This window comes from Pinus tabuliformis, chromosome 1_1 (assembly GCF_031772625.1).
Source record: "Pinus tabuliformis cultivar Carrire ecotype Pingquan chromosome 1_1, CPIR1, whole genome shotgun sequence".
In the NCBI taxonomy this organism is placed as follows: Eukaryota; Viridiplantae; Streptophyta; class Pinopsida; order Pinales; family Pinaceae; genus Pinus; species Pinus tabuliformis.
In genome coordinates this window covers 914,156,497-914,300,675 of record NC_142297.1, presented here as the reverse complement: position 1 = coordinate 914,300,675, position 144,179 = coordinate 914,156,497, and positions in this window count along the sequence as shown.

Below are 144,179 nucleotides of genomic sequence, written 5' to 3'. Positions count from 1 at the left end.
CCCAGTTGAGATTAGAGTTCAGGGACAATGTACTATCAGTTTAGTAATTTTCCGAGTTATACAAATGGTGCACGAAATTAGTAGAAGGCCTATGAGGTATTGCGTAATTGTGGTGAGGGATTTTTCCAATTAAATATGGTATAATTCCCTTAGGGATTACGCAAGGAAGTAGGGGCTTGGCAAGCAGCATATTTGGCTAAGTGTTGGCTTGAGCTGGTTTGTGAAGCAATGACATAGATGGTACTTGTGCAGAGATTGTTCGAGTTGAACAAGTATTGTATTTTCTTCTCAGATCTTCCGGTTAATGCAATATAGATAGCCAAGGTTTTGAGCAGTTGCTTTCCCTAGAAAATATTGTGTTATTTGTGATTGAAATTCTTCCTTTTTTACTTAGTGTTTTCATCGATCAATTTTTGTTTCCGCTGATGAGTAGAGTATATTTAAGTCTTTTGTTCTAGCATATTACATAAGTAGTTTGAATCTACAAGTAAAAACTAAACTTCACACACTATACCACATGCCACATCTAGATTTACTTAGCTATTTTTTCTCAATTTTTATCATCGAGCCTTGCCTACACCTTCCTCATGCTACATAATTGTACAACCGCAAAACACCACATGTCACATATGCATTTCCTTAGCTAGTTTCCTCACTTTTTTCATTAAGCCTTTCCTCTACCTTCACACTTAGACACATCAAGCCTTACCTCCACCTTCACATTTAGGTACATCAAGAATTACCTCACCTCCATACGCTATACCACATGCCACATCTACATTTCCTTAACTATTATTCTCACTTTTTTCACTAAGCCTTTCCTCCACGTTCACAATTAGAAACCTCAATCCTTATCTCCACCTTCACACTTTAAGTACATCAAACATTTCTTCACCTCTAGACATTATACCACAGGTCACATATACATTTACTTAGCCATTTTTCTCACTTTTTTAATTAATCCTTTCCTCCACCTTCACACTTAGATACATCAAGCCTTCCCTCCACCTTCAAACACAGGTACATCAAGCATTGCATCACCTTTTTTTTTATTAAGAATTACTTCCGCATTCACACTTAGGTACATCAAGCCTTGTCTACATTTTCAATTTGCCTCACTTTTTTTCACAAGCCTTGCCTCCACCTTCACACTTAGATACATCAAGCCTTGACTCAACCTTCATACTTAGATACATCAATCCTTGTCAAGGCTTGTATCAACCTTCACACTTAGATACATTAGTCCTTGTCTCCACTTTCAGACCTAGATACATCAAGCCTTGCCTCCACCTTCACACTTAGGTACATTAATCCTTGCTTCCACCTACACACTTAGGTCCAAAAACAACTTATGCACTTAGGAATATTTTTTCATAAAGTTCATTCTACCACACAATACAAGGAGAAATAATTAGGATATATAAATAATTGACCTATGGCTTGCCTAATGTATGTGATATAATTAGGAAAAGTGAAATTTGATGGCTAAGATGAATATGGATCTATTGACCACTAAGTTCCCATCATCCCTTTTTCCACATGTGGCATTTCATATGTATAATTGAGGAGTATAATGGCTTGTTTAATAGCCAATGGATACAAGAATGTGATGGTATAACTCTCTAAGAATTTTTAAGAGCATGAGATATGATATTCCTTGAAATAACTAGTACTCACTTTTTCATTTTGTATGGAAGATATTGTATTCTATTATTCTTAAGTCTCATGCCTTCCTTACTTGTACACTTATACTAAAACCTTTATTTCTTCTATTCTGGGAGCAATTTCCATTCACAACTATTTTAGAGAAGGAAACACTAATTACCAATTTTCTAGTCATAATAAACCAATGTTTTAAGGTTAGCTTTGATACCAATCTATAAAGTATCCAACCTAGCCCCCTTAGTTGTCAAGGAATTGACTTCATAGTTCCTTCTTTCTCTCACTATCAGTTCACCAACAATGCACAATTTTAATTTGGGAAATACATAAATGATATACTTATGTATAGTATGGTGGAAATAATGCACAACAAACATTATTCACACTTTGAATTACATTCACTTTTATAATTCATCATTAACACCAAGTAAGCACCACACTACAATCCCTTTTAACAGATCGTACTAAAAATTTCATACAACAATTTAATTCTTTTTATGTGCATGGACATCACCATTGAACTCCTTACTTATAAATACAAAGCATTCATTTTTTCCAGGATTCCTAACGATTAACTATAAACAATATGAATCTTACTTTTTTACTTATTGCAATAGATAATTCATAATAGAGATGAATATCATAAATGAATAACATACCACTTACAAACAACAAGAAGAATACTTATTTTTTCTAGAATTATCCACAAACTGATGCAATTGAATTTTTTCCACCCAATCATAGGACCTTTGATATAAAGAACACCCAAAATATGGGACCATGATATCACAAGAGAAAATTCCTATAGGATAGCTTTGCATCTCTCACACGACTCAACCCAAAATATCATATAGTGAAATAATATTGTAATTTCTACCAAGCACAATAGTCCAAGTTCAACCATCGACACCCTTCCTTCTCAACTTTCACAACTATAGGAAAGGAGTTCCCTTCTCTACAATTTAGTCCTTTAAGAAATCATAACTCCTTATAGTGCTCTAGTGTAGGAAATGGAATCTCTTTTGTTAGTAACTATATATTTCTAGTTGTTATCTATTATCACTTAAAAATTTCCCACATCAACATATGTGATCATCAAAGTCATCATTGCTAAGGAAATGTACCATGGTATTAATATATCCATCAAATGAATTTCTTAAAAACTAAGGGGCATTAGGTTTTGAAGATTTGCACATGTTTTCTTCAAAGGGATCAAACAATTTGCATGAAATATCTCTTGATACTAATGTAAGAAAGAAAAAGTACATAAAATAAGCCATTTCTATCTAGCGAAAAATCAATCCACAATAGCACAAATGGGAATTTGAAAAATATTTGGTTTAGTGCACCATGAGAGACCAAAAATGACAATAAAGCATGAGTTTACTCAAATAAACTTAAGCCTTTATGATCAAAATTAGAAAGTCTTATGTATATAAAGAATCCATGTGTATGCATTGAAAAAAGAAAAGAGTTGAAGTTAACATGTAGTGTTATATTGGTGAATTCATTCTTAGGAACCATTATCTTGAGATCCATTTTCACCTATTTGGTAGAGAGATCTAGAGGGAGGGGAGATAAACAATGATCCTCCCAAGGAGAAGGAGAATGAGCTCATGTTGACCACTTCTTCTTAGTGTCTCAAAAAGGTATTTTTGTCCTTTCCATTAGTCATAAAGGTATACTTTTGTTTTTAGTAGTTGTTTTTGTTTCATGTTGATTTTCTTTAATTTTGTTTTATGATGCAAGTTACTAGCTTACCAATTATATTATCTATCACATTCTAATTGTGAGTAATGTTTAGCCTTTCCATTACTTTGTGGATATTGTTTTTCCAAAATTAGTAGCATTATTTCTTTAAGAGGTTAGCAACTCCATTGGGTTTGAATTCACATAATTCACCCCTCAATTAGCTATTGCCTGACCTCTACTATCCATACTTGTTTTACAACTACCCAAACTGGTTCAAACTTTCCTCACAACTTTGTTTTTGTATTTTCCTCACAAATTTAAGGGGTTTAAGGTTATAGTTATTATGTAAGGTTACTAAATTTCAAAGATATAAATTAAAGTTTTCATTATAATTTTAGAATTTTCATTTTCTCTTTTCTTTGAAAATATCACAATATGTTGGTTGTTGATGAGAGTTTTTTATTATTGGATTAGGTTTGATTCCAGTTAAAAACTAAAGGTTATCATTATGAAAAAAAATTGGTTTATTTACAAAGTTATATATAGTGGACCTTACTATCATGATGCCTCTTCCTTTATCGTGTGGCATCCTCTGATCAATGCTTAGTACATTGACTAGGTAAGACCATGTGCATTCAAGAAAAATCTATCTTTGTTTCTTTACTGAGTGATACATTCAATCCCCCATTGAAAAATAGCCCAAAAATAAGAGTTGATTAATACCCTCATGTTTAAATAGTTGTAAAAGTCCACCCCCTAACTTGGCACCAAAATTAACTATGTTTCATAAAATTTAACCACTATTAGAGCTCCACATGGTAGCCACATCAATATCAAATAGATATGAATTAACACCAACTAGATAATACATGCTTAATCATCAAGTGTCATGTGGTAATGGAGCCCATCATACAAAACCTTACATAGATGTTATTAGAATTTCATTATGTAGTTTTTTAACATTTGCTTAATATAGAAGATAAAGGTTTTCATGTTTAATAATAACAAAAGTTTCTTACAAAACTTGATAGTGGACTAAGGAAGATTTCAATAATATTTGGTTATAGAATAAAGCAATTGGATTAATAAATGAGATTTATATTTATACCTATCTCATACCTTTAATCCAATGTATTTTACAAAATAAACTAAGAAACTAAAGACTAGTTTGATTATTTTAACAATATCTACATGCATTTAATACAAAAAGGTGGACCATGAATACAATGTTTGCAAGCATGATGAAAAAGCGAAAAAACGTAAGCTAGTTTAGGCCAAAACACTCACAAGCATTATACAAAAATTAAAATACATGAGTTGGCTTAAATTTTAACGCCAAGTATCAAAATTGTCACTTAATAAACTACTTAGGAACCAAAAATATTTTGGAAATTTGATGGACATGGGTGAAGTCAAAAAAATGACTTCACTCGTCCATTAGATTTTTAGGATATTTTGAAACTTGCAATTGAGTTAAGGATGGAACCAAAGAGCTAAAACATCAAACGACAAAGAGAAAAAGCCTCATCAAACTCACATTATGATTAAACCATGCCAACAACAAAAGGAGATTGCCCATGGTCATTCAAGGGAAGGCCTGTTACACAGTGTTTTGTCACGCATCCTGCACTTCCCTATGACATACCCTGAAGTGCCTGAAACATGATCATTATAAAGTATACTCATCAATGTATGCAGCTCATATCTCTCCTTTAACTTTCTCTGGAAAATATCTAGAGCTTTCCCTAAAGAAATAGCTCATGAAACCCTAAAATGAGAATCATTGCCCTTATGAAACTCAAAACTGCGATGATCACCTGTTGCACCTTGTTAAGCTAGCAATGGAATCACTATGTTCTCTCTCATACTCGCGATGGTCTCAAAAAGTATTTTTTCCCAAAGAGGATGAGAAGCTTCGTGATCTAGAAGCTTTCAGAGCGGCAAGATGGAGGTGGTTTCGCATAGATGAGGTCGAATCCTCCTAATTTGACCTCTTGGTCTCATCCCTATGGGCTACCTCCTTAAGATGTGGACCTAATCCTATCTTTCGAGGAGGTCTAACTCCCTCTCCCAGCCTATAAATTTCCCCTCTACCATCCCAAATGGTTGATCTATGTCCATTTGCACCCCTCTGCTGAGCTTGTGCTTAGAGGTTGCTCATTAGACTTGGAGAAGGAGTGTTGGAGAGTTTCTTGGCTTGGACTTGGATTACCACTCAAGGAGAGACTTTCAACATCAAGGCTATGGTTGAAAGCTTCCCCTTTATTCTTTAAATAATAATACAAAAGCTGGTTCATCTTCCCAATATATATGTTCATGTATGTATTTTTTTAGCATTTCTTGATCAGCTAAATAGATTATTATTGGATTTTCTATTAGTTTTGACATGCTTTGTTGTCTCTTGGTTGTTTGTGCAGGTACATAAGCACTGGAAGAAGCAGGAACAAGACCTTGACATAAGAAATTCGAGGATTTCAACAAAGGAAATCGAATTAGCATCAAAACAACGTAGGCCTTCTCTCTTGTTCTATTTTTCAATCACAATATAGGAAGATGTCTAGTTGATTGTCCTCTCAAGTTGCTAGACCCACTCATTGGGCTAGAGGGATCATCTTTGTCCACAGAGAGGATTAACTTTGTCAACAAAATGGCGACTCCGCTAGGGAGCCTATGATCTTTTCCTTCCTCTCCTTCACCTTGTCTTTTGACAAGTTTGGTCAACCATTGATGTTTAGACTTCATTGCTTGTAGCTTGTTGTCAGTTTCATTACCTAGTAGATGTCTAAAGATTGTTAACTTGAGTTGTTTTTGAAAATTTTATATTTCTTTATCATTTTCCTCAACCATTGTGGATTTGAGCCTGACAGTCACGATGATATCGCGGGTTTTTTAGTTACAATAGCGATGATCGCTACTTTACTGCTGACAGGTGCGATGATTGCAAAAAACTTAGAAATTTAGGGTTTTCTCTTTGATTTTTGGTTTCAGTTGTCTTCTCCTTGAGATTTACCAGTGTGTTTGTTCATTGACTCTCTCAGTGTCTGCTTGCAATTTATTTTTGACTTGGCTTGAGTGTTCTTGAAGTTTGATTAGCCTTTTAGGGTTCTAGGTCTTCTAGGTCAACCTTAGTACACTCATCAGCCTTCTGAATTAGAGATTGATTGCCTGCGTTAAAAACTATTTGTGTGCCCAGACCTACTTACAGATTACTTTTTGTTCTTATGCCTTAAGTTTTTTTCATTATTGGATATAGTGAAATTAGATTAGGCTTCATTTGAAAAGCGATAGATTACAAATCGATTCTCTTTGGAATAAAAAGAAAGTGTTTGCTTTGAAGTTGTTTATGTTTCGAACTGAAAGTGAAAGTGCAATTCTTTTCCTAGTTTTCGGAACATTTTGCATTGCATTTGAATCATTGATGTGAAAGTGATTTTCATACTTCTTGATGTGCTTGCATTCTCTTTCCCTTTTCACTATATTACATTTGTTGCATTTTGAAAAGAGGAAAAAAAAATCATCATTATATCTTAGAGATTTTGCTTTAGTTCTGACTTTGCATTTGCTTATCATATGAAAGATTAGATTTCATATTTTTTGCATTTGAAGATGGTCATATATGTGTATTGAATTCGGTTTGATGCATGATTTGAGTGATTTTCTTCCCTACATAGCTAGCCTTCATCGAATTGAAAGATTTCATTTCATCATCTAGTTTTCATTTTAGGAAGAAGAAACATTGTTAGGGCCTTGAAATTGAGACATAATTACAAGATCAACTTTAAAATCTACCAATTAACCTAAGGATAATTTGAAACATTAACAATCATATCTAGTGGTCTAGGTTAGAAACATGTTCTGACGTCTTTAAAACTTAGCAACTATTGTTAGCTTCGGCATTAGACGGCTCTAGCATGGAATTGTGCTCCCTGTACCGTCGTGTATATAAAGGGAGACCCCTCTAGGTTGCAATCCTTTAGCAATAGGAAGCTGAGTCTTCTGCTTTGTAAACATGATACACCAAACACAACATTCGGGGAGATTGTCTACACGTATCTCAAGTCCTTGCTCAATTTATTGGTTGAGGTGTATATTACAGTTCACGATTACTTGGTACTCCTTTTACCTAGATTCACCTGAGCAGTCATTTGATCTTTTCTGACTCTTTAAATTTGAAAAGATCATCAAGCAACTTGTCCTTTCATGCTCGCAAAACCATTGAAAGCGACTAGAGTCACCTTTTCACCCTTTTCTCGACTCTTAAAATATGAAAAGGAAATGTTTTTGTTTCTAAAATATAACTGCCCACAGTAAAAATGTCATCCTAAGCAATTTCTTCTTAGACCAAATTGAGTAATTCCCTATTAATTTCAAGATTGTTAAAGCCTTAATAAAATTGTTTCCTTTCCTTTTCTGTTGTTGAGGGGAAGCCATCATGGTTGAACCATTGAGTCCATCTCATAGTTCCCCTTTGTTGTCTGATACTGAAGGGTCCTCCCAAGGAGTTCATCTGGAACTTCCTCAGTCGCTTGAGGATCAAGGTGTTGAACTTGGAATTGTTCTGAGTATCCAACCTTTGTCTTCTCGCCCGCCTCCATCAGATTTGTGGTCACCATAAGAATCTAATCCAGATTGCTCTGATAATCCCATCCGGACACCTGAGAGTCCGCAAACTCCAAAAAGTCCGCAAAGACTGGTTGTTTATCCACCAAACCCATTGTTCGATCCTGTTGTGATATCTCCACAGCGTCTATACAATCTATACGATCGACCTGGTATTCCTTTGGAGTTATCTCCTCATACATCTTTGGTTCCTCGTCACCAGTTGTTTCCATCTATGGAGTCAGAAGGCGAGATCCTAGTCTCCTCTCCAGGTCATTCGGAAGTTTCCGCTACCCACACTCCTCACGTAGATGATGAGCAGGGATATGAGTTCCCTCCAAAAGGCTTCCCTTTTACGGGAAGAGTCCCGTCTCTCTCTTATCCTGAGTTAAGTGAGCCCATATTGTTGCATGGTTATACCTCTCTAGCTTAGTTGGTTTCGAGCACTCCTAGTGCCTCGTCATTGTATCAAAACCCCATTTGGTCTTCCAGCGTTATGCCTACATTAGGTCCATTCATTCAGAACATGACCTCTCGACCGATTGTGCAAACTATAGTCACTTTAGTTCCAGTTCAACCTACCATTCTGTCTCAACCTATCTCGTCGTTTCGACTGACTCTTCTAGTTCAACCGACAATCTCAGGTCAGGTCTCGGTAAGTTCTTCTATCCCTCCAGCAAGTGGACAAACTGTGCCACCGCCTGGGGGGCAAGATCCAAATATCCTTATGATGTCTGGTGGAACCAGTGTGAGTGGATTACAAACTCACATGGTTGGAATGAATCAACCCTTTTATGGCATTATTCCTAACCCTGTTGGTCCATCTGGGTCAGGTAACATCCAATACCAACAGCCATATATGGCTCAGGTCCCATTCCAACCGGATTATGTCCCATATGGTTCGCAAGCTATGGTAAATCCACCTTATATTCCTCAAGTTAGGCCTTATGTTCAGCCTGGTCAATCCACTGTGCCTGGTGGATATGGCCAAATCTAATTCAAGAACTATCAATACCCTCAGGGTATCACCCCAGGAACTTTCCAGATACCCTTGCACCAAAAAGGACAACCTTCACAGGAGCAAGGGCAATTTTTGCAGCAGCAAGGGAAAACTTTGCAGCAGCAAGGGAAATCTTTACAATAGCAAGGGAAAGCATTATAGCAGCAAGGGCAAGCATTGTAGCGGCAAGGACAACTGATACCACTATAAGGGAAACCTTTGCAACAATTGCAACAAACTTTGCAACCGCAAACATAGCTTGCTCAACAGTCCTCCCAACCTTTGTCCTTGCAAGGCCAACCTCTACAACCGCAGGGCCAACCTTTACAGCAGCAAAGCCAGCCTTTGCAGCAACAAGGTCAGCCTTGGCAGCAACAAGCCTTATATGCATATCAACAAGGTTAGCCTTTGCAAGGTCAAGGTCAACCCCTGTATAAGCAGGTTCAAAATCCTTATGTCTAGGGTCAGCAGGTTCAGCAACCTTATAACCCGTATGCTGCATACAATGCTCATCAATGGCCTATGGCAGGGCAGTATCAAACCTACCCAGGACCGAATCCTCCTTATGGGCAAGGTAACCCTCAGTGGGGAAAAAATCAGATTCCATATGGACAAAATCCTCCACTATGGGGGCAAAATACTTACCAAAAAGGATGGAGTCCATAGTTTAGGTCTCCTCAAAGGCCCTATATTCCATTTAATATGCAATTTCCTTTCTTGGCTATGTTGGAACTGCCCGATGTTTCCAGGCTCATGAATGATCCCATTCTTCATTCGCCATACTGGCCTCCAGTTCCATCGAATTCCAAGCGATTGCCCCAAATTTGAGGGAAAAGCGAAGGAGGATCCACAAGCCCATGTGATGACATATCACCTCTGGTGCTCCTCCAATTCGTACATCGATGATTCTATCTATCTTCAATGTTTCCGAAGTGCTCTCACAGGTGCTTCCTCCAAGTGGTACATCAAATTGCCTCGAGGTACCTACAATGACTTCAACTCTCTCGTTATGGATTTTCTCACTCATTTCCAGTTGCTAGTTTGCTATGAAACTGGCACCCATTTTCTTATGTCACTAAAGCAAGACACTGCGACCCACATCTCTGATCATATCCATGAGTGGAGACATCGGTGTTGCCTCATCAAGTTTGATATTATTGATGAGTTGTTGACAAAATGGTTCACAAAATCATTCGTCAGCAAAATTGCTAAGGACATAGCCATGGGTGGATGTGTTACTAAAGAGAAAGCTATCGCTCGTGCTTAGTATTTAGACCTAGTCTATTCGTAATCTAGCACATTGTATGAGATGTTACCTAATGCTTCGAGACCATCATCGTATTTGATAATGTCTAAGTCTTCAGATACACCGCCTGTTGATGGTGTGATTGGTTCCGTGTCTTAGACTCCTTCGAAAGCTTCTTCGAAGCATAAATCGGTCTCGAACACTGGTTCCAATAATCCCTCTAAGAATTCATCCAGTCCTAGTAAAACCTTTGAGGTTCATGTTGTCCAGTCTACCACAGCAAATAAATCCTCTAAAGGTAAAAATAAAGGCAAAGGTAAAGCCAAAGCTGATGCCCCAAAACAGGACCCTCCTAAATATTCTGTTGATGACGCTTCTCGACGAAAGCCAAAATATCCTTGCCTCATCTGTGAGGAGGATCATTACACTAAAGATTGTCCCTGATGATCTAAAGTTAGTCGCTTGCTAAAATGGACTTCGGTTGTCTTAAAAGAACCCTTTCCATCACAGCAGACCCAATTGGTAGACCAGCCTCAGTCTTTTGCTTCCTCAGGTTCCCAAGTGTTCATGATGCAAGGTTCGTCACCTATCTCGATCGCTACTCGAACCAAGGACTATCAAGCTACATCTAAACAGACCACGAAGAAAGAAGCCCATGATGTTCCTTCTACTTCTACTCCATCCTCTTCTGGTCCGCTCCATATCGAGTGCCCTAATAGTGAGTCCGTCATCTGACCACCCCCTAAAGGTATTCTTCAAAAGTCATCTTTCAATCCGAATGCCAGAGTTGTGCAACATTATAATATTGTTGAGGATTTAGCTCAGGCGCCTTCGGCAATGTCTGCCTTGGAGGTTCTTCAATCTTGTCCAATGCAGTGGAAGTCACTGCTATATGCTATAGGTTCTATCGATCCTTATGATTCGAGCCTGATTACTTTCGATCTAGAGAATCATGTACCTCGTCTTCCTCATCAAATCACATTTCTGAACCAAGTCCTTATCAAAGGAAATAATATTCATCACACATTATTGATGAAGGTGCCTCAACCTGCATCATGTCAGTTTCATGTTGGAAATCCATTGGCTCCTCTCTTCTTAACCAATCTCCAAACACCTTGGAAGCCTTTGATGGCATAGGTTCACGACCATACGGTATTCTCACAAACTTATCGATTATGTTAGAAGGCAAGACTGTTGAATTAGAAGTAGAAGTTGTAGATGCCAATCTCAACTACAACCTTCTTCTCGGGTGAAGCTAGACTCACGCCATGTTTTGTGTGGTGTCTTCTTTGTTTTGCGTACTTCGTTTTCCTCATGAAGGAAAAATAGTCATGGTTGATCAACTATATTTCTTTTCTTCTGGTTCATCCAACGATAATGTTCCTTATGTGGGAAATACTGAGATTCCTTACGAGAGCATGGGTGCAGGTCTCTTCAAAGACTCTGCTTTGATGGGTACTTTTACCCTTCCACCTCCACATGTTCATTCAGTCAATATGATCTCGGATTCCATGGATCCTTGGGTTATCCCTTCCGAAGATCAAATTGACTCATTTGGTGATGCTATGCCTTTAAGTCCATTGGAGATAAATTATCAAGAAATTGTTTTAGCTTCGATGACTACTTTAGAAAGTCATACTGTCTTCAGTATGAACCTGGACACTTATGTGCCATCCCCTTGGCTTGGTTCTTGGGATTCTCTGGATCCCTTGAACAAGACATTCCCCACTAATGAGAGTATCATGGAAGTCATGTCTCTGGAGGAAGTTCCATGGAACGGTCTACATCATCGTTCTTCCTTTCTCCCTCGCCTTGATGAGATGCCTTCCTGTCCTGAAGCATCTATTTCTCATCCTTTTATTCCTTCGTTTCAAACACCTATTCAGGTACATAAAATTTTGTCAGAGGGTAATATGGGAAACATCACTGCTACGATGCCTATTGACATTTCTGTTAAATCGGGAATTGTTGAGAACATCCATATAGGGGTTTCTTGTTCTCCAGATGAGATCAAGATCTATACTCAGATTTTTAAATAATTCCAAGACGTTTTCGCTTGGTCATACGAGGAGATGCCTGGTATTGATCCAGCCATAATGGTGCATGAGACTAGACATATCCTGGTGCTAAAACTGTTCAACAACGACTTCACCCTGTGCACCCTTGCAAGGCTTCCGCTATCAAATCAAAAGTAGAAAATCTTTTGAAAGCAGGTTTCATTTATCCTATTCCATTGACGGATTGGGTATCCAATATTGTCCCTATTTCCAAAAAGTAGGGTATGATATGTGTTTGTGTTGATTACCACGATATCAATCGCGCATGTCCTAAAGACAATTATCCTACTCCCTTTATCGACCAGATCATCGACAAATGCGTAGGGAGTGAGATTTTTTCTTTCATGGATGGATTTTCTGGCTATAACCAGATTAACATTTCACCCACCGATCAGCATAAAATAGCCTTTATTTGTCCTTGGGGTACCTTCACTTACAAAAAGCTTCCTTTTGGTCTGAAGAATGTTGGTGCCACTTTTCAGCGAGCAATGTCCTATGCATTCCATGACATTCGACATATTGTTCAGCCATACCTCGACGACTTGCCTACTCATTCGGTTAAACGTCATGACCATCCGGATCACTTGAGAGCTATCTTTTTACGATGTCAACATTATAATATCTATCTCAATCCACACAAGTGTGTGTTTTGCGTCAATTTCGGCCGACTCTTAGGTTTTTTCGTGTCTCGTGAAGGGATCAGAATTGATCCTTTGAAAGTTGAGGCCATAGTCAATCTACCCCCTCCAACATCGTTGTTGCAATTGCAGAGCTTGTAGGGAAAAGCTAATTTCCTCTGTCAATTTGTCCCAAATTATGTCGAACTTGCCAAAGGTTATACTCGCTTACTTAAGAAGGGGATCCCTTTTATTTGGGATGAAGTTGCTCAAGAATCCTTCGATGCTTTAAAGAAAGCCCTGGTTAGTGCTCCTTTACTTCATCCCCCCAATTACTGCGTCGCGATTATTTCCTGTATTTGGCTACAACTAATAACACCATTGCTATGGTGTTAGTTCAGGATGGCGATGATGGAAACAAGCACATGGTTTATTATCTGAGTTGGAATCTACTTGATACTGATTCTTTCTATGCTCATGTTGAGAAGCTTGCTTTGGTGGCGGTTCATGTCGTCCAAATATTTCGACGCTATATCCTTCTAAGGAAAACCACCGTGATTTCTGATTGTAACCCCATGACATATATACTGACTTGTTAGTTACTGAGGGGTAAATACTCCAAATGGATTGTCATCCTACAGGAGTTTGATTTGGAATTCACTGTTGCCAAATCAAAGAAATCGCTCGTCTTTGCTGAGTTAATTTGTGCTCTTCCATCTGCAAGAACCCCAACCGATTTTACTGAGAAAATACCCGATGAAACATTGTTTCTGATCAGCACTCTTGACCCCTGGTATGGAGACATTATTTTTTATCTCCAAACCCAAACCTTCTAATCTGATTTGTCCTGATCGGACCAACACCGAATCTAGCATCAATCCCAACCCTATCGAATCCTCAGTGATACTTTGTATCGGGTCGGTGTGGACTCTGTCCTTTGCAGATGTCTCACCCTTGAAGAAGCTGAGCAGGTCCTAAATGATTGCCACTCTGGTGCCTGTGGTGGTCATATGTTTGGATATGCCACTGCTCAGAAGATCCTTTACGCCGGTTATTTCTGGCCTTCTATCTTCAAAGATTGCATTCTAGCTGTTCAAAAATGCCATGAATGCCATATTTTCAACCGTAAACAGCGCACCCCACCCACACCCCTACACCCAGTAATTACCATTGACCCATTTTCCAAACAGGGAATTGATTTCTTGACATGTAACCCTCACTTGGATGGGGGGCATGGTTATATCATCGTCGTCGTCGACTATTTTACGAAATGGGCCAAGGCGATGCCTACATACAATGTTGATGGTATTATTGTTGCACAATTCCTTTTTAACCACGTTATAGCACGTTTTGGTGTCCCTCAAGCTATCATGACTGACCATGGATCACATTTTCGTCAGAGCATGATGGAAGAGTTAATTTCTTATTTGGGCCTTTTCCATGATAGCTCGACTCCATATTATCCACAGGCCAATGGCCAAGTTGAAGCAGTCAATAAGGTTTTGATTACTATGCTTCAGCATACCGTTGGGAAGCACAGAAAAGATTGGCATTTAATGCTTTTCTTAGCTCTTTGGGCTTACCGAACCTCTGCTAAGACGACCACTAGATTCACTCCGTTCCAGCTAGTGTACGGTTTAGAGGCAACTCTTCCAATCGAATGTGAAATCCCTTCGCTTAAGCTAGCTATCGAAATTCTTCCGAATACCTTGCCTGAAGAGGAGTAGCTACTATATCTTGAGAGACTCGATGAGACTCATCACTATTGAAGCTCAAAAGAAACGAGTCAAATCTCATTTTGACCAAACCATTTCTCCTTGCACTTTTGAAGAAGGTGGCTTGGTCCTTCTTTATGATCAAGCCAACAATAAGTTGGGGGCAGGAAAGTTCGAACCTATGTGGCATGGGCCCTACATTGTCAAGTGTGTCTTACAGAAAGGTGCTTATGAGCTATGAGGGGAATGCGTTGTCGTAGCCCCATAATGGGTTGTATCTCAAAAAGTATTATGCATGAAATTCATATGATAACTTTTGTACATTACTGTGTTAATTCATTAGTGTGCGTTTTGATTTTTGGTGTGTTTGTTTGCTTTGCAGACATATGTTTTTTTTCTTACTTGTGTTCCACTTGGTTTGCAAATGTCATCAGGTCATTACATTGGTTTTGCTAATGGTGCTTGTCGTAGCACATGGAACCTCTCTTCCATAGCATGGGTACTCTATGACCCTAATCGCGAGCTTATTAACTTAAAAGGTATCTGCCTTGGCCGAACAACCAATATTATCGTTGAGTATAGTGCAGTTATTGAACTCTTGTCAGAAGTAGTTTCTCTTGGCATTAGAGATTTAGTTGTTAAGTTGGATTCACAGTTTGTTGTGTTACAACAAATATTGTGTATGTATCTATGTGTTAGATTGCTAGAAAGAAATTTTGATTACATTATGTATCAACATATTCCACATAATTTAAATACATTAACTGATGCATTAGCAAATTTTGTTCTTGATATACATTTGCATCATTTGTAAAACTAAATCATGTTATGAACACATAAGTAGAAATAAAACATGCATATATATATATATATATATATATATATATATATATATATATATATATATATATATATATATATATATATATATATATATATATATATATATAGATATATATATATATATATATATATATATATATATATATATATATATATATATCACATCTGTTGGAGTGTTTACATCAAAATGTCAAAAAATAGAGTGTTCTAAGACACTTGGCTTTCAAAGCCTACAAAATGTGTAAAAGACTAGAAGATCTATCAAACTATGCAATGCTCATGGTAGCACGTGACTGCTCTGATCACTCGGCCTAACTGCCGACATAGTATCACAGAAACTCCCTCTATATGTCACTGCCAACGCAGTGAAACACCGTCAATGGTGGCATAATCTGTAACCCCTCAGGTGATTGCCTCCAGATTTCACTCCATATCGGCTAAGGGGTTAGCCCCTTCTACGTAGTCTGCAACCACTATCGAATGGGCAATTCGTCATGCTATTGGTGACATGCCTAGTGGTATCTCTGGTCCCACATCTGCACATTTATCATAAGTTGAGTCTTAGATTACATTCTCATAAAAATCATAAAAACTTGAAAAAATTCAAAAAATAAGTTTTTTACTTGCGTCGGTCCATTGTTTGTCCCGTGGAAGAGGTAGATCTGGATCCCCTCTGAAATCTATGCCAGCATACACATATTCCTTCTACCATCAGCAGTTGTAGTCGAAGCCAAGCAAAGAACTGTGGTGGATAGTGCATGTGTTGGCCCATGCCTCCTCGAGGCATGAGTTGGCTCCATCTCACGAGCCTCGGATCTTGGGGGGCAGGATGTGGTACTTTTGCCCACTGTTACTAGAAGAGCAGTATTTGCTCCAAGAAGAAGGTCACTAGTATGGAACCAAACTCAAACTGCTTCAGGTGTCTATTCTTACCTTTGGTCAGTTGGTGCTTCATGTTCACCAAAAGACCTCCACACCAATTGAAGATGGTTGGGGTCAAACAAGAAATGAAATACTGAAACTAAGACTTGGAAGCCTCGTGAAGAGCTTGCGTGTGAGATACACGTGCCATGGTGAACAATATTATTCTCAGAACGAGATTATTTATTTTTTTTGCAATCTTCACCTCGCCTCCATTGGTTATCTTGGCTCCAGGACAATATCTATTGACTAGACTCCTGGTACTCTCACCTCCTTGGTGAGATCTAAAGAGTTGAATAGCTGCTTCCGGGATAATATCATGATGAAATAGATGTCCATTTCCTCTAGTTCCAATTCTTTCCCTTTGATTATGAAGATCTCTCGATCTACATCCCAATGGTTGATCAAATAAGGTAGCAGCTCCATCTGTGCCCTCAACCTTGTGGTTCGAAAGAATTTTAGTAGGCCACAATCCCTCAAAGCATTTATGCATGCCGGATCTTGAGATGCTTTGTGATCCTTAGCCTCATGGCCTCTTTCTTTCCACTCTATGACCATCTTTCTCTTGCAAACAACATTTAAACCCTTTTTAGTGCTTTTTCCATGGATAAAAATCACCATTTTTTGATTTAATATGAGTTTTTAATCTTTAAAAGTCGCTCTCGACGCCATCGCGCTTATTTTTGAAAATAGTGCGATGACATCACGTGAGCCTTTTGGGCTCGGGTGCAACCATCACATGTCTGATGACCATACCCACGATGGTCGCCGACGACCTAAATTTTAAAAATCCTTTTTTCTAGCTTAAAATTCATCGTTAAAATTGCATAAAAAGGTAATGAAATGCAAGAGCAGGGATGAGGCTCTTACCTGTCATAGACAGATTGTGAAATGGTCCCCCAGTTCTCCCACAACAACCACTGGAAAATCAAGGAAATTAGGGCACAAAAACACTTTCAGAGCTCAGTTTTGTAAAATGGTAAAAAATGAAATTACTTTTGCCTATTTATAAGTTTTGAAAGTCATTTTGTCAAATATTTTGTAATATTTTAATATTTTCTCGATATCAGTGATGGGTGCATTTCTTGTGCAGTTACAGGTGCCTTCAATGTGAATAGTGATCATTATTGACCAATTCTAGGAGTTTTATTTTATCTCTTTTTCGAACTCCTTAAATAAACGAAAAAGGAACCCCCCTGGAGTCATCTTTCAGCTCTTTTCTGACTCTCGAAAATTGAAAAGATTGTCGAGTACTTGTCTTTTCGAACTCGTTAAAGTAAATGAATTGACGTCACCTCAGTATACATTTTCCCCTCTTCCGGGCTCAAACTGACTATTTACGAAAAAGGTACACCTTGGTCGACATGGTCAAGAGGTTCCCTCGGATATTGTTTTCTACCTTTTCAAGTTCGAGGGACAAATTACGAAAAGGGACATGGTGGAGTTTTCTTTTTCATTTCTTTTTCAAACTCTCTAAACATGAAAATGTGTCGAGTTATTCTTACGTCGGGCTCATTAAAATTTTACGACGAAAGGCTCATCACCATGATGGGACCGAGCTTCTCCTTCCTAGGGCTCGTAAAACTTACTAGGATGGATTCATTCAAAGAATGAACTTACATAACAAGCATATGCTATCCCCTTCAAGATTGTGATTAAAAATAATTGGGGTACTCGCTAGAAATAGTGGGGAAAAATGAAGATGAGACATCCTTTGTATAAGCAGCATGTCACTCTTGAACATGACACTCTTCTGCTATCGTGTCGAGTGTGGGATATCCTCACTTAGTCACTTGTCCTCCTGGGTTTGGGTGATCCATCTTGCCTCTCATTTGACTATTCCACACTGTCATCATGACCTTTAGTCCCATGTTGAGTCAAATGCTACCACACTCCGGAGTTGTGTCGCCAATATGTTCAAGAGAAGTCCAATCTACAGTTATTTACCTATACATTGTTTGAGTCATTGCTACAGTCTTGAATATCATTCCACTTTATTCCTTGTTTCATGTTGATGATGGGGGATTCATCATTTCCCTCCTTCGACGAGTCACTTCCTGTCAACTTCAGCTCACTATCCAGGAAGATGACTTAGGAACTCCCTTTTAGTACCTTAGAGTTGGCATGCCTTAATGGTCAGTTCTTCGCATTCAACGACAAGTCTTCGTTATTGGCTTTCGATCGAGTGATTCCATGAGTGTTTGACCTCAACTTCATTATCACATTCACGGATTTTATTGTTGTACCTTGAGAGCCATTGTCATTATTGGTGGTTTCTCTCGTACCTGTTAACGATCCACCTCATTGGCTGGTAATCAGGTGGTTTTCTAGCATGTTCGACTTCAACATGTTTATTCGCATGTTGGGATTCGTACATTGATTGGGTCAGGATGGAGCACAAGACCCTAAGTTCTGTCTATTATGGCTCAAGCTGCATGGAGTTTTATGTTATTCATGATTGTACACATGTTTCTACTATACGGATGGTTGTGACCATACCATGAGACTTAATATTTATACTAGTCCTTGTTATCTGGATGGCTGCGCCCATACCATGGATCTTTTTATATAGTCTTCATCATCCAGATGGCTGTGCCCATGTTGTGGATTCATGTCTTAATCTCAAATATGTATATGTATATGTGTCCTTGATTTGCAGGTCTCCTGACAATGTGCGTCCTCGTCCTTGCCAAAAGCTCGTAAAGCATTTCAACCATCACTCCTCGTTCTGCCTTCATGCTTTAGGGGGCATCTGTTACACAGTATTTTGTCATGCCTCCTGCACTTCCCTGTGACATACCTTGAAGTGCCCAAAACATGATCATTATATAGTATACTCATCAATGTATGCAGCTCAGATCCCTCCTTTAACTTTGCCTGGAAAATATCTAGAGCTTTCCCTAAAGAAATAGCTCATGAAACCCTAAAATGAGAATCATCGCCCTTATGAAACTCAAAACCGCGATGATCACATGTTGCACCTTGTTAAGCCAGCGATGGAATTGATTTGTTCTCTCTCATACTCGCGATGGTCTCAAAAAGGAAGTTTTCCCAAAGAGGATGAGAAGCTTTGTGATCTAGAAGCTTCCAGAGCGGCGAGCTGGAGGTGGTTTCACATAGATGAGGTCAAATCCTCCTAATTTGACCTCTTGGTCTCATCCCTATGAGCTACCTCCTTAAGATGTGGGCCTAATCCTATCTTTGGAGGAGGTCTAACTCCCTCTCCCAACCTATAAATTTCCCTCTACCATTCCCAAATGGTTGATCTATGTCCATTTGCACCCCTATGCTAAGCTTGTGCTTAGAGGTTATTCACTAGACTTGGAGAAGGAGTGTTGGAGAGTTTCTTGGATTGGACTTGGATTACCACTCAAGGAGAGCCTTTCAACATCAAGGCTATGGTTGTAAGCTTCCCCTTTATTCTTTAAATAATAATACAATTGCTGGTTCATCTTCCCAATATATATGTTCATGTATGTATTTGTTTGGCATTCCTTGATCAGCTAAATAGATTATTATTGGATTTGTTATTGGTTTTGGCATGCTTTGTTGTCTCTTGGTTGTTTGTGCAGGTACATAAGCACTGGAAGAAGCAGGAACAAGACCTTGACACAAGCAATTCGAGGATTTCAACAAAGGAAATCGGATTAGCATCAGAACAAGGTAGGCCTTCTCTCTTGTTCTATTTTTCAATCATAATCTAGGAAGATGTCTAGTTGATTGTCCTCTCAAGTTTCTAGACCCACTCATTGGGCTAGAGGGATCGTCTTTGTCCGCAGAGAGGATTAACCTTGTCAACAAGGCCCCATCCAAAAATTGTGAGGTAATTTAACATAAGCAAACTACATAAGTTCCCTTCCAACAAAGGAGGCTTAAGGGCTTAGACCCAATATAAATAACTAAGGCTAGAGTTAGAAATGCTTATTGTTGAGTGACAATGTGAGAAGCTAGCCCCTCTTAGGTTCACATTGCTCATAGATTAGGTTGCTAACATGATGGCAAAGTCTATTATACCCCATGTGTGAGCTTCCAAGGCAAGTAAAGAATTGGGTGAGCTTATAAGAAAAGCTATAAATAGTTATCTATGTATATACATAGAACCCCACCTTGATACCCCGAAAGCTATCATAAATATCACATATTTACTTAAACTTTCCTTATTTACACCATATTTCCTTATTTGCATAATAATCTACATAAATAAATCAACATCCATTCTATTTTTCAATTCCCATGTGTCCCTAGAAAAGTAGGGGAGGGATAGATTCACAAGCAAACGATCTCTATGAGTGAGTGGATGGGAAAAAATTATTGCACCAACCACAATATTTTCAAGTGTTTGAATCATACAAAATCTCAAATACAAAGCATCCATCTTTACCACAAATTTGAAATACAAATACAAAGTATCCATCTTTGCTACCACAACACCACAACGTAATAATGTTTAGATGAGATGTTTGATTTTGTTTTAATTTTGTCAAAAGTTTTTCTTTACATTTCGGTCAAATATTTTAATGACGTAAAGACATTAAAGTAATAAGCACCAAGAGTGACGAATATATGTGGCGTCAGAATTTACAACCAAAAAGCGACCTTACTCGAAGGGCTGCAAATTAAATTATTTGTAAATAAGTAATTGAGCAGGTGTTGTCGTATTCTCCTCCCAATCAATCGTGTCGTGTTGGCAACTTCGATTAACATTTTACTAGGGGTGCGTGCATCAAAGATGGCAATGTATTGGATCTTTGACTCTCTTTAGGTTTTTAGTACATCATTTTTATAACGAGAACTCATGGTGAGCAACGTTAAGGTTGGTGAATGAGTGGAACCCCTTATTGGAATGTTGTGAATTTAAGATAAGTATAATTTTTTTATTAGATTATTTTTTTAATCAAGTAAAGTTTTTTGCTTTGTGTGTGTGTTTTTTTTTATAAAATAAAACATTATTTTAAATATAAAAGTTTATTGTTAATTTTTTATTAATTAAATAAAGCTATTATATTTTAAATAAGAATTAAAAATTTAAATTATCTATAAAATCACATTCTATAAACTGCTAGTTAGGAGTTTTGCCTTTATGACTTGCTCTGCAATTTTTTAAACATTATGATGCAACCTTCTTACTAGTTGTAGGTTTTAAGCCATTGTTGTCGAAGCTGGGTGATCATATGAGTGTTTGTAGAGGGAGAGGTGCAAACCCCTCCTACAAGAATATAGTGACAGGGGGAACTTGCTAAGATTGACTGAAGGGGAGATTTCTTAGGGCCATAATAGAGATTAAGAGTCAATTGAAAACACTCTGCTAGGAGCTCAATGGAAAAAAAAATTCAAGAGTAGTTGCTTGTAGAAAGCATACTAGAATCCCAAATACAGGGTAAGATCCAATAAACTTGATGACTATATTCAGTATATTTAAGATCACACCCTTATTTTCAAAATTATAGGTCTTTGGCCCACTGAAAGAGACTTGGTAAGATGGATTGAACACAAATGATAGTTGAAAGGTCAAGTTGATCTTTAGCTAGGTGCCAAGGGTTTTTTACAGCTATTTTCAAAAATATGGAGGATAGAGCTAAGGTGTTTGAAAACAACCATTATTTTTTCAACAATGCTAGGCTTTTCATGATGTTTTCGGAGGAGAGACAGAGCGTGGAGAAAGAACAATTTCTAATGACTTCAGTATGGGTGAGAATGTTCTCACTTCTCAAAGAATGTTAGGATCCATAAATTCTTGAAGGAATTGGTAATGTGATAAGATCTTTTGTAAAAATATTGGAGGTCACTAGAAGAGGGCGATAAAATTTATACGCATGTACTTGTGTCTACATGAATATATCTCAACCTCTACCTAAGTCCATTGAAATCTCATATTAGGATGAAGTGTGGGAACAAACCTTGCACTACAAACATATCCCCTTCAAATGTTGATGATGTCATGAGTATGGCCACTTATATTGTGACTCCCCCCTACACTAGGATGATACCAAGCGTGAATCTCAAATGGATTCCTCATACAGCTTCAAGAGAGCAACAACCAGGTGAAAAAAACAGAGGACCTCACTTTCCAACCAAGCGATAGCCTGATCCATACATCAAAAAAATATTCAACTCTTAAGAACCAATATGAGGAATTGTAATTTCCATAGGATATTATGATCTTGGACAAGAACATGAAGGAGTAATAGCATAAAGCCCTAGTGAAGTGAAGACCCCAAAAGTGTCGTAGGAGACACCTGCTCAAGAATAGGAAAACAAGCTAAATGTTCCAAGAATAGAAGCAAAAGAGGAATAAAAATTATTAAACAAGGATGAGCAAACCTTGCTAAATCTAATTGAGGAATGGAAAGATAAAGATCCCTCTACTATCCCTGAACACCAAAAGTTGCAATAACACCAAATCTACCCTATGGTTATAGATCAATTACATGAATCAAAGATAGAGACTAGACCAATTAGTCATAGCTTGCACATCCATACCTATAATAAAAAAGGGAAGGTTCAAAAAAATAAAGAATTTATAAAGAGTGGAAGAAAGACAAATAAATATCCATTCTACATCGTAGGAGAGCACTTGGTCAATCTAACGCAAGTTGCACTATTTTCGAATGTGTTTGCCTCCTCAAAACACCTCTCACAATGAAGATTGTATCTTGGAATATTTGCATAATCAACGACAAGGGAAAGCAATGAATTATCAAAGAAATAATCTGAACGGAGAGTCCATCAATATTCATGATACAAGAAACCAATATTTCAAGTGAGCGATTCACTAAAATAGCCCACCAATGTTGGAGGGTTCGTGAATCTATAACCATTGACACCAAGGGAAGTGTGAGGGGCCTCTCAGTACTTTGGAAACCCCAAGAAATCACATTTAGCGATTGGATCACACGACCTCATATTCTTTCTGGATGGTTCCAATATGTGGGATCCAAGGAGAGTGGCTATCTGACAACACTTTATGGCCCTCATCCACCAACCGATAAATCATAATTCATCACAAGTATAAATACCATCTGGAAAATTCATCAACAAGAGTTATGGATCTGAGGAGGTGATTTTAACATTATCAAACCATCAGAGGACAAGAAAGGAGGGATCAAATGACTACATCTAGAAGGTCAACAATTATAATTCCCTCTTCAGTAGTTTCAAGTGACCAAAATATCAATGGTGAATGGAATTTTTACCTAGAATAATAGACATAGAGGAAAACACTAAATTATAAGTAGACTTGATATATTCATTATCTCGGAAATCCTCTTGGAGTGGGACATCTTTGTGGAAGCCTCCATCTTGTTGATTACAAGCTATAATCACTTGTTGATTCAATTAGAGCTAGATCTTAAAGAGGCTCCCAACAATCATCCTTTTAGATTTGAAAGCTTTCGGAACAAAATCCAAGGCTTGGTGGGAAGAAATTGAGATTCAAGGTAGAAATAATATGCATACCTTCCATCAAGTCCCACTAGCACAATCGATTGAGGATGGGCCTCATTAGCAAGGTGACCTAGGATCAAACCTCACGGAGGTTGTTGCACCCGTACTAGGAGGGAGGAAACACACTAAAATACAGTCATCTTAGGGTTGGTGTGGCCCATGTCGAGTGCACTCCCTAGGTGATTTTGACGACTTAGATGCCCTTGGGTCACGGTTTCTCAAGCCATAGGTCAAGCTTGGATAAGCACAAATCACTTGACAAGAAAAAAAAAAGAATATGCATACCTTCTAATTGAAACTAGAGGAGCTCGAAGCCAAACTCAAGACCTGGAATATAACAAAATTTGGGCATATCCTTTAAGAAAAGCAAGTGTTGGAATCTCATATGCAACATGTGCAACAAAAAATTATTCTATAAGGTTGCATAAAGGACTTGAATCTAAAATAAGGACTACTAATCAATCAATTAGAGGCACAAAGGAAACATGAGGAGGTTCTATGGAAATAGAAATCTAGAGTGAGGTGGTTAAAGGAAGGGAATAGGAACACAATTTTTTTCCATAAATCCATGGTGAAACACTGGCATAACAATAGAATCTCCTCCCTTACATCTCAGTAGGGTAACAAATTGGTGGCACATGAATATTTTGAACATGAATTAGTATCATACTATTGAGCTATCCTAATAGAAACAACATCAAATCAGATAGAAGCAATCACACAAATAATAACTAATATACCTAGCCTATTCCAACCAACCCAAAATGATGCCTTGATGAAGGAGGTCTCATTTGTGGAAATGGAGGAAGTGGTGATGGTAGTGCTTCATTATGGATTTCTACCAATACTGGTAGCCTTTTCTTGGAATGGAGATCCATTCACTAGTGGAGGAATCTTGCCTCTCGCAACTGGTTTGGTAAAGACTTAATGCAACACTCATCACTTTAATTCTGAAATTGAATAAGGTCACCTCCCCCAGTAGTTTTAGACCAATATCCTTCTATAATTTCATCTACTAGGTTATCTTAACAGTAATTATAAATCACCTTAATCCCTTGTTAAGCTCAATCATACCCACGAACAAACAAGCTTTGTGGAAGGTTGTTAGATCCTAGATGGAATAATAGTTTCCCTTGAATTCACACACATTAAAAAAATAAAATAAAGTAGGGATGATGATAAAGTTGGATCTATCAAAGGCATGTGATCAATTAAACTGGGATTATCTCCTCCAAACCCTTTGAGATTTTCAATTTTTTGACCAATGGATTGAATGGATCAAATCTTTGATTTCCACCCCCTTCTTCTCAATATTCCTTAATGGATCCCCTACCTCCACCTTTAAATGCTCCAAAGGTCTTAGGTAGGGTAACCCATTCTCCCCCTTTTTTTTCATCTTAGTAGCAAAAGGCTAGGTATACATATTAAGGCAAAAAGTGCTTAGGGTTCACTCAAAGGACTACGTATATATAGAGAATATATTTCTATCACACACCAATAGTTAGATGATAATATCATTCTATTTAGAGTGCCAACATCTTGAGAGATTAATACTCCGAAAACAATACTCAATGAATTTATGGAGGCTTCAAGTATGATAATCAATGTAGAAAAATCCTGTATATATTTTTTCAATACTAATGTGGCAGTGCAACATCATTTAGCCCACTTAATAGGGTTCCATTAATAATTTGCTAGTCAATTATCTTGGGGCCCCCTTGGTAGAAATCTCCCTGCGTATCACATGTTGGAAATATACTTTGCAACAGATCTCTCAAAAGCTCAAAAGTTAGGCTTTCCAACCACTTAATTTGGTGGAAAGGATGGTGCTTCTAAAATTAGTTTTGCAAGCTCTATCGGTGTACCAACTATCAATTATGGAAACTCCCAAATTTGTCCTCTTAATCATCAAGACTCAATATCAATATTTCCTCTAGAGGGGGACAATAAAGAAAAGAAGTGGTCATTGTTTGCATGGGAGAAAAATTTTCTTTCAAAAATGGCAGGGGGTTGGGTATCAGAGACCCCAAAACTCTTAACAAGGTGATGGGAGAGAAACCATGGTGGATATGGATTCAATTTAAATAGGAATTATGGAAACATAATTGGAACGGAAAATGCAACAACCATACCTCCCAATTCACTAATCTAAGAAATATGGAATTACCTTAGGGATCATCAATATGTAACTTGGTAAGAGAAAGTAAATGTTTAGTCCAAGATCCTACATTCTGGGAAATAAGGGAGGGATAAATGACTCTCTTTTGGACAAATTCATGGAAAAAAATCACTTAGATTTATGGATGATTAAGAGATATGAGAATTAGAGAACTATACTTCAACAAAACAATGCAACTCTATGTAATACTTTTGGAAACCAACCACTAACTGTGCAGATTGGAGAAGTTGGAAGACAACTGAAGACTGGCCAAATCATCTAACCACATAGGCCTTTACCAAACTCGATAAGAATTCCAAAATCATAAAATCCCAATTATACAAGGCCCAAATAAGTTATGTTATGGATATTAGACAAAAGGGATGTTTACAATAAAGGAAGCCTATGTCCTATTATCTAGCCACAAAGATCTACCTAGAGAATCTATATGGGGAGAAATATGGAGATAGGGATTCTGGCTAAAAGTAGCTCATTTCCTATGGTTTGTCGCTAGAATACGAGTTGTATCATGGGATAAAATTAGGAAAAATGGATTCACTAGTCCATCGATTTTCCCCTTACGCAAGAATCAGGAGGAAGACTTGGAACATATCCTATGTGCATATCCATACTTTGATAATTTATTGTAACAAATCCTACTCCTGCTTGGTTACTCAGACCAAAAATATAAAAACCTTTCATATACAATTGACAAATAGTGGAGGGAATCTTTCATAATCTTATAATTAACCAAGCCTAGGATTTGGTACTAGGTTTTATCCTATGGCTAACATGGAAAGAAAGGAATAAAAGGGTTTTTGAACAATTGGAATCCCAGGAGAGCAAGGTTTGGGATCTAATCAAACAAAGTGTTATAGAAACCATTTTATCCACTTATGGGACAAAGGAAGATTGGTAAGAAACCCGTCATGAGGTGGGGATACTAAAAAATCTAAACCTTTCTCCATTGATGGAACATTAGATATATCTCCATCCATCACACAAAGGGTGGAGATTCCCTTTAACATTTATGCCTCCCCCAACAAGCTTCATCAAACTAAATTTTTATGATGCCTCGAAAGGTAATCCAGGCCAGACAGGATATGGAGGGATCTTTTGAGACAATGCATGTCAGAATATATTCCTATACCCTGGTATTTGCAGGATCAATTTAACAATGTTGTTGAATTCTTTTGCGTTGGAGACAATACTTTGGCATGCCAAAGATAATGCCTTTACAAAACTTCAAGTGGATGGTGACTCCCAAATATTCATCAACATTCTTAAAATATTTCTAAATGGGTTTGTAGGTTTTAACCCTGTATAGGAATTACATGCACACAAATTCTTAAAAAAAAATAGAAAAATATACAATGGCGAGAAATATAAAACAAATACACAAATATTTTCCCTTGGATCCCAAAATTGTGAATACCAAAATAATTTTTCATTATGTTCCTTTCAATGTTACAATACATATATATACATGTTGAAGCATTCATAAATCCAAATCCATTAACCCTATATAAGAACATAACTGTAGTTCCCTTGACCAGATCTACAAAATACCATGGGAAAAAAACCATCATGTCCAAAACCATCTGCGAAACCCATGCACAAAAACCATAGGTAGGTCCACCCACCTAATATAGGGTCCAAAATGTTGATTTGTGTAGCTTGGGAGGTACTCCAAGCCTTATTGTTAGAGGGTTGGAGGTCAAAGCGCCACAAATGGGATTGTGGGCTTCAGGTCCAAGCTTGGGGGTTTTGCAGCCATCATGATTTGAGACAAAACCGTGATGGAGGTACAAAATGTGATGAATGAGGATGATAGTGCTCAATAATACAATTCCAACACATTGAGAATCGTCTGAATCTGAGTTGTTGTTAGAGAGAAATGAATTTTTGAAGTTGACAAGGTAATTATTGGTTTTCAAGTCATGCATGCTTGATGTAAAATTCATCCATAGATGGGTCTCCTCATCAATTCGTTGAGCCTTCATATGTGTATAAATATGAGGTGAAGGGATGTGTTTTAGAGCATCCAATTTTGGGCAATACACACCAAAGGGAGCTCTGAATTTTTTGTGAGGCTTAGCCGCAGCAAAGGAGCCAAAAGGACAGCATGAGGAGGCCTAATACAGTGTGGGTATATTCTGTGATAAAGCTGCATTACTGTAGGTGACAGTGTGGCCTATTCTAGGGTTGTTTGGGCATGATTAGGGTTGTTCTTGGGTACATTTGTAGGGAAGAAGAAGCCACAATAAATAGGAGCAAGGGACTATTGTTTAAAGGACACATTGTGGCACTGTTTGAGGGGACCGAAGTTACAGTTCACTGTTGGACTAGGCCGCAGGCCATATCCAACGGTTGGAGGCCTTTAGGAGCTATGTTTAGGGTGGATAGTATCCCTATAAGGCAAAATATGCATGTATGATCTCTTCTAGGGTGAACCACAACTTTTGGAGGTTGTTTTGTTGAGTTGCATGGAGGTTGAGGGCAGTGTGGTGTGCCCTAACCAGTGGTGCAGTATTACAGCAGTGCAACAAGGTGTGAACAATAGTATTGGAGATGTGTATTGGGTCAAGTCTTTGACCATAATTTGGATCAGTTAAATGTAGCCTATGGAATTCAAGGAGGAGGGGTAGTGATTAGATGCCATATACTCGTGACATATTCCACAGTGATTGAGGAGCAGAGGATTGTTGTGCATTGGGTCAAAGTGTTGATCATTTCTTAGGTCAGTTTGTGGGTCGCTTGTAGGATTCCTTAGGAGTTTTTTGGAGGAGCCCACATGGATAGTTGGGAGGCCTACCAAGTAGCCAAGGTGACAGTAGGCACATCAAATCGGAAGGTAAGAGGACAACAACAAGGTGTGTTACATATGGACCCGTGTATGATGGATTGATATGCCCAGATTTGTGCAATAGCTCCTTTACTGCAGAAGCAAAGGGTGGATTAGAGAAGTTTGTAGGAAACCAATTGTAAGGGTCTCCCAAGTGTGGGAATGCCCTAAATAGGTGCAAATGATATAGTGTGGACTTGGTCTCTCGTGGACTATTGGAGGGAAGTGTGAGAGAAGACCAAGTGTGGACGATATTGGACACTTATGGGCTGCTGGAGGACATCGTGATAGTGTCCAAGTTGGAGACCTATGAGCAACACCTTGATTAACAAAGGTAGTTGTGATATAGGCAGTTGTTGAGCTCAAGGGTTGACGAACTAGAGGAGCAATTGTGGAGCCCGAGACGTGCGTATGGAGAAGGACTTCTACAATAGATGACGGGCAGTCATCCTAGGCTGTGTTCATTGAGGGAGATGAACATCTTGCAGTGATAGGTGGAAGCCCTATGAGCCCTACATTGCTCTTCATTAGAGCAATTTAGGAAGATCATAGTGGGATGAAGTCCCTGAGTAGCTGAGAAGCAGCAGTGGGTAGTTGAGAGTTGTTCACAAATGGAGCTGTGAACAATTGCAGATAGGGCTAAGAACTCACTTATGTTACATGAAAATGGGTATGACACTCTAATCACTCACCATGTTATCCGTAGTATGGGAGCCCTAGAATTTTGTATTATATTTTGTTAATATAACGAAGTTGGGTTGAAAAATTAAAAAGTTATCTATGTTCTATGCATGTGTGGTTTACTTCTTTGTATTTCCACTGTGGAAGATATTTTATGGTTGATATTCTTGGTTTGGTAGCGTCAGTGATTTAAGGCTCTAACCTGGACCCAAGGTCGTGGAAATTCAACACACAAAAAAAATTCTCGGGGTTCTACCCCGAACCCCATACCCCTTGCTACCACCCCCCTGAAACCCCCCGTGCATGCAACTAATCGTGGAAAGAATATAACACACACCCAACATTATCCAAATTGTTGTTTTCTTTTCCGCACAAGGGTTGTAGGAGAGCTTAGTCATTAGTCCAACCCTGCAACTCCCATTGTTTCTCTACACAAAGAAAACTTCTCAATTCTCATAGACTTCATCAATGCATCTGCAACATTCTTTAAAGTGTGCACCTTTACCAACAAAACTTTTTTGTCCTCAACCATACCCCTCACAAAGTGATACTAAACATCAATGCACTTTGTCTTCGAATCATAAGTAGGGTTCTTTGCCAAGAAAATTTCACTTTGGATGTCATAGTCTATCCTTATACCTCGTTGTACTAACCCCATACTTGAACACAATCTCTGCAACCAAGTTTCTTCCTTGCTTGCATGAGTGGCTACCATGTATTCTACCTCTGTAGTTGAAAACGCCACTACAGACTGTCCTTTGCTCATCCAACTGGCTGCACCTCCAAATAGGATAAACACATACCCACATGTAGATATTCTCTAATTCAGATCTCCAACTCAGTCTACATCAACAAAGTCATGGATGTCCAAAACTCTATCCAATCCTGGTCTTCCTTGGTAGCACATACCATAATCACTAGTGCCACACAAATACCTGAAAACCCGCTTCACTGTTGTCCAATGCTCCTTCCCTGGTTTTGACATAAACCTACTCAATACTCCCACTACACATGCAATGTTTGGTCTAGTACAAACCATTGCATACATCAAGCTATCGACTGCACTTGCATATGGAACATGAGACATGTCCCCTTCCTCTTCTTGTGTCTTGGGACATTATTTAGTAAATAAATTCACCTACAAGAATAGGAACCTTCACCTGTTTACCATCCTACATATTAAACCTCTGCAGTATTGTCTCAACATACTTACTCTAGTTTAACCAAAGCTGCATCTTTGCCTGATCTCGTTTAATTTTCTTGCCCAAAATATAGTTTGCAGCACCAAGATCGTTCATGTCGAATTTGGAGGATAATTGGGTCTTCAAATCCTCGATAATTTCTTTGTCATTTCCAATCAACAACATATCATCCACATATAAGACTAGATAAATAACACGATCAACAATTAATTTAAAATACACACGGTGATTGACTTTGCTTCTAGTGAAGCCAAGTCCCCGTATAAATGTATCAAATTTCTGATACCACATCTTTGGTGATTATCTTAACCCATACAAAGAATTTTTTATCTGCATACGAGTTCTTTCTTTCCCTTCACCGCAAAGCCTTTAGGTTGCTTCATGTAGATATCTTTTTCTAGATCCCCGTGAAGAAATGTTGTCTTCACATCCATCTGTTCTACCTCAAAATCGAAAGCATCAACAACAGATAAAAGTAATCTAATAGAAGCTACCTTGACAATAGGAGAAAAAATATCACCGAAATCAATTCTTGACACCTGGGAATAACCTTTTTCTACCAACTGAGCATTATATTTCTCCACCTTGCCTTCTACATTCATCTTCTTCTTAAACACCCATTTACTTCCAACCAGAAACTCCACCAGATCCCAAGCCTCTTTTTTGTCTAAAGATTCCATTTCATCAACCATGGCCTCTTTCCATAGTTTTCCATCCTCTAAATCTACTTCCTCCCAGACAGTTCTGGGATCATCATCAGTAATAGATAAAGCAAAATTCTAACAGAAATCATATGGACTATACCTTTCTGGCTACCTTGTTTCTTGAACTGGTCTTCTCAAAGCTGGAGTTTCTAGTTCTTCCTCTTCTAATTCTTGTTATGCTATAGAGTTTGATTCTTCCTCCTTTAGCTCAAACTCTATATTTTCATGTTCCTTTGGTAGGAGTTCATGTTTAATAACATATTTCACCTCTCTAAACACCACATCTCAATTGTACACAAATATTTTCTCCTTTGGAACATGTACATATGCATCACAGCCAAATACCCTGAAATTTAAAAGAGAGGGTTCCTTACTAGTCCATACTTCATCTGGAGTCTTATCCTACAATGTTGATGAAGGTGATCTATTAACCAGGTAACATGCAATCTCCACCGCCTTTGCCCAAAATTCTTGTCCTAACTCGACACCACTGAGCATGCTTCTTTCCTTTTCTATCAGTGTCCTGTTCATTCTTTCTGCAACTACATTTTGCTCAGGTATGTAGGGAGTAGTCTTCTGTCGTGCTATACCACACTTCTTATAGAACTCTTCAAATTCCTTCTTGCAGAACTCTCCACCATTACCTTTCCTTAACACCTTGATTTTATTATTTGTCTGATTTTCCACCAGAGGCTTAAATTATTTAAACCTGTCAAAGACTTCATATTTCTTCCTAAGGAAATATATCCATGTACTCCTTGAGAAGTCATCTATAAATGAGACATAGTACACAAAATTACCTAGTGATGGAACTGAAACAGGTCCAAACACATCACTGTGCACTAGCTCTAATATCCCTTTCACCCTCTTAGCACCAGAGGGGAAACTCACCTGATTTTGCTTCCCATATACAAAATATTCACAGAAATCGAAGTCCAGAGATAAATTAGACATACCTTTTACCATACCATTACCTTGAAGAATTTTAATTCCCTTCTCTCCAATGTGTCCAAGCCTTTGATGTCATAGCATCATATTTTCTCCTGAGACCACTAGATTTTTTGCTCCACTTTTAGGAACCACAGAACTATTGCACCCATCAATAATAGTACTACCAAGAATCTTGTACAGAGTTCCAATCCAAACTCCCTGCAACAATACCAGTGTTCCCCAAACCATATTGTAGGTATCTTTCTCGAACATTGCTTTTACACCTGCATCATCCATCTTGCTTATAGAAATAAGATTTCTGGCCAATGCAGGAATATGAAAAGCACCCAGAAGTGTTCTAATCCTTCCACCTTGCAACTTTAGCTTGACTTTTCCGCATCTGAAAAGTCATCTTCCACTCCACCCCCTTTAAGTCCAGGCTGAGATTCGTCAATTGGAAGCATTAACCACTAATTATCGTCATGCCTACTCTAACTTGGAAATCCAAACTAAAGTTTCTAGCCAAGTGCCTGATCCTAGTCACATTAGGGGAAGGTGGAGTCAATATTTTAATTCTTTCTCTTCATTGGAAAATGAAGACACTCTTGGGTTGAGTGCTCAAATAGAAATATGAGGACCATAATGAGATCATTGCATGCCTCAATGAAATTTAGATATTCCAATGCCTCCAATGCTCATGGTTGGTTAGCTTTGATGCTCGCTTGACACATGTTGAGGGCCATCTCCATTGTGGTTTTAAATCTCAAGCAAGCTCCAATGCATGGAACCCTGCCCTAATAACATCCTTTGACAAATCATGATTGTTCAGAGCTCTTGGCTGGAGTTTTGGTTTCAAAATTTTATTTTCTTAGTTAGATGTATGGCCAGGATAACTGAAAATTGTTATGTTGTTATTTTTCCAAACTTCTCAGACAATATTTTATTAGGTAACTAGCTAGAACAATATTTAGTTTTAGAAAGTTTTGATGTTGGGTCTATAAGACAATAACACTCACCATTGTTGGTTTGGCTTCCCTTATGGTAGACTACAATGATGAGTTGGAAGGACTTTGATTTTTTTATGGTAATGGTTATGATTCAATAAAAGTTTTTAATCAACAAAGAAAATGTAGGTTTTAACCCCGTACAGAAATTACCTGCATGCAAATTCTAAAACAGAAAATAAACAATGGTGAGAGCATAACACATCAAACAAATATACACAGAGATTTTCCCCTAGATCCCAAAACCAAGACTACCAGATTAATTTTTCAGTATGTTCCTTTCAATGTTACAATACATATATATACATTCTGAAGCATCCAATACCATGGACCCAAAACCATGTGTGAAAACCATGCACAAAACCATAGGTAGGTCCGCCCACCTAATATAGGATATAAAAAAAAATTCCCAGAGTGCTACTCTAGACCTCGTAGAGGGGGGCTACGTCCCCCTCAAACCCCTGTGACCCCCCCTCTAATATAACACAACCCAACAATATCCCACTTGTTTTATTTCCACAGGAGAGCTTAGATATTTATCCAGCCCTACAAACTTCTCATAGCTCACAGATTTTGTCAATGCGTCTACAATATTCTTTAAAGTGTCCACCTTTACTAGCAACACCTTTTGTCTTCTATCATATCCCTCACAAAGTGATACTGAACATCGATGTGCTTTTTCTTTGAATGGTAAGAAGGATTCTTTGCCAAGAAAATTGTACTTTGGTTGTCACAGTCTATCCTTATAGCTCCCTGTACTAACCCCATACTTGAACACAATCTCTACAACCAAACTGCTTCCTTGCTTGCATGAGTGGCTGCCATGTATTTTGCCTCTGTAGTTGATAGTGCCACCACAAATTGTTTCTCACTCATCCAACTGACTGCACCTCCAAATAGGTTAAATACATACCCACTTATAGATCTTCTCTGATCTAGATCTCCAGTGCGGTCTGCATCAACAAAGCCATAAATATCCAAAACTCTGTCCAATCCTGGTCTTCCTTGGTAGCACGAACCATAATCACTAGTGCCACGCAAATACTTGAAAACCCGCTTCACTGTTGTCCAATTCTCCTTCCCTAGTTTTGACATAAACCTGCTCAATACTCCCATTGCATATGCAATGTCTGTTCTAGTACAAACAATCGCATACATCAGGCTACCAACTGCACTTGCATATGGAACACAAGATATGTCCACTTCCTTTTCTTATGTCTTGGGACACTGTTCAACAGATAACTTTACACTCACAGGAATAGGAACCTTCACCCATTACTATCTTGCATATTAAACCTCTACAATATTGTCTCGACATACTTCCTCTATTTTAACCAGAGCTTCCTCTTTTCCCAATCTCTTTTAATTTCCATGCCCAAAATATAGTTTGCAACACTAAGATCTTTCATGTCGAATTTGGAGGACAATTGGGTCTTCAAATCCTGGATAATTTCTTTGTCATTTCCAACCACCAACATATCATCCACATACAAGACGAGATAAATAACACAGTTGCCAATTAATTTAAAATACACACAGTGATCTGCTTTGCTTATGGTGAAGCCAAGTCCCCATATAAATGTATCAAATTTTTTATACCACATCCTTGGTGATTGTTTTAACCCATACAAAGACTTTTTTAACTTGCATACCAGTTCTTTCTTACCCTTCACCGCAAAGCCTTCAGGTTGCTTCATGTAGATCTCTTCTTCCAGATCCCCGTGAAGAAATGTTGTCTTCACATCCATCTGTTCTACCTCAAAATCAAAAGCAGGAACAACAGATAAAAGTAATCTAATAGAAGCTACCTTGGCAACAGGAGAAAAAATATTACCAAAATCAATTCACGACACTTGAGAATAACCTTTTTCTACCAACCAAGATTTGTATTTCTCCACCTTTTCTTTTGCATTCATCTTCTTCTTGAACACCCATTTGCTTCCAATGGGTTTCATTCCAGCCAGCAACTCCACCAGATCCCAAGCCTCATTTTTGTGCAAAGATTCCATTTCATCAACCATGGCCTCTTTCCAGAGTTTGCCATCCTCTGAATCTACTGCTTCCTTCACAGTTCTGGGATCATCATCAGTAATAGATCAAGCAAAATTTGAACAGAAATTAGATGTACTATACCTTTCTGGTTGCCTTCTTTCTCAAATTGATCTTCTCACAACCGAAGTTTGTAGCTCTTCATCTTTTGATTCCTCTTATGCTGTAGAGTTTGATTCTTCCTCCTTAAGCTCAAACTCTATCTTCTCAGGTTCCTTTGGTTGGACTTGATGTTTAATAACATCTTTCACCTCTCTGAATACCACATTTCAGCTGTACACAACCTTCCTCGTTACTAGGTTCCAAAGCTTATAACCCTTTAAACCATCCTTATACCCAATAAAGATGCACTTTTCAGATTTACTATCCAACTTTGTTCTTTTCTCCTTTGGAACATGTACATATGCATCACACCCAAATACCCTCAAATGTGAAAGAGAAGGTTTCTTACCAGTCCATACCTCTTATGGAGTCTTATCCTCTAATGTTGATGAAGGTGATCTGTTGACCAGGTAACATGCAGTCTCTATCGCCTCTGCCCGGGATTCCTATCGTAACCCGACACCACTGAGCATGCTTCTTGCCCTTTCCATCAACGTCTTGTTCATTCTTTCTACAACTCCATTTCACTGAGGTGTGTATGGAGTATTCTTTTGTCGTACTATACCACACTTCTTACAGAACTCTTCAAATTCCTTCTTACAAAACTATCCATCGTTATCTGTCCTCAGCACCTTTATCTTCTTCTCTATCTGGTTTTCCACCAGAGCCTTAAATTCTTTAAACTTGTCAAAGACTTCAGATTTCTTCTTGAGGAAATATATCCATGTATTCCTTGAGAAGTCATCTATAAATGATACATAGTACACAGACTTAGTCAGTGATGGAACCTTCACAGCTCTAAACACATCACTATGCACAAGATCTAATATCTGTTTCGCCTTCTTACCACTAGAGGGGAAACTCACCCGATTCTCGTTCCCATATACACAATTTTAATAGAAATCAAAATCCAGAGAGCTATTAGTCGTACCTTCTACCATACCTTTACCATGAAGTATTCGAAGGCCCTTCTCTCCAATATGTCCAAGCCTTTGATGCCATAGCATGGTCTTTGTTTAATCAATTTAGTGTCCTAAATTGCTCTACATAAATTATCACTCCGGGTATCATAAACTGATGAAGTGTAGTGCACTATATGTGCTAGATGGCCCTTCCTACTTTAGTGTTTTTGAGTTTTAAGTTGTTTTGGGGTTTTAATCTTTTAATTCCTAACAAAATCTTAAATCTATTGCTGCTAAGAATCTAGAGAAAATGAAATGAGAGCTAAAAGTGCTTTAAGCCAGATTTGGAAGTAAAGTTTTAACCAAGAAAATGAAAACAGAGTTTCTCTTCTTGCTATTATGATTGTTTCCAAAACATGAACTAAAAGGACTTAAGAGTGAAATTGCAACTACTATCTAATCAATTACAAAACCAAAGCTTAAATGAGATATTAAAACTAAAAATGAGATTGCAGCTATCTATGATGAACCAAAAATGAAATACTGAAAATAAGATTACAACTATTGTCTAATTGCCAAATTAAAACTTAATGAACAACTGAAAATGGAATTGCAACTAAATGAAAAACAATGATTGAAAATGAAATCGCAACTAATCTATCATAAAAACTAGATGAAGTGTTTTGTCACTCTGCTACACAATTTTGGGAGAACTACCTCCTTGTGATGGCATTTTGAGAGATTCAATACTTCATTGTTCTAAAACTAAAAATTAAATTACAACAAAATTAAATGAAAGACTAAGACTGAAAGTGAAATTTCAACTAATCTACTATAACAGCTAATTGAAGTGTTTTATCACTCTGCTACACAATTTTGGGAGAAATACGTCCTAGTGATAGCATTTTGAGGGACTCCATACTTCATTGTTCTAAGAAAAAGTAAACATAAAAATGCAGAGAAAGACTCATTCATAAATGAAATATTTCACCACTTAGTTTTAAGATGAACCATCAACTGAAATGGCTTTCGAAAACACTCACATACAACATGAGTTATCAAAATAATAACAAAATGGCATTGATCAGTTAAATTCAAAATCTAAAGACTAATGAACAGCAAATGAAAGAAACTAGACTAATGATCAGCAAATCTAAATTACTCTATGCTACTGACATCAACTTCAAGCTACTGATAAGAAACTAGAAAGTAGTGAAACAAAAGAGCTATTCTGTGAACACAAGCTGCATTATGAATAGAGTTAGAAAATGGTTATAAACATCATGAGAAAAACACAGTGAATTTACAGTTAACTATGAAAGACAAAACAGAAATAAAATGTAACCTTGACCAACGCAGGGGCCCTCTGCAAAGGTCTCGGATTATAAACACTTAATCAACACTCCAACAACACTTCAGGTATCCATGAAACATAGTCTTTATATTAAAAACAGAGAATGAGTTCTTCAAACTACAGAGTGGAAATCTAAACTTAACACATAAGCAAAAACTGAACTTGTTCTGTGTTCTTCACACAGGTATTTATAGAGAAATTATACAACTGTTTTAAAGAGAGAAATAAGCTATATCAAAACACGTAGACAGGCAAGTATGCGGAATTCTTGTCCTTGGTTGCTTGGAAACATAAATCTTATGGTAATGGTTATTGGATTCCGTTTGCACAGGTGGCAGATGAAGTCTGTGGCCTTAGGAAACTGCTTCAGATCCCGTCACTGAAAAACATGTGAGAAACAGAGTCCTATTTGCCATAGGTTTCTATGTTTGACTTCCCTTTAACCAGAGTCTTCCTCATCGATCTAGGCCAGATGAATAGGATACAATCCATGCCCTCATGTTTTCCAGGTTACCCATGTAGTCCTTTTCCCCTCTTGACACGTGGAACCTACAAAAGCATGGAAGTAGCTACATAAGAACTGATTAGCTGTAGAATGTGGCTACGTTCCATAGCTAAAAGAAAAAAACTTATTCAAATAGCAGACATAACAGTATAACATGTAAATCACTTAAATATACTCCTTGAGGCAATGTATAATGGTTTTTGATGATAAGGATGCATTTTTCATGGAAAAACAGAGAAGGAAGGATGAGAAAAGTAGCTAAGGGAAAGGCAATTTTGGAACTCAACATACCCCCACTGCTAGACTATTGCATGTCCCCATGCAATCAAAATTGTAAACTCCCTCCTCCTACTGCATTTGTTCTGAGACTTCAGCCAAAACATCCAACCTCTTCTTGCTTTTCTTTGCACCAACTGCCATCCTAGGCTTCCTCATGAGAAATCTGTACTTGAGGTTAATGAGTGCCCTGTTTAGCTTCTTATTCTTCCTTTTTAGTTTTCTATTCTTCTTGTGCCATAAACCCAAGTGAAGCATAGTGTTATCATGGATAATCTTATCCAACTTGTTCTATTCTTTTAAGGCTTCATTTTCTCTTTGGATATGCCTATTTAGAACTTCTAGCTCATAGATTTCCTGTTTAAGTGAGCTAGTCAAAGTTTCTTGTGATGTGGCAGGCTGCTCAGGATTAGATGAAGTCCCTGGGTCCACTGATGTACTATTTTTCTCCAATGACTCTATGTAGTCATAAATCTACTGTTGGACCAGATCAATACCTGGAGAGGCTTTTCTTGGGCTAATCTCTAATTTTGATTAGTCTCTCTGAAAGCAGTTGTTCATCCTCCTTAGATGATGAAGGTTCAGGAATATTCTTGTGGATTTCCTCAACTTTTTCTTTCATTTTTCTTCTCTGCTTTGTCTGCTTTCTAATATCTGTTAATGTTTCATAGATGGGCTCTTCTTCATTGTTTTTCTGTGTTAAAGTTTCAGGAGTGTTTTGAATAGTGACACTAGTCTTCCTTCTCCTACTTCTTTTTATAGGACTTCCCTTAGGCAATTCTGGAGCATCTTGGAAGAAGTTTCTGACCAAAAGTTCCTCCCATGTGTCCCCTACACTCTTTAAGTGATGTTAAACTAAAATTTTGACTAGTCCATGATGATAAAGAGTGGTTTCTATTGCTTCAATTTTCTTCTGAACATTAGTGGCCATTCTTCTCAAACTATTCAACAAGAAAAATGGGAGATTGAGGGTTCCATCTTCAAGAAAATTCATTAACAGTCTTATGTGATATACATACATGGAACCAAACCTTCCCTCGCATGTAATAAACTTTTGCAAAATTAATAACATGCTACTCCATTTTCCCTTAAGTGCAGAGACTGGAATCCATTTCCTAAAAACTGAAGTGTCCATACCTGAATTTTTGAGAATGACCTTCCAGGTTTCATCATGAAATTCTTTGTTCTTGAACAACCTCTCTCCTAGCCTTGGTAGCTCGGTTGCTTCAGCAATAAAATACTCAGTCACTGCAAATTTTATGTCACCTATTTCCATGTCTATCCCATCAAACGATCTGGCAAAATATTTGGTGATTTCTTTATGGTAACCATTGAATTTTTCAATGAAACTCAACCAACTAGCCTTCTGCAACATTCCTTTCAACTGAGGATAACCTTCCATGTACTTCACCCCTATGGGTTCAGTTCTAACGATGAGCCCCATCACCTCTATTCTCTGCTATTCTTGAAAATTCCCTTCACTGTTTGAGAAATGGAGTGACTGTGTAGAGAGGACTGTGTATACGGCAATGGAACAATTGGTATATAGAAACAAAAATAACTATGGATATGGGGATAGAATGACAAAATATATGGAAGTAAAATGACTATGAGTATGAGATAAAATGACTGTACATACAGGGTATACGGAAATAGAGTAGCTGTATGCATAAAATGTGTGGAAACAGAGTGTGCACAAGGTATATGGAAATGGAGTGGCTATATATGTAAACTGTGTGAAAAACAGAGTGACTGTTATACACAGAGAATACGAAAACAGAGTGACTATGTGCACAAGGTAACAGAGTGTTTGTATGCACAAAATATATGAAAACAGAGTGATTGTATGCACAAAAAGGCTGCGAAAGTATAAAAGAAAAACTTGGTGTAATAAATGAACAATCAGGGTTTTGAGGAGTCGTATTCAAATAGGTTACGTCATGAATCTAACTGTTTAACAGGTGTGCTGGAGAAGTCCGGTTAAGTATGAGTCATTGAGTTTAAAATGGAGATTGCATCATTAGACCGTTAGGTATTAAAGACGGAAGGTGTGGCGGAATCATCATGGCAGTCAAATCTCATAATGATAAATCAAGGAGTCATGTGATTATACGAGTTATACAAACTTATGTTTTGTATTGCTTTTTGAAATAAGTTTTTGTTTTTACCTTTTAGAACCATACCTTCCACTTGCTAATCTCTTGTTGTTTGCTTCCACAGGTGCTTAGATGTGATTGGTCTTCAAAATTTGTTCTCTCCTCAATTACCTGCATATGAAATTTTATTATGAACTGGCCTCTTTATGCTTGGACTGATGATCAAACTGTTGCTGCAGAATCAGATTGGCTGCAGAACAGGATTAGCTACGGAACAGGAACAGCTGCAGAACGTGGAAACAACTGCAGAATGTAAAACAAAGAGTAAAATATGACTTTATGAATGAATGAAATGGAGATGGTTGTGTGAGTGAAAATATGACAAGATGAGCCCCGAGGGATAGCTCAAATGGTCGAGTTCCCGTTGCAAGTACTCTCCCGGTTTGGGAGGTCACGGGGTCAAATCTCCTCGACGCCCTCGGGGTTAGGCCTGATATGGCCGACCGGCAGATCCCTTCGGGTGGAGCTGCCCCGCTTCTCTATGTGGACGTAGCGGCCACTCCGGTGCCCGTGAACCACAATTAAAAAAAAAAAAAAAATATGACAAGATGATAAATGAAAAATGGAGATGGAAGAAATGATGGAGAGGAAAAATTTATTGGTGGGATATGGTAGTGGAGTGAAGTGAAACTTTGCAAAAATAAAACAGAGTGAAAATGAGATAAAACAATAAATTTTGTTGAATGCAAAGTGAGTCACCATTTTTCAGAAAAAGGAAATGGAAAATATAGGGTGTCAAAAGCTTCTGATTTTCACCTTGTATTTTCTGTATAAGCATGCCAATTAGTGATTGGTTTTCAACCTTATACAATTATTTATTTATTTATTTTATTTTTTTAGATAGGGAAAACAAAGACTAAGTTGGTGGAGAAGAAGGATTCTTCTTCACCAACATCATTTTAGAATTGTTCTGAAAGATCTTGATGAACTCCTCTTTTGAGATTGGTTTTTGATAAATGTTCAATCTATGACCATTCACAAGGAGAGGAGTTTAACTTTCATCTATTATTCTGATCCTTACTGCTCCATTACTGAAAACTTTTTCAATCTCATATGGCCCAAGCCAATGAGTTTGAAACTTCCCTTGAAAATCTTTAAACTTTGAATCAAATAATAGTGCCCAATCTCCCTCTTGAAACCTCTTGTCTTTGATGTACTTGTCATGCCACTTAGCCCTATGTTGCTGAACTAGACCAGTGCTTTGAATAGCCTCTTTTCTGATTTCATCAAGTTCATTCAATTGCTCTAGTCTATGCTTTTGAGCTTCTAATAAATCCATCCCCAACTGGACTGCCATCTTGAAAGTTTTGACTTGGAACTCGATGGGGAACAAGACTTGCTTCCCATAAACAAGTTCATAGGGTGTATGTCCCATTGTATTCCTCAATGTAGTTCTATAGGCCCATAAGGCTTCAGGAAGTCTTTCTGCCCAATCTCTTCTATGTAGATGCACAGCCTTGGTGAGGATTCTTTCAATCACTTTATTTGTAGATTCCACTTGACCATTTGCTTGTGGATGATAGGGAGTGGATTTCCTATGCTTGATTTTGTACTCCTCCATAAGCTTCTCCATCATGTTGGATGTGAATAGAGGTCCCTGATCTGTCACAATTTCTCTTGGAACAACAAAGCGAGTAAAAATATCCTCAAAAAGAAAACTAACTATAGATTGTTCGTTAGAAAAAAGTAATGCTTTGTCTTCTACCCATTTTGTGACATAATCAGTGCATACCAATATATACTTTTTCTGCTTGGATGGAGGATTAATAGGTCTAATAAAGTCTAAAGCCCATTTTTCAAAGGGTTCGATAAGTACCTGAGATTGTAATGGCATTTCATTTGAGGGAGCAGGTTTCCCTACCCTTTGGCAGCTGTCGCACCTTCTGACATATTCTTTAGCATCTTTGAAGATGGATGGCCAATAATATCCTAAGGAAAGGATTTTATAGGCTGTCCTCTTGTTAGCAAAGTGTCCACCACACGGCTCATCATGACATGCTTTGAGAATATCAGGCATCTCATCTTCCCTAACACACCTTCTGATCATAAGATCTGGCCTTGTTTTATACAATTCGTTAGTGATCCATGAATATCTTGCACTATCTTGAATAATCTTTCTTTTCTCTCTAGGAAATAAATGTGAAGGTAACTTCCCTGTAACCAAGTAATTAGCAACATTTGCAAACCAAGGAGTTTGAGTAGTTACTGCAAAGAGATATTCATCAGGAAACTTATCTTCAACCAGAGAGTCTTCTTTGATATTCTAAATCCTAGACAAGAAATCAACAACTGTGTTTTGTTTTCCAGGTCTATCTAGCATAGTAATGTTGAATTCTTGCAAACGCAAGAGCCATTTTGTAACTCTTCCATTAGTAATAGGTTTATTCATCAAATATCTAATTACAGAGTGATCTGTATGAACAAAGGTTTCATAGTATGTTATATAGTGTCTGAACTTGTTAATTGCATGAACAACAACTAAGAATTCTTTTTTAGTTACAGTATAATTCAACTCAGTGGGAGTCAAATTCTTACTTGTATAGTAAATGGCATAAGGAATCAAATCTTTTTGTCCCAATACAGCTCCCAGAGCTGTATCTGAAGCATCTGTAGAAATATGGAAAGGAAGTTTCCAATTTGGTCCTCTTAAGATAGGTGCTTCAGATATTTTTGCTTTCAAGGTTTCAAATGCTAGTTGGCAATCAAGATTCCACTTGAATTCACAATCTTTTGTAAGAAATTTGAAGAGTGGAGATGCTATTTTAGTGAAGTTTTCTATAAATCTTCTATAATATCCTGTAAATCCTAGAAAACTTCTAACATCCTTTTGGCAATTTGGAATTGACAACTTAGAGATAACTTCAACTTTAGACTTGTCAACTTTAATCCCTTCTCCCGAAATGTGATGTCCTAAAACAATACCTTCTGTAAACATCATAAAGCATTTTTCATGGCTTAGTGAAAGGTTTGTTTCTTTACATCTTTTAAGGACTTTTTCCAAATTCTCCAAAGCTTCTTCAAATGTGTTACCATAAACTGTAAAATCATCCATATATACCTCTACACAATCATGTATTAGATCAGAAAAAATTCCTAGTACTGCTCTTTGGAATGTTGCAGGTGCATTACATAACCCAAAAGGAAGCACTCAGTAGGCAAAAGTTCCCCATGGACAAGTAAATGTGGTTTTATCCTGATCCTCAGGTGCTACCTGAATTTGATTATAACCACTAAAACCATCCAAGAATGAGAAATACTTTTTACCTGCTAATGTATCTAACACTTGATCTATAAAGGGCAAAGGAAAGTGATCTTTCAAGGTTGCTTTATTCAATTCTCAGTAATCAATGCACACCCTCCATTTACCATTCTTTTTAGGCACAATTACCAAAGGAGAAACCCATTGGCTATCTGAAATTGGGTAAATGAAGTTTACATTGAGTAATTTTTGGAGCTCTTCTTTCACAATTTCCCTAAGATTTTGATTCATTCTTCTTTGAGGTTGTCAAATTGGCCTACTGTTTTCCTCAATATAGATATGATGGATACAAGTCTTAGGATCAATACCTTTCATGTTAGTATACTCCCATGCAAATGCAGCAGAATGTTTTTGTAATATTTTGGTTAGCTCTTCTTGTTGTAGTTTCTCCAAGTTTTTGTTTATGTTCAATGTCCTACCTGGAAAATTTTCAATTGTAGAGCTACCAAACTCTTCCATAGAATAGAGATACATCTGCCTAGATGACAAGTATTCAATATTAGATATTTCTTGAAATTGTGCATGATCATATTCTGAAGATGTTTCAAAATTTTCCAATGTGTTCAAAATTTGACTATCTTCACTAATTTCAGATATAGTAAAGAGAGGCTGAATATCATCTTCATCACTAATCCATTCCTTGTCATCTATTTCTGTTATTGCTTTTACTGGAGGATACAAAATAAATTTCTTTGTTGAATTACCATCAGAAATATACATGTCACCAGATCTACAACTAATAAAAGCATCAGCTATGGCCAGCCAAGGTCTTCCTAATATGAGTGGGTGTCCTCCTAAATTATTCTTGGGAGTTAAAATCATGAAATCAACAAGATATTCCCAAGAATCTAAGGAGACTAAAATATCTTCTAGCACACCATCTGGTTTAATTATTGATCTATCTACAAGTTGCAGTAGGGTAGGTGTGTAAAGAAGGTTAGGAAGTTTAAGCTGCTCCATAGTTTGTCTACTCATAATGTTTATTGCTGCCCCTAAGTCAATCAATGTATTTGGAATTTCAATCCCATTTATATGTGTCTTGACAATTGGACTTCCTGGATCCACATATTTCTGCATGGAAATCTTTCCCATCATGATGTTTGCTATCTTTCCTACTAGGTGAATTCTTTTTGTTTCTCTCGGTTTTCTTCCTGGTCTTTTGATGCTCAACTCCTTTATTGTCTTGGCTAGAATAGGAATTTCTCTAATGGCTTGTAGCAAAGGAATTTTGATGCAAACATTCTTCAATTCATCTAGAAAATCATAATTGGGCAACAAGATCTGTTTTTCTACCCCTCTATCAATTTGTAATCTCTCAGGAAAAGGAGGTGTAGAAGTAGATGTTGGTTTCTCAATTATAGGAGTTGTGTTTATTGATTCTTTTTGTTTTTCTTTTTCTATGTTTTGGTTTTGGAGGGATGTTCCCTCAAAAAATTTATTGAATTTCAGAGAATCCTCCTCAGAAGTGTCTTGTTCTTGAATAACTATAGAAGGTTTTTCCTTTTCTAATATCCTACAAGATCTAAGTTGAACATCATTAAGATCTAGAGGAGTAATCATGTAAGTTGGAAATTGTTGTTCTTCTACCATGTAAGAATTATAAGGGTTTTTATTATTGGGGTTTGGTAATGGTTGGGTAGGCAGCTGATTTTTCTTTTGTTGAAATGGAAGTAAGAGTTGAGGATTTTGACCTTGTTGTGGAGGTTGTTGTGGAAATAGCAATGAAAGTTGAGGGTTTTTATTTAGAATTTGCTACTGATTTTGTGGCTTATTTTGTGAGGGAGGATAATTTTGATAAGATGGAGGATATTGGTAATATTGGGCAAATCTCCCATAAGGATTTTGTACCCCTTGTGCCCATGGTTGAGATTTATACTGGGATTGAGGTTGAGGCCAAGGTTGTTGCCAAGAATTCTAGTTTGGTGGGGGTTGAAGATACACTGAATTGTTGAATCCTTGATTTTGTGGCCCTTGCCAAGGTCTTCTTGCAACAAAACAAAGAGATTCTATAGGATTTGGGACTGTTTCCTCTTGGAAGACAGCCTTAAGACCTAGGATTGAAGGACAATCTGATCCGGATTTAAACAGGAACGCAACAGATTACAGAGATAACCATAAATATAGAGATGCGATAACCATAAAAATAGAGATGCAGCGGAAATAATACTTCATTTCATTAATGGAGAATATTGAAATATGCTTACAAATAGAAATAAACCAACTAGGGCGATGGTAGCTTATCTCTGAGAAGAGATGTGTCGGCTACATGCCTCTGAACTGTTTCGAACTGTGTTACAATGAGGCTCGAGGGCCTATTTATTGTTGAGAAACAATGGAAAACCCTTCACATTCCAAAACCTAACCCTAGAAGATGAAACGCCAAATTGTGGGCCCCGTTTTTGGGTAAGTTGGTACATCAACTTCCCGGGGTCGCGAATTGGTCATACTATCTCCGTTTGACGCGCATGATAGCCCGTTGGAAAGATCTCTCCGAGGACTACGACGGAAAAGGCGATTTTTATCAAAAAATTTGCTGGCGGTGGATTTCCCAAAAAATGTCGTTTAGGGCCTCAAAACGGCTCCGGAAGTTCAGGACCCGAAAAACTGCTAAAAATAGTAAACTGTGCTATAATTAAGGAAACTGAAAAACTAAAAGAGACATTTGTGGGGGTCCAAATGGGATAGGTGGGTGGCCACCAACATCCACCTGGATCATTCCTCCCCCCTTAGGAAGCAATGGTCCCCATTGCGTTGAGTTCCTCCCTGAGATGAGGAAGCTTCTGTTGAGCTGGGTCTCTGGTGAGTTGTTCTGCAATCTCTGATGTGTCCAGAAATGGTGGGGAGCATGGTCGGCGACGGTCCACATTGAACACTCGGTGCAAGCGAAGGAATGGAGGAACGTTGTGCTTCAAAGCATTGTTTCCCGTAGCCTTGTTACTGGTGTAAGGACCATGTCGAAGTGGTCTAAGTTTCTGATGGGTTCTGGTAAGGGGCTCCCTCTGCAAATGTAACCAAACTTTGTCGTCCACCTGAAACTTGTGTGGTACCCCTCCAGGTAAGGAGAAGTTGTTCCTGTGTTCTGTCACGACTGTATCCCTCTGTTGCTGCTGCTCTGATACCACTGATCTGGATTTAAACAGGAACGCAACAGATTACAGAGATAACCATAAATATAGAGATGCGATAACCATAAAAATAGAGATGCAGCGGAAATAATAATTCATTTCATTAATGGAGAATATTGAAATATGCTTACAAATAGAAATAAACCAGCTAGGGCGATGGTAGCTTATCTCTGAGAAGAGATGTGTCGGCTACATGCCTCTGAACTGTTTCGAACTGTGTTACAATGAGGCTCGAGGGCCTATTTATTGTTGAGAAACAATGGAAAACCCTTCACATTCCAAAACCTAACCCTAGAAGATGAAACGCCAAATTGTGGGCCCCGTTTTTGGGTAAGTTGGTACATCAACTTCCCGGGGTCGCGAATTGCTCATACCATCTCCGTTTGACGTGCATGATAGCCCGTTGGAAAGATCTCTCTGAGGACTACGACGGAAAAGACGATTTTTACAGAAAAATCGCTGGCAGTGGATTTCCCAAAAAACGTCGTTTAGGGCCTCAAAACGGCTCCAGAAGTTCAGGACCCGAAAAACTGCTAAAAATAGTAAACTGTGCTATAATTAAGGAAACTGAAAAACTAAAAGAGACATTTTTGGGGGTCCAAATGGGATAGGTGGGTGGCCACCAACATCCACCTGGATCACAATCCTTGGTCTCATGACTTTCTGAACAAATCATACAAGTTTCTACAATTTTTACATCTAAAGGGCATTCCCTTAGAGCATGTTTCTTTCTGCATTTTGGACAAAAGATGGCTAAAGCATCAACCTCTTTTTTCTACTTGTTATGAATTTTAAGAGTGTCTAGTTGCTCACTAAGGCTCCCTAAAATATCAGTTTTAAACTCATCAAGAATGTTGCCAATTTTTTCCCTACTTACAGATCCTGTTGTAGATTTGTTTGCTCTAACAAGAGAAGGATCTCTCGGCCCTTTCCTAGCTTTAGATTTCCCTCTTGAGATATGAACACATAGTTCTGTTATGTCACTCAATGGAAGTTGATAGATATCTCCCTTCCCCATCATGTTAAGGATATCTATCCATTCATCTCTAATGGCCTTTAACAAAAGAGCTTTCAAAGTTTCTTCATCTAAATTGTTCGTCTTTTCTCTTTTTAAATTCTAGTTGAATCTCTCAAGCAAATCCTCTAATTTTTCATATTCCTTTTGTATCATTTTGAACACCTCATCTTTATGATTGGTAGGCATACAATAATCAAATATCTATCCAAAAATGCCTGTTTCATGTCATTCCAAGTTCTAATGGATTGAATGACTAACCCCATAAACCATTTCAAAGCAGCCCCTTTTAGTGTTGAAGGGAACAATTTGAGTTTTTGAGAGTCTTCTAGATAGTCATAGGTTCTGCACAAGACTTCAAACTCAAACAAAAATGTTTCAGGATCCTCACTTCTCAACCCATAAAAGTTTGGGAGGACAGATGGTGAAATTTTTTTCATTGTGGTATGTGTTTCCTCATCTACTATAGGGAATCCAAATGAGTTATCTACTTCCCTATTTCCTCTACCTCCTCCATTATTACCTCTACCTCCTCCATTGTTTCCTCTACCTCTCCCTCTACCCCCTCCTCCAAACAGTGTGAATTCTCCATCTTGTTCTTCTTCTGCCATTATAGTTTCTTCAAAGTCAGTATAGGGCTCAACCTGCAAGGTTATTCCTTCCTCCTCCGGTTCTTCTATTAATGGACTATGGGAGAGAGTTTCTACTTTTTCTTCCTCACCATGTATTCCTAATTCTTCAACTACAATAGGCTCCCCTATGGAGGTGAAAAAGGTCTTCTCTCCTAGGACTGTTTTGGTGGATGATGTAGGAGAATCTTCTGATTGAATTTCTGCCCCTTGAATTCCAGGAATCCTATGGTTGGGAGTATGAGTTTGGGATGGAGGTGTGCCTTTTCTAACTCTTGGTGGAGTATGTGGAGTTGTAGGAATCGAACTTCTGCCCCCAGCTATAAATCTACCCCTAGAGTCTCATTCTCTATGTATGTCATTGTTTTGTTTTATTGTTGTTGTTGTTGTTTTTTTTCTTATGAATGTAAGAGATAAGGCTACCTAGTTACACTTCTCCAACAATGGCGCCAAAATGTTTGGTCAATTTAGTGTCCTAAATTGCTCTACATAAATTATCACTCTAGGTATCGTAAACTGATGAAGTGTAGTGCACTATATGTGCTAGATGGCCCTTCCTACTTCAGTGTTTTTGAGTTTTAAGTTGTTTTGGGGTTTTGATCTTTTAATTCCTAGCAAAATCAAAAATCAGCTGCTGCTAAGAATCTAGATAAAATGAAATGACAGCTAAAAGTGCTTTAAGCCAGATTTGGACGTAAAGTTTTAACCAAGAAAATGAAAACAGAGTTTCTCTTCTTGCTATTATGATTGTTTCCAAAACATAAACTAAAAGGAATTAAGAGTGAAATTGCAACTACTATCTAATCAATTACAAAACCAAAGCTTAAATGAGATATTAAAACTGAAAAATGAGATTGCAGCTATCTATGATGAACCAAAAATGAAATACTGAAAATAAGATTATAACTATTGTCTAATTGCCAAATCAAAACTTAATGAACAAATGAAAATGGAATTGCAACTAAATGAAAAACGATGATTGAAAATGAAATTGCAGCAAATCTATCATAAAAACTAGATGAAGTGTTTTGTCACTCTGCTACACAATTTTGGGAGAACTACCTCCTTGTGATAGCATTTTGAGAGATTCAATACTTCATTGTTCTAAAACTGAAAATGAAATTGCAACGAAATTAAATGAAAGACTAAGTCTGAAAGTGAAATTTCAACTAATATACTACATCAGCTAATTGAAGTGTTTTATCACTCTGCTACACAATTTTGGGAGAACTACCTCCTTGTGATAGCATTTTGAGGGACTCCATACTTCATTGTTCTAAGAAAAAGTAAACATAAAAATGTAGAGAAAGACTCATTCATAAATGAAATATTTCACCACTTAGTTTTAAGATGAACCATCAACTGAAAGGGCTTTCGGAAACATTCACTTACAACATGAGTTATTAAACTAACAACAAAATGGCATTGATCAATTAAATTCAAAATCTAAAGACTAATGAACAGCAAATGAAAGAAACTAGACTAATGATCAACAAACATAAATTACTCTATGCTACTGATATGAAACTAGAAAGTAGTGAAACAAAAGAGCTATTATGTGCTAATAAGAAAATAACACAAGCTTCATTATGAATAGAGTTAGAAAATGGTTATAAGCATCATAAAGAAAACACAATGAATTTACAGTTAACTATGAAAGACAAAACAGAAATAAAATGTAACCTTGACCAACGCAGGGGCCCTCTGCAAAGGTCTCATATTATAAGCACTTAATCAACACTCCAACAACGCTTCAAGTATCCATGAAACACAATCTTTATATTAAAAACAGAGAATGAGTTCTTCAAACTACAGAGCAGAAATCTGAACTTAACACATAAGCAAAAATTGAACTTGTTCTGCATTCTTCACACAGGTATTTATAGAGAAATTATACAACTGTTTTAAAGAGAGAAATAAGCTACAACAAAACACGTAGACAGGCAAGTATGCGGAATTCTTGTCCTTGGTTGCTTGGAAACATAAATCTTATGGTAATGGCTATTGGATTCCATTTGCGCAGGTGGCAGATGAAGGCCATGCCCTCAGGAAACTGCTTCGGATCCCATTACTGAGAAACGTGTGCGAAATAGAGTCCTATTTGCCATAGGTTTCTATGTTTGACTTCCCTTTGACCGAAGTCTTCCTCATCGATCTAGGCTAGATGAATAGGATACGATCCATGCCCTGATGTTTTCCAAGCTACCCATGTAGTCCTTTTCCCCTCTTGACACGTGGAACCTGCAAAAGCGTGGAAGTAGCTGTGGAACAGCCGATTAGCTACAGAATGTGGCTGCGTTCCGTAGCTAAAAGAAAAAAACTTATTCAAATAGAAAACATAACAGTATAACATGTAAATCACTGAAATATACTCCTTGAGGCAATTTATAATGGTTTTTGATGATAAGGATGCATTTTTCATGGAAAAACAGAGAAGGAAGGATGAGAAAAGTAGCTAAGGGAAAGGCAGTTTTGGAACTCAACAGTCTTTTCTCCAAAGACCAATAGATTTTCTGCTCCACTTTCAAGAACCATAGAATTGTTGCACCCCTCAATAACAGTGCTACCTTGTAACTTGTACAGAGTTCCAATCCGAACTCCTTGCATCAACACCAGTGCTCCGCCAACCATCTTGCAGGTATCTTTCTCGAACACTGTTTTTACACCTACATCATCCATCTTGCTTACAAAAATCAGATTTTTGGCCAATGCAGGAATACACAGAACACTCGGAAGTGTTTTAATCCTTCCACCTTGCAAATTAACCTTTACTTTTCCATGACCAACGATTCTAACCTTCCTATCATCCCCTAAGAAGACATCACCACCATCATAATTCTCATACTCACAGAACCACTCTCTATAGGGAGTGAAGTGAAAGGATGCACCTGAGTCAATCGAACATGCCTCATGATCTACATGTGTACTTAAAGAAGAATCCAAGTACACATCTCCACCTTCATCTGAGGTGGTTTTCGCCTCTGCAGAAGGAGCATCATCATATCCCCTTCCTTTTTCAAGAGCTTTAGATTTACAATCTCTTTTGTAGTGCCTTTCCTTTCCGCATTTCCAACACACCTTTACAAATTTTCTTGGAGAATTAGATCTCCCTCTAGATTTAGATCTCCCACTCGATGACTTATTTTTGTTTCTATTATGGTACATTCCTCATACAGACAAGGCATCACCATTATGGCTCTCCATATTTTTCTGTCTCGTCTCCTCTGTCAGCAAGGATGAGACTATTTCATCAAATTGCAAGGCAGTTTCATTGCTACCTATTGCAATAACCAGACTATCCCACGAATCTGGTAAAGAACACAACAAACTAATGCACTTATCTTCATCTGAAATTTAAATATCAACAGATAATAACTAGCTTACCACAGTATTAAATGCGTTCAGATGCTCTGTCACCGAGTCTCCATCTTTCATCCTCAGGTTATATAGTTTTTTCGTAGGAACAGTTTATTCACCAGAGACTTAGATTGGTACAAAGTCCATAACTTTTCCCACAAAGCCTTCACTGTAGCTTCCCCTAATACATTCAGAAATACGGAATTTGAGACACAAAATAGTATTGTGCTCTTAGCCTTCCAATCCAACTTCTTCCATTCTTCATCGGACACTCCCGTTGGTTTAGTACCCGGATCTACCACGATCCACTGATGTTTATCGACCAACAGAGCCTCCATCTTGAGTTTCCACAACTCAAAACTCTGACCATTAAATTTATTGATCTCTATCTTGTCACTGCTCGCCATCTTCTTTCACCACCAGAATCGATCCTACAGATCTTCCACTGAACAGGTTCTACCATAGGCATGAGCAAAACCCCTTCAGCAACAAAGGCATCCCCTTGAAGCCAAAACAAGTCTAATACCAAATGTAGGTTTTAACCCCGTACAGAAATTACCTACATATGAATTCTAAAACAGAAAATAAACAATGGCAAGAGAATAACACATAAAACAAATATACATGGAGATTTTCCCTTGGATCCCAAAACCGGTACTACTAGATTAATTTTTCATTATGTTCCTTTCAATGTTGCAATACATATATATACATGTCGAAGCATCCAATACCATGGACCGAAAACCATCGCGCCCAAAACCATGTGCAAAACCATGCACAAAACCATAGGTAGGTCCGCCCACCTAATATAGGGCTAGTCATGGAAAGAATATAACACAACCGAACAAAAAAGGGAATTTATTTACTTATTTCTTAACAATTTTGTAGAGAAAAATTCAAAAATTTTAAAAGCATAAAAATTTGTTTCATTTCACAAATAAAATATAAATAAGGTAATAGATAAATTTGTAGTATTAATTCATATTATGAATTTTCTTATATTTAATGTTTATTTTGAAGTAAATAATATCATTAATTTATTTTTTTTAACTTAAATTTGGAAATATTTTATTAAAAAAATTATATCTAAATAGTGAATGTATAAACATTATAGTCTTATTAGTTTGCACAATAGACCAAGTTATAAAGTAATCATTCTCCCATCATAAGGATGAAAGGGAGTGATCCAACAAATTTCCTACAATTAATAGTTCTTTTTTCTTCACAAATAGAAGAATAAATTCCAATGAATTGTTTACATAACATAATGCAAAAGTAAAACACAATAATCACTTTTGGAGACTCTTCCTTACTAAACATGGTAGAATCGAAAGTTTGTTGATAAACATTGAAAATATTTTATACCACCTCTTTCTTTCTTTGTTCTTGGCTTGATATCCTTCCCCTTATTAGTGCGAGAGAGGGATGTAAATATTCCTTTGGAACTTTTACAAAGAAAGGGGAACCACAAGCTTGGGTTTCATGCTTATTGTTGTCTTCCTCTTCACCCGCTAATTTCTCCTCTTCTACTTCTAGTTATTTTTCTTGGGGGGTTATCTTCCTTTCCCTAAATGAGATCCCTTATATATATTTTGGAACTATGTTCTTTATTTCCACATGAATTCCAACAAATTATCTGATTTAAAATTTGAATAGTTCTTTGGAGGATCTGACCCCACCTTTTCCTCTTCTACCTCCTTTGAATCTTTAAGAACTTCATATTGTTGGAGGGGTTGAAAAAGTTTGACTTATTCTCATATTTTTTAGAGATGGCTCATCCTATAAGATGATGGGGAGGTGAGACAACCTAATCCATTTTGGGGTAACCGATATTTCCATCTATGGATCAAAATCAAGGGTCCAATAGGAAAGGGGCATTCCCTGAGAGCCCATAATTTAGGGACTCGATATAAATTTTAGGTCCCTCTCCTCACTGTTAAATAAAAATAGAAAATGATATCTACCACAATAAAATCCAATGATATGAATTGGAACATATCAATGCTTTGTGATCCATACATGGATTGCTCAAGGGTTGGGCCAATGGTATCTAATTTTTCCAATTCATACATGGTAGAAGGGATACTACCTATTCGCAACTTTTTGACTCAAATATTATGACTTGAATGTTACAAGGTAGCTAAATTAATTGGAACACTTGAAAAATAAAGGATAAACTTGTTGCAAGATAAAATATGTTAACTAAAAAAAAAGATTTAACATTCATGGATTTCCACCTAATTAAAGGTTTGATATACAATACTTTGGTGGATATGATTCAAGAGTTAGGTCTAGGGTTCAATTTTTAATTTTTAATATTTTTTTCCCCTAAATCTCTCCACTAATTGCATTAGAAGATACTAGTTTTATAGTCTAATATGATATAGATGTTGTCACATGAATGATTCTTTTATCAACATTTTTCAACTTTAAATTCTTATAAATATAACTAAAACTAATAATAATACTAGATCCTAGCCTAATATAGATACAAAATCTTTGTATATATGAAAGAGAGAAACATGATATGTACACCTCATACATATGCACCTCTAGGAGCATATGTATGCCCCTTCCACAAGAATAGGTAAATTGGGTGGATTTGAACCTCGAACCTCCTTGCACATAACACTTCATTTTCATGACCATTACCAACTGAGTTTCCCTTGAGGACTTATATATATATATATATATATACACACATACATAGTATAAATATATTGACAATAATCAAAATTATATTTTTACATGTCTATATCTACACAAATTTTGAGATCTGATTTCTACTAAGTGGAGTAAGATTATAACTAGCTCAGATCTATCTTAAATGATAATAAAAAATTGCACCTCATAAGATTTGATCATTTTCAATATTTAATAGATTTAGGGTTAACACGAATATTCTTATTGATTTAATTAGAGGCTATAGAGATTATATATTTGATTTAATTAGAGGCTATAGAGACTATATATTGGTTAAGTCAGTCTCCATACTAAAGAGAAATTCTTCTTTCAATTTTCTAATCTAAAGTTTATACAATTTAATGAGATGTCTTTTTCACATTTTTTTAAATCTATTTCAATCCAAACAACAAACTTTTTTGAGTTGACCGAGTAGAGTCATTTACAAATTTGATTGCATACTATCATCTAGCTTGGATAAAATGGTTTATTCTCTTTCCTTTTTTGAATGACATGTTTCATTTCAGCTCTTCACCTTGAGAGAGAAATAAAGAAGTTGACTCTTTAGTCATCAACGTATCCATCTACAATGCCACACATCTTTACAAGTGGGTGGGTTTTTAGTAGCTACGTGTTCAGTTACTACTTAATCCTTATGGTAATACACCATTAAGTGATCCCACCTAATGGTAATACATCATTAAGTGATTCCACCAAACACGTTTGTTATTATTTTGCTATATAACTTAGAAACATTTTCACTTGGGCACGAAACCACTAAAATCCCTTACTTGAAACATAACCTACAATAGAAAGCAATATATTCATAATCCAACTATAATTTTGACATGTCAATACAATATTATTAACTAAAACATGCCAATACAATATTATTAACTAAAATCAATGTAAACGGATTAAAAATGATAACATGATCCAAAGTAATATACATACATAATCTATTACTTGTGGGTAAAAGAGAATTATATTTTGGAAATACTTAGGAAGGAGATCGTTCATTCTTACCTAAGTTAATCTCTCTAATAATTACTTAGTTTGAAATTAGATATCTACAATTTATTGGTCACTATGGTCTATAAATTTAAGACGATTATTAGTAATAAATATTTTGTTCCACTTAGACAAACAATTTGTTTATTAAAAAACATTTATCACACGAGTAGATCACCATCGTATCATTAAACCCTATGAATTAAATAAATTACCATTTGCACCAAAAAGTACGAAGGCACACCGATAGTGTTTGGGGTGTTTTGACTTTTTGAATATATATATAATAACATTTGAAAAAGAGGCGGAAATATATGCAAGGCTCGACAATGAAAACTATAGTATTTGGATTAGAAGGACAAGCAAGTCTAGCAACAAAACCATTAGTGGTTTGAGAGACTCCCTCTAGTTTTGAAAACTGGGAAGGGGTCCCTCAATTAATCTTTGTTGGTGATTTTGTGCGGGTTGTATTGGCATAGACCCAAATGAGATACCCCATTAAACTTTTGTGAGGTAGAGGGTCCTTCATGCCGTCATATAGCGTGATTTGGAGCAATTTGAGTGTCCCCATATCCTATGCTTATTACAAAAGGTCTCATTTAATGAGTGTGAAATAAATAATATTTAAAGCGTGATAAAATTGATTTTAAATTTGGTTAAAATTATATTTAAAGTACACTTTATACCATGCAAAAATTTCATGTATAAATTCTACTTTCTAAGATTTTGATCAATTTCAAACTAACCCAAATAAGATTTTTTTTAATAATAAAAACATTTTTTTTTTATCATTAAGACCAAAATGGAACATTTTTTTGGATATGAGGTAATAGAAACATGCTTACCAACCTAAGTTAGATATCAGTAATGAGCAAATGCAATTTTAATAACAAAAACATATTTTTTTGGATCATTAAGAACACTATACAGACCAAAATGGAACAATTTTTTAAAAACATGCTTGCCAACCTACGTTAAATATCATTAATGAGCAAATGCAATAATGGTGGGCACCGCAATCTTTTGGCATGAACAAAAGTAGCTACCACCACAACTCATCATTATGAATGCAATCGAACAAAAGTCATGAGGGGGGAGGAAGGCATGAACAAAAGTCCCTGCCACCACAACTCATCATCATGAGCACAATCAAACTTAGATATGGTTAATGATCTAATGGTAGGAAGGCATGAGAAAAATTCACCACTACCACAACTCATCATGATGTGACGTATTATGTTATTATTCTATAAATACCATCCACTATAATCCTTCCATTTTCCGTAAAGAATTTGTGCATTCCTCATATGAAGAGCAAATTTCAATAAATAAAGTTCACAAAATTTATGGTATAACGATCCTTCTATACATGAGCCATAAATATAACATGAGACCAATTTTATAGTGATAGACCAGATAGCTAGTTGAGTTATTATTAGTATCTCTGAGAGAATGAAGCGATATAAAAACCATAAATTGGCTGAAACATTAAGGTTTCTATTAGGTAAGGAAACAGGGAATAAGCTATAAAGTTCTCTAAGCAAGTACATCAATTGAATTATGTTTATAAGTCTAGTAGTCTAGTAATCATCGAGTAAATACTTTCTATTTAAACCTTCATTAATTTAATTAATTACAAATATATCATGGTTGAAAGAGCTAATTCCAATCATACATTTATTTGCATTAGCTCAATCAAAGATGATAAAACTTGACCCTAGTGAAAGGACAAAAAAATCAGTAATGTTACTTCACTACACTCAACTTTCATGAGAATTAAAAATTAAAGGAGGCAAATTCACAACAACTAAAGATAATTGTAATATTGAAATATATTGTAATATTGAAATATTTGATTGTATCGATTATGAATGAAAGAATAGGCATTTGAAAGCCTCTACATAAAGCATATTTTGACTCTACAAGTGAATAACCTTTTTAATGAGAAATAAATTATATATTTAAATAATAATAATAAAAGAGCCTATTAATTGTTCACGAGCTTAGTCAAGACATATGTGGGCCAAAAAGTAGTATATGTTACAAACCTAACTATGAGAAATTTTGAACCCAAACATATGTGCTCTATGATCAAATGGTCCAACTTCCTCCAATATGAATTTTTGAAATGGGTGAGTACTATAGAGTTAAGAAAGCATCTAATGTTCATATCACATAAGAGAGGCATAAAAAAAGAGTAAAAAATACAACTAAAACAAAGTTCATGTCATCTCATATTTGGCTAGATATCTCTTAATTAGATAGTCTTAAAGCCTGTCAAGCTCTTTTGAGTTGATGGCAATGTCTTCTACATAAAAATTAAATATGAAAATTTGTTCAATCACTATAATTTCATTAAAATTGGGAAGTAGGCTACCAAGATTTTTCATCTTTTACTATGTCATGCATAAGACACATTGACTATTCACTATAAAAAACAATTAATTACATTCAAGAAACCATAAATTTAAAACTACTACAAAACATTAATTGAATTCCACGCCTGGACAACTTGTAGAAAACCATGCTACACTATCTACAAATGTATTAAGTGACTTATGAAGAAGTATCAATCCTCATTGTACCCACAAAACAACACAAAAAACATACAATAATGAACAAATGATAAATTAATAACAATACACTTTCAAAATATTATATTCAATCGTTATAAAATAGGATTTGAAGTTAGTTACTTGAACATCTAACCTAATCCAGTAATCTTAAATCCACCAAATGAGGGTTCATCACAAAAGAAGAATCTAACATAGTGGCCCACTTAAAATATACTATGAACATAAATCAGAATTGCATAATCGACATCAAAATTAGTACAACCTAATAAATACGTAGAGAGACAATTATCTATTAAAAAATGGTAATCTTGAATGGCTCTTATATTTCCTAGAATAGAAGCTTAGGCCTTAAGCTTTCACTGTGAATCCTTTTGGCTAGTTGTATATCCTTGCGCATAATAGTAACCCTCTTAGCATGAATAACACACAAGTTTGTATCCTTGAATAGACCCAAAAGGTAAGCCTCAACAACCTCCTACAAAGCTAAAACAATATGGCTCGAGAAATGAAGATCTGTTTGAAACAAACAAATATTTACAAAACTTTAGAGAACGATTATAAAACAACCTAGAAAAAGAAAAATATAATTTAAAATTGAAAACAAGGAAAACAATGTCAACATAAAGCATAGGCATTTCTCATACAATGAAAACTCAATGAGTTTACACTCGAATATTTTCATCCAATTACAAGGGAGGAAAATATAGGGATGAGAAACCAAACCCATGAACTAAATATTACAATACCTACACTAACATCAAGTTTCATGTCATTTCCCAACATGGTCACCCAACATTTAATAGTGAAGTGAAAATTGAAGGGAGTGTTGGAAGACATAATTTACACTAAAATAATAAACTAGGCAAAGAATAATTTGTAAAAATAAAAAAATGTAAAAAAATAAATAAAAGAGACTAAATAGAAAGAATAAACAACCAAAAGGAAAAAACTTGCTTTGCATCCAATCACTTTCCAATTAGAAGATGGAAACCGTACAGACAAATTTATGTATATAAACCATAAACACACTTATATTGAACAAATTTAATGTGCCTCATTGCAAATATAATCAACTTAAATTGTTTCATGCTCTGAAATCAAACAAAAAGAATACATAAATAATCACACAACAAGTGTAGCCTTACTAAAGGTTTTCTAAGTTTCCATGAACATACCTTAAAAGCCTGTGTAGTTTCTCAAACCAATCTCTAAAAGGACAATTTTCCAATAAGAAGCTCTGTAATTTTCTGATATTTTTGAATTTCATTACTTGACACTTTTCTGATATTTTCGAATTTCACTGCAACACACCCAGCAGATTATAATAGTTCCAGAAATAAACTTACATAGGAAATGAAAAATACACAATTATAAAAAAATTGATTATGAAAATTCCATAGGATCACTATAATAGGATTTCATGCAGTTTTAGAACCCACAAAATAATCAACTCTTAAAATCATTTAAAAATAAATTAAACCAGTGACAAATATCATACAGTCGCATAACTTGTAAGACACCCACTTATCAAAGAGAAACATTTCTAGGATGATATATGTGTGGTTTCTTCACACCACCATGTTGATTTTTGGTAGCTTGGGAGGTACTCCAAGGCCTAGGGTTCTGGGTTTGGAGGTTAGAGTGCCACAAAAGAACTTGTGGGTGTGAAACCCATGCCTTTGGGCTTTACGACCAAGCATGTGGGTGTGGATCCATGATGAGATTTCAACATGTGATGGATGAGGATGATAGTGCACATTGATACGAATCCGACGCATCAAAAATCATCTAATTCTGAGTTGTAGTTGAAGAGAAATGAATTTTTGAATGTAGAATGTGGGCTTGCACATGAAGAGTTCAAGTCGGCCTAGTGATTAAGAGGCCTAATGATAGTTGTTCAAGCCCTAAAGTGTAGATGTTGGAGCCACGTGAGTTGGTATAAATATAACTCATGTGTGGAGGCATTTTGAATATCAAGTGAGTAACACAAAGGAAAAGAACTCAAGAAGATCATATTTTTTTGGGTTGTAGGCTAGGTCAAATTCCATCAAAGGAGAAGAGGGCTAGTTCAGGCCTCTTTGTGACTATTTGGATGCCTATGTGACCTCGCAATAGGGCTGAGTAGGAGACCATGTTTTGTGGATTATTTTTCGGTATGATTAGGAGAAATACATCTTTGTTTTGGGCCACAGATAGAAGCTACTTCAATGAAGGAGAGAGGGGACGTTAGGGTCTCCCTTGAGACTATTTTAGAGTGCGAGTTATCTTGTAGCAAGGCCACATAGGAGAGGATATGCTTTGGGCTTGGTTGGTGTGGAAAATCTTCCTTGAGAAGGGAAAAACGGTGATAGACCTGCAATTGCTAGGTTGAAAACCTGTAGTGGTAGTTTGGTAGGCCAAATGAGCCTAAGAAAGGGTGTTGTAGAAGCCTAATAAAGAAACGAGTTGCTTAGACTTGAATAATGGAGAATGCCACAATAATTTAGGTGAATTTTGGCCATAAATGGTGGGCTATTGTGGGCTACAGGAGTGCCCTAACCAATGACCAGAATTCAGTCCATGAACAACAATTGAAAGATATGTTATTTCTCCATTCTTGCTAGGTATTGGATCTAGTTTTGGACCAAATTTGGATTGGTTCTTAGTGAAATCTGTTGGCAGCCAAGAAGAAGGGTTTCCTAAGTGATTGGATTCCTTAACTAGAGTACAGATTCTACAACATGATTGGTCACTCGTGGTCTGTTGGAGGGCAGCGTGAGAATGGACCAAATGTGAACAATGGATCGGGCGTTTATGGTCTATTTAAGGACAATGTGATAGTGCCCAAGTTGAAGCCTAGTGTGCACCATCTTCATGGACATAGCTGGTTGTTAGAGTGGTAGAATAAGAGCTCAAGGATATAATCAACCACGAGTAGATTGAGTAGTCCTAAACTTGCTGTGTGGAGAAGAAAATTTATAAGAGAAGTTGGGCAATGCTCCTAGCCTCTGTTCACTATGGGATATGGGCATCTTGCAGCGATAGGTGTCATCCCTCCTTGCTCTATGTTAGTCTTCATTGGAGTAGTGCCGCAAGAATATAGTGGGTTGAAGTCCCTGAGTAGCTGAGGAGAAGCAGTGGGTTGTGAGTTGTTCATAAACAAAACAAATCAACAAGAGTCTCAATGTGTTGATTCGTCGTTGGACGAATGATCAATAGGAGAGAAGATTGTTGAGTTGTGATTCAATGGCCAGATGAACTTAGATAGTTGATAGAGGTAGTGTTGCGGATTGAGAGTTGAAGGACTGAGCAGATGTGTACAGGGAATGACCAAGGTGGTTGTGAGGAGATCTACATCGGCTAGACGACTAGAGTATCTTCTATGGGCAGATTGGTGGTCATCATGACATACACCAATCCCTAGTTTGTGTTTGTATTGTATCCCTAGATGTATGAGGGTCATTATCCCCAGTATAGGAGACCTAGACTGTTGTATTATTCAGGTTGATTAATATAACGAAGTTGGGTTGGAAATTTGTAAAAGGTTGTCTATATTTTGTGCACTAGTAGATTTATTGTTTTTTATATTTTTCTATGAAAATTAGACTTGTTGTGATACTTAGTTTGGTAGCTTCAGTGATTCAAGATTCTATCCTAGACACGAGTATCATGGAAAAATAACATGGTATCTTAGGATGTTTGATCTACTTTGAGGGATAGTGAATCAGAGTGTGCATATCGAAGCAACTCAGAGAGAGTTGTGGGTGTCTATATCATGGAGTAGAGGGTTTAGCTGAAGACATGAAGATGTGGTCTCGATAGGCTACATGGTGAGATGGGCTGGAAGTTCTAGTGGATGAGTGTTGGGCCTAGTGCACAACAGTATGTCGTGTGGAGGGTTGCAAATCATGGAATTCCTATGACTTTCCATGGATAGTTGGTACAACTCAAGGGTTTCTTTGACATGGATGAGATCAGGATGATCGATATTGATTCAGGTGATGGACTAAAAATTTGCATGCTAGAGTCTTCATCGGATCGTGATGTTGCATATCCAAGATTGGAGGGATTTGCACCTGTGGTATTTGATTCAAGAGGATGAGTGCTTGCGGGACTGATCCAATGGAGATCGTGTAGGCTTAGAGGGAGCATCCCTATGGAGTTTTGGGATCTTCAGGTTCATATCTGATGAGGCAGAGGCACTACCAAGGTTGTCGGGTTCATTCTAAAAAGTGTGCTACATGGACGACAAATGGGCTAGTGTCGTTGATGTTGATGATGGTTACTTCCTAGTCTTGGATGTACCTCCCTCACTAAGATGGAGTGTTGATTTTTGGTAGCTTGGGAGGTACTACAAGCCTTAGGGTTTGGGGATTGGATGTTAGAGCGCCAAAAAATCTCTTGTGGGCGTGAAACCCAAGCATATGGGAGTTTCACCCAAGCATGTGGGTGTGGATGCATGATGAGATTTCAACATGTGATGGATGAGTATGATAATGAACATCGAGATGAATCTGACACATAAAAAATCATATGATTCTAAGTTGTAATTGAAGAGAAATCAATTTTTGAATATAGAGTATGGGCTTGCACATGAAGAGTTCAAGTCAGCCTAGTGATTAAGAGGCCTAATGACAGTTATTCAAGCCCTAAAGGGTAGACATTGGAGCCACATGAGTTAGTATAAATATAGCTCATGTGTGGAGGTATTTTGAACATCTAAGTGAGCAACACAAAGACAATGAACTCAAGAAGATAATCTCTATTTGGTCTGCAGGCTAGGGAATATTCTAACAAAGGAGAAGAGGGCTATTTTAGGCCTCTTTATGACTATTTGGATACCTATGTGACCTTGCAGTAGGGCCGTAGGAGAGCATTTTTTATGGATTTTTTTTTGGTATGATTAGGAGAAATACATCTCCGTTTTGGGCCGCAAATAGAAGCTACTTCAGTGAAGGAGAGAGGGGACGTTAGGGTCTCCCCTGAGGCTATTTTGGAGTGTGAGTTAACTTGCAGCAAAGCTGCATAGGAGAGGAGTTGTTTTGGGATTGGTTGGCATGGAAAATATTCCCGGATCAGGCCAAAAAGGTGACAAACCTACAATTTCTATGTCATAGACCTGTAGTGACAGTTTGGTAGGTTAAACAAGCCTAAGACATGGTATTGTAGGAGCCTAACAAGGCAGCAAGTTGCTTAAACTTGAAGAAGGGAGGAGGCTGCAGTATTTTAGGTGATTTTTGGCCATAAATGGTGGGCTACTATGTGAGATAGGAGTGCCATAACCACAAGAATCCAGTCCATGAACGACAATTGAAAGGTATGTTATTTCTCCATTCTTACTAGGTGTTAGGTCTAGTTTTGGATCATATTTGGATGGGTTGTTGTTGAAGTTTGTTGGTATCCAAGAGGAGAGGTTTAATAGGGTATTGGATGCCCTAACCAAAGTTCAGATGCTACATTAGGATTGGTCACTCGTGGTCTATTGGAGGGTAGCGTGAGAGTGGACCAAGTGTGAAAAGTGGATTGGGAATTTATGGTTTGTTGGAGGACAACATGATAATTCCCAATTTGGAGCCCAGTGTGCAACACTTTGATGAAAAAAATTAGCTTCTAGAGTAGTAGTTGTTGAGCTCAAGGGTCTGATCAGCCACAGGTAGTTTGAACAACCCTAAACTTGTGTGTGGAGTAGGACATATACAAGAGAAGATGGGTAGTCCTCCTAGCCCATGTTTATTGTAGGAGATGGAAATCTTGGAGTGATAGGTGGTAGCCCTCCATGCCTTATGTTAGTCTTCATAAGAGTAGTGCAAGAAGACTATAGTGGGCTAAAGTCCTTGAGTCACTGAGGAGCAGCAGTGGGCAATTGTGAATTGTTCATAAACAAAGTTGTGAACAACTTGACAAGAGTCTTGATGTGTTGTTCCCTTAATGGACTAAGGTGCAACTAGTGAGCATATTGGATATCCAAGGTTCAGTAACTAGATGGAATTTGATCATTGATAGGGGCAGTTCTGCAGATTGAGAGATGAAGGACCGGGCATATGTGTACAGGGTACGACCAATGCAATTATGAGGAGCTTTACATTAGCTAGATGATCAAAGTATCATGTATGGGAAAATTGGTGGTCATCACAATAGACACCAAGCCCTAGTTTGTGGAGGTCTTGTATTAGTGGGTGTATGAGGACCATTATCCTATGTACAGGAGCCCTAGACTGTTGTATTATTCAATTTAATTAATATATCAAAGTTGGTTTGAATATTTGCAAAAAGTTGTCTATATTTTGTGCACTAGTAGATTTACTATTGTTTATATTCCACTGTGAAAAGTAGATTTGTTCTAATACTTGGTTTGGTAGCGTCTGTGATTTAAGATTCTATCCTAGAAACCAATATCGTGGAAAAACACCACATCATTGATAGGAACAAATTTATGAGTAGCCTGAAAGATCAACAACCCTAGATTTAAAAATGTAACATCTATTAATTGAAACCATAAAATTCAAGAATGAAAACCATATCATCCTTTGTAGAAATAAGTAAAATTGAACCTAATTGTAGGCAACCATTGACCGCGGTGGTGAGTTGCTTCCTAAGAGCCTTTCCTCTAGTGGAATTACAAGTTTCTTTATTAATATGAGCCATGGAGCTAAACTAACTTTTGAATAATTATTCAAACCAACAACCTGTGCCATAAAAAAGGATGTTAAAAAGAACGCATACCCCAAACAATGAATACTCCAACCAAAGAAAACCCATCGTAAATCAATGTTAGCCAAAACATATCTAAGAACAACATATCACAAACTTTACCTTGGGGTTTTAGGTGAAGTTGTGAGGCCATGCATTAATGAAGGATCTTAGACACTAACCCATCATAGAAAAATTTTAGCCACCACAAATCTAAGCAGAACATAGCATAAACTTTAACTTGGGGTTTCTGGTGAAGAAACAAGTTTCATTAACACAATAAACTACTTTGAGAACATTCTCCCATAACCTAGAAGACACCCACTTATTGAAGAGCAATAGTTTTAGGATGATATTTGTGTGGATTCTTCATACCACCAATGGTAAGAGTAGACTTATCAGTAGCCTGAAATATTAAAATACCTGGCTTTAAAACCCTAACATCTATTTATTGAAACAAAACCCTATTAGACTTTGTAGAAACAAGTAGAATTGAACCTAATTGGAGGTAACCAGTGGCCTTGGTGGTTAGATTCTTCCTTGGAGCCTTTCCTCCAATGGACTTACAAGCACTTGGTATGAGCCATGGAGCCAAATGAAACCTTCGAATAAGGATTCGAACCAAAAACTTGTGCCATAAAAAAGGGAATTACAGAGAACTCATACCTTGAACACTGAATACTCAAACTAGAGAAAACCCATCGCAGATCGATGTTAGCCACCATAGATCTGAGAAAAAAATAGCACAAACTTTACCTTGGGGTTTCTATTGAAGCCGTGAGGCCCTACACTCGTGGAGGCACTCAAGTGCTAACCCATCACAGATCAATGTTAACCACCACATATATAAGAACAACATAGCACAAAATTTACCTTGGGGTTTCTGATGAAGCCACGAGTTTCACTAGCACAATAAAAAAAATTGAGAACACTCGAGTCTTGTAAGAGGATGTAAAATTCATTGATGTGACATCACTACACTCAACCTTCATGAAAAATCACTGCACTCAACCTTCATGATGAATTGCTACACTCAACCTTCATGAGAATCCACATGGATAAAAGTAAAGGTGACACCTATTGAGGACGATGAATCCTCAACAATGTTTTGATAAAAAACCTCATTAATCAATGCCTATCAACATAAAAATCCATGTTTAAATACTTTTAAATGATAAAAATGTGCAATTAATCTTACACAACATCATGTGTTTCACAAAAGAATCTTCAATTTTGACTTATAACAGTTCAAACTTCAAAACTAAAACTAAAACAACCTTATCCATAATGAATTTTAGGATAGGGGACTTTCCAAACTACAAAAGAAAATTCTTTAGAATTGAAATAACAATTGTCACTCTAATGTCACCAAAAGGCTTTCCTAATCATAAAATACTATATTTAAATTATCATACCTTACACAAACCTTGTAAAGGGATACACTCTTAACATCTCCATAGAGGTCATCCCTCCATTCTGAGATCCTCTACCTTTTGGTAATATCACTTAAGAGTAAAGATTGTCCCATTTCTTTGATTATCATAGATAAAGAAAAATGTCACATCACTTGGAGTAAAGGGAACTTTCTCCAAATTATATTGCCAATTATGTCATAGCCATATTCTATGGTGGAAATTTTGTCATTCGATCAAACAAGAATGTCAACAAAAGAAATTGTGTAGACCAAATATTCGAATGTCATGCAATAAATTAGGGATATGTATAATATTATGCAAAAATTTTCAACTATGATATAGAAAATAATAATATTTAAGTAAATTTAATATAAGAAATTTAAGGGATGTTTTCCCACAATTTTGATATATTTTTAGTTAATGTGTTAGTATAGATTAGGGTCTCTAATTTATGGAGATTACAATCAAATACTCGTTAACATTAAACAAGTCAAACACCCAAAAATATTAGTGATGATTGAATGAGCTAATTTTTATAATTCCAAGAAAAACCTTGTGGGGAACCCTAAATTACTTCTGCACATTTTAGAAATGGTACCTAGTGTAAACTTATTAGTGTCAATTATAAAACGTGACCTAGCATATAAAGGATACCAATCGATAGGATTAATTCCAATACCTTCAACATGAAGCTTACAACAATTATGTAATTAAACCAATTTATTAGGAATATGTGTGCAAACTATATATTTCATTGGAACCTAAGAAATATAGTTCCAAATATAATTTCACAACTTTCAAGCCAACAAGTTCCAAGTTCATGTGGTCATTAATATAATTCAATTACAAATTAGAAATAATCAATTCATATGAATTTAATAATCCAAAATGCATGAGACATAAAACTCATTCCAAACAAATTCCACATTCCCTCCCCTAAATTATATTTTATACACTTAGTAGTCCTTGCCTCGTCAGGGATGATAGCATTCGCCTCACAATCAAATTGCATCGACTATGCATTCTTTCGCTTTTTTTTGAAAGTTTAACCAAAGTTTCAGGAAAATGCCGATTTTTTATTTTTATTTTTGCATGAATTCAAAAATAATTTTCTAATTTTCTAGAAATATTATTTCTAATTTATGATTGGCATAACAACTTTTGATGAGATGTAATTCCCCTGGTGGAGAGAATTTATTTTGAGATTTGTCACTGCCAGACAATTGATTTAAAAAAAAAAAAAAGGTAATTTCTTGATTGACCATTCCCTTGGTGAGTGCTCTAACATCAACACTGACATTGTTATGGTATTTCTCTTCCCCATGTGAAATAATTGACACGGTTGTAAGTCCTTTGTGTGGGGGTGTACACAAGTCGTTGTGCACAGATACTTTTACAAATTTTCAAATCATATATCGTATGAATGTTTATGGAGGACGGGGTATGTATAGGAGAACAATGAATATTATTATGTTTCGTTGTGTGAAGATTTTACTGTGTGGAGTACGAAGTATGTGTGGAAGAGCAATTGCATAGAGATTTTGATTTTATAGCTTTGAATCTTTGCGGAATGATTACTATTATTAATTTTCATTGTGCGGGGTGGTCCATATGGCATTGTTAAACTATTAATGTTAAATTGTGAGATTTTTGTGCACAATGGATTTGCTGTGCAATTGTGGTATATTGGAAGCATATATGTTTTCTATTAACGATAAAAAATATAGAAAATGGGGTATGTGTGGGGGAATGAGGGGTTTCACGAGATTTATGAAAATGTGTTATTCCGCTAAGCATTAGTGTTAGAATTGAATCTTTACACAGGACGGGGTATGAACGAGAGATTTCATTGTGCAAAGCTTTTATTAGGACAGAGTATTTTCGGGAGAATGGGGGGTGTATGTGGAAATTGATGTTTAACTATTAATGTTAATTAATTATTATTATTATGTTTCATTGTGCATAGTTTTGACTGTGTGCAAGATGGGGTATGTTTGTCGATTTTTCGAACAAATCTAATACTTTTACACATTTCTTGATCATATACCATGTATCGTATGAATTTTGGTGGAGGATGGGGTATGTGTAGGAGAGCAGGGAATATTATTATGTTTCTTTCTATGAAGATTTTACTGTGTGGGGAAGAAATTGTGTAGATCTATGATTTTAGAACTATGAATATTTTGTGCAGGAGAACATAATGATTAAAATTGTTAATTTTCATTGTGTAGGGTTTTTATTGTGGGTTTGTGTAGGAGAATGGGCAGTGCATATGGAAAATATTATTAACTATTAATGTTAATATGTGAGATTTTTGCGTAGAATGGATTTACTGCGAAATGTGGCACATATGTGTTTGTGTTATATTGGAAGCATATGTGTATCCTATTGGAGATAAAAAATCTAGAAAATGAGTTATGTGTGGGAGAACAAGGGGTTTCGTGAGTGCTCTAACTATGTTATTGCTCTGAATGAGGTATGTGCAGGACATTTCATTGTGTGAAGCTTTTACTGTGATGAGATTTTATATTGGAAACTTTGTTGAGCAGGAAAGAGAAATTAATGTTAAACTGTTTTTATTATTATTTTCATTGCGTGGAGCTTTGATTGAGCGGAAGATGGGATATGTGTGCCAATTTATAGCAATACAAATAAATGTCATACTTGGAAATTAATTGTTATTTTCAAATCCAGTCACAATTCCTTGATCTAATGTTCAAAAATTCAAACAAGGATTGACATGAACCTATTCTAAACTGATTTGCTTTATTAATGAAAAAAAACTAACAACTATGCAAATTACTACATATCCTCGATATTAGAAGCGATGTAGGCTTCATTAACCTTTGGCTCAAGCTAAGAAGGGAGAGAACCTTGGTCAATGGCCATGATATCATCATCTCTTTCATTAGTGGCTTCTTCAATGCCCTGGGCCAAATTATCTAATGAAAACTCAACATTTTATTTGCCAATTGCATTCGCTCCATTTTCAATTGAAGTATTTCCATTTTTTTCATTTAGAAGGTTGAAATGGATGCACACTTCAGATTTAATCATGGTAGTATGCTTTAAGATCAAATCGATGAGAAATTCTAGAGCACTGACTATCCTAGCTAAAGAAGCATTGAGCTATTACTCTACAAATCCATAATCACATTTCATAGAATTCAATATGTGTTTCAAACAAGAATGTCAACAAAAGAAATTGTGTAGACCAAATATTCGAATGTCATGCAATAAATTAGGGATATGTATAATATTATGCAAAAATTTTCAACTATGATATAGAAAATAATAATATTTAAGTAAATTTAATATAAGAAATTTAAGGGATGTTTTCCCACAATTTTGATATATTTTTAGTTAATGTGTTAGTATAGATTAGGGTCTCTAATTTATGGAGATTACAATCAAATACTCGTTAACATTAAACAAGTCAAACACCCAAAAATATTAGTGATGATTGAATGAGCTAATTTTCATAATTCCAAGAAAAACCTTGTGGGGAACCCTAAATTACTTCTGCACATTTTAGAAATGGTACCTAGTGTAAACTTATTAGTGTCAATTATAAAACGTGACCTAGCATATAAAGGATACCAATCGATAGGATTAATTCCAATACCTTCAACATGAAGCTTACAACAATTATGTAATTAAACCAATTTATTAGGAATATGTGTGCAAACTATATATTTCATTGGAACCTAAGAAATATAGTTCCAAATATAATTTCACAACTTTCAAGCCAACAAGTTCCAAGTTCATGTGGTCATTAATATAATTCAATTACAAATTAGAAATAATCAATTCATATGAATTTAATAATCCAAAATGCATGAGAGAATCATTACATGAACAATTTTATATTGTAAATTAACTTAGAGACATAAAACTCATTCCAAACAAATTCCACATTCCCTCCCCTAAATTATATTTTATACACTTAGTAGTCCTTGCCTCGTCAGGGATGATAGCATTCGCCTCACAATCAAATTGCATCGACTATGCATTCTTTCGCTTTTTTCTGAAAGTTTAACCAAAGTTTCAGGAAAATGTCGATTTTTTATTTTTATTTTTGCATGATTTCAAAAATAATTTTCTAATTTTCTAGAAATATTATTTCTAATTTATGATTGGCATAACAACTTTTGATGAGATGTAATTCCCCTGGTGGAGAGAATTTATTTTGAGATTTGTCACTGCCTGACAATTGATTTAAAAAAAAAAAAAAAAGGTAATTTCTTGATTGACCATTCCCTTGGTGAGTGCTCTAACATCAACACTGACACTGTTATGGTATTTCTCTTCCCCATGTGAAATAATTGACAGGGTTGTAAGTCCTTTGTGTGGGGGCGTACACAAGTCATTGTGCATAGATACTTTTACAAATTTTCAAATCATATATCGGATGAATGTTTATGGAGGACGGGGGTATGTATAGGAGAACAATGAATATTATTATGTTTCGTTGTGTGAATATTTTACTGTGTGGAGTATGAAGTATGTGTGGAAGAGCAATTGCATAGAGATTTTGATTTTAGAGCTATGAATATTTGCGGAATGATTAATATTATTAATTTTCATTTTGCGGGGTGGTCCATATGGCATTGTTAAACTATTAATGTTAAATTGTGAGATTTTTGTGCACAGTGGATTTGCTGTGCAATTGTGGTATTGTTGGGCCTCAGTTTTGATCTTATTTTGCTTTGAGAAACTTACCTAACCATCTATTTATCCTTCATTTTCACTCCATCCATTCCATTTTAATGAATATTTGATGTCTAATCAGGTATTTAGCTTTAATTTGTCAATTTCTAAAGTTTTTATAAAAGTTTGATTTTAAGTGCAATTTTGGCAATTTCAGAAATTCTCGTAATCACTTCATGGTTGATATGGATGCAGGCCACTTCAGCACGAATGGGATACATGAATGGAAAGCTTGGGAACTAGGACCAAGCCACCTGTGCTTGGTTCCAACAGAACGAGCTTTATTATGCCCATTTGGAGCTAGTCAATCATGACTAGTCATCCAGAAATCCCATCTAAATAGGGCAGTTTTGAGATTCCATGATATTAGTCATATTTCTTGGGATGAGGGGAGTGGATTCGACTTGGATAGGTGGCTTAGAGTAGATAGGTTTGTTAGAGTGAATGTAGATCAGTTTGTTCATGAAACTCCTTATTTAAGAACCACAACTTTGATGGCTCAACACATTGACTTATGATACTTTTATGCTGTAATATTTTTGGTTTGAAGACTTAATTTGAAGACTTGTGCTACTCTCATTTTTGCTGCTCAATACATGGATGTGTGACTGATATAAAACTTCTGATATCATCTTCAAAAGTGTGCAAGGCAAGGGTGGAGGGCCCCCACTCCAAGCTAAGTACACTTCCAAGTTAAACTAGTTTTATTTCATTGCAAATCTGGTTGATTGTAGCTTTAGTTTTTCAAAGTCTTATTTCAGATTGTCTTATGGTTATGCATAGTGATTGATTTCATTTGTTAATGGTTTATTCATCATCTAATTGAGTTGGAAAACAAGTGTTCAAGTTGGGCATTCCCTCTATGAAATGGTGAATCAGAACTAGTCTCTTTTGTTTACATGCAAATAGTTTGTTTCCATTTAGATTTATATCTTGAGATGAATGAGTTATGATGGAAAACTTTAAGTGTCTCTTAAGTTAAGAGCTTCTTTCATGTATAATTTATGCATCTTGAGTTTTTGGTTACAATCTCTAATTCATTAAGTAATAACTGAGGTGGAAGTGGACTTCTTGAGTTCAAGAACCCTTTCAATGTTTTCTCTTTTGAGCTGATTGAATTAGAGTTATAAGATATATTATTTTTAGCTTTTAATCATTTATCTTTCAAGTTTTGGTTATATTAGATCTTCACAAATAGTGAATTTTCCTCAAAGAATAAACAACCCGGATTGATAATAAATAATTGTGTTAGTTTAGGAACATAAATTAGCTCAACATTTTGGCGCCGTTGCCGGGGAGGCAAATATTGGCATAGTCAATAGAGAGATAAAATCCAAAATACACAAAAACATTAGTTACATTTCATTTCTTTAATTATGTTTCTTTATGCCTAGAGTTAGAGATCCTCAAGGTAGATTTATCAAAAACCCCCCACAAGTAGAGATAGGATCATCACATACACCTGTTACTGGTAATCCAATCATTGAAGAGCTGATAGAAAAACAAAGAAGTGGCCAAAGATTAACCTTGATTGAAAGGCAAACTTTGTCAGCTTGGGAAGCAAAGCAAAAATTCTCCACTTCCGGAAAACCAAAAGAGAAAGGAAAACAAATTGTTTTTCCATCCATCGATCCTCCTATCTTCCCACAATTTGAACCTCCACCTGAAATTGAAACAACTCAACCAATGGCAAAAGAAGAGGGACATGGATCCATTCATCTTACTCCTGAAGAACAAAGAGCTGAAAATGAAAGACAAGAAAGAGAATGGAGAAGGAAGAGAGAGGAAGAAAGGAAACACGAAAATGATAGGACGAAAGGGATACCCAGGGAGTGGTTTAATGAACCATGGGGGGAATTGGTCTTGGTCATTCAAAAGTTCTTGACTTGTGATCGTGGATACAGCATTGCTCATTTATATCATGTTAGATTACTACAGCATATCAAAGGGGATGATAGGATTAATCTACCATATTTCCTATACAAAAGTCTTGTGAAAATGATTGAAACAGTGAAACAGGAGCATAGGCCAAAGGCAGCACAAATATATCATCAGGGGTTAATCAAAATCTTAGTGGAACACCAGGTGAGATCAAAGGGCCTAGAATGGAAAGAATTCATGAATAAAAATCATTTTACTGAACAGATTATTGGGGTACAGGACAAAGTAGAACAGGAAAACAGGAGCTTGATGACTTCTCCCTTATATCCAAGAACAAGAGCTAGAAATATGGCCATGCATGAGACTGAAACATCTGTCATGTCTATTCCTAGGAATAAGAATTCTGTTGACTTGGAAAAAGAAGTAGAGGAATATTCTCCTAGAAAACCAGAAGAACATGATATTGCACAAGAAATTCTTGACAGGGATTCCACATATGATGATGATGCAATAAAAACAACACAAGACTTTGAAAAGGAAATTAATTTGGCCAAAATCCAAGACTTAACTGATCAGATAGAAATAAGCAAAATTGTGGAAAAGCAATTAAAAACAGAGAATAAGACACATAAAAAGGACAATGCAAAGCTGATCAAAACAAATGAAAAGTTACAAGAAGAAATAAGCAGGTTGAAAAGGAGAAATGAATTACTTTCCAAGCAAGCATTCAAATGGTTAAAGGACAAAAATATGTGGCAAGCCAAATATGAGAAACAAAAGGTTAAAGCAGCAATGTTGAAGGTAAAGCAGGAATCAGAATTTGATTGTTTGAACAGGGAAACAGCTACAGGTACAACATCCACTTCAGAGGGCAGAAGGTCCAAGAGGAGCAAGCAAGCATGGGGACATGCTTGATCATAAGCATGGGAGAGATGTTGGGCCTCAGTTTTGATCTTATTTTGCTTTGAGAAACTTACCTAACCATCTATTTATCCTTCATTTTCACTCCATCCATTCCATTTTAATGAATATTTGATGTCTAATCAGGTATTTAGCTTTAATTTGTCAATTTCTAAAGTTTTTATAAAAGTTTGATTTTAAGTGCAATTTTGGCAATTTCAGAAATTCCCGTAATCACTTCATGGTTGATATGGATGCAGGCCACTTCAGCACGAATGGGATACATGAATGGAAAACTTGGGAACTAGGACCAAGCCACCTGTGCTTGGTTCCAACAGAACGAGCTTTATTATGCCCATTTGGAGCTAGTCAATCATGACTAGCCATCCAGAAATCCCATCTAAATAGGACAGTTTTGAGATTCCATGATATTAGTCATATTTCTTGGGATGAGGGGAGTGGATTCGACTTGGATAGGTGGCTTAGAGTAGATAGGTTTGTTAGAGTGAATGTAGATCAGTTTGTTCATGAAACTCCTTATTTAAGAGCCACAACTTTGATGGCTCAACACATTGACTTATGATACTTTTATGCTGTAATATTTTTGGTTTGAAGACTTAATTTGAAGACTTGTGCTACTCTCATTTTTGCTGCTCAATACATGGATGTGTGACTGATATAAAGCTTCTGATATCATCTTCAAAAGTGTGCAAGGCAAGGGTGGAGGGCCCCCACTCCAAGCTAAGTACACTTCCAAGTTAAACTAGTTTTATTTCATTGCAAATCTGGTTGATTGTAGCTTTAGTTTTTCAAAGTCTTATTTCAGATTGCCTTATGGTTATGCATAGTGATTGATTTCATTTGTTAATGGTTTATTCATCATCTAATTGAGTTGGAAAACAAGTGTTCAAGTTGGGCATTCCCTCTATGAAATGGTGAATCAGAACTAGTCTCTTTTGTTTACATGCAAATAGTTTGTTTCCATTTAGATTTATATCTTGAGATGAATGAGTTATGATGGAAAACTTTAAGTGTCTCTTAAGTTAAGAGCTTCTTTCATGTATAATTTATGCATCTTGAGTTTTTGGTTACAATCTCTAATTCATTAAGTAATAACTGAGGTGGAAGTGGACTTCTTGAGTTCAAGAACCCTTTCAATGTTTTCTCTTTTGAGCTGATTGAATTAGAGCTATAAGATATATTATTTTTAGCTTTTAATCATTTATCTTTCAAGGTTTGGTTATATTAGATCTTCACAAATAGTGAATTTGCTTCAAAGAATAAACAACCCGGATTGATAATAAATAATTGTGTTAGTTTAGGAACATAAATTAGCTCAACAGGTATATTGGAAGCATATATGTTTTCTATTAACGATAAAAAATATAGAAAATGGGGTATGTGTGGGGGAATCAGGGGTTTCACGAGTGTTATGAAAATGTGTTATTCCGCTAAGCATTAGTGTTAGAATTGAATCTTTACACAGGACGGGGTATGAACGGGAGATTTCATTGTGCAAAGCTTTTATTAGGACAGAGTATTTTCGGGAGAATGGGGGGTGTATGTGGAAATTGATGTTTAACTATTAATGTTAATCTATTATTATTATTATGTTTCATTGTGCACAGTTTTGACTGTGTGCAAGATGGGGTATGTTTGTCGATTTTTCGAACAAATCTAATACTTTTACACATTTCTTGATCATATACCATGTATCGTATGAATTTTGGTGGAGGATGGGGTATGTGTAGGAGAGCGGGGAATATTATTATGTTTCTTTTTGTGAAGATTTTACTGTGTGGGGAAGAAATTGTGTAGATTTATGATTTTAGAACTATGAATATTTTGTGCAGGAGAACATAATGATTAAAATTGTTAATTTTCATTGTGCAGGGTTTTTACTGTGGGTTTGTGTAGGAGAATGGGCGGTGCATATGGAAAATATTATTAACTATTAATGTTAATATGTGAGAATTTTGCATAGAATGGATTTACTGCGAAATGTGGCACATATGTGTTTGTGTTATATTGGAAGCATATGTGTATCCTATTAGCGATAAAAAATCTAGAAAATGATTTATGTGTGGGAGAACAAGGGGTTTCGTGAGTGCTCTAACTATGTTATTGCTCTGAATGAGGTATGTGCAGGACATTTCATTGTGTGAAGCTTTTACTGTGATGAGATTTTATATTGGAAACTTTGTTGAGCAGGAAAGAGAAATTAATGTTAAACTGTTTTTATTATTATTTTCATTGCGTGGAGCTTTGATTGAGCGGAAGATGGGATATGTGTGCCAATTTATAGCAATACAAATAAATGTCATACTTGGAAATTAATTGTTATTTTCAAATCCAGTCACAATTCCTTGATCTAATGTTCAAAAATTCAAACAAGGATTGACATGAACCTATTCTAAACTGATTTTCTTTATTAATGAAAAAAAACTAACAACTATGCAAATTACTACATATCCTCGATATTAGAAGTGATGTAGGCTTCATTAACTTTTGGCTCAAGCTAAGAAGGGAGAGAACCTTGGTCAATGGCCATGATATCATCATCTCTTTCATTAGTGGCTTCTTCAATGCCCTGGGCCAAATTATCTAATGAAAACTCAACATTTTATTTGCCAATTGCATTCGCTCCATTTTCAATTGAAGTATTTCCATTTTTTTCATTTAGAAGGTTGAAATGGATGCACACTTCAGATTTAATCATGGTAGTATGCTTTAAGATCAAATCGATGAGAAATTCTAGAGCACTGACTATCCTAGCTAAAGAAGCATTGAGCTATTACTCTACAAATCCATAATCACATTTCATAGAATTCAATATGTGTTTCAAACAAGAATGTCAACAAAAGAAATTGTGTAGACCAAATATTCGAATGTCATGCAATAAATTAGGGATATGTATAATATTATGCAAAAATTTTCAACTATGATATAGAAAATAATAATATTTAAGTAAATTTAATATAAGAAATTTAAGGGATGTTTTCCCACAATTTTGATATTTTTTTAGTTAATGTGTTAGTATAGATTAGGGTCTCTAATTTATGGAGATTACAATCAAATACTCGTTAACATTAAACAAGTCAAACACCCAAAAATATTAGTGATGATTGAATGAGCTAATTTTTATAATTCCAAGAAAAACCTTGTGGGGAACCCTAAATTACTTCTGCACATTTTAGAAATGGTACCTAGTGTAAACTTATTAGTGTCAATTATAAAACGTGACCTAGCATATAAAGGATACCAATCGATAGGATTAATTCCAATACCTTCAACATGAAGCTTACAACAATTATGTAATTAAACCAATTTATTAGGAATATGTGTGCAAACTATATATTTCATTGGAACCTAAGAAATATAGTTCCAAATATAATTTCACAACTTTCAAGCCAACAAGTTCCAAGTTCATGTGGTCATTAATATAATTCAATTACAAATTAGAAATAATCAATTCATATGAATTTAATAATCCAAAATGCATGAGAGAATCATTACATGAACAATTTTATATTGTAAATTAACTTAGAGACATAAAACTCATTCCAAACAAATTCCACATTCCCTCCCCTAAATTATATTTTATACACTTAGTAGTCCTTGCCTCGTCAGGGATGATAGCATTCGCCTCACAATCAAATTGCATCGACTATGCATTCTTTCGCTTTTTTTTGAAAGTTTAACCAAAGTTTCAGGAAAATGCCGATTTTTTATTTTTATTTTTGCATGAATTCAAAAATAATTTTCTAATTTTCTAGAAATATTATTTCTAATTTATGATTGGCATAACAACTTTTGATGAGATGTAATTCCCCTGGTGGAGAGAATTTATTTTGAGATTTGTCACTGCCTGACAATTGATTTAAAAAAAAAAAAAAAAAAGGTAATTTCTTGATTGACCATTCCCTTGGTGAGTGCTCTAACATCAACACTGACACTGTTATGGTATTTCTCTTCCCCATGTGAAATAATTGACAAGGTTGTAAGTCCTTTGTGTGGGGGCGTACACAAGTCGTTGTGCACAGATACTTTTACAAATTTTCAAATCATATATCGTATGAATGTTTATGGAGGACGGGGGTATGTATAGGAGAACAATGAATATTATTATGTTTCGTTGTGTGAAGATTTTACTGTGTGGAGTACGAAGTATGTGTGGAAGAGCAATTGCATAGAGATTTTGATTTTAGAGCTATGAATCTTTGCGGAATGATTAATATTATTAATTTTAATTGTGCGGGGTGGTCCATATGGCATTGTTAAACTATTAATGTTAAATTGTGAGATCTTTGTGCACAGTGGATTTGTTGTGCAATTGTGGTATATTGGAAGCATATATGTTTTCTATTAATTATAAAAAATATAGAAAATGGGGTATGTGTGGGGGAATCAGGGGTTTCACGAGTGTTATGAAAATGTGTTATTCCGCTAAGCATTAGTGTTAGAATTGAATCTTTACACAGGACGGGGTATGAACGGGAGATTTCATTGTGCAAAGCTTTTATTAGGACAGAGTATTTTCGGGAGAATGGGGGGTGTATGTGGAAATTGATGTTTAACTATTAATGTTAATCTATTAGTATTATTATGTTTCATTGTGCACAGTTTTGACTGTGTGCAAGATGGGGTATGTTTGTCGATTTTTCGAACAAATCTAATACTTTTACACATTTCTTGATCATATACCATGTATCGTATGAATTTTGGTGGAGGATGGGGTATGTGTAGGAGAGCGGGGAATATTATTATGTTTCTTTCTGTGAAGATTTTACTGTGTGGGGAAGAAATTGTGTAGATTTATGATTTTAGAACTATGAATATTTTGTGCAGGAGAACATAATGATTAAAATTGTTAATTTTCATTGTGCAGGGTTTTTACTGTGGGTTTGTGTAGGAGAATGGGCGGTGCATATGGAAAATATTATTAACTATTAATGTTAATATGTGAGATTTTTGCATAGAATGGATTTACTGCGAAACGTGGCACATGTGTTTGTGTTATATTGGAAGCATATGTGTATCCTATTGGCGATAAAAAATCTAGAAAATGAGTTATGTGTGGGAGAACAAGGGGTTTCGTGAGTGCTCTAACTATGTTATTGCTCTGAATGAGGTATGTGCAGGACATTTCATTGTGTGAAGCTTTTACTGTGATGAGATTTTATATTGGAAACTTTGTTGAGCAGGAAAGAGAAATTAATGTTAAACTGTTTTTATTATTATTTTCATTGCGTGGAGCTTTGATTGAGCGGAAGATGGGATATGTGTGCCAATTTATAGCAATACAAATAAATGTCATACTTGGAAATTAATTGTTATTTTCAAATCTAGTCACAATTCCTTGATCTAATGTTCAAAAATTCAAACAAGGATTGACATGAACCTATTCTAAACTGATTTTCTTTATTAATGAAAAAAAACTAACAACTATGCAAATTACTACATATCCTCGATATCAGAAGCGATGTAGACTTCATTAACTTTTGGCTCAAGCTAAGAAGGGGGAGAACCTTGGTCAATGGCCATGATATCATCATCTCTTTCATTAGTGGCTTCTTCAATGCCCTGGGCCAAATTATCTAATGAAAACTCAACATTTTATTTGCCAATTGCATTCGCTCCATTTTCAATTGAAGTATTTCCATTTTTTCATTTAGAAGGTTGAAATGGATGCACACTTCATATTTAATCATGGTAGTATGCTTTAAGATCAAATCGATGAGAAATTCTAGAGCACTGACTATCCTAGCTAAAGAAGCATTGAGCTATTACTCTACAAGTCCATAATCACATTTCATAGAATTCAATATGTGTTACAAATGGAAATAAACTTGTCGAATTATGGTTCTAATCCCCGAAACTATGTTTGCAGAGTCGCTCTAGCAATTTAAATATACCATTGACGTAAAATTCCTTGATTTATAACTTCTATCTTTGACTTTAATTTCAGCTTTAAGTCCATATAGTTTAAATGTTCATTTTCCGAAGGAGGTGTGGAAAACAATATATGGGTGAGAAAACAGGGGTGAAAAAGGAAAGTTATGCAGTCGACATGTAATTAATTTAATTATGAAAAAATTTAGAATTAGTATTATTTTGTTTCTTCTTTTGAAGCTTTCCTTGTTCAAATCTTTTACTATTCACAGGATGGATAATGTACACGAGAAGGAGGGCGCAGATGGAAAATTAATTTTAAACTATTTGTCATTTAAAACTTTTAAATCCTCCACATAGTAAATGTTATTCACAATGAAAGCTTTGTTTATGGTATCTTTGTGTAACTAGGCATACCTGCAGAACTGCATTGAAATTCCATTATGCGGAAGCAACCTTCAAGCTTTGACTCCACATACTCATAGACTTTTCACATAATTCATGCACACTTGCACTCATAAACAATTTTTTTAATCACAAAATTTATAAAGAATACTTTTGTTTTTTTCATGCTGACACCTATAAATAATATCTTTGTGTAAATAGGCATATCTGCAAAACTGCAGAGGAAGCCTTCAAGCTTTCACTCCGCACAATCACAGACCTACCACATAATTCATGCACACTTGTACCCATAAACAAGTTTTTTAAGCACAAAATTTACAAAAAAATACTTTTGTTTTGTTCATGCTAATACCCATAAATAATATCTTTGTGTAAAAAGGCATATTTGCATAACTGTAGAGGAAATCCATTGTACGGAGAAGTTTAATTGGGGATACAAAAAGTCTAATAAACATTAAATAAGAAACATTACTATTTTATTTTAAATAAGAAACATTGACTTATTGCAATAAGGACTTTAATAATAAACATTAAATAAGAAACATTACTATTTCATTCTAAATAACATAGAAACTATTCATCATTAATAACGTTTGATTTCGTAAAGCTTACTTGCATTCAATCAATGCGATGGATCATTGGCCAAATTTTTCATTTTGTTGGTGGATCATTGACCAAATTGTTTATTTTGTTGATTATAATGTTATGTGCTAAGGATATGGGAATATGATATCACCATTAATAACAAGTTGATCAAGTGTTCATTTTTCCGTCCAACAAGATTTTTGATGTGTTGGCGGTGCATCATTTTCCCATATTACCATCACAGAACACTATTATTGAGTAGGGAGTTCTGGTAATCGTAGTGTTTCTCTTCGGAACGTGCTGGTGCAATGGGACAATATAATCTCTTCTTCATTCTAACCATTCCTTTAATTTTTTAGTGAATAATAGCATGGCTTTATCTATTCTTGGTGCGAATGTTGCGCTACTTTCCTTGTTGCAATTGCAGACTATTCTATTATGTCAATCTATTGGTTCTTTTGCAAAGTTATAGGATTTTCCATTTTCGATAGACAATTATTACATTGGGCTTTTCATTAGTATTTGTAGATCCATATTGATACACTTATGTGTGGGAAGTGTGTGAGATATTTTTTAATCCAACTCGAAAAGGATAGCATACACGTGGAACCTCTGGAATTTATACCAATTCCTTCTAGTGGAAGGCTTTTTGGTTATATTGTTTTGATATGTAAGTAGTCGTAATGGCTATTTGCGTGCTTCTGTCCTTTTTTTTTTATCAATTGTGATTATTATGGAAATTATGGTTATTCTTTCATACTCAAATATAAGTTGCATTATATTGCTTAGTCTCACTTCCACTGGTTGTACACCATTAATATTGCATTGAAGGCATTGATATGATTAAAAATATATAATAGATAACAATGCATCTAGATAACGATGATGATGATTAAACTATGATTAAACTGTGATTGTGTAAAAATTCTTTTTATCACTTCCTCTGATTGTACATCGTCAACATTGCATCAAAGACATTGAGACGATTAAAAATCTAGATAACTATCTATCTAGGTAATGATTCGGTCGATTAAAAATGTAGTCGTAAATATTCCATTCTGTTTCTTTAACCTACTAACGTACCAGTTTGTCATTTTGCATTTTCAACGCTCTGGTTGTCATTTTTTTTTCTATGCTAGACTGTGCAAATGAAAAAATGTGCACTTCCGTTTTTTCTAGACATACTCTGTGTTTGGCACATTCTTCATTACGGATAGTAAAAACTTTTTCTGTTAGCTTCGACAACTATCCTTGCATATAGCATTATCTGAAAAATTTCTAAATGAGAAAGAGTTTAAAAGTTATCCAAAGAAAAACTTTTTTCTAGTGCTTAAAGGAGCTTTGTTTCCATACAACTATTGGAAAACACTTGTGTGGACAAGTTTCTCATTGCGAGGAGAGAAAACCGTGGTCGATCAAACGTTCGTTGTTTTCCAGATTTATGGTATATTGTAAAATACATTTTCGATTTTCAATTGAGTCTGAACAACATCTCCAATCTATGTTTGTGTGCGAGGGGAAATGTGAATGCAAAAGTACATAACTTTGCCATAGAAAAATTGTGTTTGTTATTTCACATAGTCATGTTTTGGCATAAATCATAAATCAAAGGATTTATGTTTTATTAATCTTTTCTGACATAATAATAATAATAATGTGTCACTACATTTTTCTCATTAGCCTAAGAATCATAAATCAAATGTTTTAAGTTTTATGAAGATCTTGTGGCGTAATTTTAACACGTAAAATGTTGGTAGTTGCATTGGCCAAGTGTTGAAAATGCATTTTTTTTTGGGATGCATGTTGCCAATGCATATTGGTATATTTCATAGTTTAGGGGAGGGGAGGGGGCTCGTTACAAATGGTTTTAATCTAGTTATCAAAATCGATACTCTGTTCTGAGAACTATGTGTTTTTCTTTTTAGCGTAAGAATTGTACACAATATCTGTTTTCAAAAACATATACATATTTTACAATATCTATATTAGGTACATTGTGGTTCATTTGCTTTATGACCATATATCTCGTTCATAGACAAGAGTTTTACACGAATCGGTTATATCTACATCGTTATACTTGTTTTCCTCTACATTGTTTATGCTGTGCTTGTTGTTGAGCAAAAGTTTATAGTGAAATTAAAATACCTTTTTTTTTGAAATGTAATTGCTAAAGCATCAATGAACAAGCATGTTTGAAGCATGATGGCTAAAGCATCAATGGATAAGCATTTGTTTGCTATAAAAAGAAATGGTATGGATGTAATACTAAGGCATCATAATCTATTTTGCTTGAATAATTTTGTATATGACATAGGAGATTGCCTACTCGATAATATGCAAACTCAATTGCATTTTAGATACATGTGATTAACAAAATTATGTGAAGGAACAATAGAACATTTCAGGGATTTTTTACATGAAGGGAAGATCAAATCCATACTATCTTACGAAGGAAAATTGGATATAGATGCATTAATACATATGCATGGTGTAGACAACCCGAATATTTACTTGCAAAGGATGACAAAATTAGCTTCACATATTATCCCTGGGGAGGAACGAGGACTTTGGGGGGGAATATTTTCTATACATTGGTTATTGAAATGGCTAAAAATTCCCATAAGACTTTGGTCAAAGACAACAATGAAAAACTATTTTCATTTTAATTCATATTTGTGCAAAGAAAGTTATGACATATTGTTCCATGACGAGAATTCAATTGCCAGACATTTTGAACCACTCCTTTGCAAGAAAAAATGTTCAATAGGAATTGATCATGAACCTATAATAAATATAACAACATATGAAGAAACAGAACATGGATGGATGTAGATAGAAAAAAGCATGGAAAGTCATACAGTTAAGAGATTTTGTAAATACAAGAGTATTTACGATGAAAGTGGTTTTGAAACAATATGTCAATTGATGGAGAATCAATATGATGTTCCTTGTTTACAACACATAATTGCATAGGGTTTTTGCAATGCAATGATGCATAATGATTCATTTGCATTAAACTGTATAGAAAAATACATGAACAAAGATGCAATTAAGTGATTTCTTGGAATCACAAATTGGTAAGGATACATTATACAATTAGCAATGCCATATGAAAAAGGGAAGATAAATAGTAATCTTTTTGTTTATGACTAGATATGGTATATCTTGAACATAACTATATGCATATGGCCTTCTAACACCCTGATTATTATGTTAGAATTTTGTGGTTTCAAGAAAGATGAAATAATAGTCCATATTATGCAATTTGATACTAATGCAGGTCATTTGCATTTGCATTATGAACCTCTCAAAGAAATGTTTCAACAAAAAAACATTTCACATGTTATTGAAACAATTAACGAAAAACAATTCATAGAAAAAATCAATAAAAAACATAGTAACATTAATATGTTTGACTTCGAGTTAGAAAACATATAGGAAACAAAGACATTTACGATAAAAATGTTTTTAGAAAACTATGCAAACCAATAAATTCTAGCTCTAAAAACATGGACATTGATGAAAATATTATGGAATTTAATACAAAGTGTCTCAATGTAAGCAAAAGACCACATTCTTCGTTGTATGAACTCAAAAAATACATAATAAATAAAAACGTCATTAAAACAAGTTAGAGTATTTAGATTACTAGACAATCGAAACGAGAAAAACTAATACTAGATAACATATTTGTTAATAATATTAAAAAAAACATTATAGATATTCGATTATACATTGGAGACATTGGTTGGACAACAATATTTTAAGAAATACAAGATGTTTTTGACCGTGCAATTTAAAACTAGTTAATTAAGGTACATATTAAAAATACAAGATGTTTTTGACTGTGCAATTTCAAACTAGTTAATTAAGTAAATACAAGATGTTTTTGACTGTGCAATTTCAAACTAGTTAATTAAGGTACATATTAAAAATACGTATGAGAAATGTGTATTTAAATACAAAACTTCCTTTTAAATACATTTGATTTGGAATCATAATTTAATTTATTAAAATTGGGAACAAAATCACCCATTGAATTCTGGTATTTATTTGTCAATATGATATATCCATTTTGAATGCAAATATTTTATAATTTTTTATTGAGAATACTAACCTAATAAGATAACAGGTATTAAATAAAATTAGATTCAAGATAATAGGTTTTTAATAAACTTATATTTAAGATAGGCAGATTACTGCTTTTTAACAAAGTTAGATTTAAGATGATAAAACAAATTGTTTAATAAATTTAGATTTATGATAAATATAATTTGTTATATATTAATATAAATTTATTTTAATTTGGAGAAGTTTAAAATTCTCAAAATACAAACGTTATTTAAATGTAAAATTTATTTTTTAATTTATTTTTTAATATGATATAATTTATGTATGAGATTATTATAAGTATTGAGTCTTTATATAGTTATTGGCTAAATTTATATATATATATATAATTTTGAAATATTATGGTTATTAATATGAATTATTATTATTCACATTTCTTTTAATGTAATATGTATATTATAAAAATTTTAAGGACATTTTCTGTAAAAAAAAATTATAAGTTTGGGTGGGACTACTACATCATCATATCTAATATATCACATTGATCAATGCGGGGAAGTAAATTGGTGACTTCACATCAAGGAGTGTCTTAACAAAACACCCAATCACCATATATCTAAGACCCCATAGGCAACATTTTCTATAATTTTATTAATAAAAACAAAAGTGCAATATAACAAACAAAATGAATTAATGTGATTTATTATTTTTCATATTACTTGTTAATTTTTATTACTTTTTTAATTAAGTTAACATTATGCTTTATTATTTTTATTATTTGTTCTAATGTTTCACTACAACATCTTATCTAACACTTCATTACAATATATCCCTCAGGCAAACAATAACATTAATTTTGTTTTTATTTTCGAATCTAATATCTCATTTATATGATACTCCATTACACCATTTCTTTCTTATTAAATTATAAAACACATTTTTTTTGTAAGCTTGGTAAGACTCTCTGATTTTCAAGTTTTATATATCCATTATTCACCCCACTACGGGGGAGGGTAGCAGAAGATTCGAACCCTAGATCTTCGATTTAGTGAGACTTCATTCCACGACGATAACCACTTAAACTACCCCAGACAAACAAATTACAAAACACATTTTAACATAATAAATAAAATTTAATTGAAAATACATTAATAACAATATGCGAGTTGTTTTTGGAAAAAAATTATTTCTCATATAAACAAAAGATATCATACAAACCTAAATTTAGTTTAAAAAAATGGAAAAACATTTAAGTAAAAGTATTATATTTTTTTAATAAACAACCTCTTACATCTCTACAATAATCTACATAAAAAAAAAAAAAAATATTTAAATAAATTTATTATATTTATTTTTTAAAAATAAATAACCGTGTATATATATATATATATATATATATAATTAATATTTAAATTTTAAATTATCTATCTAATTCAACTCTACATTAATCTATTTAAAATATTAAAAAAAACCATACATATATATATATATAATTGTTTTTTACCAAAAATGTTTTGGAAAAAAACAACTGTTTTTTACCAAAAATGTTTTGGAAAAAAACAACGCAAAGTAAAATTAGCTTCACAACAATGCTTCCACAAAACATGTAAATAACAACTCAAAGGCAATGTCCATACCTCGAAAAAAAAAAATATCACTGGGTTCAACGTTTCCATCAAAGCAACTTTGTAATAAATCTCATCGTAAAGGACTGATTGCCCAATGTTTCACATAAAATCCCAACACCTTTAAACACATGACTTGCAATTTTAATTGGGCTCTAAACAATGTGAACAATAATTATCTCTAAAAACTAGTTCGAAGAAGAAGATATTCTATGAAAGGAATTCTTTTTATAAAAGATTTATTTTAATTATGGATTTAGCTAGAGTTGAAAATATCAAAATTTTTAAAGCCAATTTTTTTAGAGTGCAAAATTTGACAGTGAGATTGTTGTTTTATTATATTTTTAATTAAATAAACCAAACATGTATATTCATTGTTTTATTATATCTGACATAAAATATTTTATTTATAGTGGAGAACAAGTGAAATATTTTTATCACTTGTCTTTAATATGGTGGATCGTTACTGAGAATAAGATTATTTATGCTTTATAATACTTTTAATTAAACAAACCAAACATGTATATTCATTTTTCTTTTTTATTTTATATATATATATATATATATAGGGACACGTGTCAACAAGTTGAACGTGAACATACTTACACATTGCTCTCGAACTAGGCTGTAGAATAAGTCTCTCAGTTGCCCACTGTCTCCTATCCTTTTTGGTTTATATATCGACAAGTTTGAGGAGTTGTTAAATTCACAAGGGGGTGATGGTATCTATTTGGGAAAGTTTGTTATAAGACTTCTTTTGTATGAAGATGACCTTATTATGATTGTTAAATTTGCTCTTGGTTTGCAAGAGCACTTACTATCCCTTGAGCATTTTTGTAAAAGGGTGGGGATGCAAGTCAATATTAGCAAAATGAAAGTAGTGGTTTTTCCTAAAAAAGTAAAACATAACCAGCATAAGTTCTACTTTGAAGGCAACATTCTGGAAGAAGTTGTAGATTACAAATACCTCAGAATTGACTTCAACACAAATCTAAGCTAGGATGGTTGTAGAAAGAAAAGAACTTTAGGGGGTTGGAAAGCATTTTATGCTTTTCAAAATAGGTGTAGAGAGGCAGAGTTACGGGATTGGAAAATCACTCAAACTCTTTTTGGGCTTCTAGTGATTCCGGTGATTCTCTATGGTTGTGCACTGTGGGCTAGCAGTACATCTGACATGCAGTGGAAACAAATTGAGAAAATTCAGAAGTGTTTGATTACAAACAAATTCAAAATTAAAATTGCAGTTCTTTATGCTATCTTGTTAAGTGAAATAGGGGTTTGCTCTTATTGAAGCAATTGCTATGGTGCGAGCCATAAGGTATTTAAAAAAAAATTGAGCAAATGGAAGAGGGAAGATGGCCTAAGGTTGTCTTTAATGACATATTGTGCAAAAGAAAAAAGACTTGGATGCAACAAAATAACAAATGGTTTACTAAATGGGGTATTGCTTGAACATGTGTCCCATAAACAGTAAAGAGATAAAAGCTTTAGTTATGGATAAGTTCCATAAGCGTACTTGGGATAAGGAGCTAGGGAGAAAGAAAAAGTACTATATTGAAGTGTTTAATCTCACTCATAATCATCAACAAAAAGCATACATAGAGACCAATATTTCTTGGAGAGCCAAAATTCTTATTGCTCAGTTAAGGACTAATTCTCATCAACTTCGTTGTGAAATAGGGCGTTGGAAAAGGCCAAAAGAAGTGTGGGAGGAAAGAGTATGTATTTTTTGTTCTTCAGGAAAAGTGGAAACGGAAAAGCATTTCATTTTAGAATGTGAGGCCTTCAAATACAACAAGGAAAGTTATGTAGATATTATGGCAGCTAGCTCTTGGGATAATCTATTTAACGAGAGGCTTCTCAAGAAGTCAAGAGCGTTTATTGTGAAGCTTGAGGAAAAAAACTAAATACATCAACCAGATGAAAAAGTACTCTGTCCCATAAAATATTTTTAACCTCATAAACATTAAAATGATTTTCGTTTTTTTTTTCTTTCTCAATAATTAACTACATTAACCTTAACCAAAATTATTTTAATTAAAATCATTTGTTTTTTCAATAAAAATTGATAAAGTTAAAATTTTGATTACTATCGAAATTAAAATTACCAATTATACCTTAAGATTAATCCAAAGTCTCATGTAAACTTTAGTTTCGTGTAACTCACCACATTCTGATTGCCTATACATTATTGCACACGTTGCGATCTTATACCCCTCCCTCATTTCGTTTAATAAACCTTGAAAGGGGGTATTTAGAAACTAAAATAAAAAACGAATAGCACATCCTACACATCATATGCTAGGGTGGTTGACTTTCTAGTCCATGGTGTCAGATAAACAAAATGCACAATGTTGTCCACGTGTTGGATCTACGTGTCAATGGAAAATGGATAAGCAACTAGTGTCGAGACGTCGACCAGTGGGTCCACTAGGGAAATATAATTGAAGATAAGAGAGTTTGGGTGGTACAAAATTTGATACGTAATACAAAGTGTATTACTTTATTTGCCCACCTCTAGGGTTTAGGTGACCTCAACAAATTTAGTGGTACCAATCACTCGGCCCGGTATATATATAATTATAATTATAATTTTTCTATTTGGTAGATTGTTTATTGTTTTCATATGGTGCAAATTTAGCATTCACAAAATTTAGGATACAAATTTAGAATGTATAAAGTATATGAATAGTTAGTTTATTGTTTTCCTGGTTGGTAAATTGTTTATTGTTTTCCAATGGTGCAGATTTAGCATTCAAAAAGGTTATGAATAGTTGGTTAGTGTTAAATTTAATATAAGATCCGTAAAGGTTCGAGAAAATTGACCTAAATGTTATTATCTGATCTCCTACTCTCATTTCACTAATGGTGATTGAAGGGGAAATTTTAAAAATAAATAATGTCACATACACATCTAATGTCATCATGGTGGTTGGCTTGCTGCAGTGTTAGATATTATTTATAGTTAAACAAATGTTTGGTATGGGTCATGTGATAATGGAAAAGGTGATTGTCGATGGGAAAAATAATTGAATGTAACAAAGTGGAGGTACAAAATTTGATTGGTAATACAAAGCGTACACCTTAATCTAAATTAACCATAATATTTAAGATTATATAGACAAAGTTTGCTGTAATGATCACCACGGGCCCAAACTTAGAGTCATCAGGTGAATACATAGAGACTTCTGTAAGGACCTTTATTTATAGTTTATTTGTTATGTGGAGGGTGACACATCAATATCGATTGAAATTTGGTGCAATACATAATCATCTTTTATATATTTTGATTACAGGATTGATTTATTGTTTTTTTATTTTATTTATTAAATATTATATTATTTTCATTAAATAAAATTATTATTAATTTATTATATGATTTATGATATGTAATTATTTTATTATATGATTTATGATATGTAGTATAGTTATATTTTATGGTATGATTTATATTAGAAATAGTTTGAAGAATTTTAAATCTTTAAATTATGAATGGCGTGGATATGATAATCTCAAAATATTTATTGTCTAATACATGATCCAACGATCCAATGGACAATATGGAAGATATATAAATAGTTTTTCAGTTTTTTAGGTTTTTTCTAACTTTCATTTATTAAAAAAATATTTATGAAACATGGCTCTAAAATAGCTAAGGGTTACACTCATTGGTTACAAGAAACATTTTCCCTCAATATTGCATGAGTTGTATAACTAATGTCAAGGCGAGAAAATACCACATGTTGACCTGGTTATGACAAAAGGCGGAAACCACATATTTCATCTCTTGAATTCAAATTCTGAGAATGTGCCCTTCATCCTGAAACACATTTTGAATTTCATGTGTTCATTCTCCTATCACAAAATATATTAATTTTCCATGTTTCTCTGTGTTAAAACTTTCAGTCTGTTACTATGATGGTCTTTTGATTTATTTAAATACTTTGTTACTGTGGTAAGCCTTCTATAGTTTGCAAGTTTTAATGTAGGTTGTGATGGAGAAAGGAAGAAGGATTCCTAGAAGAAAGAAAATATTGTCGAGAGGAACAAGATCTTCATTGCCATAACACATTTCCAAATGCGATAATTGCACATCTTCATGTGTAAGCATACTTGTTCCCATTAAATAGAAACCATTCACTTTTTTTTAAAACCATTGTCGGATCTAAACTCCTAAGATGTATCATTTTGGGATTATCAGATAAAGTCTACACAAGAATGTATTGAGAATTTAATCTAGGTTGTCTTCCGTATATAGTGGGAGAAATATACTCCCACTAGCTCACTGTTACACCACAACCCAACAAACCCAACATTTTCCAGTCTATTAGACATTTAAAATCATCATGGGGTGTCGATATCGGACATTTGTCATAAACAACAAGTAGACTTGAACAAATAAAACCAGTGAGGAAAAAGAATTATTATCAACTGTCAAAGACAGGTTAGAATAATATGAACTAATGAATTAAAACTTCACATTTTTCTGCCTTGTAAATGACACCCAAATCCATACCTATGAGAACAACACTTAGGATAACTAATATTGTTATTGATTTATTATTTCTGCAACTGTTGTTGCACATGATTTCTTGATTTATTTATTTATAATTTGACTACGTTACCTCCATGATAATTTGATGTGTTAAATTATTCATAAATAAAACAAAATCACGTGTGTGATGCAAGTTGTTTAGTGTGTGATCGGGAGTAATTTAACTTTATTTTAACAATTTTTTTATTTCTTAAATTTATATAAATTTTTGTAATTTAAATATTAGATTTGATAAATATTAACTACATTGCCACATAAATACTATTCGTGGAACTCTATAAAAAATATAATTATAAAAAAATTGTTTAATGCTTATTGATGTATATCAACCATATTTATTAATATAATTATACTAATTAAATAATTAAAATTTACAATCACAATTTTATTTAATTTATATAACGTATAGGATTTTAATTTATATCAAGTATACCATTTGTATTTTGTCTTAATCATAGGATGATGTGTTGGAATCAACTTCCATTAACATTTTAATACCAACAAACTACAATTTGTCTTAATCACATTTAATTACTTGGAATATTGTGTTGGTGTCAACGGAAATTAACATTTTAATACTAAAAACTTGGGTATTTTGTGCTTTTTCGATGCAAAAAGTTAAAAAGTGTATTTAGGTGAGTAATATCTCAAGACAAAAGGAACCCACGGCATAACTTAGGCTAACAGAACACAAACTTTTATGATAAAATAAAAAAGATGATGAAAAGGGGAGTATGTGTTTAATATTAGGAGATTCTTCTTAATTTCCAGATGTCATCTTTTGGTTTTTCAAGGGTTTTTATGGAAATCCTTTCTTAAGTAGTGCCTACCTCTTTCAAAATCATTAAACCCAGGATTATGTTGAATTTTGTTTGTACATGAGTAAAGTTTTAGAAAATTTTGAAATTAATTAATTATTTATTTATTTAAAAAATTTGGAATTTTTTTTACAATTTACATTGAAAAAGAATTTTATATTTATTTTGTTTTTATTTATCTTTTTTATATCAATAATTCTTTTACAATTTTTTTGTTTTTTGGTTTTACAATGATAGGATTATTTTTCATATATTTTTACAAATCCTTAAATCTATCTCTTGTTTCAATATCTTTAAAAATTAGTTTTACCAAATAATTTATGAAATGAAAATTCATGATAAAAGATTTATTTTAATCACAGATTTAGTTGAGAAATATTTAATTTCTTGAGGTGATTTTTTTTAAGTGCAAAATTTCACACTTAAATTAAGATTGACGTTTTATTATATTTTTAATTAAATAAACTAAACACGTATACTCAATTGTTTATTATTATATCCAACATGAAATATTTTATTTATGATCGAGAATGAGATATTTTTATCACTTCTCTTTAATATGGTGGATCGTGTCACTGAGAATAAGATTATTTATGCTTTATAATATTTTTACTTAAACAAACCAAACACGTCTATTCATTTTTGTTTTTTATTATATTTGACATTTTTTATTTAAATATTTTATAATACTTTTAATTAAACAAACCAAATAAGTATATTCATTTTTGTTTTTTTATTATATTTGACATTTTTTATTTAAATATTTTTTTATTTAAATTTAAAAAAAAAACACGTGTCAACTCTAAATTGAACACAAACATACTTACACATCTCTCTCAAACTAAATTGTAAAATTAATTAACCTCTATACTTAATAAACTCCTCATCTCAATCAATAACTACATTCCCCTTAACTAAAAGAATAGGAATAATTTGTTTTTCCAATAAAAGTTGACAAAGTTAAAATTTTGATTACTTTCAAAATTAAAATTACCAATTATACCTTAAGATTAATCCAAAGTCTCATGTAAACTTTAGTTTCATGTAACTCACCACGTTCTGATTGCCTATGTCTTTTTTCAGAGAAAAAAGCATCATAGATTATATTGAGACAATATAAAAAACATCATAAGATACAAAAGGGTGGCATATGACAGCCACGATCCGAGACATCTCGAGGAAAAGCAAATGTCAGAGGTCCGAAAAGGCACCATGTACAGAAAGACAAATACATCAGCATGAAACAAAAGGACTGTGTATACAGGACATCCATATTGCAATACATATACATCAAGTTCAGGAAAATAGCTAAAAGGCACCAAAATTAATAACCAGGAGTAACAAATTCCAGAATCGAACAGGACTTCTCTTCCTCCATTACTTCCATAGACCAAAAGCCAGATTCATATAGCAAGCCCCTTCTTTTTGGGCTGCTTTTTTGGAACTGAATCGTAGATTGCAATAATGTGATGCAAAATGGAACTATAGGGTTCCTTTGAGTCTCTGAAAATTTTATAATTCCTCCACTTCCATGCGCACCATAACACAATAATAATGAGAATACGCCGTGGCTCCCTTTGCCCGCACCACCATTCGAAAGCTGCATGGATAGAAACAAAAACAACATGAGGAAAACCAAAAAGAATGGCCAGATCGTACCAGATTTGCTGAGAGGATTTGCATTGGAAGAACATGTGGAGATTTGACTCCTCGTCTGATTCACACATCGAACACCTACTTGGGCCGTGCCAGCTTCTTTTCCTCAAATTGTCCCATGTCAGATTCTTATTATTAAACACCAACCACGCGAAATAGATCATCTTAAGGGGGCATCCCGATTTCCAGAGTACCATAGGAAACTTAGAGCTTGTATGCAGAACCTTTGAAGAAATAATATCAGAGTATATATCTTTTACTCGGGCTGGCAATTGTGCATTTGGCACAATCCAAATTAGGTGATCTGTCGTCCCACAACGTTGAATCCCACAGCCTCCGAGAGCATCTTTGACAGCTTTCCATGATAAGTTTAGTTCCTCTGGCAAACCAAGGTTGCGATCTGTTGCGATCTTATACCTCTCCCTCATTTCGTTTAATAAACCTTGAAAGGAGGGATTTAGAAAATAAAATAAAAAGGAATGTCACATCCTACACAGCGTATGCGAGGGTGGTTGACTTTCTAGTCCATGGTGTCACATAAAACAAAATGTACAATGTTGTCCACGTGTTGGGGTCCATGTGTTAATGGAAAATGGATAAGCAACTAGTGTCGAGACGTCGACCAGTGGGTCCACTAGGGAAATATAATTGAAGATAAACATGATGCTCTGGGAGAGTTTGGGTGGTAAAATATTTGATACGTGGTGGTACAATATTTGATACGTAATACAAAGTGTATTACTTTATTTGCCCACCTCTAGACTTTAGGTGACCTCAACAAATTTGGGTGGTGGTACCTATCAGTGGGCCCGGCCTCTTATCCTCGTCACGTGAATATATAGAAAGTTCTATATGCCCTGATTTTATATATATATATGATTTTCATATTTGGTAGATTGTTTATTGTTTTCATATAATGCAAATTTAGCATTCAAAAAGTTTAGGGTACAAATTTAGAATGTATAAAGTTTATGAATAGTTAGTTAGTGTTAAATTTAACATAAATTAATTTTTAGTTATCAAAGTTGGATCCGTGAGGGTTCAAGAAAATTGACTTAAATATTATTATGTGATCTCCTACACTCATTTCAAGGGGAGATTTAAAAATTAAATAAGGTCACATACACATCTCATTTCATCATGGTGGTTGGCTTGCTGCAGTGTTAGATATTATTTATGGTTAAAAAAATGTTTGGTATGGGTCACGTGATGATGGAAAAGGATGATTGCGAAGCAACCGACAATTGAGTCGATGGAAAAAATAATTGAATGTAACAAAGTGGAAGTACAAAATTTGATTGGTAATACAAAGCGTACACTTTATTTTAAAATAACAATAATGTCTAAGATTACATAGACAAAGTTTGCTGTAATGATCACCATGGGCCCAACATAGAGTCATCAGGTGAATACATAGAAACTTTTGTATGGACCTTCTTTATTTATAGTTTATTTGCTATGTGGAGGGTGACACATTATAAATATCGATTGATATTTGGTGCGATACATAATCATCTTTTATATTTTGATTCCCTGATTGATTTATTGTTTTTTATTTTATTTTTTTATTAAATATTATATTATTTTAATTAAAAAAATAATTATTATATTATTATATTATTTATAATATGTATTATAGTTATACTTTATGGTGTGGTTTATATTGGATTTGGGTTTACAAAATTTCAAATCTTTAAATTATGGAGAGTGTGGATTTGATAATTTCAAAATATTCCTTGTTTAATACATGATTTAATGGAAAATATAGAAGGTATACAAATGGATTTTCAGTTTTTTAGGTCTTTTTCTAACTTTAGTTTATTAAAAAAATATTTATGAAATGTGGCTCTAAAATGGCTAAGGGTTATGCTCATCGATTACAAGAAACGTTTTCCCTCAATATTGCGTGAGTTGTATAGCTAATGTCAAGGCAAGAAAATACCACATGTTGACCTGGTTATGACAAAGGGCGGAAACCACATCTTTCATTTCGTGAATTCAAATTCTAAGAACGTGCCCTTCATCCTTAAACGCATTTCAAATTTCATGTGTTCCTTCTCCTATCACAAAAGATATTAATTTTCCATGTTTGTGTATGTTAAAACTTTGAGTCTGTTACTGTGATGGTCTTCCGATTTATTTAAGTAATTTGTTACTGTGATAAGTCTTTTATGATTTGCAAGTTTTAATGGAGGCTGTGACGAAGAAAGGCAAATGGATTCTTGGAAGAAAGACAATATTGTCCAAAGGAGCAAGATCTTCACTACCATAACACCTTTCCAAATGCGGTAATTGCACATCTTCTGATGTGTAAGCATACTTGTTCCCATTAAACAGAAACCATTCACTTTTTTTTTAACCATTGTCGGATCTAAACTCCTAAGATGTATCATTTTTGAATTCTCAAATAAAGTCTACACAAGAATGCATTGAGAATTGAATCTAGGTTGTTTGCCATATAGAGTGGGAGAAATATACTCCCACTAGCTTACGGCTACACCACAACCCAACAAACCCAACATTATGCCAATCTATTAGACATTTTAAGACATCATGGAGCGTCGATATCGTACATTCGCCATCAACACCAAGCAGACATGAACATAGAAAACTAGTGAGGAAAAAGAATTAGTCTCAATTGCCACAGACAAATTAGAATAGTATGAACTAATGAATTAAAACTTCACATTTTTCCGCCTTGTAAATGACACCCAAATCCATACCTACGAGAACAATAGTTTAGGGTAACTAATATTGTTATTGATTTATTATTTCTACAACTATTGTTGCACATGGTTTCTTGATCTATTTATTTATAATTTGACTACATTACCTCCATGATAATTTTGATGTGTTAAATTATTCAGAAATAAAACAAAATCATATGTGATGCAAATTGTTTAGTGTGTGATCAGGAGTAATTTAACTTTATTTTAACATTTTTTTATTTCTTAAATTTGATATAAATAAAAATATTTTTTAAATATTAAATTTGATAAATATTAACAACATTGTCACATAGATGCTACCTATGGAACTCTTAACAAAAATATGATTATAAAGAAATTGTTTGATGCTAATTAACGTCAACGACATTTACTAATATAATTATGTTAATTAAATAATTAAAATTTACCATCACAATTTATTATTATTATTATTTATTTATTATTTATTATTATGTTTACTATTTTAATTATTAATATTAATTATTAAGTCTTGATATGAATTATCAATTATCCATTATTATTATTATTAATTAGTTATTAATTATCGACTATTAATTATTAATATACAATTTGTCTTAATCGTGAGATGATGGGTTGGAGTCAACTTTTTAACATTTTAATACCGACATTCTACAATTTGTCTTAATCACATTTAATTACTTGGAATATTGTGTTGGTGTCGACTTCCATTAACATTTTAATACTAACAACTTGGGTATTTTGTGCATTTTCGATGCAAAAAGTTAAAAAGTGTATTCATGTGAGTAATATCTCAAGACAAAAGGGACCCACGACATAACTTAAGCTTACAAAACACAAACTTTTATGATTAAATAAAACACATTGCATAACTTTATGAAAATGTTTGATATGTAATATAAAAAATATGATGAAAAAGGGGAAAATGTGTTTAATATTTGGAGATTCTTCTTAATTTTCAAATGTCATCTTTTGGTTATTCCAGGGTTTTATGAAATCCTTTCTTCAAGATCATTAAAATCAGGGTTATGTTGCGATTTTGTTTGTACATGAGTAAAGTTTTGGAAAATTTTGAAATTAATTAATTAATTAATTTATTTATTTTTGGAAAATTTTAATTGTTTTTTATAATTTCCATAAAAACTTAAATTTTTATATTTATTTTATTTCTATTTTTCATTTTTTATATTTTTTATAATATTTTTTTTGTATATTTATAATGAAATTGTTCATAATTTTTTATGAATCTTTAAATCTATAACTTTTATCTCAATTATTTATGATACAATTTTAAACTTACGAAAGTGCTCATATAAAAAGCTATAACATATTTTTTTTATCATTCATATATATAAAAGAAGTAATTAATGTAATGGGTAGATTATTGATATTAACAAATTTGTAGAGCTAAGTTTGTAAGTTATTTTCTTCTTATTTATTTAGAAAATCTTAAAGTATTTTTCCAATAAATGATTTTTTAAGTTTGTTTCAAAAGAAAAAAACATGTATTTCTATCCATAATGACATGAAGAAAAATACATTTTGTATGTACACTATTAAATGCATTCAACTATATATAATTCAACGTAATCTTGAAGACCAATGAAAGAATCTACTGAGGACAATGTAAGGAACAACAAAAACATTGTCTAGTTTTACTGAACAAATTTGACCAAGAGAGAGTACAAGACTAAACATATATACATTCCTATAAATTATCGAAAAAGGAGTCAATTTACCCATCTTAGAGTGTCCCCCCTGGGACAGGAAAAACAAAAATGAAAAAGCAAAACTAGGGAAAACAATAGATGAACCAGCTAAAGTATACATATAGAGACACCATTCTCTATGATCTAAAAAAGGCCCCCATTAATTTGAATATGAGACTCCTATAGTATATTATTGATTTGCTCTGCAATAATCCAGTGGTTCTTCTCCAAAAGCAGGCCATCCTTTGATAAACTATTAGCCTCCTAATTCCTATCCCTATAGATGTGAAAAAATGTGAAAGAAACGAAAGATAGTGTAATTTTGGAAATCTCCTCTAATATAGGCACAAGAAATATGTTCTTGCATGAGTAAAAGACATTAATCTAGTTGATAGTGAGCTTGGAGTCTCCAAAAATAGTAATCCTTCTACAATCCCTCTTTTTAGCAAACAATAACAGATATTTGCAGGAAAGGATATTAGCATTATTGTTAGATCTAGGGCCCGACCCCATCTTAACTTTATAAGAATTATTTGGAGAAAGGAATAGAATAAATCTACATCCACGCTATTGATCGTTACCAAACAAAGCACCATTAAAGTATCCCAAAGGATTAGATGTATCAATGATCTCAGTAATAACCACTCTAGGGGCCCCAGATTCTTTTTCCTGGGGAAAATGACTAAGCATATCGATAGCCTCCTTCATTGTGTGAAAAGGGTCTGAAATATTATCCTAGAAAATAATCTTGTTACGAGCATGCCATAACCCCAAACATATGATGAGGGGAAGAGCCTTATGTGGATGACTCAAAGGATTAAAATGGCAAGAGTTCCAAGCCTGCTCAAGATTAGCATCCGCACAGAGAATAGAGTGACCCAAAACAGAACTACAACACTTCCAAACATTATGAAAAAAAGAACACTCCATAAAAACATGTTAAGCAATTTCAGCATCACTTTTGTAAAGGGAACACCATCTAGGACCACATTTGAATCTCTTTTGAAGGACATCCCATGTAGGTACTTTATTCATCATAAGGCACCACATGAATATTTTTATTTTGAAGGACAATTGGACTTCCACACAACCTTCCACCACCATTTGATCTCATTATCCATCAAGTTAGCAATAAGATAAACATAACCCAGCTTTGGAGAATAAATACCATATGGAGAAAAACACCAAATTAATTCATTTAGTTTATCTGCAGAACCAATATAACCATCCATGAGGGATTTGATATAATCCTTCCATACATCCCTGAATTCCTTTGTAATGCCCAGATCCACAAAAGATAACTATCCTTGATGCTAGAAAGTTTATTGAACAAGATTTACAATATGAACCAGTTTACTAATACCACGGTCCCTTAAACATTTGATCAGAGGCGAAGGAAGCAAATGATGAAGACCACATCTAAGCCCAGGGTGCATGCCCACTTTAATTTTTCCCCTTTTCCAACTCTCCAGGCTAAGACATTCCCAATCAAATCAAAATTATTTAATACAAGCTGTTAGATAATTGAAACATTTGATCTACCCTTGTTTGATTTGCAAATCCAATCCTCAATAGAGAACGGGGCAATATATTTCTACAAAACCACCAAAGAACAAATGTTATCTAAGGAAATTAAGCTACAACTGGACTTAGCTTCTAGAGCTTTGGAGAAAAGATAATGATCCTTATGACCGCAACCACCTAAATCTTTGGGCTGTGAAATAATTTCCCATTTAACCCAGGACAGGGCACCCTTTTTTTTTCCACGGAAAAAAATCGTAATTTTTATTATGGAGAATAAAAGTTACACTTTGTAAACAATAATTGTGTGTATGCATATAGTCTGATCATTAGCAAGTATAAATATCATCCTATATTGTTGGGCTCATAGACATTATGTCCCGATTAAAACATAGTAAAAATAGGCTCGTTAAAGACCACAATATACCCCGTATTACAATATAGATATCCGAACATAAGATAGTATGAAATTATAATTATGCTTGTAGGACATTCAATGAACAAAAGGACTACCAAAACTACAAAAATTAGATCCAAAACAACGCTCATGGAGGCTTCTAGTATGACTATATGCCGACCCATCTAGTTGTAAGGTGAATGGGAGCACCACTATGATATTCTGTTATATGCCAAAAATTTGTTTCCATTGTTAATGCTACTTTAGAAAGACTATCATTTGTCTGGTTTAATTCCATGAAAATATGTTGACATGAAAAATGTGTGAGCATGTTCTTCAATCTCAAAGTTTATTCCAAAATGGGATATAAAAGATAATTCTTGCATGATTGAATTCCATTTAATCAATTGATCACAATCTTTTAATCACCATGGAGTTGTAATCGAGATACACCATGTTCAATGATAAAATCTTGAATGATACATGTTATAAGCTCAACAAAATTATTTGAACCAAGCCCTAGTCCAATAAAAACATGAAAGTATATGCCAGATGGAAGGTGTAAAACAAAACCACCCCCACAGGACACTCCTTAGTAAATTGAAGCCCCATCAAATTATGCCTAAGGATAAGGTCGATCAGATTGTTCCTACAATGAAACACGAGCCCTACAAGGATCTTTCTCTTGGGGAAAATGACTAAGAATAGCCATGTCTTGGGCAACAATCATCCTTAGGGAGGCAAGAATATCTTGAAAGAAATCTTTGTTACAAGAAATCCATATGCCCCAATAGATTATAGGAGGGAGGGCCTTGAATGTGAGTGAGGATGGGAAAGAAAGCTAATGTTGCCAAACAATTTCTATAGAATGATCTTCCCAAAGACCAATTTGAGGTTCTGAAGATCTACAGTGATCCCATACACATCAACCAAAAGAGAAATGTAAGAAAATATGTTCAATAGTTTCATCCTCGCTTTGGCATAATACACACCAGCCAGGGCCTATGGGAAACCATTTTTTTAATACCTCTCGAGTGGGAACCTTCCCCTTCATAACGCACCACATGAATAAATTATCCTTTGGGGGACACTTTTCCTTCCAAACAAATGACAACCACCACTATGGAGCAGCAAGATGATGATAAACAACAATATAGATGTAACCATATTTTGGAGTGTAGAACCCACATTTTACGCTGGACTAGATCAGTTCATCATCACGATCTAATCGTTGAACATGGCCTTTGTTATGGCCTAAATCTAACTCAGGCTGAGAAAGGCAGGTCTAGGGTAACATCAAACCACGCTTAACCTGGTAGCTAGCCCTACCAGGTCGGGAGAGGGCTCTCTCCTTGTCAATCTTAGAAAAATATAGCAAATGAGGCTTGAGATGACTGATGTAAAGAATAATTTTAGGCTAGGTATATGCTTAGAGGAGTTTGATTTAATTTTATGTTGGTTTGCTGGATCAAATGTGAAAAGCAGTTTTTGGTCCGGGAATGAACTCAGTCTTGCAGAGGTTTCTATGGGGCGAGGTAGGAAAATGCTTTAGTACCTTGAATTAAGTGAAATGGAGAGCTTTAAGACTGGTGAGGAGTTGGAGAGGGCATGGAAGTGTCATGAGTCCTCTTCAAACAGTAGAAAACATGTAAAGCTAAACAAACCCTAAGGTAGAGCACTGCAATATCAATGATTTCCACCTTTATACTTGATTCATTTAGTTAAGCTGAAAAGAGAGAGATAATGGCACACATAAACACATGATAACTTGATTCACAAAAGGAAAAACAATACTAAATCACCTTGCCACAAGAATCCCACAAAATGTTGCAAACCCTGGTCTATTTCCTTGCCAAACTGCAAAATGAATGTACAATAATGCTCAAAGCATTCACAAGAGTCCAACCTTTACAAATGACTGAAAAACACATCATATAGACCTCCAAACCACCTTAGCTATCCATCAGGGGTCGAATCCATGAGAAGAGGGGTGGTTTCAACCATATCTAAACTAAGAACATAAAAATAGGTAGTGGAACAACTTGCCTCTTAAACCTAGGAAACTGATTCATTCAACTCCAAACCACCTACAACTGATGTATCTACCTTATCAAGTAAATTTTTATCATTTTTACATCATAGTACATCAATTTACATCATGTCACACCATGAATTTGGCCATAAGAGAGAAAAAGTCAAACTAGAAGAAAACTAGGTGAAAAATATAGTTTTTGAGCAAAATTGGCACTTTTTCATCCTATGCGTAGCGTCACTTTTTTTGTGCATAATGCTTTTTCCAAGCTACTTTTGGAAGGATTCCCGAGGTCCAAATCAGGTGCAGGATAACTCGTTGGAAATCCTTGTGAGTCTACTTTCTGGAACAACTTGAATTTTTGAATTTGGAGTCCATTTGCCCCTCCAAAATTGCAATCTCCCAAGACTGCATCCTGTGTGGCCAAAAAGTGGCAGAGAGGACATTTTTGAGGTGTTTTTTGCCCTTTAGGTGACCCAAAACTTGTCAAAATTTCCTAGTAATTTTTGAGTATGCACAACTTTTCATAACGAATTCAAAAATGCCAAGTTTTCTTCAAATGGAGGTCCCCATACCTGCCGGAAAAACCTGTTTTTTCCATGAAAAATTCAAAATTGCTAAAAAGTTTACCAAATTTCTTGAAATTTGGCATGAGTGATCTACATCAAGTGCTATGCTGGGCCAATGAAGCTTCAGCCAAGATCTTGAGCTTATCTTGCTCTTTCTTGCTCCTCAAAGTCTTCCTTAACTTGGCTTTTAGGCTCCTTATCCTTGTTTTGCAAATCTTGTTCCGTGCCAAATAGTGATAAGCCATGTGGCGCAACATCTTCCTTTCCTTGTTGGATTTATCAAGCAGCTTCTATAAGTGCATATTTATCCTCTCTAGCCATGATTCCTGGTCAGCTTCAATTTCCTTCTCAAGCGGTGTCAATTTGACTTTCTTTCTTTTTGCTGCTTGCCTGTTTTCCCTTATGGTTTGCAGCTCCATGATTGTTTGTTTATCCTCCAACTGCTTGTTCCATTGCTCAAGGTAATTAATGATCCACTTAGCCCTTTCAAGGTTAAGAGATAAGGCATGGATGTCAGCTTCTTGTTCTTTGATGATCTCCTTGAGTCTTGAGCTTTGGGAGCCCAAATCAGTATCCTCCTCTTGAATCAAAATAAAATCTCTCTCCTAACCTTCAGAAGGCCCTTCCTCATGCAATGGTTGCTTCCCTTTATCCTGTACCTGCTCGATGAAGAAGAAGGAAAAGCCCCTTTCACCCTGGGTGAAGATAACATTTTCTTGTGTTCTGATGGAGGAAACGAGACCCCTTCCACCCCAAGTGGAGATAATACGCGTTTGGTAGCTGCAAATAGTCTCCTTGTGGCCTCTTCATAAGTGACAAATACTGGCACACCTATAGTTTGAGTCTCATGAACCTCTTGCTGATTTGAAGGCCCTCCTTCCTCTTGAAACATTGATGGGGTCACTTGAGGGCTTTTGAAAACCTCATGTGAAATGAAGGTATCCCATGAAATATTCAACAAGCTCAGCTGATGCAAAACAACAATCTTGATCAATGAAAAATGATAAATGCTATTGAACTGTTGAGGAAGAGGTTTCCTTTGCACCAATGTAGCCATTTTCTCAATATTTTTGCATATGAAATAGGGGAGGTTCATCATCCTCACTCTAGTGAAATGCATCAATAATCTAACATGGTAAGTGTACAAGCGAGAAAACCTCCCTTCACAGGTGAAATATTTGATAATAAGCTTCATGAGTGGAGCATAAGTATCCTGTAGGTATCTGAATGGAAAGACCCTACTGATTTGCTTTTGATAACTAGCCTTGACATAAGGCTCATAATGCTCTTTGCCCACAAGCTATCCTTTGTTCCACTGTTCACCCACATTTGGAATACCTATTGCTGCAGCTATGGTTTCAGGTGTCAAAGTGAAGGAAACACCTGCTAAGTTCACTTGGCCATTGTGAAGATGAAGGACAAATAGCCTAGCAAGTTCATGGTGGTATTTCACCCTCTCCACCATCTCACAAAACTGGTAGCAAGACTGATGTTTAAAGCATGTTACTGCAAGAGGGCAAGCTAGTAACTCTGTGAGTGTGGTGGGCTCCTCTCGGATGTGTTTTCCTCCCTTATGTGGTTTTCTTGGTGCATGAACCTCTTGGGAGGAATCACTCACAGTTTCCTCATCCCTTTCATAAGTTGAATCTGTTTCCATATTTGCCAATGTATGGTGTAAAATGATGAGTATGAAGAGATTTTCTCAAGAATAGGTGGCTGCTGTTTTCTTTTTTGGGATATTGATGGGTTGATTGATAATATAAGTGGAAAGGAAAGTTTTGATACTGGTTGTAGGGTTACTAGGGAATGATAGGGTTTTAGGAAAGGAGAATTAGGGTTTGGGGAATAATGGGAGTTAGGTATAGGGCTTAGGGTTTGGTGATAGGGGATAAGATGAGTGTAAATGGGAGAGGGGAAAGGGGAAGGGAATTAGGGAAATTTAGTGCAGGGGGATGGGATGAGGGAAAATTATGCAAGGGAGTAAAAACAGCAAGAATGACAAAAACTACAAAACCCTAGACAGTTTTGCAAGACAAACTGTGAAGCAACTTAGGGTTTGATTTTTCACCATTAAAAACACCATCAATGATGACAAAATCTCTTGCTATGGCAAATGGGAGGGTTTAATTACTTGAAAGTATGGTATTTGAAAATTTGGAGCCTTAGAAAATCGATGGGATTAGTTTTGAGCTTGGTTGATAGGTGCGTCGTGCCCGTTGAAAATCCTTTGTAAATCCTGCGCCCGGTGCGTAGCGCTTGACAGGTGCACCATGCCAGTGCCCAGGTGCCCCGCACCAAGAAAAACCCTGAACTTTGCTGCAATTTTGTCTTTTCTCTCCTCAAACGTGATTTTTTGCTTGTTCTCTTTCACCTCAGCACAAATGAAGTCTTCTAATACAAAGGAGAACTTTATATACATTTTGGCTTTAATTTTTCATTTAGAAAACTCACTTTCTAAAGTTTCCTTTTCACTTTGCTTTTTAAAAAAACTCTGTTTTGTAGTTTGGCTCTTTTTTGTCATTTTTGATGGACTGATGTTTGGATGTTTTTGTTTCTTTTGCAGGAGCTGGAGTGCTGGAGTTTGGCAAGGTGACCCAGGGCTGTAGATGATGCTTTATTACATATGAAAACAATAAAATTACATAAATTTTTTACATAAAATAGAAAAACTTTGTTTTCACCTCAAAACAGAGTTTTGAGGTAAAAACCCTTTATGGAGAAAATCATCAGTAGAATTTGTGATTTTATGAACTTATTTGACATCCTCATGTGCCTGTTGACCTCTTATTGAGCTTTTGAAGACCATGGTGGCAAACCCTAGACCTAATGAGACTTGAAAACCCTAAAATGACTTCTGCAAATGGAATGAAATAAAAATGACAGCAGATGACTTGTACATGTGAAAATAGGCCAGCAGATGAAAAGCATGAGGGAAATTGACAAAGAACCACTACCATCAGATGATCCATGACCTAATGGAGTGCAGCTAATTGGATGAGACACCTAATATGCATGCAAAAAGAGAAATTTTGATCACTGATGGAGGGATGAAGATACTGACACTAACAGCCTCAACACAAATCATTAATGTAATTTTCTCATTGATTGGTAAAAGGCCCTAGGATTCCCAGATCATTAGCTAATTCCACCATTGATTCCAAATTGTTGAAGAATTTGGATCAGATATATGAGCAAGTTTTGAAATCCCACGATCTCAAAGGAAATCAATTAAAGTCATTGGAATAATATGATCTTGATTAGAGCATGGCCAATGAACCATACACAAATAAACCCAAACATCTGAACCAAATATCCATACCAAACCCCTGCAGATGGTTTCGAATGTATAAATAAATGCACACCATATGACTGAAATATTACGATGAGGATTGTTTGTGTGGCGAACACAATATTCCACTGACGTAGGGGATATGTATTTGTTTATAACAACATTGGTCCACAATATTTGAGTATTTAAGAGATGCCACCCACATTTGGAAACAAGAGCATGAGAAAATAGAAAAATATTCTTTAATCCTCATCCCCCCATAGCTTTGGGCATTGAAATTTTGTCCCATCCCACCCATGGGAGAGTGCTATCTTAATTTGACCCAAACCATAAGAATTTGAAGTAAATTCTTATGATGTGTTCCACAATTCCTTTAGGAATCTAGGCAATGGAGGACCAGTAAGCATGGATAGCTTCAAGAACATATTTCATGAGGACCAGACGACCTTCACGGGAGAGCCATCTATTGCACTAATTATTAATCCATTTTTCAATTTTGGATATCAACCATCTCCATTCCATGATTTTGCATGTATTTGTATTTAAATTGAAGCCGAGATATTTTAGACCATCATCAACATTTGAGAAGTCCATCGGGAGGAGCTCTTAAATGCGTTGGATATTCTTCTTCCAAATTTGAAACCAGTAGAAAATATTTTTGAAAAGTGATCATCATACCTGAAGCTTTCTGAAATGTGGAAATAATAATTTTTAGGCAAGCCACCTCACGAAGGTCCCCATTGCAGAAGGTTAATATATCATCAACAAAGAGAAGATGGGAGATTGTAAGTGCATGACTCACAGAACAACCCTGAAATTTCACCATTGGATTTCACATCCATCAGAAGCTGACTGAGCCCCTCAAAAACCAATAGAAATAAAAGAGGAGACAAGGGGTATCCCTACTAGAGTCCCCTTTGAGCATGGAAAAAAGGCAAAGAATCTCCGTTAATAAGCACACAAAAAATACACCATTCAGATGCAACTCATAACGCATGTGATAAAGTCAAGGTTGAATCTCACATGAGTTAGAAGTAACCTGAGGTAGATCCAAATGACCTGATAATATGCCTTTGATAGATCTAACTTGAAGATGACCCCTTTTAATTTCATGGTCTTCAAACTATGAAGACCTTCCTGAGCCACCCCAATAGCCTCGTGGATCTGTCTCCCTTTTAGGAAACCAAATTGTTCCATATAAATAACTTTAGATAGAATAGGTTTGATGTGGAGGGAAATGGCCTTCGCGATAACCTTAGATAAATCATTGCATAGAGAAATAGGTCAAAATTCATGAAAAGAAGATGGGGAATCCACTTTAGGAATTAGACAAATGAAGCTGGAATTTAAGGTAGGGAGAATATAACGACCCCCCCCCCCCCCCCCCCCCCCCCCCAAGATTTCTCTATCATAGATAATAAATCATTCCCCAAAATTTCACATAAACCCAGGAAAAATTCAATGCCCTAGCCATCCGAACTTGGGATTTTTTCTTTTTGAAAACTTTGTAGGGCTGCCTTGAGTTCGTCTTCAGAGAATTCATCCATTAATTATTGATTCTCCTCCTCATTCAGAAAAATAGGAAAGGGAAGGGAAATACAAATGATCTATGCCACTCTGGCCCCTTCCTGATCTTTGAATAAATATTTAAAGTGACGAACACCCAAAGAAGCAAATTCAGAAAACGAAGAGGCCTCCGTCCCAGAAGGATCCATTAAAGACCAAATTTTATTTTCCATCTTACCCCCCTTGTTGTAGGCATGAATTTTGTGTTGTTATCCCCACTTTCAAGCCGAACAAGTGTGTTCTTCAACCTTCATTCCTCATCCCTAAGGTTAAGAAGGTAATTCCTTTTCTCCAATTGAATGAGGGGGGCTTTAGATTCCTTTGAATCATATCCCTCATTCTTAGTAGAGGCCATGACATTGAGCATTTCCTCCAATAGTTTGAGTTCAATTAATTCCACTTCCTTCTTCACCACAACCCAATCCTTATATTTTTGTTTGATTCTCTTGATATTTCCTACAAAGTGTTTGCTAGCAAGAATACCAGAAATGATATCATATGTAACGCACGTTTCTTTGACCATCTCTAGGAAAGAGTCATCTTTTAGCTGTGAAGACTAAGGCACCCTTTTATTATTCTATAAAAGAGTTTTTTAATAATTATATATTATTTTTCTAATTATGAAATTAGAGTTATAAATGATCTTATCCAAAGATCACCATCTCTATATTTCAATATATTTGTTTGTCCAATCATAGTTGGAGACCATTTTCTATTACCAATAAAAGAAAAATATACAAAAACTAAAAACTTTTGTTTATCAAGTGTTTATAGCCATCTTGATTATGAACACTCAAAAAATTTTATCTCTATAATCCACTTCTCTAATCATATTTTGCATCTCTCTGAAAATGATGACTCATTTTTGCATTTAATCCATCTTCGAGAGTGAAATGAGGATAACAAACTATTTCTTATGTACTACAAAAATAATAAGTTTCCGCTAAGATAAAGTTGTTGATATTATTGAATGCATGAAATATTGAGAAGGGAAAAAATGTCTCAATGCTTGTTTAAGGTAGTCTTTCCTTTCAATACAATGCAAAATTCTTGTCAAAAGTGTTTTAGAATTGTGGATTTGGCTCGGTTTTTACAATTTTACTCAAATTTATTTCAAATTCATCCAAATGCCTTTATCAGTTCTCTTATGCATGTCCATAATTCTTATTTGTCCAATTTTTATAAAAAAAAAATAGTGTTATTTTTAGCAACTATGATCCCATTTTCAAAACATTTATTTTTTCCAATTATTCTAATTCTTTGTGTTGAATACATAGACTAGAGCTCAAGGACATTTGTGTAGATACTATCTCTATGGAATTCCACCAAAAAATTTAACTCAAATATAGTATGTATGGCCAAAATATGATTTTTCTCTAGTCTTGTTTTTCATTTTCATTTTTTTAATCATAAAACATCATATTTTTTCTTTTTTCACGCCTCTTCTTCCTTTGTGTGTTACCTAATAGCATACATCCATTTTATACCTTGATTTGTGAAGCAAAAGAAAAATCAAATCTCTTGAAGTGAAAAACCGATTGGAGTGTGAAAACATAAGGAAATATTTGCACCTCAAGAGATTTGATCCCTCTAGATGCTTGATATATCTAGTGTTTATATATATATATATATATATATATATATATATATATATATATATATATATATATATAGACACACACACACACACACACACACATATATATAATTTGGGTTGTCTTGAGAATGGTTATAGATGTCAAATAATTTATTATTAATAATGGTATAATACAATTATGAAGATGAACTTGAAGCAATATCTATATGTTTTATTGATTTGAACATTTGTTCATAGTCAAATCAAGATATATTGATGCTGCCATTTTTTAATGCAATGTATTTATGCTTTTGGGTCTAGCAACTTTGAAATAATTTCTACACTTCCAATGCACCAAATTTAGTGAAATTGTTGACCATTTTAGGTTTTAACACTAATATGGTATCTATTCTCATGTTATGTGTGATCTATAAACTATCAAGGATATTCCACTAGAGAGTTTGCCACAACATATTTGATAAAATTATACTTGAAGATCTAGTGGTCAATGTAGTAGGTCAACTTGATGGAAGCATAAATTTCACATAAAAACTTTGATTGACACAATTATTTCACCATTATAAATGTCTCTAACTATATATCGTTGTCATGGTGTCCTAGACAAGAAAGATTCAACCCCCAAAAATACCATTTGATGCTTCAAAATGGCTCTAGAAGGTTTCAAACCCCAATTCTCCAAACTAGGACTTGTCATTAAAATGACACTACAAGCTAATTCTTCCAATTTTGTTTCACTCTAAAAGCACTGTGATAGATGAAAAATAATATAATAATCTAATGAAGATCATTATGTCAACCCACTTGAGTCATATGTGGTTTTGACTATATTTTGAAGCAATCTTCGAAAGCCTCTTTTATCCCTTGTTGTTTATGTTGTTATTTTACATTAGGTACCTAGTCATAGTCATTGTTTCAATGAAAGAAAGACTCTTTTCTATGAGGAAGATATGATAGGGAGTGTTGCCTTTAATTTTGATATTGTAAGTTGTAAAATATTTTGAATTTTCTCTTTCTCCACGATTCTCTAGATATTATGTAAACCACAACTTTACAACCATATAAGAAAATAGGAGTGACAAGAGTTTTAAAGATGAGTTTCTTGTTATACCATAACAAAAATTCCACTGATTTATCATTATTTTCAAGTCCATAATAAGATTTCCACCCTCGAGTTTTCCTTTTTTCAGTGCTATAAGTCTAACTAATATTTTGATGAAGATCAATTCCAAGATATTTGTATGAAGTGAATTTATTGAAGCTATTATTTACGTACATGAATTTAGCATAAGTGATATTTTTGGATGTAATTATTATAACCTTCATTTGTGAGTGTAACATTCATACCCATACTAGGGAAAAAATCCTTAAGAATTTGTATTCAATTATCGAGATTATAGGGACTCCTAACCATAAGAATCAACACAGGGGAGAAGGATGATGGCTATACTAGTTAGAGTTGGGCCACACAACCTAATTCTTCAAAACATCTCTCTAACTTATTGATGTAAATGCAGAAAAGGGTATGGGATAGGAACAAGCTTGCTTAATTCCTATATTACAATTGATTTCTTTCAAGATAAAATTGAAGGACGGAAATTTATCTTAAAGTTTAGAAACCTTAGCAAATATTACTACTCCCTAATGTGAAAACGGTAAAATGTTTAGTGATACTATTGTAAAAATATTCTAATTTCTAATTATTTTATGTAGTCACTTTAAAATTTTGGTAGTTTTTAAGGTAAAATCATTTTATCCTACCAGATTTGGTGAATCCTTTTTAGAAAAATAAAAAGAAATTTCGAAATCATTTTTCAGAAAAGCATGGAAACTTAGCCCATCTATTAAATTTATCCCCTTTCCCTTATTCCATTAAATCATCCCTCCATCTTCCTAAACATTTTAGTACATTCTTGCACAAATTTATTGCAACATATCCCAACTCAAAATGAATTTTTAGCTCTTCTAATATATTCCAAAAGTTAGTTCTAGGAACCATGTCAAAATTTTTTCTAAAGCCAATGAAATAACCTAGGACGTTATCTTTTCTATACTCTTCTACAATGATCCTAAATGCAATAAGGTGGTCTACACTTGAATGATAACTCCTATAATTGGCTTGACCTTTACCTCTTTTTTTGTGGCTTTCTAGCCATAAAATGCTCTTCTTTGCTAAAATGATTCAATATAACTTGGATAAATGATGGCTAATCATAATGGTTCTATATATAAAGGTATTAGTTTTATCCTTGCTATTAAAAATAGGTACACTAAGCCTTTGAGTCCAATGTTTAGGGGAGCCCTACTTGACTACTAAATTTAAGAGCTTATGGATGTGAGGGATGAGGATAGGTCCTCTAATTTATAATATTTCTACTTGACAACTTTTGATGTCCTTAGCATTCCTTTTTGTGAATTTTTTAACCCCAAACTCTATGTCTTCTATAGAAAAAGATCCTTCCTCTGTAGAAATGGTTTGAATTTGGTCCACAACATCATGGAATTTTCAAACATTTTTTAGGTAGGAATTCTAGTCCTTTGAAGAAATATTATTGTTCCCTTTAGTTTTACGAGTGAAGTTTTTCCTCTAGAATTTCTTAGGGTCTAGCTTAGAGAGGTGCAAAGCCTCTATTGTTTTCTATTTATTTAGTGCCAATTTTCATTTTAACTAGGGATTTGTAGCTATTTATCCTATATTAAGGCTCATTAAAAGAATCTATAATGGCTGTTATAATAATATTTCACTCTTTATCATACATGGGGTTGGTCATTCTATTTTCCCTTTTTTACACAACACTTCAATTGATAATTTTTTAATGGAAGTAGAGAGTATTATTGTAAAATTATACTAGAGGTCTTCGATATTATCCTTATTTGATAGGAGATTATATTTTTTTCCTCATATAACCAAGGACTCCACCTTCCAGCCCATAGGAGAGGATTAGATATCCTCCAGGGCTCAAAGCCATTCAACAAAAAGGCTTGAAGCCATTGCAACAATATGATCAATATGAGATCAACATTCCAATTATGGGAATTGAACCTCAGTGGCGAGGATAACTATTTCCCCAACCACTCGAGATAATCCTAGTTAATTATTTGATAGGAGATTCAAATCATCATTTAAATCACTTAAAAAAAGTTTGGCCTTATTTTCGTCAGATATTAAGTCATTTTGATTATCGAAATTCTATTTAATGGGCCCTTATTCATGACAAAGTTTAGATTCAAAGTTAAAGGTTTATGATCATAGTGAAGCTCGTGGTCATTAAAAATGTCAAAATTTACTATTTGGTTATATGTGTGAATAGAAAATATCACATATAATATGACATTAACTCCAAGCCCATGAATGTAAGCCATTTGGTTGGATTTTGGCCACTACATTAGACCACACATTATTTGATATTGAGAACAACAAAGCTTAATTAGCTCGGTAACAAATAAATTATGAACCAAGTCTTTAGAGTTTATTTTGTATATGTTAGCTAAAGCAAGGTCCTCATATGACCATATAGGATTAGAGTATGAATGATTGCATACAAAAATATCTTGATTAGTTATCTCTCTAGTAGTAAATTCTCCTAATAAGAGGATATCACTTTCATTTCATAGACCGTAAATATCATATTCTAAGCCATTGTAAGGAAAAATTTAGCATAGATTTTTTCTTTTAATAAAAGGTAAACTTACTAGGTTTAAAATAATGCACTACCCATAGGATGTAAAATAAAAAATCTCATCTAGGGTTAGGATTTTGATTCTTTTTCTGGAAACGATGATTTTGCAGCCACGATTTGACTTCAATTAAGTTATTTCCATAGATTTGGTAACTATATCTTTATGTTATTCTGGTTTACTTAATGAATTCCCATGTGGGGAGGGGTGCAAACCCCTCCTACAACCAAGTAGTGATTGGGGAAAACTAGTCAAATGCTAGTGGTTCAGGAGCTAATCATGCTCAAGGAAATACCTGGGAGCCTTGCATTCTTGGGATCTCAATGGAAATCCCATTTCAAAAGTAGACGTTTTCCTTGAGTTGTGACTAACCCTAAATATGATGTTCGGTCTAATAAACTAGAAGGCTACATTCAACATATGAAAGATCATGCCCTAATATACAAATTTATTAGGGTTTGGCTAATAGAAAAAGATTTGGTGAAGTGGATCCAAATCAAATAGAAACCGAAGGGTCAGATTGACTTGAAATAGGGGTCTAAGTGATTTTTTATAGTTATCTTTTCCAGTTTGGAGGATTGAACTAAGTTGTTTTAAAACAACCCCTATTTTTATAATAATGTAGTCCTTTTCATTAGATTATGGGAGAAGTGGTACAACCCTAGAAAGAACAATTTTTAACAACTATGGTATGGGTGATATTGTTTTCTCTCCTTAAATTTGGGACATAGAGATCCTTGGAGGCATCAAAAACTCTACAGGAATTTTTGTTAAGATTTATGAGGCTACTAGGCATGGAATTTGTACATGATATTCTAGAATTTATGCGTATATGAATATTTTCTAGTTGCTCTAGGAATCTATTGAGATTCCCTATCACCATGAAACTTGGTGCCAACCCTTAGACTATGAGCAAGTTCCCTTTTTGTGTTGTCGATGCTATGAGTACAAACACTTATTTAGATATTTCATGATTCACCAAGTAAAAATACATATGGAGAAATAGAAATTCAATCTGAATGGTTTTCAAGTTGTGGCTGCTAGAATAATAAACTCTAGAAATTCATAGGGCCCCATGAAGGCTAGTTCTTCTCTAGACCAAATGATTTATAGCACTATCAAATCCTAATTAGGATAATGATATGACAAAATATATTATGAATCTTGATTCGACTATGGGAGAGGCTTATACTCAAGCTAAAATGAAGTGCAAAGCCCCAAAAATGCTTGTCAAAACCCTGAAAATGGAGGGAACTCCTATTTAAGAAGTAGTGGATATGGAAACCGAGGAGGAAAACAAGAATTTAATTCATGGCAAACAAGTGTTGGAAAATCTACTGAAAGAATGGAGTAACAAAGATATCACTATCATCCCTAAAATCCAGTTAGCTCAATTCCAGAATACCTATCACAAACTAAGGAACTAGAAAGAGCCTAATGAAGGAGAATCAACATTGTCAACTAGGGGATTTTGAGTTCATACTCATGGTGGAAAGGAGAAAGGATAAATGCATATCAGATTTAATGAAAAAGGAACACATTTGATCGAAGCCTCAATCTAGGCGGTCAAAGGCTTGGTGAATTTTGGTTAGTAACAATACTGATGGAGGAGTTTTCCTCCCTCAAAAATATTAGCTAATGAAGATAATATCTTGGATCATCTGTGGACTCAATAAATAGGGTAAACAAAGGTATCTTAGAGAAATAATTAGAAAGGAAAAACCATCCATATTTATGCTTCAAGAAACTAAAATCTCCAGTCATCTAGATAATAGTTGAACAATGTTGGAAAGGGTGTGATACAATCACTTTGGATGCCAAAGGAAGCGCCAACAAAATAACTATTCTCTGGATCCTTTGGAATATTGTTTTTAGGATTAGGTTACTTTTCCTCACATCCTCTTTGGAAGATTTCGTTATATAGGCTTGAAAGAAACGAGTTGTCTCACAGTTGTTTATGGGCCACATATACCTTTACAGGAATTGGATTTTTTGATAGACATCCAAAAAATTTGATCCATCCATAAGGATTAACTTTGGGTATTGTTATACTCCTATACCAATAGGTGTCATATTTCATGATTGACTTGTTGAGCTCTGTAATATGTTCATCCCTTTCTTTGTCGCAAAGGTTTTCCATATTATCAAAAAAATCAAAAAAATGTAAAAAATGTAAAGAGTGTATACCCTAAAAGAAAAATCAAAGGGTAAAAAGAATAAAATGGTCAAAAAAGTGAAAGAAATGAACCCAAAATAAAGAAATACCAAGAAAGTGTGCAAGTCCAAAATGCCACTCCTTTTTCAGTTTCTGTAATAAGCATTGTGTGCAACTGGTTAATTTATGCCACAATTGATGAATGGCCAAACAACTTAATCTTGGCTAGTTCATATTTGAATTTCCTGTTTTAGAGATAGAGAATAACATCTGACCAAATTGTTTAATCTTGGCAGATAAGTAGATAGGTAGAGTAAATAAAAAGGAGCTCAACAGTTGAATCTGAGCCCTTGGATGTAATAAGTGCAGACTTAGGTAGGCTTACTATGCAAAGAAAAGAAAAGTTGATGAGGGTTTGCTAGTCTAAGTGCACCCAAGTAAAGAAGGAAAAAATGCTAGGCCAAGTAGGCAGGGTAGGTAGATTAGTGTTGCAGAATGAGACTTGTGATGGATTATGTTTCTAAAAGAGTGTTAGTTTTCACTTCTATCACTAGTGCAAAGGTGGACATTACACTTGAAGTAGCTCAAGCGAGGCAAGGTTTCATAACTAACTCCCCTTCATGTTTTTTCCCTAATCATTTACTAATTTCCCCCCTAAAATATTAAGACTCTGTTCTTAATATTATTCATAAACCACTCATTCCATTTCGTAATAATTGCCTAAGTAAAAACCCCATTTTACTTAGGAAAATGCACAAATATCATATAAACCCCTTTTCCACTTCAAAGCCTAAGTTTTAATGTAACTTGTGAACATTGGCTTAGCACATATTTTCGTTTTAAATTCATATTAACGATTAACATGTATTATATATAAATCCCTATAATTTTTACCCATCCCGTATTGTATATAAGTACATAAAAAATCCCCGCATCACTACATATCCCGCCCCAGTCAAATATGACAGCAAAACATAGTTTTAAACAAGGGTTAATGGTTTATTTGAAACCTGTTAATAACCTTCCCGTGCACAATGATGGGTTAATTAACCATTTGGGTTAATTAATAACATCTCCCTGACCAATCAAAACAGTCTTGATATATTAAAAAACATATTTTATTATGGTCGGCCCGCAAGTTATCCTCCCGCCATATTCCATGAGCGCCTGCCGTCATATCTCTACCCATCCATCCGACGGTTGGTAAACCATATGGCAACTGCCTTTCAGCCGATGTTTAACTCGCGGAGGACCGGTGGTTTTTGCTCCTGTACCGTTGCCATGCGTCGCGCATCCGGGGTGATCGCTTGCCCTCCATCCAAAACCGCACATCCCAAAAGCGGTGCGGGCAAAACTGCTTATCACCGCCCTCCGATGACATCACCCGCCACATCACCTGACCCCGTACTCCCACTGACGTCATCCGTACTTCTCACATCATCCATCCTTCAAATAATAAATTCCCGCCAAAACTTCATTTTGTCGAATAAAAAGGGTAAAATCGTCATTTTTGCTACATTTTTCTGCATACAGCACTCCAGGCATTTAAAACTTCCAAGTTCACAGTTCCAGTTTCTCGACCGCCTCCTAAACAGAAAAGACTCTAGCAATGAGCTCGCGGCCTCATTCAACCTGCATAGTGTAGTCTTCCTCTTTAATACAGTTCGGACCAACACCGAGGGACTTCAAAGCTTGAACAAAAAGGAAATAAAAGGATATACAGGGATACTTGCTACCCTAACCAGTGGACCTTCAAAGACATGAATTTTCTAGAGGAAAGATAATCAGAAGACATGTTAGCTATTTTGTTTTATCAAAACACGATGGACAACGATGAACAGAGGAAAACAAGTCAAAGTGTATCAGATCAACGATAAAGGTGGTAGATCAGAAGTAAAGAAGGGCAGATCAAAATTAAAGAGAACAGTTAAGACAGGCAGCTGGCACAAAGGTACTATAGAAGACAGCTACCAGCCGAATTAAAAGGCCTGCCTCCAGCACAACATCAGATATCTTTTCCTAGCTGTTTCTATTTTCACTTGTAAACTATTTTAGGTTAAACCTAGATATTATCTCACAGCTGTTATGAGATATTTGTTGTACATATTTTGTTGTATAAATACCCCCTCCATTAGAGATTTGGGGTGGGGTGTGGATTCCTAGACTTTGCTGTAACACTGATTTTTTGGAATAGAAAGTTGTTGGAATCAACTGTTGCATGATCTACTGGATGAAGAATTGAAGCGGAGGACTTTTCACAGATTTCTTGAATCAACCACTGGATCAATAAGTCCTCTATATCTTATGTTTTAAAGTTTTCTGGTTTACTATATCATCTGTGTCTCATAATCTGAATGATAAAGAAAAGGTCAATTTTAGAATATGCTTGATTGCACTCTGTTTTCAGTCTTTATTGTTCTCTGTGTTTTCTTCAGAATTAGTATAAACAGTGAAATCTCAACTGCTCCTGTTTCCTGATTCTTCCATGTTGATTATTTGCTAAAGAATACTTAACTGCTCCTTACCAGTAATCATCCATTTTACCTTTTTCAAAAGGTTGAAGGATTCTTAACTGCTCTTCACCCAATTTGAGCCCATTCCATCTGTTTCAAGTCTCTATTTGTTCCTTGTTTGACTACCTTGCTCTGTGAAGCCATCCACTGTTAAGAAACCAAATCCAGGAAGCCACCTTCTTTGACTCCATTAGCCCAATGGACTGAACTACTCTATCTTACCTCTCTGTTCTATTGAATCACACCACCCAAACTCAAACAAAACCCTTGAACTTCATAACTAGCCTAATACCTTTCAAAAACAAAGCTAAATCATAAAGAGAGAGCCCTCTCTAGATACAGATTGGCTAGATTTTGTATCTAAAAGATTGGTCTGTGGTTACCTCGGCATCCTTCCCTTTTCTTACAACTTTTGGGAAAACCTGAGTGATAACATCATTGGTGACTCCACTGGGGACCTGAATAATTGTTTGTTACTATTGTTTATTTCATAAGCTACAGATGGAGCTTGAAGTTAGCCAGGTAGCCTTTGAAATGCTTTTGCTTTGCAATTGCAGAAGTAAATGAATGCTACTTCAGTCTATCTCCGGTCTAGCTTATGGACTGAACAGTTGGTTTCAAATACTTGAGTTCCTCTTTTCAAAAAAGTTTTTAGGAAATTTCAAAACTCCCACATCTAAAACCTCCTAGAAGAGACTGTTAAAGTTGTATTGTCAAATCTATTATAAAAAAAAACCAAAAACACACCTAGAAACCTGGCCTCAGAAAAGATTCATTACACCAAATCAAATCCTGATCCTAATCCCCCACCTGTGTTTGAAAATCCTAATCTGATTCCTAGGATTCTTAAAGACAAAGGAGCCAAGAAAATTCTGCTAGTTCTCAGCCTCTATACAGATCAAGATTGTGTCCTGTGAGGTGGATCTACCCTGAAGACGAACCTGTTGATGAGCATTTTGAAAACTCTTTATTTGAGACCTTTTCAGAATCTGGGTTAACCCACACAGTTCAAAATCCAATATTCATTGAAAATTTGCAGATTGAAGTTGTTACTTCACACCTTGATAGACATTTGCAGAACTCCATTCAATCTAAGCTTACCTCTGAAAGAATACCAAACCTTTCTGTGATTACTACAACTTCTCCAAGTTCACCATCAACACCTCAAACTACCCTTTCCACTCCTCCATCTACAACACACATTCCCATTGTTATCCCTACTCCTCCAGTTGTCACATCTATTTCTGCAACCATGGCAAACCGATATACTCCCCTAAACTTACCTGCCAATCCAGGGGCTATGCCCCAAGACTATCAAAGTAAAATCCCTTCTTTTGAAGGTACTGGCACTTACACAGCTCAACAACATACCAATAAAATGACCAACTATTTTGAAAGTTATGAGATTGATGCTGATGATGTTAGAATTCAAAGTTTAACTAGAGATGTTAGAACCTGATTTAGAGCCCTCCCTGCGAATAGTATCAATGACCCACAAGCTCTTTATCAGACCTTCTTGAATAGATGGGAAAAGAAGAAAGATCCTCTCCACATTTTATCAGAATATGAAAACCTAAAAAGAGGCACACAAGAAACTATCTAAGATTACTGTACCAGATTCAATAATGTCTACAATGCTATTCCTCAAAATCTCATACCTCCTCCAGATTTGGCCTTGATCAAATTCCCTGATGCATTTGATTCTGATATGGCATACCAACTTAGGGAAAGAGCTCCTCGAAATTTAGAAGAGATGCAGAGTATAGCTGTCAGTGTTGAGGCCAACCTGATATCTAAACGATCTAGAGCCAGAGCTGAAAGGAGGACACCTTTCAAAGAAGAACCTTCTGCCTTTGAACAGAAATTAGATGCTATTATTAAAGGAATGGATAGACTTGGAGATAGAGTAGAAAAAATCGAGAGAAAATCCCCTTGGGATGGTCAACCAAGCAATACTGGGAGAAATCCAAATTTCAGGAAGAACCAAAATCCTAACACTGGAAAGACAGGGCCTGACCAAAATATTAGGCCCCATTTCAAGAAAATTATGCTGAAGCCTCAACTTATAATGAACCAACAGAAGACACTCAAATTAATCTGATGGGACTCAACAATGAACAACAAGTTTTCTTGACCCAAGAGGATCAAGAAGCTCACATCCTTAAACAATTCCAAACTCAGTCAGGTGAAACATTTGACTTTAGGGAGGGATATGATACAGCCATTTATGAAGTCCACAAACAATACAATCTGAGGAGCAGAAGAATAGATGTCCCTGAAACCAATGAACAGAAAGGTACCAAGCAACCTAATAAAGGTAAGATTATAGTGCCCCCCCTGTAAATATTCTTTCTAGAACAGGTCCTAACCCTAATAACCCAATTGTTGAAGATGTATCAGATAATCAACTGCCTAACAGACAACATTCCACTTCTATTCCTTCTAAAGGAAAAGTAGGAGAGCCTCTAGAACTTGATTTGGAAACAACTTCGGCCCATAATCCCACTCTTGAAGAGGAAAGAAACACAGAAAATCCAGTTGTCCGAAATACAAGAACTCAGACCGAAAAACCTTTCAATCTTGAGACAGAAGTAGGCAAACTAAAGATAGCTGTTCCATTATCAGAATTAGCTAAACATGATGTCTACAGAAGTCAAATCAGCAGATCACTCAAAATTTCTGTGAACGAAGATTCAGTAAATGTTTTTGATGACCAGCCTGAATTGATATTTGGCCCTGGAGTAAATGGAAAAATAGTAGAGGGAGAAGTTCCTCCTTTCTATGTAGGTTTAAACATACATGATAAAATACTTCATAATGCCATGTTTGATTCTGGTGCTTCTCATAACTTAATGCCTAAATCTGTAATGGAGAGACTTGACCTTGACATCACCAAGCCATATAAGGACCTTTTCTCTTTTGATTCAAGTCAGGTCAAATGTTTGGGTTTAATCAAAGACTTATGTGTGTCACTAGTCCAATATCCTGCCAAAACCATCTTAATGGACATAGTAGTAGCTGATATTCCACCAAAGTATGGCATGTTATTGTCTAGATCTTGGGGTGCAAAGCTTCAAGGATCTCTACAGTTAGACATGTCTTACGCTACTATTTCAGTGTTTGGTCAACCCAAGAGACTATACAGAGAAACCTTAATGAAGTATGTAGTAAGTAGTCAAGAGAAACCTCAAAATTTCCCTATCTACTTAGTACATTTAGATATGGATTCTTTTATCCTTTACAATGCTGAAATTGATCCCCCACATACAATAAAAGTTCTAGCAGATGAAACAGAAAAAATTACAAACGAAAGGTCTAGTGTCCAAATCCAAGAAATTTATGAAAATCATGAAACATCAGATAAACCAGAAAAAACTGAAAAACCAGATCTCCCTATTGAACAGATCCCTGAAACTCCAGATACTAATTATGAACATGAAATCCTTTGGTACTTAGAATTTTATGGTTCTGTGAACAAATTATGAGCAGGAGCAGGAGTTTGGGTGCACAATCTTGAAAACAATCATGCCGAAGGCCATGCCTATAGGTTAAACTTTAGGTACACTAATAATATGGATGAATATGAAGCTCTATTGCTAGGTCTTAAACTGGTCAAGAAATTGGGAGCAACTAGAGTGTCAGTCTTAGGAGATTTTGATTTAATCATTCAATAGATAAAAGGGAGGTTCTTAACAAATGATCCTAGATTAAGAGAGTACATAGGAACAACCATAGAAATCCTCAATACATTTCTAGAAACTCAGCTTGACAAAATCCCGAGAAAACATAACTTGCAAGCTCATAGCCTAGCAATTTTCGCCAGCACCTGTAAATTGCCATTTGAACCAAATCATCAATGCATAGCTGAAATTAGACATAGGCCAACCATACCTGATAATGTGAAGAATTGGCAAGTGTTTGGCAGTGATAATCAGATCAGCAATTTTTTAGCCCTAGAAGAATAATTTTCCCGCACTAACGTAGATGGAGATACGGTTAGTGAGTTTGATCTAACAAATAAGATAGAAACGAACATTTCAGCAGAAAATGCAACTCAAATGCTTCATCCAACGAAATTTACCAAAAAGGAAATACAAGATCTTAAAGAAACAGATGTTGATGAGATTATTGAAGGAGAATTTGAAATTATCAATTTGAAAGACAATCATTTGCCCAAAGGTTTAACTCCTTTGGAAGATCTCTTTGATTTCAACGATATTCCAAAGAAACCCCAGATGGAACCTCTAAAAGTAGATATTGAAGACTACAACATAGGAACCAAAGAGAATCCAAAAATGGTAAAATTGTCCAAATCTTTGTCCCCGGATCAAAAACTTAAGTATGTTGAACTGATCAAAGAATTCCAGGATGTTTTTGCCTAGAGCTATGAAGACCTGAAATCTTATGACACCTCTGTAATTCAACATACAATACCCCTCAAGGAAAATAAAAAACCATTCAAACAAAAGCTCAGAAGAATCAACCCTGTATTACTTCCTTTAATAGAAAAAGAAATCAAATGGATGCATGCTGCAGGGATAATTGCTCCAATCCGATTTTCAAAGTGGGTATCTAATTTAGTGCCTACCAAGAAGAAAACAGGAGAAATCAGATTATGTGTTGACTTAAGAAATGTAAACAAGGTTTCTTTGAAAGACAATTACCCTTTACCTAAGATGGATCATATTTTACAAAGGGTAGTAGGTGCTTCTAGGATTTTACTTTTGGATGGGTTTTCAAGTTATAATCAAATTCTAGTTCATCTTGATGACCAAGAAAAGACTGCATTTACAACACCATGGGGTACATTCAAATATGTTAAAATGCCATTTGGACTTAAGAATGTAGGGGCAACTTTTCAACGAGCAATGGACATAACTTTTGCAAAAGAAATTCACGATTTTCTGGTTATATATCTAGATGACCTCACTGTGTTTTCTATATCAGATCAGCAACATTTAGATCATTTAAGACAAGTGTTTTTAAAATGTAGAAAGTATGGTATTTCATTAAATCCTAAAAAGTCTTTGTTTGGTCTAGAAGAAGGCAAACTGTTAGGCCATATCATCTCCAAAGATGGCATCAGAATTGATCCTGCTAGAATAGAAGCTATTCTGCAAATACCCCACCCCATAAATGTCAAAGAACTTCAAGCTTTCCTAGGAAAGATTAACTTTCTGAGAAGATTCATATCTAATTTGGCTGAATTAATTAGATTGTTGAACAATATGTTAAAGAAGGATTCAAAGGTTAAATGGATAGTAGAAGCCAAACAAGCATTTGAAGAAATTAAAATGGCTTTGACCAGAACACCAATCCTTACAAGTCCAAAGTTCGATAGAGATTTCATAATTTTCTCATTTGCATCAAAACATAGTAGTTGTTTTACTGCAAAAAGATGATGAAGGATGTGAAAAACCCATAGCCTTTTTCAGTAGAGCACTTAGAGATGCACCTTTGAATTACAAAATCATGGAAAAACAGGGTTTTGCACTTGTGAAAGCTATTCAAGACTTCAGAGTCTATATATTGTACTCCCATGTAGTAGCTTATGTACTAAATGCTATTGTCAAATACATCCTGACTCAGGATGGAATTGAAGGCAAACGAGGTAAATGGATAGCTAATATATTGGAGTATGATATTGGAATAAAACTTACAAAGATGATAAAGGGACAGGGATTGGCTAAACTCATGACCGAAACAAACTTTCAAGCCCTGGATATTAATGAACTGGATAATGAACAAGAGATGGCGACTCCACAAATCAGCCAAGCCTTCTTAGAATCACCTTGGTATGCTGATATAACTCATGTATTATTAAACCTATAGGCTCCTCCAGGGTTATCCAAAACAAAGAAAAGGTTTTTAAAGATGAAAGCTTCAAAATTCTGTATTTTAGATGATGCTCTTTTTTGGAAAAATCATGGATGTATTCTTTTGAATTGTTTAATAAAAGAAGAAGCTGATAAAGTTCTCAAAGAATTTCATGCAGGGGACTACGGTGGACACCTTTACTGGAAATCAACTGCAGAAAAAATCCTAAGGGCTGGATTTTACTGGCCAACCTTGTTCGCTGATGTAAAGAAGTTTGTCACTGCTTGCCACAAATGCCAAATTTTTGAAGGCAAAAGGAAATTTTTACCCCTACCCTTGAGACTAATTTCCACTGAAAAGCCCTTTCAACAATGGGGTTTGGACTTCATTGGAGAAATACACCCTCCCTCTTCTGGCCAACATAAATGGATCCTCACTGCCACAGACTATTTCACCAAATGGATAGAAGCCATTCCTTCTAGACAAGCCAATGATACAGTGATTATAGGATTCTTAGAAACCAACATATTGTCTAGATTTGGCTGTCCTGAAAAGATCATAACCGATAATGCTGCTGCCTTCAAGTCCAAGAAAATGATAAATTTCTGTAACAAATACCATATCACTTTAGGCCATTCCATAGCCTATTAACCTCAAGGTAATGGTCTAGTTGAATTTCCAATAAAATCCTGATTAATATTATTAAGAAATTGTTGGAAGAGAACAAGAAAAACTAGCACAAGAAGCTTACAAATGCACTATGGGCAGACAGACTTACTACAAAGAGATCTATTGGAACTAGCCCTTATGAGTTAGTTTATGGCATGGAGGCTGTATTTCCTTCATCTTTAGGAGTTCCTATAATGAAATTACTGCAAGAAGCTCAGGTGGAACCCAATGACATTCAAAGGAGAATAAATCAGACCATCCATTTGCAGCAGACCAGAGAAGAAGTGCACCGAAGATTCCAAGTGTTACAAGAAAAACTCAAGAAAATATTTGATAAAAGGACCAAAGTAAAAGACTTCTACCTTGGAGACAAAGTTCTAAGGTGGGATTCTAGGAGAGAAGACAAAGGAAAACATGGGAAGTTTGACTTCCTGTGGAAAGGGCCATTTATCATCCAGGCATTGCAAGGGAACAATACTTACTTTCTGAAGAGCCTGGATGGTACAAAAACAGAAGAAGGACCAGTGAATGGTCAAATGCTGAAACATTACTTTGATCCAATTTTTTAAATGTATTCTGACTCTAACATGTACATACTATATCCTTGATAATGTCATAGTTTGGATTGGATAGTAACTTGCTGCAGTTGAAGCCCGAAGAGAAGGCCCTAAGCTTCACAAGTGTGCTGTCATATATACAATAAAGCAACCAGCTGAAGGAGATTTCATAGCACAATAAAAGTTATTCAAAAGGCCATCTGACCTGCTGTTCTTGACTTTCCACCAGGGAAAGCCATCCCCAAGTGGAGCCACTGTTATACTCCTATACCAATAGGTGTCATATTTCATGATTGACTTGTTGAGCTCTGTAATATGTTCATCCCTTTCCTTGTTGCAAAGGTTTTCCATATTATCAAAAAAATAAAAAAAAATGTAAAAAATGTAAAGAGGGTATACCCTAAAACAAAAATCAAAGGGTAAAAACAATAAAATGGTCAAAAAAGTGAAAGAAATGAACCCCAAATAAAGAAAAACCAGGAAAGTGTGCAAGTCCAAAATGCCACTCCTTTTTCATTTTCTGTAATAAGCATTGTGTGTAGCTGGTTAATTTATGACACAATTGATGAATGGCCAAACAGCTTAATCTTGGCTAGTTCATATTTGAATTTCCTGTTTTAGAGATAGAGAATAAAATCTGACCAAATTGTTTAATCTTGGCAGATAAGTAGATAGGTAGAGAAAATAAAAAGGAGCTCAGCAGTTAATCTGAGCCCTTGGATGTAATAAGTGCAGACTTAGGTAGGCTTACTATGCAAAGAAAAGGAAAGTTGATGAGGGTTTGCTAGTCTAAGTGCACCCAAGTAAAGAAGGAAAAAATGCTAGGCCAAGTAGGCAGGGTAGGTAGATTGGTGTTGCAGAACGATACTTGTGATGGATTATGTTTCTAAAAGAGTGTTAGCTTTCACTTCTACCACTAGTTCAAAGGCGAACATTACACTTGAAGCAGCTCAAGCGAGGCAAGGTTTCATAACTAACTCCCCTTCATGTTTTTCCCTAATCATTTACTAATTTCCCCCCTAAAATATTAAGAATCTATTCTTAATATCATTCATAAACCACTCATTCCATTTCGTAATGATTGCCTAAGTAAAAACCCCATTTTACTTAGGAAAATGCACAAATATCATATAAACCCCTTTTCCACTTCAAAGCCTAAGTTTTAATGTAACTTGTGAACATTGGCTTAGTGCATATTTTCGTTTTAAATTCATATTAACGATTAACATGTATTATATATAAATCCCTATAATTTTTACCCATCCCGTATTGTATATAAGTACATAAAAAATCCCTGCATCACTACATATCTCGCCCCGGTCGAATACGACAGTAAAACATAGTTTTAAACAGGGGTTAATGGTTTATTTGAAACCTGTTAATAACCTTCCCGCACACAATGATGGGTTAATTAACCATTTGGGTTAATTAATAACATCTCCCCCGACCAATCAAAACAGTCCCGATATATTAAAAAACATATTTTATTATGGTCGGCCCACAAGTTAACCTCCTGCCATATTCCATGAGCGCCCGTCGTCAAATCTTTGCCCATTCATCCGATGGTTGGTAAACTATATCACAACTGCCTTTCGGCCGATGTTTAACTCACGGGGGACCAACGTTTTTTTCCCCCGTACTGCTACCACTTGTCGCGCATCCGGGGTGATCACTTGCCCTCCATCCAAAACCGTCCAACCACAAAAGTGGTGCGAGCAAAACCGCTTACCACCGCCCTCCAATGACGTCACCTGCCATGTCACCACCACGTCACCTGCCCCCGTACTCCCACTGACGTCATCCATGCAACTCACGTCATCCGTCCTTCAAATAAAAAATTCTCGCCAAAACTTCATTTTGTCGAATAAAAAGGGTAAAATCGTCATTTTTGCTACATTTTTCTACATACAGCGCTCCAGGCATTTAAAAATTTCGAGTTCACGGTTCCAGTTTCTCGACCACCTCTTGAACAAAAAGACTCCAGCAATGAGCTCGCGGCCTCATTCAACCTGCATAGTGCATTTTTCCTCTTTAATACAGTTCGAACCAACACCGAGGGACTTCAAAGCTCGCACAAAAAAGAGATAAAAGGATATTCAGGGATACTTGCTACCCTAACTAGTGGACCTTCAGAGATATGAATTTTCCAGAGGAAAGATAATCAGAAGACACATTAGCTGTTTTGTTTTATCAGAACACGATGGACAACGATGAACAGAGGAAAACAAGTCAAAGTGTATCAGATCATCGATAAAGGTGGCAGATCAAAAATAAAGAAGGGCAAATCAAAATTAAAGAGCACAATCAAGACAGGCAGCTGACGTAGAGGTACTACAAAAGACAGCTGCCAGCCAAATTAAAAGGCCTGCCTCTGGCACAACATCAGATATCTTTTCCTCGCTGTTTCTATTTTTCACTTGTAAACTATTTTAGGTTAAGCCTAGATATTATCTCACAGCTGTTATGAGATATTTGTTGTACATATTTTGTTGTATAAATACCCCCTCCATTAGAGTTTTGGGGGTGGGGTGTGGATTCCTAGACTTTGCTGTAATACTGATTTTTTGGAATAGAAAGCTGTTGGAATCAACTGTTGCATGATCTACTGGATGAAGAATTGAAGCAAAGGACTTTTCACAGATTTCTTGAATCAACCACTGGATCAATAAGTCCTCTATATCTTATGTTTTAAAGTTTTCTGGTTTACTATATCATCTATGTCTCATAATCTGAATGATAAAGAAAAGGTTAATTTCAGAATATGCTTGATTGCACTCTGTTTTCAGTCTTTATTGTTCTCTGTGTTTTCTTCAGAATTAGTATAAATAGTGAAATCTTAACTGCTCCTGTTTCCTGATTCTTCCATGTTGATTATTTGCTAAAGAATACTTAACTTCTCCTTACCAGTAATCATCCATTTTCCCTCTTTCCAAAGGTTGAAGGATTCTTAACTGCCCTTCACCAATTTGAGCCCATTCCATTTGTTTCAAGTCTCTATTTGTTCTTTTGTTTGACTACCTTGCTATGTGAAGCCATCCTTTGTTAAGAAACCAAATCCAGGAAGCCACCTTCTTGACTCCATTAGCCCAATGGACTAAACTACTCTGTCTTACCTCTCTGTTTTATTGAATCTCACTACCCAAACTCAAACAAAACCCTTGAACTTCATAACTAGCCTAATGCTTTCAAAAACAAAGCTAAATCATAAAGAGAGAGCCCTCTTTGGATACAGATTGGCTAGATTCTGTATCTAAAAGATTGGTCTGTGGTTACCTCGACATCCTTCCATTTTCTTACAACTTTTGGGAAAACCTAAGTGATAACAGGTTGTTGGTGGGGATTTTAATTTTATTAAATCTCTAGAGGAAAAGAAGGGGTAGCTAAGGAGACTTGATTCAAAGACGCAATAGTTTGTAGGGTTGATTCATGATCTTCATGCAGCATACCTTAACACCATTAATGGGATCTAAACTTGGAATAACTGAAGATGATGCATACAACAAGTTTCTAATTGGTTAGATAGGTTCCTTTTTTCTGAAGCTTTGATGGGTAGGGATCTATTTTATGAAGCATGTATTCTTCCTATTCTTGGATACTGACCATTATCCAATCTAGTTGGAACATGATCTAAAGGCAACCCCTCATAATCACCCCTTCAGATTCAAAAGTTTTTTGTTACAATACCCTAAATTCCTGGAAATGCTAAAATTTGGTGAGAGGATATGTATATCCAGGGAGTCAACCTTATGCATACCTTCCAATTGAAACTCAAATAATTGAAGTTGAAAAACAAGGAGTGGAATCAAAAAGAGTTTGGACATATCCTTACCGAGTGATCCACGATTTTTTTTCTTATAGATGCATCAAAATTACATGTAACTAATCTTATTAAAAAACCATGAAACATAAGATTATAAACGAAGAGTAAAGACATAATCATGCATGAGATCAAGACATAGAGTTTTGATTATGGAGTTCATTCAATTTGGACTATGTCTCGGGCCCGACTCAACAATGGGGAGGCCTTCATTTATTAAGTGGCATGAAAAGAGAAGAAGTACAAGTAGATTTCACATAAACACCCTTATACCTCCAATCTGGAAGATAGATGACATAGGAAAACCCCTGCTTTACCCACAGTATGCATAAACATATGCAATAAACCATTTTTCTTCCCAGGAATTTATATGACCATCCGGTCAAAGATTCATTATAACTTAACAATGGGTTAAGGCCCCCTTAATTAGAATTCATGTGGAATGATTTATTTATTAACCACATAGTCTAGCCCTTCTAGTCCTTTCTATCGGGACTTAATACATCCTCATAAACCTTTATTAATTCCTATGGCTGCACATATATCCAAACCCCACTTTATAACTTTGGGTTATAATTGGAAACCATTAAAACCCTTCTATCGACACTTTAATCCATTATAATTCTCCTATAAGAGAATACATGTAAAAACATGCATGACATACCTTTGTTCGCCTTTCCTCAGCCTTTGCACATTTCCAAAGAATTTCCTTTATCACAATCGTTCATCGCAGTTTACCATCGTCATACCACATATATGCTCTTATCACCCTTTGACTCCGATATGTGACTATCAGACGCGTTTAAATAATGCTTTTGCATTAAAACTCGAGGCGCAACACTTTAATGGAATACAAAGGAAATACATGGGAAACAAAGGAAAACCCCGCTATGAACCCTTGGGCCGGATCTCAAAATCTATACACCCGCATTCATATTTATCGTCGGGTCCGTTAATACCAAGTCTTTCCACATTGTTGCTCCGATCTCTGAAACGCTCGACCTCCGATCTCCGATATTCTCGATCTCCGATCAGTGCTTATCGCTATCCGTTATCGGCTATCACACTATCCTTAAGCTCCTAACCTTTGCGATATGCGATTACATCTCAACCGTCAATTAGGCTCGTGATCCAACGGTTGATGATTAATCGCATGATCGCAATCGCTTATTCCCTTCGGCCATCTGACAACACTTGAAGGGTTTCCGCCGATGCGATATTCCTCCATCTCCTCTGCGATTGGATCTGGTCCATTGATCGTTAGATCTAACGGTTGTTGTACATCACCTCTTCACTTCTCCGCTCTTCTCTTTGTTTATGATTTTACGCTATTTCTTCAGAGTTTCTATGGTTCCAGGTTTCTTCAAGGTTTTGATCCCTTGGCTGTTTCATTGCACACTTCCTCTTGAGCTTTGGTTTTGATCTTTCTAATGGATTCAACCATCCATTATGATCTTCATTGTCATGTTCCTCTCTGTGTAATCGTTGAACTCCGCCTACAAATCTATTACACAAAATATACTAACTCACTCATCATTCGCCATTGATGCTTAACAACACACTTATACAAATGGAAATTGAATCTCTGTGCATATTATATATATATATATATATATATATATATATATATATTATATATATATATATATATATATATATAGATATATCTATATCTATATATATATATCTATATATATAGATATATATATATAGAGAGACAGAGAGACAGAGAGACAGAGAGACAGGCCAAAGAGAGACAGAGAGTCTCATCATGTAATTGTTTGTTGATATATATATATATATATATATATATATATATATATATATATATATATATATATATATATATATATATATATATATATATATATATATATATATATATATATATATCAACAAACAATTACATGATGAGACTCTCTATCTCTCTTTGGCCTGATCTTCTGATTAATGGCCTCTATTTCATCATCTGCCCGTAGGCTTACAAACACAACTAAATATCTAACTCTCTAACTCTCTGTCTAACCTCTCTAACCTTTGATCATGCCTTTTAGGCTTGCATTTATACAAAAAGGGATTCTAAAACCAATTCCTGGTTTAGATCCATAAGCTTTTCAACAAAATCCTAAAATCTCTTTCTCATCCCTAAGGATTCTCTTTAATCCACAAAATCATGAACTGACTCCTAATCTAAGATTTACAATCAATTCTCAATCCTCTCATCACTCAACTATCCTAAATCTCTCATGTTCTCCTACATTCGAGAACATTTACAATTATGCCTCACAATATTCAATTAATTCCTATTCTCATTAAAATCACTCAAAACATTAAATAATTACATTAATTCAATACTTAGGAAACCAACTTCCTTGAAACACAAGACCCCCTATGTCTACTAGAATACAATAATGATGTTGAGCTGAATGCTCCTGCATCAGACTCCCCAAGTAAGAAAATTTATGACCTCCTGGTCATAAGTCTGGATAATTGATTCCTCCTAGATCCCATACTTTATTTTGTAACCTATCTTTGCTTGTCCATTGTTCTATTATTGTTGTTGTTTGTTGCTGTTCTCCAGGTCTCCATACCTTATGCTGCAATGCTCCACTTGCCCTACTTTCATAGTCTGCTATTGTCTTCCTCTTGTTGTCACTCCTCTCCTTTCTTGCTGTTGTCTTCTTCTGAGACACTTTCATCATTAACCTTCTTATCAACTCAATTTCTCTGTCCAGTATATCCTCAGTTTGTTGATTGCTTTCATCTCTTGATTGATGAACTCTCCTTTTTTCTTGTTCTTCACTTATCCTGATCGCCTCCTTTTCATCCTTACCCTCTTCTTTACTGTTATCTTGCACCTTTTCAGTTGCTACTATATTGTCTTTCAGAACAATTTCCTGCTTCTATTTTCTGTACCTGTCAACTTCTTCTTGATTATTATTTATGACAACTTCTTTGTCATCCTTCTTCAACAATTTATCCTGAACATTTATCCTCTGCTCTTCTAACTTCCTCCTTTGAAAGTCTAATTCTCTATATAACTCAATGATTTTACTTGGAGTAAACTTTGGAAATTTTACACAATCTCCCATTTCTTCATTTGTGATTGACCCATCATCACATGGTCCTTCTTCCTCTGCTAAATCTTTCTTAACATCCTTCAGTAGATGTTCTTCCTCTTCTTCTTTCATTTGGCTATCCACCTGTGCCAAATATGTTCCAGTTTCTGCAACAAAATATTCAATTATAAGACAATCATCAAAATAAAAAATATAAGGCCTTTGTACCTCTTTTTCCTTTGGCAACACTTCAGTATGCTGCTCGAATCTCTCTTCTTCTGTCAACATATCAGTATGCTGATTCAAACTCAAAGAACTCTTGAGACTGTCAGCTAGTCTCTCCTTCTCATCATCTATTTCAATGATGTCTTTCAACACTTGTCCACTGTAGCGAACTGATTCTTTTCCAGTCTCCTTGTCATATTCTGCTTCAAAACTTTCATCTTCTGGAAGGTATTCTTTCATGTTTTTGACAGCTTTAAAAGACTGCCTATCTTCTTCCAAACCTGCAATCATACACAAATCATTAATTTTAAAAATACAAGACCTTCTGGTCTCACTTGATGCTTTAGTCATCAAGTCTTCTGGCTGCTTTGAATCATTCATATGATCCAACTCCTCTGGCTCTTCATCACTTTCAAAAAGTAATGGTCCATGTTCTGGTTCACATATCGAAACTTCAACATCTTCCTTTTGTTGTAGCTCAACTCTTTCGAGCTTCTCTGTCTTCAATTTGGCATCTATAATCTATTCAAGTTCCCTTAGCTCCTTTATTATCTGCATATTCACCTGTTGTTCCCTCTTCTCTTGTAGCCTCTGCCACTTCACTTTCTTTCTCATGACATAACCATATTTCTGGTCCATCTCATTTCTTTGCAACATTTCCATTAATACTTCAAGCTGAACTACTATCTCAGCCTTTTCCCTCTCATTTTCTTCTTTACTTAACTGTCTCTATATCCCATTTTCCTTGGCATCTCTTTTCTTCCTTCCTTGGTTGTGGTTTCTTTCAGAACCTCTGTTATGACTATCACTAGTCATCATCCTCTTTATCTCTATGAGTTCCTCACTCACTCACTATGAGATACACTAAAGCCTCTACAACAACGAGTCTGCACTGCTACCACTTACCTGACCAAGCTCTCCTCGGTACTTGGTCTTTTGGCAAGCAATTGGTTCTCTATCTCTGGAACCTCCTTTGAGCAATTCTCTTTGCTCCTTCTAGGCTTCAACTCATATGCATCTTCTAAGAACACAATTGTCCTCTTTATCCAATCCCTGTTGGAATTCTTCAAGGTTCTGCCACATTCTGCTTTCACTTAGAAACTCTTACCAACTTCTTTTATCTCTTAGCAATTCTACCCACATCCTTTGTGGAATTGCCTTTGTGAGTTGCAACAATACCCCTGCAGTAACAAGTCTCCTTCTTGCTACATATGCCTCACTAAGCTTCTCTCCTTTGAGCTCAGTCTGTTGGCATTTCTCTGGTTCTTTCCTTTGGAACCAATTGAGCACTCCTCGCTCTAGGTTGCTGCAATCTTCTCACCTTCCTCTGTTGCTACCTGTGCATCAATATAAAGACCACAACTCTCCAATCTTCAATTCAAATTAAAATAAGAACATATCACCTCACCTTTAAGATCTCTGTCTGATCTTGTCCTCCCATTCACCTGCACTTTTGAATGGACTGTTCTTTCCACTAGCCTTCAGCTGTATCTTCAAACTCTATTACTTTAAGAACTTACAAAGTCCCTCTTACAGTTTAACTACTGTAATCCTGCTCTAAATATCATTCATTCAATATCTGCTAATCATTAGACAAATTTGCATACCTTCACCTACCTTCAGGATCTCACCATTTCTGCAAATTTGTTTCAGCAGATCTTCATGCTTCCAATGCACAAATTCTAAATATTCAACCACTATCAATCATATTTAGAATCTGATTCTTTCATCCAATCTTCCAGCTTTATCTTGGCAAAGCTTAACTATCGGGAACAATTTTTCCTTTGCTAAGTTTTCTTCCACTCAGAAATCCTTACCAATTTCTTTCATTATTGCTTCTTAAGACTTGATCTTCTTTTGCTGATATACATCATTAGCTGCAAATATCAATCTTCAATCTATTTCTTTATCCAAGAAAACCCAAATCAGAGTTAAATAAAACAATACCTGCATGATTTCATAAGTAGTCTCCATTCACTCTTCACATTCAAGTGGATCTCCAGTCTTCAAAACATCGTTGTGGATTCTTTATGTTCCTGCAATCTCTTCTTAATTCTTGCTCACCTGCCTGTAAGAACTTAACTGTTCTTCTCCAATTTCAATTTCAGACATTTCACAATTCCAATTATACAGATTCATTGGCCATAAATCACTTGCTCTACTTTCCTCAAAATCTGAACGTTCTATCAAAATGCAGAAATATCAAGATTAGTATTCCTCTTACCAATCTCTCAGCTTTACTCTGGTTGCTTTGCTGTTAGATTAGAATCTGATCTCCCTTACCTGCATACACATCTTTCCACATATATCTGTTCTAAATTCTTCCAAAGAAACTTTCTCACATAATTTCTTTGTTCATCTCTAATACCAAATGACGCAGGAAAACCCCTGCTTTACCCACAGTATGCATAAACCTATGCAATAAACCATTTTTCTGCCCAGGAATTTATATGACCATCCGGTCAAAGATTCATTATAACTGAACAATGGGTTAAGGCCCCCTTAATTAGAATTCATGTGGAATGATTTATTTATTAACCACATAGTCTAGCCCTTCCAATCCTTTCTATTGGGACTTAATACATCCTCATAAACCTTTATTAATTCCTATGGCCGCACATATATCCAAACCCCACTTTATAACTTTGCGTTATAATTGGAAAACCATTAAAACCCTTCTATCGGTGCTTTAATCCATTATAATTCTACTATAAGATAATACACGTAAAAGCATGCATAACATACCTTTTTCTGCCTTTAAATGACACGTTTAAATAACTCTTTTGCATTAAAACTTGGGGCACAACACTTTAACAAAATACAAAGGAAATACATGGGAAACAAAGGAAAACCCTGCTACGAACCCTTGGGCCGGATCTCAAAATCTATACACCCACATTCATATTTATCATCGGGTCCGTTAATACCAAGTCTTTCCGCATTGTTGCTCCAATCTCCGAAACGCCCAAGCTCTGATCTCTGATCTGCCCGATCTCTGATCAGCGCTTATTGCTATCGGCTATTTGCTATCGCACTGTCCTTCAGCTCCTAACCTTTGCAATATGTGATTACATCTCAACCGTCGATTAGGCTCGCGATCTGACGGTTGACGATTAATCACATGATTGCAATCGCTTATTCCCTTCGGCCATCCAACAACACTTGAAGGGTTTCCGTTGATGCGATATTCCTCCATCTCCTCTGCAATTGGATCTGGTTCTTTGATCTGTTAGATCCAATGGTTGTTGTACATCACCTCTTCACTTCTCCGCTCTTCTCTTTGCTTATGATTTTATGCTATTTCTTCAGCGTTTCTATGGTTCCGGGTTTCTTCAAGGTTATGATCCCTTGGCTATTTCACTGCACACTTCCTCCTGAGCTTTGGCTTTGATCTTTCTAATGGATTCAACGATCCATTATGATCCTCCTCATCATGTTCCTCTCTATGTAATCGTCGAACTCCGCCTGCAACTCTGTTACACAGAATATACTAACTCACTCATCATTCACCATTGATGCTTAACAACACACTTATACAAATGGAAATTGAATCTCTGTGCATATATATATATATATATATATATATATATATATATATATATATATATATATATATATATATATATATATATATATATATATATATATATATATATATCAACAAACAATTACATGATGAGACTCTCTGTCTCTCTTCGGCCTGATCTTCTAATTAATGGCCTCTATTTCATCATCTGCTCATAGGCTTACAAACACAACTAAATATCTAACTCTCTGTCTAACCTCTCTAACCTTTGATCAGGCCTTTTAGGCTTACATTTATACAAAAAGGGATTCTAAAACCAATTCCTGGTTTAGATCCATAAGCTTCTCAACAAAATCCTAAAATCTCTTTCTCATCCCTAAAGATTCTCTTTAATCCACAAAAGCATGAACTGACTCCTAATCTAAGATTTACAATCAATTATCAATCCTCTCATCACTCAACTATCCTAAATCTTTCATGTTCTCCTACATTCGAGAGCATTTACAATTATGCCTCACAATATTCAATTAATTCCTATTCTCATTAAAATCATTCAAAACATTAAATAATTACATTAATTCAATACTTAGGAAACCAACTTCCTTGAAACACAAGACCCCGTATGTCTACTAGAATACAATAATGATGTTGAGCTGAATGCTCCTGCATCAATAGATGACAAATGGAGAGCCCAAAAACATATGGCATAACTGAAATCCTAGCAAACAAACTACAGAAACGCTTATCCTAATGCCCAATTCTGATAAAAGGGCTTCCTGCAACTCTTGGGACCTTTAAATACTTGAGGCAAGGTTCCCGCCACCTGCCAGGAGTAGGTGCCGCTACTCTGCAATTGTATTCTCAGAAATTCCGCAGCTTCTCTCCTTCTTCTCGCTGTGCAGATGCCCAATATATAACTTATTCGACCCGTTTCATAGAATAACAAGTTTAGCTTGAAATGATAAATTTAGGTTGTTGGCTTCAACAACCGAGAACCTTAGTCCCTGAATAGTGCGTAGGTAACAACCTGTTTAGACATAGTAAAAAACACCAGAAAATAGTTCCCATAGTCTATTTCCCACTTGATTTCTTAACTGTGCATTTAACACTTCAAATGACAATTTTAACATGGAAACCGACGTATCAACAGACGGATAGATCCAAGCCTTCACAACAAGCAATGAGTGAAAAGGCAAACCCGATGAAATTATTAACTGAAACACAAATTTTTAGATCCGAAAACCTAATTGCAAATCGCAATTGAAGGAACTAGGGTGGTACTTGTTATCAGGATACTGTGCAGTGCGATATGTGATATACGATATCACAATCACAACCTGATCCTGCCAGGGCCGATTCTATAATTTCATTCCCTTTGTGATTGTGATATGCGATTATCACATCACAACCTGACCCTATTGGGGCTGATTCATAAAACTCTTCCCTCTGCGATTATGATATGTAATTATCGTATCACAACTTTTCTTGGCTGTGGCCAATTTGAAATTGTTGTCCCTTGCCACTTGTGATACGCGATGTGTGATTTCGCATTGCACTTCATCTCTACTTGGGTTGATTCCTTAACCCATGGACCTATGCCTTGTGCGATCAGTGAATAGCGGGGCCAATGGAACCCTGCCACTTGGCACTTCCCCATTTGCTGAAGAGTTATGCCACGCCATTTCCTCTGCCAACTGTCCAAGTCATACTTGAACTTTGACTATCTCTAACTTATGCATACAAGCTCGGATTTGAGTGTTGTTCACACTGTAGGAATTAGGGCAACGAGTACTTCAATCTGACACTAAGTTTGTAGAGATTCTTCCACTTTGAATTTTTGAGCCTTTGTACCATAACACTGGTATTTTTGAAGATCCTCCTGGATCAAACCTCCCCATTGAGAATCTTTTGGTCCTCCAAAAGAATTAAAATAATCTACAACTGTTGTGTACATTGTTTGCACCACAAGTGTCCTAACATGTCCATCCTTCCTTCTCCTTCACCTTTGTCCTTCGGAGCCATAAGCAATGAGCCGACACCTGCATCCCCTGCAAACCTGTAGTACAATAATCTTGCAAATTACATGATTAATTCTATGACCAATAAGGAGCCAAGCATCCCATACTTGCCATGATTTTATAGCACATACTCTTTGGTAAAGTTTACATAAAAATGGAAACAATACCCCAATTATCAATACAAGGCCAAGCATCATGGTTGCTTCAACAAGTGATGGAAAACACATCATCGCTGCAACACATGATTTACAAAAATAAGGCCAAACATCATTTTTGCTACAACAAGTGATGGAAAACAAAACATCACTTTTACAGTTTAACACACAACACATGATTTTAAAACCAAGTCCAAACATCATTGTTGCTTCAACAAGTGAAGAAAAACACATCATCACTGCAACAAATGATTTACAAAAATAAGGCCAAACATCATTGTTGCTACAACAAGTGATGGAAAACACATCATCACTTTTACAATTTAACACGCAACACATGATTTAAAAACAAGGCCATGACATTCTACCACACCTAGAAAAACCATCTTTCACCTTCAAAGTGAATGGGTCATCTCCCTGTGGTGCATTTGCTGGTCGAATAATTGTTTCACCTGGTTTGTGCACAGACGCTTTGTCCTTGTGACGCTGCTCTGGATGGAGCCTCTGACACATGGCTCTTTGATGACCACCTCTATCGCAATGACTATAATAAGTCTTCTTCCTCCAGATCTGCTTTACCTTCTTCTTCTTTTCCTGCCTTAGAGAGGGTCTTTCATGCCTCATCCTCTTTCGTGCTACTATTCTCCTCTAGCACTCAACAAACACATGGTTATGCAATCCAAAAAAACTGCAAGTTCTTTTATGCCATGATTTTCATTCATTATTAACAATATGGTTGTAATCAAAATGAACATTAGAATACCGAGACTTGTTATACCTTTCATGTTGGTCTCTAGTACGATCATGGGAATGAGAGCTTGCCTTAGCTCTTTTTCTGCAATGCATACTGCCATAGGTTGATGGTGATGTATTCCCATCATCCTCTTTCCTTGATGGGTTCAACAATGTCATGGAAGCTTCTGACACCTTTGAGCACTGTCCTTCAGTGTACCCCAAACTTGCAAATCAAGGTTTTTTCTCAACCTCCAATGGCTGAGTTATGCCTTGGCCATTAACACCAAGTCCTTCTCCTTTGTACCTCATCTTGGTAAGGAGTCTCATGCTTGTCCCTGTAATGGGTATCTCCACATTTCCAACAAAAATTATATTATGTGAAGATGAAACTGAAGATAAATCAACATATTTTACCTCCACGGTCGATTTGGAAAGAATTGGTGAGGGCTTCTCATCATCTATCATTGATGGTTCGTTGGTTGTTTTAGTGCATTCCCCAATCTCCTTCCTGACATACCCAATTCATGTATGTCGAGGGAATTTCACTGCTTTGATGGGGTTTATGATGCCCTGACCATTAATTCCGAGGCATTTCCCCTCATACCCCATTCTCTTTAATAGTTTGGAGCCGATACCTGTGGTATGTTCTTCAAAAGTGGCGAAATCATTATCAAGAAAAATACACAGAGTCGAAGAATTTCTCTTTACCTCACGAGAGTTACGCTGCAACTTTTCCAAAGCCTCATCCTTAGCTTGCAACTGGTGTAGAAACCTCTGTTTCTCCTCTTTCTCTTCCTGTAGTAGCCTCTTTAATTTGACATTCTCTTATTGAAGCCTCTGGTTAATCTCCTCATTCGAGGGATGAGAAGACAAGGAAGGCAGTGAATAAGATGCATAAGCATCAGAAGATGTGGATGAAGCATCACTTTCAGATCTTCCTTTCTCCTCCTCTCTTCTTTTCTCATATGCACCATACATGATGTCCACCATTCGGGACATCCTCAGGAAGGCTTCGTGCATTTCTTTATCATCCTCCATGGCTGCACATTCGGTCATTCACACACGCAATTTCCTATTAGCGAAATATCGTTTCTCTTCCCAACACGCTTCAACATCTGCCATGTCTCCTCTTCGTAGCACACATCCTTTGAAGCTTGTTTCTGGCTAGCATACTCATGTAACTCACATCAAATAAGACCTACTCTGATACCACTTGATCCAGAATTTTTTTCTTATAGATGCATTAGAATTACATGTAACTGAGCTTATTAAAAACCATGAAACATAAGCTTATAAACGAAGAGTAAAGAAATAATCATGCATGAGATCAAGAAACATAGATTTGATTATGGAGTTCATCCAATTTGGACTATGTCTCTAGGCTCGACTCAACAGTGGGGAGGCCTTAATTTATTAAGTGGCATGAAAAGAGAAGAAGTACAAGTATATTTTACATAAACACCCTTATACTTCCAATCTAGAAGATAGCTAACAAATCGAGAGCCCAACTCTATAAACAGATGACATCACTAAAATCCTGGTGAAAAATCGTGCAGAAACACCTGTCCGAACACCCAATTATGATAAAAGGGATTCCTACACCTCTTGAAACCTTTAGATCCTTGAGGCAAGGTTCCGGCCACCTGCCAAGAGTAGGTTCCGCCGCTCTGCAATGGTATTCTCATAAATCCCATAGCTGCTCTCCTTCTTCTCACTGTGTGGATGCCCAATATATAACTTAGTCGGGCAGTTTTACAGAATAGCAAGTTTAGCTTGAAATGATAAATTTAGGTTGTTAGTTTCAACAACCGAGAACCTTAGTCCCTAAATAGTGCGCAGGTAACAGCCTATTTAAACGTAGTAAAAACCATTGGAAAACAGTTCCCATAGTCTGTTTCCCACTTGATTTCTTAACTACACATTTAACACTTCAAATGATGGTTTTAACACGGAAACATGCGTATCAATAGATTTAAACCGACAGACCCAAGCATTTACAACAAGCGATGATTGAAAACGCAGACCCGTCGGAATTATTAACTGAAACACATAAATTTTCAGATCTGAAAACCCCATCGCAAATCACAATCGACAGAGCCAAGGTCATGATATCAGGATATTGCACAGTGCGATGTGTGATATGCGATATTGCAATCACAACCTGATCCTGCTGGGGCCAATTCTGTAATGTCATTCCCTTTGTGATTGTAATATGTGATTATTGTATCGCAACCTGACTCTGTCGGGGCCAATTTGTAAATCTCTTCCCTCTGCGATTGCGAGATGTGATTATCACATTGCAACTTTTCTTTCCTGGGGCCGATTTGAAACACTATCCCTTGTAGCCTGTGATATGTGATGTGTGATATCACGTCACACTCCGTCTCTTCTCAGTTTGTTTCCTTAACCCGTGGACCTCTGCCTTTTGTGATCAGCGAACAGTGGGGTTAATGGTACCCTGCCACTTGGCGCTTCCCCATTCGCTGAAGAGTTCTGCCACGTCATTGCCTCTGCCACCTGTCTAAGTCAAACTTGAACTTTGATTGGCTCTAACTTCTGCATACAAGCTCAGATTTGAGTCTCATTCGCACTATTGGAATCAGGGCAATGAGCACTTCGATCTAATGTTAAGTTTGTAGAGATTCCGCCACTTTGAATTTTTGAGCCTCTATACCATGCCACTGGTATTTTTGAAGATCCTTCGAGATCATCGAGAAACATATCTTGGAGAACTAGATGAATTTGGTTGAATAATAAATAATATCCAATGGTTTATTAGATTTTTTATTAGGGAAGAGGGCCTTCTCATCAACCAATTAGAGCAATGGAGAAAACAAGAAGAAATCTTATGGAAATAGAAATCTTGCAGGCAATGGTTGAAAGAAGGTGAGAAAAACTCTAAATTATTTCATAAGCCTATGATCAAACACCATCACAATAATAGGATATTTTCCCTTTCAACCCAGGATGGTTAGCATGTGTTCAATAACGACGACATGGAGCATGAATTAGTATTGTTTTATCAAGGCCTGCTCAGTTATCCCACTCCTAATAAAGTTTCTACTATTCAATGCATCATGATGCATATCCCTAATCTCATCCTCCCGAAATATAATGAAGCCTTGAGGAGGGAGGTATCGTTCACTGAAGTGGTGGATGTGATGATGGAAATGCCAAAGAATGAAGCCCCAAGTCATGATGGTTTAACTATTGTTTTCTTTCAAGAATTTTGGCCTTTTATTGGACCAAATGTTCATGCATTAGCGAAAGAATCTCACCAACCTCAAAAGGTATGGTCTAGTATTAATTCCACTTTCATTAATTTAATTTTGATGGTAGGTAGATTAGATGATCCTTGTGGTTTCCATTCTATTGCTTTCTATAATGTGATGTATAAAATTATCTCATCAATTATTATAAAATTCTTTAAGTCGCTCTTAAATAATATCATCTCTCTCAAGTAGACTAGTTTTATGGAAAACCGTCAAATTCTTAATGGGATTGTTTCTACTCATGAGGTAATCCATTCTCTGAAAAAAATGAAGCAAACCGCAATGTTAATAAAATTGGACCTCTCTAAGGCTTATGATAGATTAAAATGGAAGTATCTTCTATCTACCCTCCTTGCCTTTGGTTTCTCACCCCTTTGGGTATCCTGGATTCAATCTTAAATCTTTTCTCACTTTTATTCTATTCTCTTGAATGGATATCCCTTCTATCACTCTAGAGGTCTTCGCTAGGGGGATCTTATAACCCCTTTTCTATTTATCATGGAAGTGGAGCATCTAGGTAGATATCTTAAAATTTTTGGGCACCAAGCCTTTCTTGAGGGGCTTCGTCTATATGGTAATGATTTTCCTATCACCCATAAATAATTTGTTTATGATATTATGCTTGTTACACTAAAATTTGTCACCATGACTATTTGCAGTCAGTATGGCCCCATCAATAACCATACTGTCCTCCTTGGCAAGTCTTATACCTCTGTTCCTCATGTCAAACTCCAAAAAAGAGAGAAAGTCTTTAAAAGTCAATATAACTCTGGTTACGTAGTTTCTCTTACTCTTACCTACGTGTACGCACCTCAAGTACATAATACCTGCGTACTTGTACGCTCTGTCTGTAAAGGGGTGGGTGCGTACCCCTGTAAAAGTCAAAAGGCGCAAGTTTTACTTCAAAAAACTTACTTGTGGTCGATTCTAGAGCATTCTAGAAGATGGTTTGACGTGTATTGAGCGCCTCCAGATGGTTCATGCATCCCAATGAAAGAGGAAATTATCCCATGAAGAGGGGAGCTATCCCTTTGAAAGAGGGGCTTATCCCATTGATGGTGGACCTGATTAACTTCCTCCAAAGCACTATAAATACAGGCATTGGGCTAGAGGGAGGGGAGGTTGAAAGCTGAACATTCCTAAGGGTAGATGCTGCTGAAATTAGGACTCCCTTATAGAGCTTGAGAGGAGAGATTCCAATCCTTTCTTAGCTTCATTTGGAAGTGGGTGAGCTGATCAAAGTAGAGGAGAACTCTTGCTGGACCCTGGGAGGGACCTGCACAACACCAAGGCACTGGTTGTAATGGTTTTTTTCGTTTCCAATTAATACAATTAAGTTCATTTTTCTCAACAAGTTGTTATATATAATTTGTTTCATAAACTCCTTGGTCTTTATGATGAATATGTTTTATGATATGAGTTATTCAGGTGCTATGTAATCATTTGCTTGTTAGTGAATGCAGGCTTCAAGGAGAAGGAGCTCATCTGGATCGGAGAGGCTTGGCTGCTACAAACAACGTTGGACTAGAGGTAAGCCTTAAACACCTGGTTGCTTTTATTTTAAATGCATATTTAGGGAAAGATAGTGCTTGATTGTTTTGTTTGTCACTAGAAAAGCCTTGTTTTCTAGGGAGGTCGGTTTTGTCCGCAAAATTGACTCTTTCCGCATGACAAAATGGCGACTCCGCTGGGGAATCCATGGATTTGATTGATTTCTCTTTTGATTGATACTTTGATTTGAGAAACCTTGATTTCTTTCTAGTTTTTGACTGATTGACTGTGAATTTGGGTGGAATAGCTTAGGGTTGAGTTAGTTTTTATTTTTCTTGTTTTTGAGAGCAGTACGCACCCTCTGCGTTAAGCACAGTGCGTACCTGTACGCACTTCTGCTTTGTACACAGAGCGTGGTCGCACCTGTGCAAACAGGCTGCCTGCGTACCCTGTCAAAAGTTTAGAAAATTTCAATTTTTTCCTTTTTACCTATTAGATTTTGTTTATAGTTTGTTTATTGCTGCCCAGATCCACTGGTTACCTGTCAGAAGTTTTCATCTAAGCTTGTTTCATTAGCATCAAGGGTTTTAGTGAAGTTCATAGAAGTTCTAGCCCTAGGTTTGATTTTTGTATTGGTCTTGTAGTGACTTTGGCTTTAGAAGTTGTAAAAACCTTGGATATCCCTGGTCTTTTCAGTCTTCTTAGGAGTCGGACCTTTCGTAAAATCCACCTTTGTGAGAAACCTACCGTTGTGTTGTCTCTTTGCGGAATTTCGAGAAGGCTTGTTTGTTAAGCTGTGAATTTCATTCTTAAGAAAAAGAACAAAAGCTTTTTATTTTTGTTTTTGACTGGTTTATGATTCTGCATGAATTAGTCCTTGGTTGAATTGTAACTGAGTAAAACAACCTGGAATTATATTTTGTAGGCTTTTACCTCATTAGATTTGCTTTTAGGTAAATTTCTCTTAGATTTGCTTTTAGGTAAATTTCTCTTAGATTTTCATAGATCTTAAAATTGATTTGATTTTCATAGATCTTAAAATTGATTTTTGTTAAGTAGTTTTACATGCTTTGTTAAAATAGGAAAAAATACAAAATCTCTTTTGAAGAAAGTTTGTTTTAGTAGCGTTTGAAGTCTTTGAAAAGAGAAAGGAAGTTTTCGTGAAATAATTAGTGGTCATGTGTTGTGTGCTTTGGAAAAGATAAAGAGATTGTTTCTTTGATTTTCATTGCCAAGAAAGTTGTCTTTATAAATTTTGCATTCTCCAACTCTCTTAGCTAGGGAATTCATTGAAAAGGAAAGATAGTTTAAATCATCTTAGGTGCATCTTTTTAGTGGATTTGAGTCGAGTCTACACACCATCAGTTTCATCTCCGCTACCTTTTGTCCTAAAGAAAAGCCATAAAAATTAACGCTTAAAGTAAAATTAACTTAGTAACTTTTTATTTACTAGGGCTCTGATACACCAATATAGATCAGGCTAGTGTCTTGGAGTAGGAGAGTAATTAACTCTCCAAGACAGTAAAACAAACAAGTAGCTTATCTTGCGGTAGGATAAATCCAATAGTTACATTTATGCTCTGGGAAAGCTCCTCTTAAAGGAGAAGC